Genomic DNA, 121,896 nt, shown 5'->3' on the forward strand with positions numbered 1-121,896 from the left:
TCCTTAACCTTAGGTAAAGTGAAGAGTACAAATCCTGATTCATGTATTTGAGGAAACAGCTGCCTTTAAAGAGGGACTGAACACATGGCCTTACAGATCAAAAGGTGGTGAAAAAGTTCCTAAATCCAGTGCTGCTACAAATCCCAAATTAAAAAACATTTGAACATTCTGTCTGAAGCATCAATAAAACAAGAGAAATCACAAAAAATAGTCAAAGCACACAGTTCCATAATTCTAGCTTTCAGGTTATTGTGAAAAGGCAAACATCAAGGTATGTTTTTATTTTTGACTGCACTAGTGACCCAGGAACCACACAGTGCTGTAGCCAAACAGGACTCCCTTGGCAATTACCACAGCTTCCCATATTCAGGAGTGCTAAACTGTAATCTAATGCAAATAACAAAATTGTCCAAGATAGACCACTAGTTCCATATTAGCATATATTATTACATATACCTATACAAGCATGTATGTACAAACCCAGCAGAGGAACCTACGGTGTTTTCCTCCTGCTTAGTGTGTACACCAACAGGACTGAAAAACACATGGATACCTAAATCCTTCCTTACCCCTAACTTGATAGAAAAAATACAAAATTGTTCTTATAATATTTTTTCAGTGTCTCACCCTCTAGTGGTACCTTCATTGTCACACAAAAGTCACCTCCACCAACCCACCTAAAAAAAAAGCAAAAAACTTGAAGAGTATTTATAGAAGAGTCTGCTTTCTATGGTGTGTGCAAGGGAGTGAAATTGTACATGTGTGTTGAAAACAGTGTTACTTAGAAAAGCTAAGTAGACAAACCCTGCAGGTTGTAATGAAAATATATTAATTCTTACTATACCAGGCAACTGGATTTCAAGGAAGATGTTCCAAACTACAATAAATTTTGCAACATCCATTCAAACAGAAATACTATTGGCATAAGAGGCAGTCATTTTTCTTGAGTGTTACATGTCCCCGAAGTTGAAAGAAAAATTCAAAGTCTGACCCCTTTTTATAAACATATGCCAGATACATCCAAGACCAAGAACAAGAAAAATCTCTGCTAAAATTTATGGGTATTTTCACTAAGCCACTATCCATAGTAGCATAAACCACACACTTAACTCCTTTATCAGCACAGAGAACAGAGACCTAAATGCTATAAGCAGTATGTAATCCACATTGCCACCACTTCTGCACCACTTCTAAAAATATCCATTTGTATTCAACAATTAAATACAATAGACTCTTGGATGCTACCTAGGATCAATCCTAAAGTATAAGTATTCATTTGCAGCCTAGGAATAAATCTGGCTCTGAGATATGCATGTTGATACTCTGACTTTGGGACCTATCCAATGAGCACTCTTTTATACATCTTCAGTAAGATGTCACTTAAAATAATACATTCAGGTTTTGTCACATTTATGCAAGAACAATTTCAACTGGAATAAATTCAAAGAGGACCAGTGATTAGAAAAAAGGGAGTGTCAGCAAAGAGCAGTTAAGAGTGTACAGCTTGATTTTGCTAGAAAAATAAATGCTGAGAAAGAATATCTAACTTCATAATATAAATATCAAGGAGAGATAAAAACCATTTAAGGCAGATTAAGGATCAAATGGCTTTACTTTAGTCACAAATATTACCCCAACTAGTCCAGCAAGAGTACACTTTCAGAGTAGCTAGTACAAGAAATCTAACATTGCTTTTAAGTTGAAGGCAGAAATTTAACCTTCATGTTTGAATCCATGAGTATCTGATGTGGCCTCTGAAAGAGAGCACCTAAAATGCAACTCGATCACTGTTTCTTTTCATTACCATTGCACCTATGAATCCCCTACATCAGGACAGTAATGGCTACTTACAGAAACCTGGAGAGGATACACTTTTCCCACAGTCAGCACAGCTTCAAAGAAAACCACTTCCTCTGAACAAGTGGAAACTGCATGCAGCTCATTAAAGAATTTGGGTACTGATGCTTTTAATGACAGTAACATATTCCTCTTACAGCTAAAATTTAGTTTATTTAGACCATTCTGCCTATAACACTCTTTGTGAAGATTATATTTGCAGAGCTCATTTGCACTTTGGGGTTTTGGTGTTGAGGATTTTTGGGGTTTGTTTGTTGTTGTTTGGTGCTTTCCTTTTTTTGTTCTTATTTTTATAGTGCTACAGTCCAGACAATCATCTAATAACTAAACTAATAATCCCATTGAAACCCGTTGTCACGACAGGATCATTGATGTATGCTATTGCCCTTCTATGTCTTACATACACAGACATGTATTTTAAGTCTTGATAAAGTATTTATTACTGTTGTATCTTATGGAAACCACATTTTACATGCATATGTTTATGTGTTAGTAGGTATCTATGCATGCAGAAGATATTCTATGGGTTCTTCTCAACTAACTCTCCACTATAAAATTACTTGAAATTACTATGCAGCTACTTGGTGAGTAAATCTGAAAATCCTTCCCAAAACTTGCTTATTTATTCAATAGTCACCTTAGAAGAAGAGAGTGGTTATGGAGCACAGTCCTTTCTGAACACTCACTTCCACAAGATGTCCATGGTCTAGTGGGGAAATCACCTCACTAGTAATTTCAAAGGCAGCTAACAGGCTGAAATAATTCATGCTTTCAAGTGGTGAACTACCTCCAGATTTCTCACAGCAAAAAATGTACAGTCTTTGTCCAAAACTGGCCAATTTGATTTGATTTGTTTGTGGCTATGCTTCCTTCTCTTAGTGCTGAGGCACTATGTGAAAAATAAATTTAAAATCCTGTGAGTTTACATTTGGGTAATTGGCAGCAAAGGGGCATCACCAACTGCAGTAAGCTACCATTTAAGCCATGAATCACATTTATGATTTGCACTGTAGTTGTTAAAAATGTTCATCTTGACTGTAAATAGCAGTTCAAAGAAATCAGTTTAATAACAAATACAAATATATGTTTCCAGATACAAATATAGAGTTAGTTGATTTTAATTGCAAGTTCATTCAGTTGCTACAAATTAATATCTCAGATTATGGTCTTGAAACCACAAACGAATAGTTAATTTTTACTTTTCTGTTATAACAGTGACAATTACTGAACACTCATGAATGCTTTTATGCATGTCAAAAGGAGCTACTTTGATTCCTGACTCTTTACAAAGCTGCTTAAGAACGCATACTCCAACAGCTGCTTTCTTGAAAGGCAGGAGTGAAAAGAAAAAGAATGAAGAAGGAGCTATGCTTTGTTAAAAAAAAAAAAAATTCAAACCATGAGGATTTGTGTATACTTTGCAAGGCTCTACTCTTCTCCAAACCAATTGGAAAACAACTTGCAAGATTATGACCAGAAACAATATCACTCCAAAGTGAGTTCTAAAAAGCATGTTCTGACTGCTTACTGTACTTCAAGACAATGGATATGAAAATTTTAAGAAACAGCACATGGGGCAATCAGTTCCTGTACCAGAGAAGTATAAGGCTTAATTTACATCAACACACTGCTGCCTTGCTCTCTGCCTGGGGCAGAGACTGGTAGTACCAGTCACAAACACATCTTTTTCTTGTCAATCCTCCTTGTCCCTTTGGTACTCTTATCTCAAATCTTCTCTTTTTATTCCTCTTCCCATTTCAATTTTTTCTCACCCTTCACCTTTCCCTTTATCAAACTTTCTCACTTAACACCTCTGTCTCAATTCATACTCCCATTCTCTTCATTCCAACCATGCCTAGTTCTTTTTCTTCATATTTTCCATGCAATGAGCTTTGTGTATCCTCTGAAGGTAGCGATCCACATAAAGATCACACTCTTCTCTTCAGCCAAATTGCCCAGAGTATACATGGGTATATCATAAGTCTCAAGTCCAGAAAACAGGTAGAACTCTTCACCATGTTACTGTCTATGGACACAGACAAAATCCCCACATCAATTCCTTGAAAAAAATGTTAGCACACCTTCAAGCCAGAAGCGCACAGATACTCAGATTACAAGTCGTGACAGTAACGCATCTACATTAGCTATGAATGCCTAACCACACTTTTGGTATTCCTCCCCTCTGCCCAGTAGTTAACAACAAGAAAAAATGTGTTAACCTTGCGTACACTATAGAATAGGTTGCAAAAACAAGCATTACATTATGCTTTCTATGTTTGGATAAGAGGTTTACTCCAACAGATCAATAAATCTAGGGACTCACTGTTTTTGCATTAGTAAGTAGTTTGAATAAATTACCAGAAGTTCAAATTCAGTTATCAGCAGTTAGTGTTAGAAACAGCCAAGAGTGATGGTAAGCTGAAATTTGCCTCTGATAGGAATATTAGTGACAATTTTTGCAGTTTTGCCTCCCAACTCCTGAAAATACTGAAAACTTGCAACTCATGCTATACAAATATGTCTAAATTAGTGGGGGGAAAAAAAAAAGGGAGGGGCTGAGAGACTGAGGGAGGGTGTTTGTCCAGCTGGTTTTTGTTTTGGGGAGGGGGGTGTGTTTGTGGTTATGTTTCAGACTGCAAGGGATACCAAGTCATGTCCAAGAACCTTTTATAAGCACATGCCTTCCAATAAACTCCAGGAGATTTTTAATTTTTTTTTTGTGAAAAGGGCGTAATTTTTCAGAAAGCATGCCTACAACTTTTGATGCCATGAAAGTTCAAGGCAGATGCAAAAGATGCAGGCAGCGGATTCAGGATATTGCCAATTTGGCTACCATTTCCCAGCTTTATTCTGTCTGCCTGTTTTATGACTAAGCCAGCCAAGTGGATAATGCTGATAGCAAATAAAATACACAGAAGAGTAAGCGTCTTGTTGTACTTCAGAAGAAAATTCAGTACCTGGCAAAAAAATTATATTCTGTGCAAGCCATATTTAAAAAACACAATTGTCACAGGACTCATGCTAGAATCCACAAGACATAACATGGCCACATCCATTCTTTTTCAGCCAGACAGAGCAGGTATTCCAAGCCTTTGGCGAGAACATTGCACCTGCCACATCTCCTCTAGCGCATTAAGGAGTCTCTGGCACCAGTGGCAATGTGCCACCTTAGGAAGAAAAGTCATCCATCAGCTAGACTGCTTCAGACCCACTTACAGCTTATGTTAATGTGTGCATGAAATGAAATCCAATTAGAAGAGTGTCCAAATTCACAGCCAAACTTCCTATAAAGTTTAACCCTTTTTTTGCAAGGGAAAAGCATCTGCAATTGAGATGAAAAATTGTTCCGTTATAAAGCTACATCTTGATTTTTAAATCTTTACTTCCAATTTCATGAATTCTGGGAGAACATTCTCACCAAACTCACTGTGGGGTGCGGACACGACAGACAAAAATCAAAACCAATTTTTGATAAAATAGTACAGTGTTATCTCCAAGAGCAGCATTTCAGGTTCCATATTTGCCCATAGCATTTTGCCTTACAGAAATGAAAATCCAAATATCCAAGCTTATTCTCTCCCCAGAGGGCAATTTTTAAGCTGAGGCTTTCTATATTACAGGATTCTTCTCATTCTAAAAGGATATTCAAAGTGCTAGGTCTGATCTGTAAAGCTTAGGCATATTTTAGCACAAGCTTCATTTTAATATTCTTCAGGGTCCCCTTTATTACAGTAAACCTAATTACTGACAGTTTGAGGCATAGAAGGTTGACTAGAGAAGTGGCATCTTTTGGTGAGTGTTGTACACAGTAAATATAAAAAGTACCTCTTCATTCATCTTGTGTTTTCTTTGGTTTATAACATCTAAGAATAAATGGAATGTATCATCCTTCAGCAAAAAATTGCATCCTCCCTCAAACTACTAACGTTTGGGGTTTTTTTGTTTCATAAAATGTTGTTGTGGTTTAACCCCAGTAGGACACTAACCACCACACAGTCACTCATCCACTCCCTTACACAATGGAATGGGGAGAAAAATCAAAAGAGCACACTTGTGGGTAAAGATAAAGAAAGTTCAATAAAAAGTAAACCAAAAGCCACACGTGAAAGCAAAGCAGAACAAACATTTGATTTACCACTTCCCATGGGCAGGCAGGTGTTCAGCCATCCCTGTGAAAGCAGGCCTCCATCATGCACAGTGAGGACTTGGAAGGACAAATGCTGTCACCCCGAACGTCCCTCCTTCCCCCTCTCCCCTCAGCTTCGTATGTTGAGCATACGACACTATATGGTACGGAATATTCTTTGATCAGTTGGGGTCAGTTGTCATCAGCTGTTGTGGCCTCACAACTTCTTGTGCACCTCCAGCCTCCTTCCTGGTGGGGTGGGGTGAGAAGCAGGAGAGGATTCAGTGGAATTGCTGTTCAGCAGTGACAAAAAAAGTTCTTGTACTATCAACACCATTTCCATCACAAATGCAAAACACAGCCCATACTAATTCCTATGAAGAAAATTAATTCTACCCCAGACAAAACCAGCCCACATATTAATAGGGGAGAAAACAAAAATCTAGAAAAATAAAATCCCTTTTCAGAGCTGCATGTTCATATAAACCAGCACATAATCAACTCATGGACATACCACGTAGTACAGTTCAAGTGTATCAGACACTACATGGTGGCAATTGTAAGAGATATGACCCCTTTTTCCATGAGTTTGGTGTAATATCCCCATTTCCTTTGCTATTTATATGGTTCTCATAAGCACATCCAAAACGTGTCCTGCAATAAGATCCTTTACATTTCAGTGTTTTCTGGAAAGTTCTACCTTAGCTGGCCTGTAGCATTCCTGTACTTCTCCCCGGGTAGCATCCTATGCATCACAGTGCAGGAAGTATTGGTGCCACACAACAAGAAGAAAGGGGCCCACCTGAGCCTTTCACTTGAAAAATTATATTGAGGGGTCTAGTTGTGGATTTTTTCAGCAGTCACACCAATTCTTTTCTAATATAGGCTTGTCCAGAGCCTAGCAAAGAGTGGCTCCAGCTGCATATCTAGTAGCAGGCAAACAATAATATAGGTTTTCCTGGGATAAACCCAATCTGGACATGTATGGACAGGTAAGCGTTAAAACAAAGATGCCACAAACAGAAAATATACTCTTAAACTCCACTAACCTTAATTATTTGAGACAAATTCTAACTATATAAACATGTTAAGAAGGTGATGGAGTAGGCTGCTTGGTCTCTGTCATTTTTATCTAGGGAGGGTTCACATTAATGTGTGTTGTGGAAAGTAGTACTGAGAAGGACAGGATTTTTAGAATATACAGTATTACAATAGCTGTGAACAAAATGGTCTTGCAAATTTACTCCAACACACTATGGGACTGCTTTCAGTTCATATTTTCATAAACAGAAATTAGTGAGCAGTTACAGAGAGAACTATTTACCACAGCTCTGGTATACCAGTTGGAAACTTGTATACATAGCTACCCCAAAGTCACTCTGAAATTCAAATGCACAAGTTCAGGCAGGTGCAAATGATGCTAGCTTTCTGATGAAAGCATAGAACACCCTGTAGCAGCAATGGGATGACTAGACAAGGATGTCTGCATATTAAAATTGCACTGCAGACCTAAAATCCCTTGAAGCTGGAGCAAAAGACGCTGTAACTTTATAGGTTGGCGGTTTTCCAAGAAATAAATTCCCAATTCTGCTCATTTCTACTAAGAAACATATTAGTCAGTTGTATAGTTTTGAAAGATTAGAAAGAGATGACTGATTCTGTCTATAGACAGAGTTTTTTCTTTCCTGTGAAAGAAATGATCCATTTTTTTCTAGTTCTCTGGCTTGGAGCAGGAGAGTCAAAGTATTTATCCAAGTAATAGGAAAGGATTACACATGTAGATGGATTTACGAAACATCAACCCCGGCAGGCTTCTGAAATTAAAAGAGCCTAATGCATGAGGAGTGATATATTTTACAATACGGGAAATGTCAAGCTGTGGAAAAACTATTCCAGAAGGTAGCTCCGAGTTAAGTACAGAGTTCACTTCTCTTGTCACTTGATCCTCTCCTTAGAATTAAGAACTGAACTTACCATTTTGAAACACAGAGTAGCAGCTATAAAAATCCACCACAAGAACATTCATATTTGGAGATTTTTCTGACTTTACACAAGTTTAAGGGATTGTCAGAGGTCAAAGAATTGAACATCCCTGCTGAGTCACTTCTATGAAAGACATGCTGTGGAATGGTGTAGGTGTACTTACTCTTCACAGCTACTCAGACAAGACCCAAAAAAAAAAAAAAAAAAAAAAAAAGACAGACTTGCTCATTATGGACTCATTAGGCCTCAATAGAGACCAATATATATTTTAAACAGAGAAGCAAGGATTTTCTGCTCAAGAAACAAACCCTATTCAAAAATATTTCCAGTAACCAGTCATACAATTAATTTTGACTTTTAGGACGAAGTAAGCGTGGGCAATGGGCTGCTGTTAGGTTAAACTTGTAATACAAAAGATTTTTTTTGTCTTTTTGCAAAACAAAAACAAAAGACACTTGCAGATCTCCAAATAGCTTTTAATGAAAAACAGAACCACTTCTTGGTACAGAATGACACAGACACCAACTGCCCCTCCCCAGCTATCTATGATTGCTTCTGTATCTCCATAGGTGACAGATGCCTTCCCCAGGCCGCAGCCAATACACTGTGTTTGACTGGCAGGGGGCAGGCTAATGAAGCCGAGTAGGAGCATAGCTCCCGTTTAAATGCAAGATTGGACTGAATACCTTTCCAAGTTCTTGGGGATGCAGAGACTAACAGAACTTATTCTTACCAGTTTTTAAATTCTAACTGCTAATGAATGCAAAATTTGCTTGCATTTGGAAAACATTAGAGGAAAGCTCTACCAGTGTATAACACCATCAAAATCCTAACATAAAACAATATTTTAATGAATACCTTGTAAAAAAAACTAACCTTCTACCTCCCTGCAGTGCATTTATATGACAGGTTGGTGCTACAAGTAAAAGAATTATTGAACTACGTTCAGATACATTTGCTTACTGCAGTTTCCTGCATTTGAAAGAAAGGTACTCCCTGGTCCTTCCTTAACAAAAAGCTTTATATGCCACCATTAAAACTACATTCATTATGACATACCAGTCCCTTTGGATGTTTAGAAAGCAAAAGCATATGAAGAAGTTGATCTCTGTTCAGGAAATATGTTAAGCATGTAAGTATTTATTCTGTGAGTTATCTAATCATCTCTTCTCCTCTCCACAAGTAGGCACACTTAGCTGTCACTTGAATTTTCTGCTGATTTTACCTTTCATCAATGATAAAACTTTGGCCTGTATAGAGAACTCTTTTAAACAGAGCTAAGAATTAACTGTAATCACAGCTGTACATCAGATTGAATACAAACAGTCTGTGTGAAAACTCATGCAATGTTTTTTGTTCTAAGAATATCTGTAGAAAAAACATCCTGTAAGTGCTAATTAAAGGCCTAATCAGGAGTAAATCAGGTAAATAATAAATACTTTACCATGACATTCTATTATTACTTGCAAAAAATTAACTCAGCTTCACAACATTATTGCATAAAGATCATGGAAGTTCAGCAGATATTTGCATTTCCCTGAGTGCAAGCAAAGGGGGCTCACAAACGACCAGGCCAAAAGGCAGGCAGAGCCCAGGAGGAGCCATCCTAAGTCTCTATACCCTTAAACTTGAGGGATCCATGCCATCTCCTAGGCAAACACCCAGTTGAATTGCCAAAAACTGATAAAAGCAGATTCATAGCCTCTCCAGCATTATGGCTTGCACAGGGAAGGTCCTAAGAAACCTGTCCCTGGTGGAAGGGGGACAGTTGTCCCCCTTTTGGTTCAGGCTACCCAAGTTTCTCTATATAGTTGAGGCCACTGCTGTGGCAAACATGCCTGTTTGCACATCTGATCATAGAAGAAAATCCAAACAATTATTTAGTGGGACATCTTAATCCCTTCACACCTGAGTGAGGAGATTAGTTTAGGAACACTGAACAGAATAAAAAGGTTTGATCACAGGATGGGGAAAAGGATTTTGTCACTAGTCAAAATTAATGATCACTGGAGTCTGGTAGAGAAGCAAGATGCACAAAGGTCTACTCAAAACCAAAGCAAAGTTAATAGCAAAGATTTTGAAGTATCCATACCAAAACAGCATGAGTGACATATGTAAGACTGGGATGCAGCACAAATGGGATGTGAGAGTTCTGATGGTGGAAATGCAGCCTTAGCAGCAATATCTAATGTGCTGGTAGGCTCCATGAATGGCTGTTCCCAGACAGCAGCGATCATAATTGCCTTTAATAGCAAATTATACTTCAATGTTTTCTTTAAAAATAGCATAATAATATCCTCTAAAGCCTAGAGGAACCCATTGAGAAAATTAATCCATAGAAAACTACATTTCCAACATAAGCTAAGAACCAAAGTCCATGTCTTCGGGAGGAAATCAGCCCATGAGAGTATATTCTGATGTTGTGTCTCATTTAAGTGACTGCTGGAGCATGGCACTCCTCTACTCTTAGTGTAGAGGTCCAGGGCTAGAGTTCACTCCGAGGTTACAGATTTTTTTTCAGCCTGGCTAAAATTACATAGGCTGTGAGCTCATGCCTGCTATGACAATGGGTTACATTTAATTTTTCTACTACTGCCCTACAGACCCATTGTATGGGCAGATTTTAGACTCCACACTAAAGATATGTAAGTGCACAGAACTATATATATTTTTTTAAAACTTAGGGGTTTTTGACCCAAACTTATTACAAAGGAAAATTACAAACCACTGAAATAATTCATGTGCTTTCTGCTCTGGGTGATTCCACATTAGTAACACAACCTGTACCCTGGTTGGTATACATTTAAATGTTGGTATACATTTAAAGATCTCTAATTGAATAACTGCTGCCTGGTGAGTCTGTAGGTTAAAAAAAAAAAAATCCAGACCCAAGATCCACACTAGAGCTGAAGTGCTTCTAGTAATTCTACCTTTGAGCAAGCTTTTAAAATTAAATGAATTTAAAACATACCATTATTCCTAGACCTTATGGAGTGTATACTTTACTGCCTACAGAGACAGCTTCAATCATACTCAACATTAAGTTGAATTAGTGTCCCAAAATGCCTCCTCCCCTCCTCCTTTTAGCTGATCTTTGTTTAGGCACAAGGTCAAAAATGAAGATGGCCTACATGCTGTTTCTGAGTTCCTCATCTGCCTGTTAAGAGGGAATCTCAAGTTTTAAGACTTATGTCAGCCAACTATTATTAACTTAATTTATTAGGGGAAACAGTGAATGATATGTTTGAAATAATGTATAATCAAGCTATTCTGACAATGCCCTACTGACTTACAGACAGACCTGTTCTAGTCAGTACCTCTATCCTAGAAGCCCATCTTTCCCTCTAGGATCACTTAAGATGTTATCTTTTTCTTTGTCATCCCTGTAATCAAAACTTGCCATTCTTTTCTCCTAACAAAACTGCCTCTGCATTCTACTGCAAGAGTATTGGCTCCCTCAACTGTTCCTTTTCTTTTCCTCTCTGCCTCCTTGGGGAAAGTTGTAGTTTTCCAGTCTTCAGAAGCTTGATTCAATTTGCCTGCATGAGATCCAGGAGAAAGTAAGAACTTGAAAAAGAGAATGAATGTAACCCTAATGCAAGATGTGGAGGTAGGTCTCATCTTGTTCCCAACACACAGAACAGCTGTTTTTCTATGTAGATCACACATCTGCTTCTAGGATTTGTTACCAGTAAAGTCAACTCCATAAAAATACTATTTCTAGGGATCCCCTAATGGTTCATCAAGCTGGATGAAACACTGTTTGTAGTACCCATATCTTATTCTTTTAACACTGTGAATGAAGATGGCAATTAAGTCTGTGCATTATAATTAATTACTAAGTCTTGAAAATAATTATTTTGCTAGCTATATATTTCCATTTTAAGGGAACCAGAAAAAGACCCTTCCAAATGATGCACAGGAACATGCACAATAATTAACCTAAATTTCACTACCTGTCCAACTATCCTTATCAGTGACACACATCAACTTTTGCCTTGAGCATCCTTTATTTGGGGCTCTGAATTTATAGACAGAAGTTTTGATAGCCACTCTTACTTAACATTTAGGAGTAGGAATAAAAGTGTTAAACAAATTTACAAATACATATGAACCATTCTCACTGTCACTTAAAAATGCTTTATTTCAGCACTTGACTACACTACAGCAAGCTGAGGTTGTTTTTCAATCATCATATTCCCCTATTTCAAACTCTTCAACATTTTGAAAACTGTTTAGAGGAATCTAGAATGAGACTGCTCAGCCATTGCTTTCTGGATCTTGCTTTGACATCTGAAATCATTTATCAGCACATTAAAACCAGACCTAAGAACAGTTTTGCAACAAAATTATAAACCCTGCACAAGGATACCAACAATATACTCATTATTTTGACTGTTCTCCAGAGCATAGGTGTCATCACATCAGAAATACATTTATCGAGTTAGACCTCAGTCATTTCAAACAACCTCCGCTTTATTAGTCTAAAAGACACTTGAAGTAGTTTATGTTTATATACTATGCTAGGATAGCCTTATTTAATATTTCATATACAAAGTCCCAATAATTTTGGATAAACTTCTATCATTCTTATGAGAACCAGGCTAACAAAAGTACGTTTTCTGAAATTAAGGATATTACATCTAGGCACTTAGAGCAAAGGACTAGAAGAACATTAAGATTCCTTCTGTTAGCACACCATTTGAAAATCTTCAAATTAGCTGTTTGGAAGTGCATGAATAACAAAGAAGGTGTTTGAGTCATCTCTAGATGTTTAGCTCTGAGAAGTATTAAGAGTTTCTTCTATATTAATTAGATAATTATTAATTACATTAACAATAGTGAACTCCCCTGTGGGCAGAACTTGCAAAAAGCATCCCTTACTATAGCCCACACAGAACCACACATGCTCAATCTCTGACATTTGTAGAAAAACTTCCTGAAGCTGTACTAGCCCTATTGATACAACTGCAGAATCCAGAAAGCAGTGTACATGAGTTAAGATAATTCCAGTAGCACACTGAAGCTTGGAGATGGATCTAAAAAGCACAATAGTTCATGTGCAAACAGTCTACACGTTCACTTATTGCACTGATCCCAGCATCAGCAGAGCTACTGCAACAGTGACAGATTATCTAAAGTTTTTTTACATGATCCAGACTGCATGACATGAATGGTGCTAATATATAAAAGATATAAAAGGAACCATATATTCAGAGTATATTCATCAGGCACTACCAAAAAAAGTTATAACCCTTCAAACGTTCACTCATATTTTGGTAAAGCACTCAAAACCTCCCTGTCTTGTGTAATTCAAATCAGAAAATACTCAACAAAATATACACAGTAATCTGCTGTTGTTGTCTTTTGTTAATGGTTTCTCAGCGACTTGGTTCCCCCTCTGTCCAGCCATCACTAGAATGCTAGAATGATAATGTTTAGATAAACAGCTGATTTCCTAAGAAGAACTTAGGAGCACTGCAGACTTATAGCTAAACACTGGATAGATATTCTTTAGTTATGAGAAGATCTTAGTGTCTTTTCTATCCATTTGTCATTAAATATTAGTCTCGACTCTATCCTAAGTTTTTATTCTTGGAAAGAAATTGCAGGAGAAAAATATTTTAATAATAATTTAATTTTTAAACTACATTCTGCTTTTCAAATCTAGAGAGTCTTATTATAAAGTAAGATAAGAGGTAAAAGAAAAAAGACCTCTTTTCTCGCATTATTAGTTTGTCAAGACTGTCATCAAAAGGTTTGATTTAATCACCTCCACAAAACATGTGCCATGTTCACCCTCTTGTCAGTATCTCCCAAGGGCTGTGGAACTAGGATGTCAGTCAAAGATTACAGACATGGTTAGATCAGTCAGACTTAACCCTGGCTTAATCTCTCCCAGGTATCCTTTGCTAGCTTGGCTCCTGGGATTCATTTTGAAGCAGCTACAGTTCTATTGCTGAATTTGAGTGAATGGGATATTCATATTCAAATACAATCTGTTGAATAAGTTTTTATGTCAAGACTGACATGCTAGTAAATTTCCTGATGGTTCAGTAGGAATTGGATTGAGAATACATAAGAAAATGAACAAACAATATTAGGTTTATCCTTTGCGTTACTAAGACATTAGAGCATGGGGAAACAGCAGTAACACAGCAATTTTATTTTAGGAACTGAATTTCTACATTAACAACTTTTGACACCAAATAATGTGTGTCCATGGATACTTACCATTGACTTATAGCTTGAAAATAGCACAGTATCGTACTTCTTCTGCTTAAAATAGCAGAGACAATAATTTTCTTTCATATACCCTGGCTCTGGGCTTCACTCTTCCTGCCACTAAATCACATGAGAGTTCCTTATGGTGTTGAAGTGCAGAGTCCTGACATTCTCATAAAACACTGAAGAAGGAAGCAGCTGGGACATTAAGGTACAGAGAAGAAAAATTTTTCTTGAAATTTTTTTTCAAGTAAGCATCCATTCCAAAGACTTGTGTTAACAGGCTGCAGCTCATGCAAGCAGGTTCACAAAGATATACTAGTACCTCATATGCAAAGGTTTGCTAATCTCTGTTCAAATACCTCGACTGTGTGGGGATTGACCTCTTGTGCACAGGGTGAAAAAAGCTGTTCTGAGACAAGTCTTCCAGGTGGGAGTTCATGAGCAGAAGCAGGGAAGCTCCTACCCAGTACAAAACAGGCAAATGGACATATAATTCTGAGGGTGCTCTGCATAACCGAAACTCTGCAGCTAAGGGAGCTGCAGACATCTGGGCAGTTGCAGCCACACACCAGCTGACCACACCACAGAAGGCAATACTGTGCCCATCCTGACCATACATATATCACATTTACTTCACACATTTGCACGGCTTGAAAGGCTATTATCATGTTCACTGTGGCCTTTGTCATGTATACTCGACTCAGTTAGGATCAAATTAGAGGGACAAGAGACAGCAGGGTAAATAAATTCCTCTCTAACATGTTGGCATTTTTCTCCAAGTCAGATTCCACAGCTTAATCCAGCTTCAGTTTTTGAAGAGGTTCTCCGATGCACAGTGCAATGTCATGCTGAGCACAAGCTTCTGAAAAATATCTCCAGGTCAGGAATAGAATAGTCTGTATCAGGTGTAAAGTGCAGATCATGTTAACCAGCAACAAATTGAGTAAAAAAAAAAAAATTCCAAGACTGTTTTGGCCAGAACAGTCTTGTATTGAGGAAGGGAAGCAAAAGCTAAAACTTACCATGAAGAGTGAGACACATGAATAAAACAGCCTACTTTTACTTCATTTAAGTCAGCACAAGTCAGGAATAATTTAAATACAATAAGCACAAATATAATCCAACAAAGGTAGGTTCAAGTGAAGAAACTTATGTAAATAACTGTCAAAATCAGCTTGTGCACTACCAAGTGGGTACTGGAAGGCAAGAGCAAACTTCAGCAGTCTGTTAACACATGCACTTCTCTGCCTGCCATTTTTTAAACAGATACTTTCCCATTCTACCTGCCACATCTAGAAAAAGACTTCTTCAAAAAAAAGAGCTTCTGCCATACTGATATACCATCTATCTTCTAAATGCTATCTGGAAATGGATTGTCTCTTCTTTCTTTAAAAGTCTTAATTTCTCTCTCCTTGCTACCGTTTAACTTTATATCTGTATTATCTAACCACACAAAGAGTGAGATATCATTTTCACCAAAGATGCTATAAAATAAAGTGGTAATACACTATATTGTACTATATCACTGTCAGGGCTCTTATCTGAAGTTCATTCTCCTCTGCAGTGAATTATTTGTTCCCCAAGATAAACGATAAACCAACTCTGAAGTATTTTTTATTTCCAGTTCAGTCAGCACATGTCCAAAAAAGCCCAGCTTATTGCTTCACTGTTTTATCTACAGCATGCAAGATGAATTTTTGTGTTCTTGTGGTGAAGGCACTGGACTGACACTCAGCAATTTAATGCTTTACATCCTCTATTTAGGTTTATTTACTCTGCTTCAAGGCAAACCTACCATCTACTGTAAGGTGCCACAGTCTCAGAAAAAATTCTATCCACCATGGAGACATTTTGCATTGAAAATAAAAACACTAAGAATCATCTCTATTCAACTCAGGAAAACCTCAGCAAGACGTTTGTTGGAAAGATTTGGCGGCAATTTCTTTGAATGTGTTCAAGCAGTTTAAGCAATACTTCTTAATACAACATTAAACTATTCCTTTTTTAAGTTATTGCATCCTATGAGGTCTTTAATACTTTCTAAGATTTTTCTCCCACTGTGTTGGCTATTTATTTTTACGCATTCACAACTCCACATCTACCATACTTGTTTAGCTTGTATCTCCTGGAGACACCTCTACCTGCCATGAAATGGTCCTGTCCAAGCAAACAATCTGCTGTTCGCAATTTATTAAAAAAAAAAAAAAAAAAAGAGAGAAGAAGAAAAAAAGAACTATAGCAGAGTAGAATTAGACAGACACAGCTGACGGCATCAAGTTTTAAATCAGAGAGCTTCAGACTTTACAGTGCCATATTAGCTCACTCTCCAAAATTAATTCCAGTGGTCTAAGGCTTTTCAAAGGAGGGTCCTACAACCATTTTTCTTAACTGACCAGTTACAAGACAGAATCAGATCTAGATACCCTGTTGTAAGGTGACACAAAGTGTTTCTTGGTTATCTATTTGCAGTCCAAGAAACCTCAATTACAATATAAGGCATGGGATTTAAGAGCACGGTCAACAAGTGGGCCTTGAAAAACTTTGTAGCAATGCTGTGAAGAGCACTCTGGGCCTAGAGCACAATAATGGAAATAGTTTATAGAAAAAAAATTATAATTCAAATAGTAATTTATATCATGGAATATGCTATTTTAATACACTGGTATATTGAAGGAAATATTTTAAATTCATTATTTGATTGTTTCCACTGATCTCAAGTATCCTTTAGAAAGAAACCTTACTCTGGAATTCCTACTAAATTCCCACCTGCAAAGTCAAACTCGCAGATCAGAGCCAGCTGCAGAAAGCTTTCATATTTGTATTCAATCAATCTGAGCTCAGCAGTCAGACACTAATGTTCTGAGACACAGGAACCAGCTGCTGTTCTCTGAGCAAAATCATTTGCAAAAATTAAGCACTTACCAAAACAGGAAATATGAGAGACTATCCAACTTTAGCCCTCAGGATGGCAGACATTGCCCAATATAATAGGTTTTAGAACAAAAAAACCCCATAACTAAACCAAAATGAACCTCCCACCAGAAAAACAGCACCACTGAAGCACAAGTACAAAACAACAAACAGAAAATAAAAGGCAATGATATACTTAGTTTCTGGTAAGCATATGAGACAATTTGTTCAAAGAACCTGTTCATTCTTGCAACTTGGCTAAAGAACCTAGTGTAGGCTGCATTAGAGGTCATTATGTGGCAAAGAGGAATTAAAATGCAGAATTTAAGGAAAGGCCATCAGCTGCAGCTGAAACATCCAATAACACAGCACACCAAAAGGGAAAGAGCATTCAAAACAGATAGAGCAAGTGCAGAACAATCCAGCTATATCACACAAATAGCCATGTTATTACTATGTAGAGCTAAAAAGAACAATTTCAAGAAGGTACAGTTGTGTCAAAATAAGAACACGGAGCTTTGTCAGTACTGCTAGAATTTTTATGCAAGAAAACTGGGTCATAAAAGACCTGAAGCCACTAAAACAGATTTTGTATATACTGCTTGACTGAATTGCTGTGGTTGCTTCAAAAATCTTACCTTGTGCTAATAAAAGACTTAGCACTTGAAAAAAAACACATCTAAGCCACATTTCAGTTGATGCAATAACATTTTTCTTTTTTTTGTCCAAAAGAAATTAAGTGCTTCTAAAATTTGGTACAGCCAAATTTAGCAGGTTTATTTCTTCATAAACCAGAATGTGTATCTGTCATACTAATTTGCTGTCAAGGCCAGCATAGTCTAAAAGCCCAAAGCAAGCATGAATGCTACATATGCACACAAAGACAGAATGTTTTCCCAAAAATTAGCTAACTGCTGCAGAAAGGACTGCTCAATTCAAGGGAAAATACGAGACTGCAGTTGGGAATAGTCTCTCTCTAGAGAGCACTACTAGAAAGCAAGTGATATGAAGCAAGGACTTATACAGCTCTTTTTTGCAGAAATTTGAAACTGTTTTTTCAAACAAAACAGACATCTCCATCTCACAGCCAAAGGAACAGCAAAGCAGCAAAGCAGTGAACAATTCTTGTTCGCTGCTACGTTAGGAACACCATGAAGACACTGGAAACTATCCACAAGTTAGCAAAGGTACAACTGTTTAAAGACTATCTGCAGTGTGATAGCAGACAGAAATCTGCTCTAATCCCTGTAAGGAGACAGTTCTACTGGCCTTTGTTTGCCATGCTGCAACTTGGCTTGCCCCCCAAAGATCATCCCAACTGACACACAGATTTGAAAGAGTACTGCTGAAGAGACGGCTTTTCTACTCTTTCCTTTCCCAGTGCAAACAGACCACATCATTTTAGTTGTAATTCTTGAAGCATACAACTTGTTACTAACTCTCAAGTAAAAGGATTCGTTTTTAGCAGGTACAAACAAAACTACATGACGGACTTCATTTGCTTTCCATTTCACCCTTGGTCTCTTCTTCATACAAGCACTTCATTTCCATTGCAAAAGACCTGGTTTTGTTTTGCAAGCTTCTCGTGTCAGCCAGTATTAGGAACACAAAGATCCTTTTGTATATTGTGCTTGCTATTTTTCCTTCCTCCCTCCTCTTCCTAGCAGACAAAATGTACCTCATTAAAAATTACTTTGCAACAGAAAAATGTTTCAGTTACTTGGTGAATTCTTGCTTTCCTGCCTGTCAGTTGAAGTAGTGAGTTACAGAAAGATACTTGTTATCATGCTAGCTAAATAAATAGGGATTTATCTAATTGTACTAATCAGTAACTACTTTTTAAAACATAGAAAGGTAATAGACAACTACATGCAACAAAAAACACTGTAAGTAACACTGACATTGCAACATTAGAAGTACCATGCTCAAAAGTACCTCGCACTGATCAAGCATAGCATTAAATTTTGAAATATCAGAGCTTAACTCTTACTACAGATAGAAATTCCGTTTTCATGTCAGTTAAGAACAAAGGCTGTTAAGTCTACATAGACAAAGCAAAACAATGAATTGCACCTGGTTTCTCATCAGCTATCAACACGATATATCTACTGATTACCAATTGAATTTAGATCTAAGGTTAAGTCTGTGCCTATGCTTGGGACCACCTGTTTTGAAAACTTCACTAGACCTGGATGTATTTTCACTCCATTTGAAGACATTTACTAGCTTATTTTTAAACGCTGCCTCATCAGCACAGACAAAAGCATTGAGAGCCAGCACACATAATTTCCTAGGTAAAAACTGAGGAAGGAAAGAGCAAACACTAGGAAGAGTGTCTGAATGCCCCATCCTGCTTTTGAATAAGACATTCTGCTGAAACACTATCTTCACAAACTAGCTGATTTTTACAAATAAAATAGAGTACTGTTCAACACAGAGAAATAAAATATTTCTTCCATCTGGATATGGTTTACTTCTTCATATCCCTAATACATTAACATTTTCCTTTTTCTTTCACTAGAATGCAAATTCACATTTTACTATGAAAGCTTCACTTGGTTTTATCCTGCACTTTGTTACTATGAGTGTGACAACAGAAGTCCTGGAGTTTACAGTGCCTTGTCTAAGTGGGATGCTGAAATAAAGATATAAATAATTCAGCAAAGGATCAGAAAGCAGCTCACAAAGGACAGTTGAGAGAATGGATGATACAGGGAGCTCACTACAATAGGGTATACTTTTACAAGTGGAAAATGTGTACTAGTTCAGCACCTGTTCAAAGGAACATAATTTTGGGTTCTCTACAAACTACTCAAAATACAGTACAAACAATAATCGGAGGAGATCAAAAATATAGCAACCGTAGTCTTACAGAACTGCCACTTGAAAACAGACCTGAAAATTAACCCCTCCAAAATTAAGTGAAGTTTTGTTCAGACTCAAATCTACAGCCTATGCAATTCTGGGGAGAAAAAAACAAAATCTAAGCATCTTAGAAAAAAACTTATTTACTAAAGCCTATGAATAAGCTCACTTCTGCTCCACCACTTAAAGTGAAAATGCCACTTTTATCAGGGGAAAAAAAACCAAACCCAAACCAATGTTAAATTCATACTACCAAATGGACCTGCAAAATTTATACTGCACACCAAGCCAGTCATTTAGATACCATGACAGAAACATCTTTACATTATTGCCTTCTCCTTTCCCTGCTATGATACAGGCCAAACACTGTGATGCTCATCAAGTGGCAACTATGAAGTCTTCATGAAAATAATAAAATTGAAAATACCTGAGGGCAAATGAGTCAGAGAAAAAAGTCTTGCTTAGAAAAACAGTAAGAAATGTATTATAAGCCCAACAAGGAACACTTGTATGACTGCTATAACTTCACAGTCCCATTCCAACATTTTCACCTCAATATAGGGATATGACTAAGTCTTGTCCATTAGCACATGTCATCTTTAACACTTACTGTCTTTGACAACTGCCTTTGACAATGTCCTAACTCATGATCCATGACATTTGTTGCATATTCTCCTTATAAGCAATTCTGTTTCTCCTTGCCATTTTCAGGCTAGCAGGTAAGACACTGCTCTTGGGTACACAGACCCAGGCAGCACTCAAACGTAATGTAAAAAAAAGTTTTAACAAGGTAAAGAGGTTGAAAACTTGTCACCAATCTTCTGCTGTGCTCGAACAGCAATACAAACTGTCTGAGATCATAGCATTACAAAATATGCACTTTAATAACTTGCAGAAGTCTAAGACAGTAAAACAAAATAAAAGAAAGTTTATTTCCTCCTACCAGATGACTGTTACACATTCTGAATATCTAATATAATGTCTTGTATCTGCTCACACAAGAGATACAAGGGGTTTTGCAATGCAAATTTAGCAGCTCAGAGAAATTTTTCAAGTGGTTTGCAACTACAAGTGGGGGTTTTTTGTCCTCCCTCTGCTCAGTGAGTTATTTCTGATTTAAATAGGTGTTTGAGGGACCAATTTAGAGTCAGAAATATCCTTCACTGACTGGCTCCCCTAGGGCAATAGACTATGTGCAGCATTCCACTATCGTGCAGGCTTCTCTACGTCTGAGTTTGAGGCATTGCTCTGCTGCTGTACATATCTGAAAAGCTGCTTCTGCTCTGAATATAAAGGCCACGACATTTTCTTCTCTTTTCCTTCTCTTTTGTTAGTTTTCTTTATTTATGCAGGTGTTTCCATCTCCAAAAGGAATATCAAAGCAAAGACCTTATGTCAGGATTTTTCTTCTACTAACCCTTCAGAATTTTTCAAAAAATATGTTTTAGTAACTGCATTCAGTTTAGAAAAGCATTTTTCTGAATACCACATTACACAGTCTGCAGCCAGTATGGACCAGGAATTGCTCCACTGAAAACAGTAAGACCATAGAAATTTGTGATCAATAAACGGAAAAGCAAGACCCTGTGTCTGAACATTTTATCACAGCATGTAAAAAGTCAGAAGTGTTGTCACAAAATTTTATTGATACAGTTACACATCAACAAGAAACTTTAAAAGTTTTGAATGGAAAAATTATGAAATACCACATTGGAATCCAACACTTGGACTATTTTAGCCTTGGAATCTCATAAATTTGTCTCAAATTATACGTTAAATCTCTGTCAGAAGAAAACTTTTCAATTTCAGAACTGAAGCCCTGTACCTTCTTGGCTCTGCACAGCCTAAACATGTTTGTCAAAACATCTTCTGGACAGGCTGGCAGTACATCACAGTTCAAAATCCTGGCAACAATCAGAATTTCACGAAACAGTTTCATCTTGTCCTCATAAAACTTTTCTGCAGTGCTGAGTGAGCCTCTGTCCTCATCACAGATTACTATCACACAGCAGCAGCAGCACCACACACATTGCTATGCTCATCACGTCCCATCCTCCATCCATCCAGAGACTGCAATCAGGTATCTGATAATAATGCAAGTCACATCAGTCGGACTGCTGCCGCAGTGAACTGATCCATGCTGGTGCCTTGATGCAAATAACAAGGACACCAGGGCCACAAGATGTAAGATCCTGTCTTTGTATTACAAATACTGTTTTCCAGATAGAGCATTCCAGGCCTCTTGCATCTCTTGCAGGTATGCAGTCTACCTACATTCCCTCTTAGCCTCTAGCGGAGCAATGGTATTGTGCGACACATTTAAATGAATAAATGAAAGAGTGCCGCAAAGTGGGAGTTGTGGGAACAAACACTATTTAATCACTAAGTTGCTCTTGTGTTTTCAGTACCATAGCACTATTTCTTACTCTAAGTGATGTGTTTTCCCATCGTCTTTGCCACCATGTGAAAACTTGCCTAATTGCCTTGAAGCACTGAATTTAAAGAAAAGGTTTGTCAGACACACTTAAACTGATTACTGATCAAAGAAATAACTTCTGTTCTATTAAGCAGACATTTCTGGGTTTTTTTCCTGTCGAATTGTTGTAATATGTAATTTTATAGAGATTTTAATGTATAAGAGTGTATGTAACTTGCAAGTAATAGAATAAACAGTTAGTCCATGAAGATATTAATTCCTAAGTCTACATATTATTGGGGTTTTTTATTGTCCTAGCATCGCAACAGAGGTGTTAGTGCCACAGAACAATTCTCACATGATGTACATCTTGAATACACTCAGTAGGACAATATACTGAAGCAGCAGCAACCTGAGGTATTGTCAAGCAAGTACTGGAGGAGAAATACAAGTACAGGAGAAGGCATTGTTTTAAATTCCCTCATCCCATCTTATTTTATTTTGCTCAGATTTCTCTCACACAATTTGGGATTAAATGTGTGCATTGGTAGTTTATAAACAAGTAACTTTTTTTTCACCTGAGGGATAACTCCTTTTTCCATCTTTATTACTTCCATCCCGGAAAAATGAACTTTGAATTAAATTTGAAAAAAAAAAAAAGAAACAGGCAGGAGAAATAAAAGGAAATAAGTAAAAATAACTGCAAATAATTAGCATTTTCACTGTCATCCTCACGTACACTGGACACTTTTCCTTCTCAGCTAGTGAGATGCAGCCCCTACACATACATAACCACATCAGTTTGAAGGTATGAAGAGAACACACATTCCCAAAGCAGCCACAGCAACACTCCTGCTACTGCTACTTAACACATTTGATTCACCAGTCTTCTAACAGGAACCACCCAGCACAGCAGCTGCATGGGAAAAAGTGTTTACCTCTCATAAGGTAAGAAGGAAAACTAGACCTCTACAGGAAAAAACAGTTTCTCTCCCCCCCCCCAGATTTGAAAGTGGCAAGATGTTCATCACAAACAAACTTGAACTGAAACTCTAAAACCTTCAACTAACAAGTATACATGAATCACAGCAAAACACCCAGCACAGACACTGGAGGACAGGTACTAATATCAAGGGATATATGACATGAATCCTTCGGGCCAAGCAGCTTGCCTGAGGACCACCAGGAATTAAAGAGGGTCTGTGAATAAAGGGTGGTGTTTTTGAGGCTCCAAAGGAATCCTCAGTACAGCATATGAACATAGAAACTGTTACCTGCCATGACCACCCTTCTATAAAAAATACATTTGACTTCTATTTACTTTGATAAATCTATACAAGCCTGCTGGACAAATTGCTCCTCCTCAAAGGGAAAAGCTTTCTTTCCAGGGAGAAGAAGGTTTTTTTTAAACTTGTGTCAGAGTCTACCAGTTACAGACAATCTTCCACCACTCCAGTAAACTCAGGAAGGCACTTCACCAGTTTCCATTTCTAAGATGGGAGGCTAAACAGACTGCAGAATATCAATATCAACAGGCATTTGTAACAGGCAGTGACAGCAGATTTCTGCCCTTTTCAAGCTCTAAAGTCAAAATTTTATCTGCATAAAACAAGAAAACTAAGAAATCAGACTCTCATCTTCAGACTTCAGCTTGCCTTTACTCAGGGTAAGACTATTATTCTATTTTAAACCTACATGCTTGAGGACTTTGACATAATGACGTACTTGATCCACTGAACGTATGTGGAGAGAGAAGCCCACACTGGAGCAAGCTTGCTGGCAGGACTTGGAGCAGTTTGTGAAGAGCTGCAGCCTGTGGGGAGGACCCACACTCAAGGAGTTCCTGAAGGACTTCTCCCATAAGAGGGACCTCACACTGGAGCAGGGGAAGCAGGTGAGGAGTCATCCCCTGAGGAGGTTTGCTTGTTTTGTTTAATTCACTCACACAGACTCACCTGTATGTTATAAGCAGACTAGTAAGGAATGCTGCCAAGTCAGGAAAAAAACAGAAAAAAGGGGTTTTTTAAATGTACTAAGTTGGTCAGAAGTTGCCCTAATTCAGATGTGCAGAAGCATGTCTTTATCTCAGAACCTGTGACACAGAGAGTAACCTCAGCTTCCTAGTTGCACCTCCTGGAACCAGCTCCCATCTTAGCTATACTCAACAGAATCACTTCTCCAACTGGACGCAAATTAAAGACTGATTCACTCTTCCTTAGGTCAAAGAAGATATCAAAATAGCACTGCCATACCACAGCCTTTGGGTCAACATCCTTCAAGTATAAGCACGTTGACTACTCTCTGTTCCACCCCATTACTGTTGTTTTGCAAAAATGTTTCATTTTTATACTCCCAAGATTCCTAGAGCTTCAAATGACTGGCTGGAGTCATCTCAAAATCAGAAAAGTCATTGATCCAAGTACTTTCCATCTGAACTGACATTGACTGCAACAGTAGCGTCTGCCTTAGCACTCCATCTGGATCTCCAGTCAGGAGCACAGCCCCTTCACTGCAGGGATGGCTTGTGCAGCCAGCAAGTACATATGGAGGAGGCCCTGCTCTGGAGAACCCCAGGGAATGCCATTGCATGCAGGAGCAACAATCCCAAGCAAGAAAATCTGCTCGCTGATTTACAAAGCCATCTCTTATACTTGGTTTGAACATCATTATCTGCCAGCAAACAATAACCTCAGAGGTGGTAGCATGACTTTGTTGTGACCAGGAGAGTTAAAGATGTAGGCAGGATGAAATTCCACCTTCTGAAATGCACAGGTTATTCCCACTCTGACCAAAGGATGTTTTGGAGTATTTACTAGTTACCACATTAATATTTTGCTCCAAAGACAGATGATTTACACCCTTCCCTGCTGTCTCTCTGGCAGCAGCTAAAAGTTAACAAATGTCACCACATATTTTGATTAAAATATTTCTTCAGTAACAGATATTAAAGTCACACAGACATACTTTGAATGGCCTTGTATGTGAAGAGACAGTGGTAAGTGGATGGAAATTACAGATTAAATATAGTAGGAAAAATGTGATATTGAGATCCTTCTGGGATTAGAGGAGAGGGTGTGTGAATATGATGCTCTTAGTAGCCAACAGTAATAAGATGGCAGACATCAGCTCAGGGCAGGCAGATCCAGTTTTCCTTTCTGTTAACACATTCAGATCCAGACTGCCACTGCACTTGTCTTGGAATTGCAGGACTTAAAGTACTGGGAGCTTTAGCTGCCATGGATTCTCTCACAGCTGTTTCTTGGTTATGCCAGGCTAATTCTGCTATTAGATGCAGACACTATTGTCCAAGGAGCAAGAGTAGCTCCAGTAACTAACTTAAAAAAAAAACCAAAACAGTAAGGATTGAAGACTACCCTTTTCCAGTACACTGCATCTTCAATGGATAGATGAGTTGTATCAGTCTTAAACACTATGAAGACCATCATACTTAACCGCCAACAATTCAGATATACTATGGTTAAAATCACAGCAGGAAAAATTTCAGTCTTCATCAAAATCAACTCCTGAAAGAGCTTGTGTTCTTGCAAAGTTTTTTGCTGGTTTGATATAATTTTCCTTATACAGTAAAAGAAAACTTTCTACACCATATGTCAAATAAAACCACACAAAAGTCCTATGAACCATTCAAACCAAAAGAAAACAACTTACTCACTATCAGCTGTAACTTTAAATATTTAGTGTCATCTGAAGTATTCTTGAACTGCAGCAACACAATAGGCAACAACTGCACACTGAAACTGGGATTAACCCCTGGAAAATGAATCACTAGAATGGTTTTAGACTACATGGTACCTTTTAGTTCAAAGAATGATGAACAGAATGCAACTGTTATTTGCTTCACAAGTTCAGGTAGCATCTTCAAAAGGAAGAAGTATGACATACTCTTGCTTACACAGAACCAAATCTTCTTTTTAATCCTACACATCAGAAATCTCCTAATACTAAGTTAATAATTAATTTAGTAATCAAAGTCTCTCCTGGAAAATCTGTGATCTTGAGTTTTCTCACAAACCACCATCGGTACACTGCCTATGAAATTTCTGTTTGGAGCTTTTCTGTACGCAAATAGGACTTGCAAGCAGGTATATGTACAGAACATAAATCAGAGTCTCATTGTTCCAAGTCTGTACCACTAGCAGGTAAGGTCCCAGAAACAATGTTTTCCATACTCCAATGGTGAAAGTTGCATCGTGAAGTTTTCTACCCCATCAGAGGTTACAGTATGCTGAAGTGGTTCATATCTGCAAAACAGCATCAGGGCCTGGCTAAGCCAGCAAACCTGGGACTGAAGCACTGCTTCCTCCCAAGTAAACCTTTGTAAAGCTATATACCTCCCTTCAGTGTTTGCAGACCTGCAAAAAAAAACTGAAGGTCATGCTCAACATGTAGTTTACATACACCACCTTAATACAGTCCTGAAACTCTTTAGTTGCACAAACTCAAGGTCCTGAGTGAATAAATTGGAACTAAGACACAGGCAATCCTAAAGCCACTGATAGTGTTACTGCACCTAACATTTCTTGTAAAAGGTCTCTGATAAACCTTTTAATGACCCTGCAGTCACATCTCATTCTGTTCTGCTAGATGCTGGATGCTTAATATTCTATGTAATTTTTTTGTTATGGGATAAAAATAATAACATGTTACTGTGTTTTTGCCCCAGAACTTCTGCAAAACTTGAGAGTTTGGACATTTTGAGTTGCTGCTAGTGTGTTATCACAAAAACAAATGGAGTGAAAAACTCTGATACCCATGCAATAAATAGCTGCTTCAAGAAGTGTGACATCTCAATAAATGCTGGTATTATCGAGTGTCCAATAAGTACCTAGCTGGCATTTGTGCCACTAAATACAACATACATTCACATAGACAAGTGCAGGATGAAGCTTCACACAACAGTTGCCACAAGACATAGCATCCCACCAAACCTTTACAAAAAACCCTCACAGAAATTATCAGAAGTTAATTAAAAGCACTACACTCCATACAACACTGTTTGCCTTGTTTTTCTGACAAAAACTAGCTTTACATCTGCAATGGTTGAAACCTGATTCATGAACCATGTCTGTGCTAACAAGGTCAGACAAATGACGACACTTCTTCAGTACACATGTACAAAGCACATGAGCATACTGCCTTCATGCTCATCCTTTGCCCAGATGATTGGAAAACTCCAGTGGGACATGGGACATCCTGACAGAAGATTACACATTAACAAGCAGCATAAAAAGTGTGATCAAACTTACTTGTACAGCCAAAGACAAGCCTGCTTGATGTTCCTGTTTATACCACAACCGTCAGTGGAAGCCCAGGGACTGCTCCAGCCCCCATCCACAGGGCACAGGTAAGGCCAGGCAGGGCTCTGCCACAGCACAAAGCAGCATCAGGCAGCCCCAGCCCACCCAGCTCATGGGGACACCACAGTTTGCCCTCCCCTTTTATCTCTTCAGAGCAGCTCAGCCAACTTTTATCAGCACATCCCCCCTTATCCTGCAGACCCTCGCACAGCCCTGAAACCACCAGCACCGTGTGGGCGCCCACAGGCCCAGCCAGCCCCGATCAGCCTCCCCAGCCCCGCTCCAGGCCTTCAACTTCCCAGGCACTGTATGGAGGAGGGACCTTCACCCACCCTCCAGCTTCTCCTGCCTGGGATGGACTCTCACCTGTCCTGCATTGCTCATCTCTGCCCCTTCTGCTCCTGCCACTGCCCAGCCTGGCACCGGCAGCGTGCCCTGCCCAGGCCAGGCTCTGTGGGACACCCGGCTGCGGTGACCGCTGCCCTCAGGCCGGAGCAGGAGCTGCCCCGTCCGGCTCATGGACTGGACCACTGGAGCACCAGACAGTGCCCAATAAGCACTTGTGTGGAGCCAGCTGGTGCTTCTGGTGTGCTGGGGATTTTCTTTGTTGGCTTTGGGCTTTATTTCATTTCATTTGTTTGGTTGGTTGGTTGGGATATTTTGGTTTTTTTAACAACATAGCCCTGTACTGACTTAGACATCAAACAGCTGAAATTGCACACCTCTGGGTTTGTATCTTCTGCTTCCCACTGTGCTTTGGTAAGTTTCAGTACTTCTAGTCTAGATCAAAGTTTTCAGAATTTTTGCTTGTTTGTTTGAGAGGGTGTTGTTGCAGGTTTTTTTTGTTTGGTTCTTGAGGCTTTTTGTTTTGCCTTTTTTTATACCCTTGATGCAGAAAATACTCAGCAGGTTATAAAACATCATTGATACACAATACGGGTAAATTAAATTTATCATTTGTCTAAGAGAACACTACATTAAAATAATTGCACCTACTTCCATTTTGTTTAGAATGAAGGAAACAGATCCTTTGTTGTCACCTTTCAACAATACAGTAAAGCAATCCATGTTTGAAACTGGAGTAATTCAGACGGTCAGAGTCAATACAATAGTATCTTTTTAATTGAGTAACCTATAATTTTCTAACAGAAACTTACTAACAAAATGAAATTCAAATTAAATGCAATATGAAGCTTACATGTAACTAAATCCAGAGTTGAAAAGTGATCTCCAGATTAATATTTTCAAGCTCAAATGTTCATAATTAATGTCATTTCAATCAGGCAGGAGGTGCCATCAAAGCTGGCACCACAAAAGGTATCAGACGATTGTTTAATATTTTACTTTCTTTTAAAGAAACAGCTTTTTCACTTCCAATGAAGAATTCCACTGTTGATCTTCAAAACAGGGACTATTCCTGAAGTAGGAAGAGAAAAGCTCCTGAAAGTAGCGCTAGCAAGGAAGGAATCACATGTAAGCAGAAACAGTTTACTCATTGTGTGCTTCAATAAAGTCAGAGTCAATAAAAACCTCTAAGGACAGCAGGATGAAACATCTTACAAAAAAACCTCTGCATAAACTGAGGACTTAAGGAACGACTCTCTAGCAATAAGCAAACATTATCTCAAAGTTGCACGTGAAAGCATGCAAGAGGCCCCCAGCACTGCAGCAAGACAGCACAGTTTCCCAGCATGAGAAGATTTTTGCCAGGCCCAATTTACTTCATAAAAGTATACTTGGGCTGCCAGGTTCCCAGCTGTCTGCATTGCTGTGGATTTCAGATTATTTTTATATTACAAGAAGGATAGGAAAACACAGAGGAAATTTAGCTTATTCACTAGAACACAGAGAAAAGGCTGAGTGGCTGACAGGCTCCTGGCTTTTCATAAACATCCTTTGAGAATATTCTGCTCACAGATGTGTTTCAAAAGAACAGCAGTAGGTGGTAAACAAACACCATACACCTTTCACCAAGGAGCTTCAGTCATCTCTTCCTGATCTTAAGCTATCAAATATGCAACAATCCACTGCTACAACATCGCTTCTTGAAATGCATTTTCAAAATACAATAAAGAGTATGCATGCACACAGAAAATACTTGGACATTAACTTTTCATGAGATAGGACTGTCTTTGCAGAAATACAGAAATTCTCCTTTTCTTCAGCAACAAAATGCTACATGAAAAGCTACAAAAATTATTCTAGATCAAATTCTAATGCATTTTAATTTTTCAGTGACAGAGAAAAATGTTCTGTTCTTTTTTCCACCAGCTGATCAGACATATTAAAACCAAAGAATGCCATTACAGAGTAATATAATTTCCTGCTTGAGATAGCACTTAAAATGTTAACCAATTGCCTGTGTATTTAAGCCAGAAACTTGTTTGATCAAATTATACTTCCTAGTCTCTACCTGAGGGAATTAAGGTAAACAGACTCCACCGTTCTCTTGACACTTTGATCCAACAGTTAATCAACTTCACCTAGCAAAAATTTCCCATTTAATTTGAATTTTTCTGGGTTCAGCTTTCAGACATCTATGTTTATTTAGATGAAATAAGTCTTTTTCTAGAATAATTTCCTTCAGGTGAAGGTACCACAACATAGGCACCAAGGTACTGCTTAATCCTTCTGACCACCCAAACATACCCTTAAATCAATCACTGAAGAACGAACTTCAAATAAATCATGGTTTTTTTTTTCCTCCTTCCTCCCCTCAGTATCCTACTGCAAATCTGGATTGAGCACAAAGCATTCCAGTACTGGCAAACTGTGCCCAAAGACACAGGGTCATCCCTAACTGATGTTCTCCCCTATTTACCTGTTCAAGGTTCAGGTTGGACATCTTGCACTGCAGCACACTCAGAGCTCATACCAAGTCTCTAATCCATTACCAAGACCACTACAGGGGATACAGCTCTCAATTCAGTGTCCACAGAATTGCACTACATGGGATACAGCTCCTGATTCACTAACCATGGGTTAGTTCACCCTCAGTATCTGATCTTACCAGCAGCATAAAAAACCAGTTATTTGAACAGACATGAGTCACCACACAATGTCAACTGCTGTAAAATGCTTTTCTTTCTTCTTGACTGTTCATTATGTTGCTTGTCCCTCACTTGGACAAAAAAATTAAGCATGTGCTTGTGGATTAGTCTAAACTACCAAATGTCCTAGAGTGGGGAAACATATGAACTTGCATTTAAGAAGCTGTATTTCAGTTTAGTACCAGAAACAAGATTGCTCTCCACTAACCTGATGCTCTGTGCTTTTGTGCCTCGATTGCTTCCAATACCTGAGCTCAGTCATTCAAAAACAGCAGGTTACCTCTGCTCTCCCCAGCAGCTAGCAGCAATCGAACATAGTAAGATTTTAAGTCCTTTCCCACATAAGAGGCACTACTCTGATCCTGGCTGTAGGGAGTCCACCTGAGGATTATAGCTGAGCAATATAACCCTCCTCTCCAGTTCTCAGCCATTTTCCATCTTCCTCTGAGGAAATCCTGTTCCCTTTCCCCCATGCTTCTGTACCTCGCAAGTTGTTAGAGCCATTTCACATGCTGCCTTGACTCCCTTATATTTGTTGCCATACACTTCCAAGTTCTGTATGGAAAGACAAGAGACTGCCTACTCTAAAATGCTCCCTATTATCAAAAAATTCATCTGTAAAACAAACCACCCGTATAATCAAAGAACAACTCTGCAAGCCAGGGATCCTGTTGAACAGATGGCTGAATGCCACCCCGAATAACTCAAATTAATCTCCTCACTTGTTTACTGAACAAAGTCAGAGAGATACAAGCTCAAAGTTGGATATATAGAGTCACCTGAAAAGGCAGGAATAGAATAAAAAGTTGAAGGAAATTTGAGCACCTATGGTGTTACTCCATCAAAGTAACTGTAGAAATCTATATACTTATACATAAAATGCTGCCATTAGCAGGGCACAAGGCATGTAACAGCCTATCACTATTGACAAAGAAAACAAAAAGAAAGAATACTGCTCCCCTATTCGCAAGTGCTGAAGTATCAAAATATTACCATACCTTGATTAACTTTTGGGAAAGCCTAAGAATTACAGAGAGACAATATTATCTCAGTACTAGGGTCACAAGCACCTTGAGTTGCTTCCCTGAGCCTCGCTCTATCAATTTTAACTATCATGTGAGCTTACTATGCAAAGCAGCAATGCACCAACACCATCTAAAGCAGCAGCCTGTACTTTGATAATACAGTTAAATGAACATACTCCTTGCAAAAGCCCTCTGCGAAGTACAAGAGGGTACAAATAAGATCCCATGATCTGCTGCATTTAAGTCCATGGCAAATGCAGAAGAAGAATTAAAGCCATGATCTTTAACACAAACACTGCTTTCTTCCCTGATACAACAGGATGTCAGTAAGTTACATCATAGAGAAAAACAACAGTATTTCCAATACATGTTCAGCTGTTGGGGAAGATGAAACAGGAAAGCCTTATAAATATGATTGCCTGACAAAAGATTTTGGGAATATGAAAACTATAAGCGACATCGACATGAAAGCCACCTTTTGAGATACCAAGTCTTAGTTACTGAACAACTGGAAAACAATGGTATGGCCAACTGAAGGTAATCCCCTCTTGATTGAACAATACCCTCTGCTTGCAGGCAGGTCCAAGGGTCAGAGCAGACCCTACTAGCTCAGCAGAAGGGGTCCAAAGAGTAGTTTTTAGAAGTTAAGATGTAACACTCTATGGTAATATAAGAACTCTTATAGGCTGTATGTAAATGCTATAGGATTTGTATCTTGTATTAGATTGGTTAGTGACAATTAGAATATTCAGTACAGAAGATGATTTATTGTATTGTAACCAGGACTTCAGACACTCTTACTATAGACACTCTTACTATTCACTCTTACTATTCACTCTTACTATACTCTCATCTCTATTACTTCCATTCTCTCTCACTACTTCATCATTCTCATTCCTCTCTCTCTCTCGTTACACTCTTACTACACTCTCTTATTCCTCTCTTACTCTCACTTCTTCACTCTCATTCCTCTCGCTCTCTCTCTCTCTTTACTTACCCGCTTACTCTCTTGGGCCTGCTCAGAGCTGCCAGCTGCAGCTCTAAGCAGTGCCCCTGTACCCACGCCCTTTGCAATAAACCGCATGTTCCAAGATCTGACTTCAGAGATCTCCTCGTCACCGTCATCGTATCCGTCCGAACCCGCACCGAGCACCCCCCAGACAGAGCTCCCGCAGTCTGGCGCCCAACATGATTGCCAAACCCCCAAAGAACCTACAGTCTGGCGCCCATCGTGATTGCCGAACCCACACCCAGCACCCACATTCAGCACTTGGAAGGAGCACCTGATAGGTCATAAAAGTTCCTGCATGACAAAGTTTTCAACTGTGGGATCTACTGTGCTTTTTGCAAAGTTGGAACCCAGTAGTTTAAACTGGCAACTGTGCTTCAAAAGAACTGTTAGATTATTTTGCATTCAGACAGCTGGGTTCTCATACTAATTGGCCCAAATTGCAAAACCTGAAGATTACAGAAAGAGGTTGGTAGGTGGAAATTTGAGCTCATATTCAATACCAAGAAAAACTCCTGAGGAGAGAATTTTTCACACTCAAAAGAACTTCTCCTTACAAGAATTCATGATCTGAGTAACATACATTCAGAAGTACTGCTGTGTGAGGTGTCGATTTGAAAAAGCATTCTCACTTTTTCCCTTCTCAGCTATAAACTAAACTAGCTCCAAGGATCTATCATAGAGTCTACAATATATGAGAACAGAGTAGCTTCGATCCCCTATAAATCTCTTTCCTGCTTCCATGCACGCCTTATTGCATTCCTATGGCCAAGCTGTGACAAGGACAGCAGTAGAATTATTGTGCCAAATAATAAATCCCTTTACAAGGGAAATGAAGTGAAATGTACAGTACAAGGGACTGAATTATTCAGTAATGCACTTGGCACTAGAGATGTGGAACTGCCACTTTTCATTAACATCATCAACCTTATCTGTCTACATAGTTTCTATATTCAGGCCATGCAGCACAGAGGTACCAGTCACTTAAACTAGATGGGTCACATATGTCATCTTTATCTCCTCACATTGCTAACTCCCATCTTTTTGGATCCCACCCGATCTCACCAATCTGAACCACTCAACAAACTCTAGCCCAGAAGCTGGTAGCTGTATTAAATCTTAGCCTAGATAACTCTGCCCATTCCAGAACACCCTAAAAATCCAACAAGATTTCAGAGCAACCCAAGGACCTTATATACCTCGACAGTAACCACAAAGCTCTATAAGACTTCACATCCCTAGGCCTGGGTCTGAGAAACCCTAGCCCAGTTTGAACAATATATCATTTTTCCTAGAACACTTCTTTGCTGGTTTCAGCTGGGGTAGAGTTAATTTTCTTCATTGTCTGGTGTGGAGCTGCGTTTTGGCTTTGTGCAGAGTAATAACACAGAGGTGTTTACTTGCACAGAGCCAATCTTCTCATCTCAGGGTCACAAAATACTCTGCATAGCCAACACTACTTTGATAAGGATGATGAAATGCATGAAAAATCATCATGTATGTGCAAGATGGTTTTAGTATATCTTCCAACTGGAAAGGAATAAAAAAAAAAAATCCCTATTTTATGGGCAAAAAATACATATATCTAAAACCCAGACACTTCCTTGAAAAGTTTACGCACACACAAAAAAAGCAAATTTGCCTTATTTGAAGGGAGGCATGAAATCCAGGTGTCCGAAGTCTAAACTGTATCCATGCTCTTGTCTGCTGTGGAGTGTTTTAATGTCTTCATAATTGGGATCAAATGAATACTGACACTTAAGGTTACTTGAATTTGTCTGGGATTCAGGATGTTAGTAATTTTTTTTTCTCCTCAGCATAAGTTTGGAAAGTTTCTAAATAGTCGTCTAAAAATCAAAACTAGTATTTTGCCAGAAAATATTTGTTGAACTATTAAACTTTTTAACTGCTACAAAGCATCAGTCTGATTATTAATCAGATTTTTCCATTTGGCCATCACTGTGTGTGAGCCAGAAGCAGGGTTTAGAGCAGGATTACTGAGAAAACTCTGTATATCAGCATTGTTATGAAGAACTGTAATTTCATGAGTGGGCAAACAAGCCTTGAACTTTGCTATTTTGTATTGTCTTCTAATTTGTCTGTTCATAGAGTTCAAAATGTTTGACTAAAAAACCAAACATTTTACCAGTTGGCCATGCTTCTGCATACCTAAAATTAAAACCCAAAACCTTTGCTGATAGATTATCTTGGCCATCATCACAACAACCACCACAGAACCAGCTTCTTTCTCCTTCTGACATTAAAAGGCTTACCAAGTTCAAAATTACAGTAATAACTTTGATTTACCAAACATCTACACACAGAGTACACATCTTATAGCTTTATAGTAAAACTTGATTACACAGTTCATCTAGCAAAATTCACTTGAGATCAGCCAACCATACTAAAGAATCTAAGCCAATTTACATGCATTTTCAGTCATGCTTGAATAGCCACCACATTAACATGAAATTCACTCCTAGAATCAAGCAAGCCTACCACCACCCAGTTATCTATGCATCTATCTCCTCTTCTGCCATGAAGAAAGCAAGTGGTGTGGCCATTTGAGAGAACATCAAAAGCCTGCAGTATGCTATATATTGGACTTGCTCATGCAACTCTCTCTGCATGATTCCTAGACCCAAGTGTCTGTTTGCAAAAGCAGACATATGGAGTCAGGACCCACAGAATCCAAACAGGCCACTGAGCCTTACTGTTGTTGTTTGGTAACAACAAATTGAAGTTTTTAGTATATGGTTTTAACCAAGCCTGACAGAGTTCAAGAAGTGTTTGGACAACCCTCCCAGGCACATGATGTGACTCTTGGGCATGGTCCTGTGCAGGGACACGAGATGAACTCGATTCTTGTGGGTTCCTTCCAGCTCAGCATATTCTGTGATTATCAACCACTGCTCAGGGTTCTTCAGACATTAAATGAAGTGAGAAGGACTGCTGCCTTGGCACACAGCACCTCAGTATGAGAGGTGTCCCACACACAATCACCACACCCACCTGTGTGTGCGTACCAAACATGTACTGCCAGCATGGTGCACACAAGTTGACCAAATACATATAGATTGTATTTGAGTCTCAGAGAGAATCCTTCTGCAACCGAGCAATAGACTGGGTCTAGATCTGAGGTTGACTTCTCACCAGTGCTCCTGCAATTCATAAACTTTGGACTTGATCAGTATAAATGCACTGACAGCACACTCACATACACACTCTAACAATGATTGGTTTTTAAACATAAGTCTGAATACCAAATAAGTCACTTAATTGGAAGGAAGAATATTGAGAAACCTTAAGACAAGAAGGTTAAGGTCACATTCCTTGGCCATACACAGAGTTTAATGCTAAATTTTACATAACAGAACTTCTCTGTAAAGATAAAGCCAGTTAGTTTCTAGAAAAAAAAAAAATCCAGGTTTAAAGAGATAAAAAGAAAATATTTCCAAACTTAATTATCCTATTCTGCTCTACTTACCTTATACTGAAACAGACATTTATTTTGCTTATATAGTATTTAGCTTGCTGGAGACAAAAATGTGATCAGTATTTTTCCAAAATGAACCATGTTTATTTGGGTTGGCAACAAGAAGAGCTTTTTTTCTGAGTCACATCCATGCCCTGCCACCTGTGGCAAGAAGCTTGTTTTGCAACAGAACAGTGCTAAATTGTGGATGAGTGCTGGAAAATTTAATTAAAACTCACTTCAAAACCAACACATCGTGTAAGCATCTCAGGAAATCTATAGGTTCATCATTAAATTCATTAGCAAGTTTATAAAATCCAAAAACAAAAAATCTGTTGAAATATGCATGAACACACACAGAGAAAGCAACCACCCCCAGTAATTCAAATTCTCTTGGACCTCGTGTATTGTGGCGAGGCCCCCGGAGTAAGGCAAACACGAACGACCATCTGTTATTTTTGTCTGCAAAGCAGTGACTTCCCCCCTGATGAATCTTTGATAGCAGCCAAGCAATGGCAGCAACTGCTGTGGCAGGAGCTGACAGCCAGGAGCCCCAGCCTCCATTTCTCTTTTCACTCAACCTGCATGTTAAATGGCTGCTTCAAACCCAGGAGTAGCTCTTTACATATTAAAACCAAATACGCCTTTTCTGCGCTTTCATTTAAATTACAGCAAATGAAGGGAAGTGTCAGGGAGCAAGCGAAGGGAAAAAAGAAAGGGGAAAGAACTGGAGAATGAAGAACCCCTCAGGGAGCATTCATGGTGCCAAAGAGATACTCATTTTCAAGCACCATCTGTCAAGAGCTACTTGGAGCTTTTTCTCTCTATCTTAATACCCTCCCCCAGGTTTTACCATCTCACTTGCTATATACCAAGTGGCAAAAACCTCTACATCTCACAGAAAAACTGACTGGCCTTCCACTATTTCGGGGGCAAAAATTCTTCTCCAGGACAGATTGAACTATGGTGAAACTCAACATTAAGCTCCACTTAGGTGTGCCTTGGATGCAGGAGACACAGTCTGCAAATGACTTGTAGGGTTTTAGCACTGCTAAAGTACCGCTTTCAAGACAGCAAACAAGTCTGAGATTTCCCCTGAAAGTGTAGATTAGTCTGGCAGCTCAATTACAGCCCCCATCCCACACAGCTTCTGGGCAGCAGCACTGAACCTCCGTAGCAGTGCAGTTGCAAAACAGAGGAAAATCAAGTTAACTGTTCTGCACCATTGTAACACTTTGACACTTTACCCATTTTATTTAAATCCATATATTATCCAAGTTCTCTCTCACAGCAATTTAGCAGCAGAGACAAGAGAATGATTCCTAACTCATAGGTAAACAAATACCTTCACAGCTTCACAGTAGAAGTTTGTGTAGAAAATTTACAGTGGAATGCAAGTATGTAGATAAATGACTTATTAGAATTGGTATGTATATCTAAATCATCTCTGAAAACTCAGTGGAGAATGTAATAATCATGAGAGATTGCAAGCTGTTGGCCCTCAGGAACAACGCATTTACCAGCAGTGATGGGAACAGCAAGTCCAGCATGGTTTTAAACCAGGAAATCCAGTATTGCCAGAAGGGCTAACTGTGATAACAGAGTGCATTTTGCCAAAAATTCTGGGCCCCTTTCACTTGATTTCTTCAGTCTTTTATCAGCTCCAGGACATTTTGAAATGTTTTTACAGACAGAAACAGGGACAGAACCATCTGTGGCTAACAAGCAGATCAGCAACTAGTTTCCCATGAAGACATAGTATATATACACCAGTTCTGGAGTTCAATTAATGTTCTTCCTATATGCCAGGCAAGGTCTTAGCCACTAGACTACAGTCTTTCAGCTTTCTTTGAGTAAGATGATAGAACTATTTAACACCAATTGGGGTTGACAAAACAGCTCCTTCCTCAGGCTTTCAATAACATGACTCAAAGACAGAGCAGAGCTTGAACCTCCAACCCAGAGCAGTGGCCTAAACAGGTGTGGATATGGAGAGGAGGACAAGAGGGGCCATTCTCCATTACATTCTCATTCCAATTCTATTGAGAATATGCATCAGAAATAGCATATTTCCCCAAAAAGGTTCTTATTTGTTAAGTAAGCCACAGGTGCATAAAAAGACTTCCCTGTCAGTTTTGATTGGAAGATCCCACATTTCAAAACCATCAATCCAGGTCAAGATCAAAGACTCCCAAAACTAATTTTGACAACGTTGTGGTTCAATTTGTCAGCTTACATTTCAGCTTTTAAGATGCACTTTTTTTTGTACTTTTATTACAAAATGTTAGAATCAGAAAGCTTATGTTTACCTAAAAACTTCAGACTCAGCTTTTTTAATCACAAAATAAAGCCAGAAATGTTGGTAGCAGTAAGCATCAAACCTGATATTTCAGAGGCAAGAGTGAGCTTCAACTACCAACTATTCTGTCATTTCCTATTTAACCAATTCATTTTCTCACGCTTTACAGACTTCTGGCTCTTTAGAAATACTACTATCCTTTACATAAAGGATTTATTCCTCCTGCATCATTGTTGTATACAATAGCAACACCAAGATGTGAGACAACTATTTACTTTACTATTCACCTTATAATTTTCTTTGCTTAGTGAATCAGAACAACCTGCGGAAATGAACCAGGAGGCCAGGTCAGCAAGATGCTGAAAAAGATACTGAAACATACAGATTTTTAAGCATCAGAATACTCTTGCCAGCTTCTATGAGATCATGAAGTCCATGGTGATGTGCATGCTCTATGCTGGGGCCCACACAATTCCCAAAGCACCGTTAGAGTCATAAACATCTTTCCTCTGAGCCAGTCATGAGAAATGGAGGCTTATTTCCAAAGCAAGTCTTTCTAAGAAATTCAGAAGGTAAAAATGGTTACCTGTTATACCTAGTGGGAAATAGAAGAAATCTTCAACTATTTTTAGCAGCAGTGTAATTGCATAGTCAGGAGCTCAGTGCATTGTGGGAAAGAGTCAAAATAAGTAATACCAATTGGAAATCAGACAACACTAGTTATTTTTATTTTTCTACCATCCCCCCCACACAACACCAAGTAATTAAATTACTTTGAATTTAATAACTGAAAATAAATCCAATTATTATTAGTCATTTTTTATTCTAATACCCCACCCTTCTTAAATAGGTTTCCTTATTTATAACTCATTTTCTTTATGTTTTTTCATGCCTCAGGAGCTTTCTTATCCTTTTATTGACACATTTTCCTGCAGTTCCCGTATTCTGCATTGTGCTGTGTTTGTTGTTGATGATGGCTCATATTCCATTTCTGTTTCCCAGTTTTTAACACGCTAGCTTTACCTCACTCTGTGAAACCTGAACCAACCTTCATCTCCACTTACTTTAACTTGGTAGTGGATTATTTTCCTACAAGGTTTGTGACTGTAGATATAGGATTTTCAGTCTCTCAACTGCTTCTTGAAACAAAAACACCTACTTGGTGCTATTTGACAGAGAGGGAAGAGGAACAAAACAGATTAGTGGAATTATCATTCAAGTAGAAAGAGATGACCAAACACACACTAGCAATCTAGTTGATCTGCCACCCAGCCACTGGTCTCACTAAAGGGGTTGCAATTGAAAGTCTTCAGATGTGCTCTTCCTTCCTCCAAAAGGTACAACCAAGGAATCCAACTACAGTTCATGTTTGAGAGGATGTCTGGAGAGGATATATAATATGGGAATTTGAAGAAAAAGTTAAATCTTTATGCATGTTTCACCTCCAGTATTTCTCAATCCTGACATCATTTTATGGAAAATCCTAGCAAAACCTACCAATTTTACAGACTGGGTTTAATTCAATTAAAAATATAGTTACTAACAGCTCAAACAAATTCATATAAACATCTATTCAGATGTGCGCCTATGAATATTTGAGTGTGTAATACGTATTATATACAGAAACATTTTTTGCACAGAACAGCAAACTAGATGATAAAAACACCATTAAATCACATACCATCTCTAAAGCTCTTGGAATCACTGCATTTCAGAGCATGTAAATGATTTTTTTTACCTTACATTCTGTCCTTCCCAGGTACATAACTAAGTTTCTCTTTCCCCCTATAAGAACATGTATTCATCGATACTACAATGAGATATGGGACCCTCAGCTTTTGGGGTTTAATAAAGACTGTACGCAATCTGTCCCTGCTTTTGAATCTGAACAAGAAAAACAAGCCTGAAAGAGGATTTGCAAACTATTCACTTAAGAACAGAGCTGCAGATCAGAATCAGACTGATACTCTCTCCAATCACTCTAAGAGGGTTTTTATTCCTCCCCAGCATATTTCTTTTGCCCCAAAGCACAGACTCCTAATTTCTAGGAGACATTAATTTTGTTTTCATTGTGCCATAATAAACTATATCTTACACAAGTGCTATTTACAGTAAACATTCAAATTAGGTTTAACTCCCTGGACATTTCACCTCAGTGCTGGGATCTGAAATTAGAGGCAAGATATGTTGTGTGTCTGCACCCACTTACTTGGCTGTTGCACTATTTTCCAACTTGTCTTGTTCCAGCTTAACAAGTACACTTTTTTTTTTTTTTTTGTAGCTTGAGCATTCCAGATCAGGTAGGGAAACAAAGTACTACCCATCAGTGGAAAAATATTTTAACAGAAGTTCAGCTGGTAGAAAATGTCTCAAGTACTAAAAACAATAACCATAAATAAACTGTTCATAAATAATCCTCCTAAATTACCTAACCTGATAACCCTTGCAAGAAGTTCCACAATAACATAAAATCCTCATACCAGTAGGATTGCTTTATATCATCCATTCGACAAGTAACAGAACAAAAGGAAATGGCCTCAAGTTGCATCAGGGAAGTTTTAGATTGGATATTAGGGAACATTTCTTCTCCAGAAGGGCTACGAAGCATTGGAACAGGCCCTCCAGGGAAGTGGTAGAATCACCATCCCTGGAGGCATTTAGAAAACATGAGCTGTGACACTTGGGGACATGGGTTTTTGCTGCGTTAACAGTTGGTTTTGATCTTAAAGGTCTTCTCCAATCTAAATGATTCTATAATTCACAAGGCATTATTTACCACAGCCAATAATTCAGAGGAATTTTGGACATGTTTTTATACATGTATCAGGTTCCACAAGCATTCTCAGGTCAAAAAGATCTCAAGCAGCACGTACTGCTTATTCTCGCAATATATCACAAGGACCAGGAAGCATCGCACCTCATGTGCTTTTGCAAATGCAAATGTTTGCATCGCAAACTCCCCAAATGACAGCACGTGTCAAAAACAGGAGCAGCTTGGTGTGCTTTACCTCTACTCCTTCTATTCATGTTTTTTCCAAAGGTACACATTTTGTGACATAAAGAGAAAACTGCTGACAGATGGCATTAGAACGACAGTCTCATAATTGAGACTTCATACATCCCCACCAGTTTAGAACTTAATTGCCAATAAAACAATACCACGATATTGCCATATACAGCACCATCATGTTTTCCTGAAGTGACACTTGCACCCAGTAGCAAGTTTCTGTTCTCACAAAGAAAAACACTTTGTCCATTCAATTCTTACACAGGACTATGAGTCAGTAGTTCAGTTTTGACTGACAGCGTAGCTCTCATCCCCCACGTCCTCTCATAGAGTTACTGCCAGTGCCAGTAGGAAAATCCACAAGACTTGTGTATTTGGTAGAAGCACTTAGATATTTTAGCCACCTCTTCTTAAAATGCAAAATGGTACAACTGACTCATAAGCAATATTTTTACAAAAGAACCAAATGTGAACCCAGCGTAAAACATGCCAGCTCTGCTACATTATTCCTGCTTACAGTCCACAAGTTCAGGTGATCTCAACAGTCATGGCATCTACGTCTGAGTTATCAAACAGCAAACATGATAAACTGAAGCAGAAGAAATGGGATGCTTGTTCTTATTCTATCTGTGGCTACTTTTAACTGGTTATATACACACATGAAAGGTACAAATAACCTTGTTTCAATGATAATGGAGACAATAGCCATTGTGGCACTTATTACCACTGGCTGCATTAAATTCCCTTGTTCAGCACAGTCATCCCTCAAAAGCATTGAGCATTTCCTCAAAACTCAGGGACAGATGCTGCAAGCCTTCATGAAAAAACCTTAGTTTTTTACTACTATGAGATTTTACTCACATTAATTTCACAGATAAACTAAAGCATTAGTAAGTGCTTATAGGACTAGGTTTCATGTGTGTCAAATTTGACATATATTTATGTTTATTACATAAATGTGTATGTATGTACTCTGTCATTCAGACATACAAATTTAATGCTAATATTCAGTATGCATACATAAAACACGTTTTGTACCCACTGCTCAGAAGTAGTCACCTCACAGCTAAGTGCAGTAGTTATTTTAAGGCAGGCAGAATACCATGACTTAAGCTATTTGGGTCAGAGAACAGAAGAAACAGCAACATATCCTGGAGAAATATTACAGGCTGAGTACAAGTGGCTGAGTAACCACTCAGTGGCTGAGCTTTTCTACAAGTTTACATATATTTTGGCTTGCTTTTCTGTTCAGAGGTCTGCTAATAACAAGAATTTGCTGAATAGTTTAGGCCTGCATTGGTAGGTTTGATCAACACAGCTTTCCTGAATGGATCAACTATGATTGCCTGAATAGTATTTACTTTGGGCTCTCAAATACGTTGTCTGAAAAGGACAATGCTTTCCCTGACTATGTCATGGTGAATGCATTAAGTTTCAGTTGATCACTGAAAGATGTGGATAAATAGGTCTGATAAAGGTGTAAAGCATGAAATCAGTTCCAATTTCACATATTACTTTCTAAGATTAAATCAAGAACAAACACACATGGACAAACACAGAACTCGATAAGCAACAAGTAAATCTGCATAACTAGATAAGCTCCAATCACATCCCCAAGTGATGGCACTACCTCACAGCCCGAAAGTTTGACTTTTGAAAATGCAGATTCACTCTTCCCTCACCCCCTGGGCTTGTAATTCGACCTCAGCCATAACAGCAGCATGCCCTCAAAAGCCCCTGTTTCAGGACCTGACCTGGTGCATGGGTGAGCTCTCAGATCCAAAGGTGAGCAGAGTGTATTCATGGGGAGCGGCGCAGGCTGGTGAGTGATGGGCAGAGCACACCAAGCTAACAGCCCTTCTGAGGCTAAAGCAACCCACAACACACAAAACCTGGCTCCTGGTTCTTCAGCTGAGGCCAGTCCTGACCATGGTAATTAGAACAATCACAAAAGAGAGAGAAACAAAAACCCAAGATGACCAAAGGCCTTGTACTTGAATGATACTGAAGGTAGTGACAGATATGCCTTGAAAAACTGACATATTCACTCAGAAGACATATTGCTGGATTTAGTTATTTCCCAAAGGGAAGGTCAGAGAGAAATTACAGGAAAGACTAATGACAGTTTGAAGGAGGGAGTAAGCTACAGGATGTCAAAGAGAAGGTAATGGAGCATGAAGGCCAACTGACAGTGGCATCAAAGACTGGGAGACAAAAGGGCTTAGTCAAGTCCAGAACAACTGAAGAACAGAATACCTGAATGCCTGTCAGTATCTGAAATTCTTCTGCTCCCTTTTAATGCCTGGAAAAATGGGTATGTAGGAAGTATGCATAAAATTGAATGAGGAAGGTGGCATTGCTAACACAGGGGGGAAAAAAGGAAAAAAAAAATCAAGAAATGAAAGTTTAATTTTTAAAACAGGAAGATTGCACTGTTCTGCTCAAGACAGCATTTCCACTTCCCTCTCATATCAAAACCAGACATTTCAGGTATGTTTAATACACACTGCAATAGGATGTTGTTCAGGTTCCATGCAATAGTGAGCCGTCGTCTTGATAGTAGGTTCTTCTCATTCACCCTTGTGCCAGAGCTGGGAAGTCTTATTAACTTCATGAAGCTAACAAGGTAATAAAAAGTGTCTCTGACAAGCAAAGTACTTTCAGGGTGAGAGGAGTCTGGACACCTAATCTAAGACTTGTGTTTTCTAACAATACTGGACAATTCAAAGGTTAATCACCACACAAGATACTTCCAAATGGCACCTAATGGGTGGGTTTTTAATTTTGAGCCCTGTACATGGAACAACTTAGCTAAATGGTCCCTCCCAAATCTTATTTGGGTTTAAAAATCACAGTTTCTCCTACTCATGTGGAAAAATAAAGGAACCTCATCTATCTATCTTCAGTCAAGAAATTTTTTTTTTAATTTTAGTACATATGAGAGAGCATAATTAATTAATCAGTTTAGCGTAGTTATTTCCCAGTAAGGGAACTGATTTTAACAGCAGACTACAAAAACTGAATGGCAACAAGATAGGAGCACCTTATTTCACATTGTTTCTGCAGACAGCACTTCAGCTGGGGAAAAAAAAGATTGGAAGACATTTTGAGTCATAAAAATGACTTGCAAACGGTGGCCCTTATCATCTGCACAGGTACTGACCTATCAACCTCATTTATCATAGAAAGGGCTTTGACGGATTGTTTCACAAAAGCACTTGAATAAAGGGAGTTATAAGAGATTTCCTTCCTATCTTCAACTGTGCAGTCCATGCATTGACTGAAGAAAACTTCCATGGAAGTTCTTACTGGAAGCAAACATTAACTGATAGTCCTGGCAAAAGCTAAGAGCTACAAACATCTTTCAACTCCAAGCATGTAGATCACCCATAGCATAGAACCAGAACCACCCAGCACTGATTTGCTGTTTGATTTCAATACAAATATACATAAAATAAAAGCCTTGTAATTCGAACCACAATTTTTCCCTTCTTCAAAGTTCTGTTTATTCATCTTGGGTGACATCTAACATTCTTGATTCTAAATGTGTTTTAACTCTTCTCCATACATAAATAATAAAATACAAAAGAATCCCTTAAAACCTAGCAAGTCATTCTGGTGATAGTACATTGGTACACTAGTCCTAAAAGCATGCAGTCCCATCCTATCTCTCCCTTCTTACTAACACAAATGTTTTATCAGCAAAACCTGGAAGTGGGCTGCACTAAATATTATCTCTGTTAATATTAATCTGCCTCAGTTAAGCAAAGACATCACTTCAAATAGATACAGTTATACTAGACCTAAATCACATCTCCTCCTGATACCAGCTGGTTGGCCTCTGTCATCATCACTCAGAGACACAGCTTAAGACATTTTTATCTGAGTAATAAATGTTATCTTCTGCCTCACAATTTAATTGATTTCAGGTCTGAAGTAATGTATTTTTTAAATTAATGTAATGTCATTAATTTTTTTCAGTGTTCTAAGAAGAGGAAAATAAGTATTCTGCTTGAGTATTTAATTTTCATTCTAAGTTTCCATGGGTCAGCTAAGGTGATGCAAAAGTAAAACTATTAAACATGGAAAATGAAAAAAATAGCATCAAATAAAAGATCTGAAATAAAAGATTTTGTGAAGCAGATATTGTTTTGATCAATATTTATCCAGAGTAGTACACATTGAAATGCAATATGGACAGGTGGCCCATTTAACATATACTATATCCTGCTTCAGCACAGCTAAGCATCACAGATAAAGGTATTTCTTTTTCTATTCTAAGTTCCTTCACAACCCTACCATCAAGAAAAAATATCTCAAACTATCATATGACAACTTCCAAATACAAGATAGCCTGTACATTTTACGGTGATCTTAGTGACTCACAAAAGTGTTTCAAGACCAAAAGGAATTACTAGAACACATCTGCTAACATCAATAATAAAGTACTTGCCCTTTATTTCAGACATCATAAATCCATCACTCACAGTTGCAGAAATCCTTTCTATAGTGGCTTGCCTAAACATTAGACAGAATCTTTGGGCAAAGCTAGCAAATACTGTGTAATAGCTGATTTGCCTACTGCTGATCTTCAAGCTTTTTTAAAATTGCATCTGGCTGCATTTCTGCCACCTTGACATAAAGCAGTCTGAAGGAATAATTTCTTGTGGAAAAACTTACAGCTTCTCTGTGAAAGGATGCTTTCCCTAGCAGCATTCTCACTTGAATATTCCAAACTCAGGGATTAAGTGAAACACTATCTTGAACAGGTACATCATTGCACAGCTCTTAATATCTAATTATTTCATCTAAACACATTCACAGAACAGAAAATCCCTTTAAGCAATGCACATGTAAAACTGAAAGTGGATACTACAGCTGTGTCCTAGAGGCTAGCACATGTGTAACCAATGACCTCAAAAAAGAAAGACATGACAGTGAATTCTGCATTGTTTTCCCATTTACTGAAAGGAAGATCTGAAGCCCCTATCAAGTCCTCTTGAATATTCCTTTGCCTTATAAAAATTTGCTCATTAGAGAGAAGGAAAATAAAGTTGTTAGATGTAAGCAGCAGCTTGACATAACTGTTCAGGTGAATGAAATTCGAGTCCTATTTCTCCTTGTGAAGCCAGTTGTCGCGGTGGGGATTACTGCAACAAGTATATTTCAAACCAGGAGTCCCGTGGAAACGAAGTGTATATGGACAGATTCGTGGTAGATGTTTCAGAGATGTTTATTTCTCCATCCACATGGCCGGGGCTCAGCTCAGGAACCCCGCAGTCCCGGGACCCGAGGGTCCTTGGCGTTATCAGGGAACCCAACCCAACCAATGGGGAATGAGGCTGACCAGGGGCAGGGAGACCCCGTGTCTCCCCCCCAGGGCCCCTCTGCCAGGGCTCCATGGCAGGGGAGGGACCCCAACAGCCAGTGGCAAAATTTCTACTGACTTCAGCAAGCAGAAGTGGACATCACCTCTTCTGAATTTACATGCAGTGGAGTCAATCATGGTCCTGCCTTTTCTTGAAGGAAGCATCAATAAGTTTCTACATAATTCAGTGCATACCTTATCTTGCACTTGGACTTCAGAGTTTAACTTCCATTGTCACAATGCAGTTTGGATATCACAAGCAGAAGTGTCTAGACATTGGTATAAACACTTCTGCATAAGTGGGAAAAATTAGAATTTCATCATCAAGGGGGTTCATTCCTTGTTTACAAGTGCCTTCTTGTAAGGCAAACAGGTGCAACAGTAGCCAGGACACTATCAGTGGGCATCACTGAAGACTGTGAGAGCAAGAAATTAATGCATATAAACAGTGATGAGCAAAAATTGAGAAAATAAGGTAGTCCTGCAACCACCACATGAGCTCCTGCAGCTCTCAGTATTAATTGTCATTCAATTCCCCATAGTATTCTAAAATCTAGATGATCAGATAATAAGAGGTTGAGTGGTATGCATAACATCAGGCTGATTAAATTTGTTTACTGATAATTCTTTCAGGTTCCTATGAATATCATGTAATTTTCAAAGTTTATTTCAAACAAATTTTATGTAATGCATTATTGACAACATCTTCATGGACCATTTCTACAATGTCATTCAGGATAATTATTTCACAACAGATTTTCAGAGTCCCTGATTCCTGTTGGGATTCACTTTTGCATAAATTACAGAGCAGCATATTTAATCAGTGTCTCTATTAGAGCCCTATGGCTTATTTTTAGGAATAGGAATGAGAGAATAGAAAGATTTCAGGAGAGGCAAGGGAAAGGAAAGAAATATTTGTAAGCATGAATATTTTTCTCAGTAATACTTTCTGAAGCAACAAAGCTAAAGTCTGTCCTGCAGCATCTCTGCCTTTTTTAGAAATAAACACTGGCTTTAATCTTTTGACTCCATTAAATATTAATGTTACCAAATCACGTAATGGGGAGTTAAAAACAATTAACATTTACATCACAGTCTCCTTAAGGTTGTTCCAAAAAGTGAATTAGCCCCTCTATAATAATGCCAAAACAATAGTAAATCCAAGAATTATGACTACAATAATTTTCTATTTTTTTTTTTAACATATACTCAGAGAGATGAAGACTGGAAAATTGCTTGACACCTAAATATGACAAATCCTTATGATTACGACACATTTATATTTCTTATGTAGCCCGCTGTAAATATTGAGCATCAGAACAGCATACCATACTCACTGTTTACAAAAGTGAATTAAGAAGGCACATAAATATGGCCCTGTTATTTGCCAATATATCAAGAATCCAAACATATCAATGCATTTTTCTAGTAGATTGAAAGTTGTCCACTTATGTCTGCTCAACACAGAGGGTTTAAAAAAAGCTAAAAAACTAAACCTTTCTGACTGGTATCAATCTGTGTTTCCCTGAATAAGGACAAAACAAAGTATTTACCATCATCTATATGTGAGCATACATTTATCTTGTCTGAGCAAGGCAGTGTTTCTGTCAATACACTGAACAGTCAGGGGAAAGAGCAATGCCGCCATTGCCTGGTGTGAACCAGTACTGTCATTCTTGTGTTTCAAGCCTCTGTCACAGAGGCAAAGTGTGCTCCTGCTGCAGGGGAAGGGGCCCAAGTACAGCATGAACCTAAAAGTAAACAAACAGCTTGAAGGGCAGATGGGGCAGTGATTCTCTCCACAGAGGATTTAGCAAAGAAATCATGACTAGCACTGGGACAAGCAACAGGCAGCACAGGAAAGGACACATCTCACTTCCCAAGCTCAAATTGCACCCAAGATTAACCAGAAATACAGTGCACAGGGAACTCCAGTTTTGGTAGGTAGAGCTTCAGCTTGCAGTGTTTAAAGAGTCATTGAAAGCTGGATGCTGGAGTATCTCTGGGGCCTTTGCAAGGGTTCATTTGCAAGGACTCAGAGCACTACAGTTCTCCTGTGTTGCATGTGTGACTGCATCCTTGAAGGTCCCATGTAGTAATCAGTGAACGAGACAGTTTTACACTTTACCCAAATGTATTTCTATTTGTGGAGGATGTGTCAAGAGCATGAGTTGTGTGAAGCTCTGCATCCTTCATGTCTTTCCCAACCAGTATCACTCATGCATATTCATAATATCTGATCAAGTGCAATGAAGTTAATTTATATACATAAATAGTTATTTAAATATAGAAGCTACTGACTCATAATGCGTAAACAACACTGAAAACCACCAGCTTTAACTGTTCCTAAGAGTTCACTGTGTTTGTGGTCTCTCCAGAACACACACATTTTTCTTACCCAAAATATGATTTTCCTGAGCCATCTGGATCACAGAGGTGGCATGACTAAGACTTGCATGCAACCTACAGCACAGGGGTGTGCCAGCAGCCCATTGGCAAATTAGAGTTACTAGTTGGTGGCAATCGGGGTCATCAAGCCTTCACAGGGTGCCTGGAAAGGCTTACGCCCATGTCTTGTTTTCCATGGAAAAAAAGCTTTCACCATTTTGCCATTGGGCCTTTCCAGCACCTTATTTAAAAAGTCAAAAGTAAATAAATTCTCTTTTACCCTTACATATGCATGTACGAAATCAAATAAATCTATAAACTGCTATAATTGTAAGACATTTGAGCCCCAGGCTACTAGCAGCCTGAGGCTCAAATGTTGTGAATCCTGCACTTACCCATGTGCCAGACCTTTATTGTACCACTTTCTGATAAGACTGATATAAGCTGACAGTGGCAAAATACAAGACTCCCCACAGAAGACAAAGTATCCTACCATTCTACCGTAGCCATATCTGTACTTTTACTTTGCATGCAGTACAGGAATTGAACTAAAATGCCAGCATCTAACTCAACAATGGTTTTGAAAGGCCTTATATAGGACCTTGTGGTAGAAGTTATAGTACACTCATTGGTACATACAAGTCAGGTTTCGTTAAAGCCGAATTTTTGAAGTATCCCACTACAATATATTCATTTCTTCACTGCATGCAGACTTAAAGCAGCAAACCCAAGTCATTTGCTCACATTAAATATACAATTCAATTATCATTCATCAAGAACAAAAGCTTCAGGAGTTCATTCTTTCTTTCTTTCTTTTTCCCAAACCTTCTTTAGGCTGGGGCTTGTTCTGTTCAGGTTTTTTCAGTTTTTGGTCTGGGGTTTTCTGTTGTTGTTGTTTTTTTCTTTTTCCAGAAGTCACCTAGACAATTAGGAAAAGTGTAAAGGTGACTAGATTTCTATGATACAAGATATTAGGACCTGGGAAATATCACCAATAGCAGCAGCTATGAGTCTATCTAGCACAGCAGTTCATGACCCAGCCTGTAAAATAAGCCCATCTTTAAACTCTCTGGTGGATATAAATAGAAGCGGCTCTAGCTTGAAAAATAAGTGCTAAAAGCAAAGCTGGGCTTCCCTCCCCTTCACTACAAGTCTGGTACCAGGGCATATTGTTGTATGAACTCCATTTGCAAAATATGAAGACCACCGTACTTGAATACTTTGAAATTATTACAAAAATCTAATTTAAAAGCCTTTAAAAATACATTTTTATTAAGGTAAACTGCCTGGAAAACTCCAGTAAAATATATATTCCCATGTGCACACACTTAAATTACTTTGGTAGATGTGAAATACCGAAAGACATTTGTTATCACAGTACAAAGTACTGCATGATCTTCATTTGTGTCCTACAGCAGATGGCAGAGGAGCCAAACTGCAGGAACACAGAACCACACAGTCTGACAGTGCTGTGAGGGGTTTCTCTCACTCCTCACAGCAAACCTGTGAGCAGCAGCTGAGCAAGGCAGAGCCAAGGGACAGGAGAGGAGCCCCAAACAGCTGGTTAATGCACCATCTTCTCCATCCCAGGAGAGCAAAGGACACAGCAGCAAAAGCATCATGATGATAATTTACTGCCACAGCTTCAGGCACTGGTGTGTTCTGCTCCCACTACTTCAACACCAGCCTGCAGCTGGGAGGCACGAGCCAGCTGGAATGGGGCCTGGGGCAAGGTGAAGGGGCCCCACACGATCTATAGCATCTCTCTCATCAAAAAGAAAGCATGCATGAAATGTCTAAGTTATGGCCTTTCTTCTGCAACCCAGACAGGGTTGTAGAAGGAAGTCTGGGATATCAGCTCCCACTGAACAATGGCTCATGGGCAAACCCCACTATCTCAGAGTCTTGCACATGTGAAGTGAGCACATGGCTCACACTATGGGCACCAGTTGTGCCAACTCCCTCAGCACAGGGGCACACACACACACAGATCAACACCTGCAACAAATGCCTCCTTACACAAATCTAAGTACAGACTTGGTGCTGGGGCACAAACAGGAATCACAACCTTAAAAAAAGGAAGAAATACGGCCTGATAACTTAGTTCTTTGACACGCAAAAGACCCCGTGAAGGTCTGCTAACACATAGCAAAGCTCATGGGGAACGAAGGTAAAGACAAAACAAATGAGAATCAAACATCAGCAGACAAAAAGCAGTAACCAATCTTCAACACTTGCTTCCAAAAAGGTAAGGCTTGATTAATCAGGCTCTTCTAAGAAGCGAGGCTGGCTGGTCTGAATCTTTCATTTGTATTATTAACAAGGATTAAAGCTCATTATTCCATGTGTTCCCCATCCTGGCAACTAGAGCAATGTTTGCCAAGAGCGATATCAGCCAGCTCATCGTGCATCTTAATCCACAGATAATACCTTCAAGGCCAGCCAAGGCTTGCAGAGTCATGGTCCCTTACCCCGCTACACCTGAGTGGAAATGTAAACCAAATAAAAATGAAGTTATTCACAAATGAATAATCCAACCAATCACTCGGGCTCTACTTAGAAGTCCAAGAATCTTCATTTCATATTTTGCTTCCTAGTAAAAGTATTGGAAAGTCCTTGGTAAGAGAATATTTCAGTTCAGCTCACCAGGAAAAAAAATATGATCCATTCAAATACAAAGTGACTGTAGTAAATAATTGTAAGAGTAAATTAAGTCCACAGTATTCACAATTGCATTTGTATACAATTTCCTTCCATTTTTATTTCCAGCAGGTAAGGATCCTTTTTTGATACTCAATATAAAATCTATAAAAATGACTCAATTTGAGTAACAAAACAGAAAACCAACAACAATTACAAAGACATTACCAAGAACTGTGAGAACAAACATCAGTGTTTATGATGGGGACCTTTAGAGAAGACAGCTCTTACCAGACTCTCCCATGAAAGTAACGCCATGGAACAGAGCTACACTGATCAAATCCTCTCCTCCTGAATGCTACTGTTGGAATGGACGTAGACATCTAAAAAGCTAAAACAAAAAGAAATTCACTGTTCTCCCCACATTCAAACATTCATTAGATGGTTTTAAAATGCATTTTATGAATCTCTACCAACTTCTATTATTCTCTGTAGGAATATGCAGTGGTTTGGTCCAAAATACTCATTACTGTTTATCTGCTGTGAGATAAGAATTAGGAGAAATGCAAAGCAGGCACCAATCTTGAAAGAATATAAAGAAGTTTATTAACAGACCTAAAAGAGGAAAAAAAAAATCATACCACCTTCAGAACTCTCCTCCTCCCCCCACCTTCCTCCCTTCTCCCACTGACAATGTAAAAAGACAACCCTTAAGATGTTCAGTCTGTTTACCACTTCCATAATAACCTTGTTCAGTCCATTTAGAAAGAGAAGTCTCTTCTTGCTCGTGCTATGAAAACATTATCACAACGAGACAGCCGCCCACTTCCAAATATTGTTCAGTCCATTTAGGAAGAGGAGTCTCTCTGATCACAGGTGAGTCCGTTCCCCCGACTTGCAGCTTTTCCCACAACTGCTTGCGAGGGTCCACTCTTGAAGTTTTTTGGGGTACAATTTTAAGGTTGAGCCATTCAGAAACAAAAAACAGAGGCCCTTCTCCTTCCCTGGGAGCAAAGGGTCTTCCTCATCTTCATCGTTAGGACTATCTCTGGGAGCATCTCTAGGAACTGAGGTTTTCTCCTTTCCCGTTTGGAGCAAAAGTCCTCATCTGGTCCATCTCTCCCTGTCCAAACTTCTCATGAAATTACAGCTGCGTCAGCATCTGCCTATCTCAGTGCAGGTGCTTTTGCTTACGAGTTGAACACTCCACCCCCCATATCTTCATGAAATTACAACGGGATACTCTGATATATCATAGCTTCACAACAGAATTTCAGCTTTAAGCACCTCCTCTCTCTCTTCCCTCAGGTTTTCAGCTCTTCACAGCAGTAAAAGGGTTAATCTCACCTCGGCCTTGCAGCTTTGCAGCTGGAATGTTGAATTTTTCTTATCGCAGTGGAGAGGGGGGAGAGCCGAGCCGCTCCGGCTGCCCACGGCAAGGCAGTGGGGGGGGTTCCACGGCTGGAACAGGTCCATGGCTCCAGGATGGCCGTGGCCCGGCCCGGCCTGGCCCAAGCAGGGCCTGGCCGGGCCCGCTGGCCCCCACACGGGGCCCGCAGCCACCTGTGCCAGCACCGGAAACGAGAGAGAGCTTGGGGGGGAGTTTGCCTATTCTTAAATGTGGATCACAGAGGCGGTCACAACTTTAAGTGGCTTAGGGAATTGTCCATATTCAAACTGGCCAGCTGATAGGTTCTATCAGGTCCCAGAGGAAACTGTAAGCACCCATTAGCAAGGGGACTATGCTTGCTAACCTATGACAGAATATAACAGAAATACCTCATATCAGATAATTAGAAAACAGTGCACACAAAAATACGATATGTGCAAGCTTCAGTAACTGGAGAGAAAGAAGGTGGGAGAAGGAATTACTATTAACAATTTAGAAATAGCATGGTATGAAACAAGGTACCTTCCCCCCCCCAAATTACTTGAAAATGTACAACATTACTGTGTTTGTGTGGTGAGGCTTTGGTGACACGGGGACTCCAGAGGTGGCTTCTGTGAGAAGCTGAGAGAAGCTTCCTGTGTCTGACAGAGCCAAGGCCAGCCAGCACCAAGACAGTACCTGGTAGCACCTCTGAGGTAACATATCCAAAAAGGGGGAAAGGAGAAGGGAAATGGACAATGCAGCTGGAAAGGGGAGTGAGAATATGTGAGAAAAACAATTCACTTTAGAGGCAGAGAAAAATCAGGAGTAATGCTGGGCCCAGGAAGATGACACAGGTAAGGGAAGGCATTTGAATATTTTGTTGTTATTTTCTCATTACCCTGCTGTGGTTTGACTAGCAATAAATCAGTTTTCCCCTAGCTGGGGAAAATTCGTTTCCTCCATGGCAGTAATCAGTGAGTGATTATCTCAACCCATGAATTTTTTTATATTTTCTCTCCTGTCCAGCTGAGTAGGGGAGAGAGAGCAGCTTTGGAGGGCACCTGGCATTTAGCCAGAGTCAACCCACTACAGTACAAAACAAAGTACTGTTAGAAACCAGAACCTAGTTGGCACAGAAGTAATTCTACCATATATATGACACCCAAAAGGTAGTTTCCATTCCTAACAGCAGATTCTTTGGTACACCTTTTCAAGCTGCTAGTTTTTCCCCAAAAAGCACCTCTGTTATATATGAGCCTATTTTCATAATTCTTAAATCTTTTTAGAGTTGGACAGCATTAATAATGGTTTTTCAGTGAGTGCACAGTGGCATGATTTTCAGTTAAAAAAACCCACCAATTTTAAATCCTACACCTTTACTCTGGGCTCTGTTCAAGTGCTGGTCCTGAAAAGAAGTCAAACCAACAAGTTCCTGCCCACTTTCTTGATATGCATCACTAACAAGACTTTTTCACCTGACAGTGAGGGACTGGTAAGCCCAATAGCCAGACTGATTTCTTTCTCCTTTGAGATTCAAAGTGTTGAAGGGACAGAGTTCCCCAAGGCCCTGACATTTGGGGGCTGGGAAGGAGGTTCAGAAGGAGGCACAGCTTCGGAAACAGGGCAGGGCTCACCAAGAACTTGTGATCTGCTCTCAGCTGACATGGAGCTACCTACAGAAAGCCATTTTACCTCTTTTTACACCTGTACTTCTGCTCCAATGTACTGACAAACACAAGAATCAGAACTATGAGCTTGGACAAGGATAATTCACGTGTCATCCAGATAAAGGCAATTCAGCAGGTTTTGGTCTTTCAGCATCATTCCTGTCAGAGAGAATATGGCAGATAACCCAATAAAGTGAGACAACAGGGATGCTGGCTATCCAAATCACAGCCAGAAGTAGCTATCAAGACAGGGCTGAACACCAGGCTTATCCTCTCTTCTGAGGGGACCTTTTACTGCAACTCAATCCTGGAACCTCAGTGCTCCCACGATACAAGTTCCTACAGAATATTTATTTATTCATTTGCTTTCACTAACTGGGTCTTTCCAGAAGAAAAAAAAAAAATTATCTTTCCAGACTCCCTTGTCACAATTTTTTTCCAGCTTCTATTTTTTTAAACACACATGAGTTCCAGTGGGTTTACCATTGCAAGCTCACAATCAATAACTCAGGAAGAAGGCAGAAGTTGATGAAAGGAAGCACATCTTGAAGCAGAAAGAACAGGATCTAAATGAAAACACTGGATCAGGCACTAGCTTTTCCTGTGGGCCTTCATAAGCCACAATCTCTTTCTGTCTCTGCTCCCTATCAGCAAGACCATTAGCTGAATAAATGATAGTTAAAAACCCATTAACAAAAGTCAGATTTGCTAGGCTTGATCAATTAGGTTTCCAAGTGTAAAAGAATCCTAACTCACAAGCCTTATGGAGGAAGTTGCCTCTGCCAAACATATTATGCATTTTCTGATCACTGCTGCCCTTTGCCAATCCCTTCTCCATCACTTCTTTAAAAGCAGAGGTTTAGGGCAGGTAAAGAGAATAGGTTATACTTCCTGATATTCACATCAAATATTCTCTTTGTTTTCAAGTTTAATTAATTTGATTTTTTTTCTTTCCTCATCTCCAAGTCTGAGCAGGGAATGAAATCAAGATGGATGCTGCTAGATAAACACATCTTGGTTCTCATTCCCAGGGTTCATACCAAGACTGCAGTGGTACTGCTGGCTGTAACCATTCAAGCTCAACAGCCCAGAGGGACCAATTACTGCATTTACAGTAAAACATGCAAGGAAATCTATCTCCCTATCTCAATATAACCAGGTTTACTGAAGGATAACCTACTACCTTACACAGATTAATACTTCAGTGAGTAAATTAATCCTTAGAATTTCACTCACTACTTGTGGCTTATAAATTTTAATTGGTTCTAAACTGCCACATAAATTTATGTGAGTGTATAATGATGAAGTAGAAGGAATCAGAAATTACTCTATTAACACACAGAGACAACAGGAAATGTTGGGGCCAATTTATAAACATCCATAAATGTTTACAAAGCAGGATTCAAACGTGGTTTAGAAGTGTATCATCATAGCTGACATAGAACTCCAGGAGGAAAGCAGAAGCAGCATTAACTGAGAATGAAAGGCAGTTAAAGTGAAAATTTCAGAAAGGGAAATGTTCCCATTTTTTGCCAAAGTCAGATGCAAAGCTGAAGGGTAAGCAGTGCTTGTACTGTATTTGATTGTACTATTATTGATCCCAGTCAGTCAATACTACCAGTACAGCAATCAGAACAGCTTCCCAACACATTGACATCCTAGCACACCATACAAACAAATCATTCTACAAGAATGAAACACAGCACCAGAATTTCAAGTATATCAAAAGTGCCTAACAATGTAGACTGTCCTCTTTAGGACATCATACAACTTCACAAAGTTTTATCATCAAGATAAAACTTTCCCTCATATCCATTTATTTATGAAGATTCTGTTCACTGGTTGAACTTTCCACCTGTGAATCATGATAGAATTAGTTCCCTGCCATACAAAAAGAAAAGTTTAAGGAGTGGTTTATTGGTTTTTTTAACCACTTACTATGATACATTAATCCTGAAACAGCAATGGTTATTTGAACACCAGTAACAGTATCATACTACTACTCCTAACAACAGAAGCATTCACCACATATTATCCATTTTTGTGAAATACAAGAGCAGTTAACAAGTTAGAGAACCAGAGAGCCATCTTATAATTCATGTCAAGACTTCTCAGACTCGGTAATATGAAAGGCCAGGTCTATCTCCAGTCTCCTGCCCAAATATAAATAGCTTCCCAAAAGCCAGGAGGCAAAACTGTTACCCAAGGACTATCTCCCATCTTTACATTTCAGTTATGCATTTTTTCATTTAATGAATGTGGCACAAACAAGTAATTATGACACCACACTAATCAATTTTCTATACTATGAATGTAAATAATACATGAAACAGTAAGAGTCTGCCTTTTTTGTCATATTTATTTCCCCATCTACCCAAGGCTTCCACTAACATTTCTGTGAAACTATAAATTGCTTTACCTTCCAGTAGCTAGTTATTTGGGATGGCCCATTCAGTGTCAGCAGTGCTACTGTAGAGAAGAACAAGGCCCAAGGCTAAAAGAGCCCATTGGGTCCATTTCCTTTTATGGGTGGATCACTGAATTGCTCCAGCAAATATTTCAACAGGAAAATATGCAGTGCATCCCTTGCTCAGAGCACCTTTCAGACCACACTTTCAAGCTCTGTGAGCAATATCTTGTACTTGTTATAGGGCCTAACCATAACTTTGGCCCCTATGACAACAATATCACACTAACAAGAGTATGCAATGTCTATCTTCAGGAGGCTTGATATCTTTTATTGTTTCAGTAAAAGGGGACAAGAAGGCAACATAAATTTTCTCCAAAGCAAACTCATTAAACTATAAGCACTGGTATCTCATAGTAAACCCTGAGATTTTCTTGGGATTCACAACACTCCTTGTAACAGTAAGGAAAAAAAAAAAAAAAAAGGAAGCAACCAGTAATTTCACAGTCACATGTGCAGTAAACTATCAATTTTTACATGCCTTTAATGTGCACCCTACAGCTGTGCAGGGCATCACGAGTAAAACAACTTGAAAGAAGAAAAGCTACACAGCCTGCAAATTATGAGATATGCTATACTAAGTAAATAAAAGCTGACTAAAGAGATTTTTCTAGCTCCAATTTTAGTTTTCAATACTGACTGAACTGGAGAACACCTTTCTGTAACACCACCTTTTGGGTCAAAAACTAAGGGGTGAATAACTGAAAATAATGGCAAAAAGCAACCTTACTTATAAGTATTTCTTTCTTATGTATTTATTTCAGCCATTTAACATCATGCCCTTTTTACTTTACTCCCTTCTCTTTTGCTTTCTCTTGATATTGCAAAGGACAGCTTCAAGTTTAGAGGCAAGGCAAACTACCTTTTTTGACTTAAAAAGACAGACTCTATTACATTCATACATTTAACTTTTTGCTCTTTCTTTTAAGTATTTTCAGCTTCTGAATAAAAGCAACAAAGCTCCTGCAGTCTTAAACAGAAATCCCAGAATTTTCCTACTTTATCTGCACTCAGGACTTCTTAGGGCTGCTCTGCTTGAATTTCAGGATAAGTGAACAATCCCTAGAGCATTCAGAAACATCTTAGTTAAGCAACCACTCTTCCAACTGCTTATCCAGAAGAAGGGAGCCAGTGAACGTTCAGCCACCCACTCTTCCCTTCTCTGGGCCTGCAGGCTCTGAGGAGCCATCAGGGTAGGAAAGCCAGAGCCTCCAACTGGCACCAAGAAAAGCTCCCTGCCTCACCTGGCTCTGATGAAAAGCAGCTGAGCTGCATCACCACCCTGCTAACACTGGGACAACAGGGAATTGGCATCAGCTGGGCCTGGTGCAGAATCAGCACCTGCCTGGAGTTATCTCTCTTCTTATCAGGGCTAATGCTGGCCAACCTGGGAGGCTCTTCAGCCTGCTGGGAGGAGGAGGCTTTTGATAAAATATATTTTTTTCCATAGAACAAATAGGGAGGAAACAAAAAGGTGTGATTGAATTTGTTGTTCTTCTTGCTAAGAAATGGTATGAGGTCCTGCAGCTTCATATCACACTTTTTCTAATTGTTTCCATACACAGTGCATGTGTCTTGATAGGAGCTCCTCTTGGTAAGATCTCAGCACTTTCAAGTAGATTAATAAGTAATACAAGCAACATCTGTTAAACATTTATTCTTTTATTCTATTTGGAGAGAGAAGAGCATATAGTAGAGCATTTTATGATCTTTGGTATATATTCTACAGTGTTGTCATCCATTTCTGTTGTTGCATGCTACATATCAGCTGGAAGTTAAAAGATGGCTCTTGAGTTTAGTATCTCTCTCAGGTGTTATCCAATACATGCAGATTGCCCCACATGGAAGGGTTTTGGAGTTGTCTGGTTGGGAGTTTAGAAGGGCAAGGAGTATCATCTTTTCTAGGGGAATTTATTGCTTGGACAACCTTTAGGAAAATAGATACAGAATGTAGCCCATTATTTATTTTCCAAAAACTGCTGAGCCAAAATAGAAAAGTTCATCAGAAGAGACTTGGCTAGACACATTGCACAAATAGACTAGCATGTTACATCTAGGCCAATAAACTAATTAGACAGTAAATATTAGAAGACCTACTTGTTCATTAGACTAATTGAGCTAATACTGTCCAGACATTAAAATATGAGGAATGAAAGCTATATGCAAACAAAACAGCTGTAATGACTTTCTGATAAATACTGCTTGGCTGCATAAGGCTGGAGGATATTACTCAAGGGCAGTAAAAAGGTTCCCTTTGCACAGCAGCAATAATCTGTATATCCAGAGAGAATTTAAACACATGATTGAGATCTACAGCACACTATGTTCACTGCAGAGGTAGAAGTAATGTTGCAGCTAAGCTTGTATTAGAAACCAGCATCCCTGAATTTAAATCTCATCTTCAGGAAGACATTTTATACTAAAGTTTTTGAGAAAAAGACAAAGAATGTTTGGACTAAAGGGTTGGCAAGAATAAGAGAAAGAAGCAGTCATTGGAATTGTCTAATTTAACTGCTACTGCCTCAACAAAACAATCAAAAGAAATGAGAGAAAATTGAGCTTCTAGGTCTGATTTATTTAGGAGATTAGTGTAACACTTCATTTTAAAGTTCAGATTTTAGAATCATCATAGAATATTTTGGGTTGGAAGGAACCTTAAACATCATCTTGTTCCAACATGGGCAGGGACAGACACCTTTCACTAGACCAGGTTGCTTAAACCCCCACCAGCCTGGCCTTGAACACTTCTGTGATGGGGCATCCACAGCTCCTCCAAGCAACTTGTTCCAGTGAGATTATGTGACTGCCACATAAAAATTTAGTTCGGCTCTCTCAAATTAATATTAAGGATCCATGTCCTGCCTGAAATAACTCAAATGCAATCCATATTTCACAGTGCTTCTTCCTTTGGATAGTTAGAGAAAACAGTATTTGTATCAATGCCTTCAAACACCTCAATGGCAATAACTGCTTTGGGCTGAAAGGAAACAGGAAACTATTCCAAGGATCATTTTCAAATGGACTGTCCTGAAGCTGAGGGTTTCTTACGGTGCTGGTTGTTTGTACTCCTTCACCTGTATCCAAGTGACAGAAATTCAATCATCTGTTTAAGAGATACCCTCTAATTTGATATGAAACTGTAAAATTGTTTTGAGAAATAGATCTCAGCAGAACTTACTGCAGATGTCCTACAAGTCTCTTAGAGCAAAATAATTTATCAAATATGTGAGAACCTGTCAGGACTGAGGATTTCTGAACCTTGTCCTAGATTGCTTTTTATATATGGATTAATGAATGAATAAATCAAGAAAGAATGCTGTGCTCTGATTATTCTCAGTTCCTTGTATACAGCTTCTTTTAAGGTCCTACCTGCAAGGCAATAGGGAGAAAGAGCACAGAGAAAGACAGGACTGGAGAGAATCAGCTTTTCTTTTTGTAGTGGTTCTGCCTAGTGCTGCTTACCCTTTTTTGATTGTATTTGCACTGTGATGCCTGAAAGCTGGGTGGGAAACAGAATTCTTCCCTCTGTAAAAACACCCATGTGATCTGAGGGAAGGGGTTTCTTCATGCATAGAATAATTAGTGACAGCATTTCAGAAAACAGTATAGGTTCTACAGCATATTTGTTCTTGTCTACAGTAAAGCATGGAAATACATGTAACGAATTTAGGCATTCTTACATCTTTTAGTCCTCCAAAGCAGTCAACTGCAGCCTTACTGCTAATGTCAGTTATAGTCCTAAAGGTCACAGTTACTACAGAAAACAATGTTGATTTAACCATCTAACCTAGCTAAGATAAGTTGTTAGAAGTTGAACTGAAAGCAAGTGAGAGCAACTACATGAAGGTGTTACACCCCTCTACCAATTTATTAATTTTTTTTTATTGTGTGAATTTGCCATGTATACAAACCCAAAATGCCTTGGAAATTCATAAACTTTCATAGCCTACATCAGACAGTTCCTGGCAGGTAGCACACAACAGGGTCCAAGTGTATTTTCTAAAATTTTTAAAAGCAAATCTTCCTTCTGTAGCTTGTGGAATCTGTCTAGATTTATTTTCTTTCGGGCATTATAAAGTCTTTGGAAAGGAGTGTAAATGGGGAAGAGACATTTCTGGCTCCCAACAGTGGAGGGCTATATGACTTGTAATCACAAGTGCTCTGACAGTGTCTGCTATTCTGTGGCTGGAAAATCCCCCTTGCCTATCCCGAAGCTTTTATTTTCTTCTTATCCCTCATTTGCATTCTCTCTTTCATCCAAACAACACCACAAGTTCAGCATTTTGACAGGTTGTCATCAGTATCATTCCTATCCTGAGGGCTAGATCCACAATGTACAATTGTTCTCCACGGCCTGTTTCATCTTTCCTACGGAGTGCGAAGGAGGATGCAGAAATATTTCAATGTTTTAACATGCAGACTCCTGTAGAAAAGGGGGATGACACATTTTAGCATTCAAAAGGGTGGGTGCCAGATTAATATGACAAACCTGGGAGAAGCTGGATAGATAGCCAGGAAGAGATGACATAAGGTGCAGGAGAATGGGTTTTAAATTGATGCTGAAACAAGCCATGTTAGTACTGATGTCATGAAGTCATGGAGTGTTTGCATACCACAGCAAGTGTTTGTTTTCTCCTTAGGGACAGTTTGTGTTTGCTATAGCTGACAAAAAGAAAGGTGAGGAAGAAAGCTAGTGTGTTTTAAAGCATGATAAAAGAAAAAAAAAAGGCAAGTCTTTCATATTTTCCTGGTGTTTGGAGACTATTTTGCTCTGCAATTTAAACAGATTGTAACTGGTGAAGGACAGGAGTCCTTCAAAAGAAGGAACATAGGAAAACAAAATGGGAATTGCCAGTTAAATCCTGAATCTGAACTCACCAGGGTGCCATAGGATAGAGGGGTCTAGAAACTTGAAGTCAAACAGACACTGGCAACTTGGAAAGCCATTTACTTGTGATTTCAGGCCATGTGTACTTCATGATCCTATCAATATAATAAAAAATGGCCCAGACTGTGTTTATCTTACAGCCAAAAGGAGCTGATTATCTGAAATTTCAGCATACAAACATATACTCACCTGCAGTGCAGTTTGACTCAAAAAATGTCCCAACATTTTAGGGATTTTTGGCTACCCCATTGCACATGGAGGGTTTAGAAAATAGTGGCCGATGGCAACCACAGAACAGTCCCACTGATGACAAACTCAGGACAGTTCACTTCCCTCTGTGGTCCTGGGTTAGCTCCAAAGACATAACAACTGCTAAAATCAAAAAGAACTGTTTCACTACAGTGACTCGATATACTCACTGAATATACATGGAAGGACTGTATAAGAAATAAATTTTACATAGAGATACATTTTAAAAATAAGTACATATCCTACTAAGTCTTTCCCTACCATATCAAGTTTTTAAAAGGAAAATATATTTTCCTATGTATTTCAAGCTTTAGGAGTTCAGAATTGAGATGCAAAATAAAATCAGTATTTCAAGGTAGAACTGTCTCACTGCTTACTGTGCAGTAGCCAGAACAGAGTAATTTCCTGTTGAAATTAGAAATTAAATAGAAATTAAAGTATGGTTCATCTCAGGAATTCACATTGCAGACAAGTGATGGTATTGTTAACTCCATTTTTCTTCATCTATGTAGAGATTTCTTTTTCTAATTGGAGATCCCTAAGAAATACTATAAAAGAGACAGGTAAATGGTGAATTTTTGTATACAGACATGCCCAGAACAGGTTAACTATCTTCAGGTGACACCTCCTTGGGCACGCAATTTCTTGCTCTGTTTTGCACTAATGGATGCTTAACAACCCAGCTCAGAAGAGAGGTGGAATTCCTTAGGCCAGGGAAGCTGTAGCAAATAACAGAATTTTAAAGAATTTGAGAGTTTGCATATTTGTTTTTCTCACGTAATAGTCTCAGCCTTCATTTAGATTTACAGCATTAGGGAATGTTTTTAAGTATTTTATCCATGTATCAATTATTCTCTGAAGAGGGCTCCACTGTATATCTACAATATTGCACTTGTGAAGTAAAAACAAGCGTCTGAAGAACCCTCATGAAAATACATAAAAGCCAATTATTGTGATTTGTGTTTACATTCCAGCTGTCTTCTAATGGGATTTTTTCCATGCCATTAAAAAAAGAGGATAGTGCTGTCAATTTCTGGAGTCAGAGATAAAGTTCATGAAAACATTTAAGCATCTATTTCAGTTTTTGTCTTATTGAGAGATTTTCCTGAAAAGACATGAATTTAAACATATGTAGGAGTGCCTTCATGAATTAAAAAATTGATTAAATAGAAGGAAGTAAATGCACAATGAGAGTGAATTCAGCCACCCATTTGTAGCCGTCGTTCCTTCCCAACTCAAAGTAACTGCTCTCCTTTGATGATGAATGCCCAGGGTATTTCAGGGCAGTCAAAATGACAGAACTCGTTTCAAGAGGAATTCTTCCAGACTACTATTATTTCTACTCGACTTTGAGCAGGGGACAGATGATAAAAGGCAAGACCTTGTTACTGCCAGTATGGGAACTCCAGCTTTTATGGAGTCAATCTGCCCACCCCAGGTGCAGAGATCTAGAGCCCTAAAGCCCCACACAGACACAAACGTCCCTGGAAAGCAGTTTGCTGAGGCATCCCAGCACAGCTCAGGCATCTGCCCACACACAGAGGAAAAGTTGAATGAACTCCTGTAGGAAGTGGAAGTGAATATGCCACTATAACATACCCAAACTGCAGCTGCTGTAATAGCACAGTGAATGTTCTCGTTTCTTAGAGGTTGCCATGCATATCAAACTTTTCCCAGTCTTAATTACAAAACAAAAAATAATATGATCCTCTTACTGTCTGTCTTTCTTTACCCTCTCATCTGCTCTGGTGTTTTTAATATCCAAGTTTTAGTTCGAAACAGATGCCTCAGCTTTAGGACCCTCTTGTAATGGCTTAATACTCTAGGTAAGACCAAAGACAGAGGAAAAAGATGCTACACTGAGCACAGCTTCTGAGCAAATGGACTTGAATATTCATTAAACAACATTTAATTTAAACACCCAAACCCTAAAAGCAGCAACATATGGGCCTGTTTTATTTTACATAAGCTGAATGGGAGGTTGTGCCATTAGTTTCTGCAGACATAATGTTCATTACAAATGAAGTATGTTTTCCTTTAGGGAATGCACCACCATTTCTGTAGTGTTGTCATTCCCCCAAAAGGTTCAGTATACTTACCATATGAAGTACTATTCTTGGCAATGTGCTTCAAAATGTAAACAAAATTCCCATAGATTTTCATCGACAAGGGGAACCTGAGGCAAATTAAATTCCTTAATGAGAAGCAAACAATGCAAAGAGCCCTCCCTTCTCAGTATTTTACCGTATTTAAGAGACTATCTTGACTTCACAGTTTGGTACGTGAGTTTTTCCCCTACTCTTTGTGATGGAACATTTTTGCGTAACTGTGTGATATGTGGTTCTACAGTCCTCTGCTGGCTGAAGGATTACTTTGCACCACCTCTTACAGAATCTGTTTTCTTGTATGTGCCTTTACTGAAAAGCAAGATATTTGCTCTTGAAGTTTGTGCAGATTAAAAATGGCTAGAAAAAACATTTTGATTACTCAGCAAGCCCCATGAAAACAACTTTAGACATGCTCCTGCACTTGATATCCCAAGATAGCTATTTAAGTGATAAAACAATTGAAAAAAAGGAAAAGAAAAAAAGTCTGGGAGAACTAAGCTGAACTAAGCAAGAAAAGCTTCACCTCATCAGAACTCATCTTGTATCTTTACTAAATAGTACAGTTAATGTAGGACTGAAGAAGCATAGTATCCTGATACACCTGGGAAGTCTATCTCCTTTCATCCACACAACAGCAATACAAAATGCTTTACAAACTTCCCTTGACCCTGCAGACAGCAGCCTCAGGTTTCTGCCAGGTTTTTTGGCACTTCTACCCACAAAGGTTCCAGTGGAGCACTGATGAACCACTAGGAAAGAGACTGATAAATAAATTGCTTTATATGAGCTTTGTGATTATTACCATTCTTATCTGGTCTATGGGAACGTAAAGATAGAAAAAGCATCTGCAAGCAGAACAAATAAAAGAAACAAAAAGCCATTAGGATGAAAAGGGAGAGGATGCAAAGTAGAAACACAAGATGTAGGGAGATATATCACTAAGGATACATGCCTTGAGACATGCATCAGTACAACAGCCATACACAGAGAGCATTTCCCAAAATGAGTGGAAAGGACTGACACAGGGTTCAGAAAGAAGCATGGTCCATATGCAACAGGCAACTTGAACAAAGACAAGATATTCTCTTGGCTAAGCAGGCTTGTGGGTTAAAGAAACCTCAGGAGTCTTTAAGGGGACAGCAAAAGATCAAAGATGAATTACCTACCTTCCCCCGCTTCTAAAACATTAAAATCAGTAGTGATCACACAAAGTACTTACTTTAAAGGACAAGATGTTTATGTTATGGGCCAATGAACTTTGCTAATGAACACGAGGATACAAGTTATAAACCTCAAAGAATGCTCCGAGTTAGGAAACAGCTGAGTTGTGAGACTAAAAGGGTACAAAATTATGTGGATCTAGCATCACTGACAAAAGGTGTTCCTCAGTCTGGAATGTTCCAGTGCTCCCACTTCACCCACAAAGCACAGAAGAATAAAGTATGAGGATATTTTTTTAAGTACCTCAGTATTTTAAAGGCATAAGTACAAATACACTTCTGTACAAATACACAGAATAGGCTATTTCAGGTGGAAGGGAATTACAACGATCATCTTGTCCAATGACCTGACTGAGTCAGGGCTGACCAGGTTAAAGCGGGTATTAAGGGCATTGTCCTGGGAATTGTAAGGTTGTCTGATGACATCCTGCCAGGACCACAGTCTTCAGCAGCATAGGTTTTTCTAAGGAGGCTCCCCAAGGTCTGTCTGTGCAGCACACCACGTGAAAACTTCTGTAGAAGTATTTTTTAGTCCTACACTGAGGCTTTCACCCAGGTCATCAGACACTTCATACCAACAAAGTATTGCCAGGAGACAAAACACTGTTGAACCAAAATCAAGTGTTTAAAAGCAATCATTTACCACGCTGAGAGATTTATTGTTTTCAAAAGCACAAGTTGGAGTCACAAAAGGCAACAGACATTAAGACACATGAAGATTTTCATGCTTAATAAAAATGAAAAAAAAAAAGCATATTGCACTTAGGATTTAATGACAGATGTTTACTTTTCAGCATTTCTTTGACTCTGGATAACTCACATTCACCCTGTTTTCTGTGGTTTATGCATGAGTACAATCCTTCAGTACCTGTTTTTACAAGCACTGCGCAGTTCAGTGCTAGGAATAATATATTCGCAATTTAATTAACTCCTCGAAAAACATACAAGTTTAATATTAGTGTGGGAATAGGACACAGTTTCTCCCAATCCTAGGTGCTCACATTATTCTTTCCTTTTGTAAAGCCCTAAAGTAGGGCCTAAATCAACTTCTCCAGAATAACCAGAATTGATCAATTAAAATAAATACTTAAAACATGAAATCTCTCAGTTCTCATGTTTTCTAATACCCTTCTGCTTGTCTTAAAAAAAAAAAAAAATCACCACCAAAAATATAAAACAGCTTAATTTGACCTCTTGGACCTCTTGTCTGTAGCAGGACCCATCCCACTACAAAGAAAACAGGGAAACAAACTAACAGGAACTATTGATCAACATTTTAGAATTCAACTTTTTTCACTCTTTTAATTTAAAATTATTAAGCTGTTTTTTTATTGTTGTTATTATTACATTAGCTGTTAAATCAGACAGAAAGCATTGAAAAAGCAAAGTGTCAGTCCCAATTTTCTACTTGCAGCCAACACTGTACAGGAGATATGGATCTGAGGTCATCTGTCACAGAAAAGTTTTATTATCAGTGATTGAAACCTGTTATCAAATCAACACAAATGATGCCTGGCTTAACAAACAGGCTAGCAAAAATTGACAGAAAATGATAGCAGGGTAGCAGCTCCAGTACAATCAAATTGGATCATCATGAAAGGCAGCGAAGCATGTTTCTCCTAATGGGGGTCACTGTGCAGCCTGGCCAGCTTCATTAAATAACAGCTGTATTTTAACCCAATGAACACAAGTACAAACTCTTATCATCCACCCCAGTGAAGCATTGCACTCATCATTTTTGCTGGTTGTGCAACATCTACCATGTTAAGAGAAGGCACAGGTGCTCTGAATCCTCTGCCCCAGCACACTACTTGACCTTATCTAAGATCTCTGTGCACAAACAGCAGCCACAGAAAGAAGATGGAGCTTTGTCAGAAGTACTGGCTGCCAATTGCCAGCTCCTGGAAAACACCTTCTAGCACACAGGATGTCTTTTAGCTACTTCTGCATCAGTTTCATTAGCCACAGCCTTTACAGAGAGGAATAAATTTAGAGGAAACGTATGGAATTTGAGATGTGGACAAAATTCCACAGAGAATAAAGACGCAACTAGAGTTCAAAAATGTTAGCAACAAACCCAAGTTTCCATTTAATCCCTTTATAATGAAGGTGTCCAAAGACATGAATGTACTTGGATGTGCCTGCTCCTGACACTTGATTTGTAAAAGTTTACTTAAACTTCTCCCTTTTACATCTTAGATGCATTACAACAAATATGTTCATAGAAATAGTATAATCTCATTGCTATTCTGTCAGGGACACTGATGAACAAAAGAAATTTCTGCCACCTATACTGGAAAATTCACCTGCTCAGATGTCATAGGAAAAATAATGAACTACTCTCATCTTGTCTCTTGCAGTATCAAAATACCCATCCAAAAAAAGGCTCACTAGATCTTGTTTTGCTCAAATAGAAGCACATGACCAGGAAGCATTCACAACGGGAATTTCAAACTTACTGTGTGAATCTAGTATCATCGACAGCTGCTACTGGTTCTACTTCCTCTGTGTAAGAAACCAATGCCATTAAAATTCATTTTTTATAGGAACTGACCAGAATAATATGGACAAGTTAATTTCTCTGACTGTTGCAAACAGATTTGATAGAGACCTACATACTTTAGTCCTTAAACGACACATTTTCTATCATTAGAAAGAAACCACATTGCCCATTCAGCTGACTGTCGGCACTGCAGTCTTCTCAAAGCATACTCTGCCTCATTTATTTCAAGCCACTGCGGGTATCAGCTTCATTTCTTCCCCTTAACACTTGTTCTCAAACTTGTTACAAGCTGGTCCCTAGACAAAACCACCTCATTGTCCCCAGCTGGTGCCAAATTTTACCATCTTTCATCCTCATCAACATTCTCTTTTTCTGTGCAGCCAGGACACTAATCCCTGCTCTTACTAGGCCTGCTATACAACTTTGAGTCCTTCCTACAGAAAAATACCAACATTTTCTGTGCATGCAACTCCAACAAGCCCTAGCCATTGTAAACGACTAAGAAAATTCTTTCCACATATATAAATTTGATTGTTCACCACCAGATTAATTTAGAAGTTGTTCTCCAAAATTCCTTCATCTTCTAATCTAGATTCCAGACTGTCATTAAATAGATAAAATTCTTGAGGTATTGAAATACGAGGGCCAGGCCAAGCAGGCAACAGGGACAAAACTACTACCTCTAAATGATGGCATGTGCAAGATCAGCATGAAATAAAAGGGTTCCTTCAGCACACAGTAAAGAAAAAAGTGAAGATTCCTGTTCCACTTAATTGTTTTATCTCCCACAGGAAAGGGGATTAACCTATAGTGTTCACAGCGTGACGAGTGCATTAAACCTCTGAATTACAGAACACCTGCTATACCTTGCTTAAACTGGAGTGCAGAGACAAAACACTGGCAGAACAAACATCATATGAATACCTGCATAAAACTCCCAACTGCTGAAGTGCAAAGATCCCAGTGACAGCTCTTCAGTTGTTTGCCATTTTCCAGGTAGAATGACAGGAGAAAAGGACAGATATACCAACACAGAATGTTGCAGAATAGTGGGAAAACTCCAACAGCCTGATCTGATTTGATCAGTTAATTCTAGGTTGATGTCATTTTCACCCCTTCCCTATTTTTTGTGCTTATTCCCTCCCATTGTTAGACCAGAGTATATCCTATGGATATGAAGTTGTAACTTAACCCTGCAAGGAATCAATTGTTCTATGGATTCACTACATGTTTTTTGCTGTCACTCTTCAATCAAAATGGGGCATGAAATACCAAATTATAGTACCAAGATGTAACTATTTCAATCCATCTGCTTTGCAGAATTACTGTACTACCCACATAAACAAATCTGTAATGAATAAAATGTAAGACATTATAAAACTGAAGAAGGAAACCTTCAGTACTCCAATTCCAGAACTAATTTCTGCTTCTAGAGGCAGACTGCCCAGAATAGTACTGTTTAATATGTAAAGTCAAAACATCAATCCTACACAAGGCATGTACCTTTCCGCCAGCACTTATTTATAGATCCTTCCTTGATTGCATAAAGCTAAGGTAAGGAGGCTTCTGAAAAGAGCAACTAGAATTTGTGCCAGCACTCTACAGCTTTCAAGCAGTAAACATTTGGAAAACACGAACTCCTATGGTCTTCACTGAAACAGATGGTTTCCATCAAATTCAAACCAAGAGTGAAACAAGCATATCACTTCAAGTCTCAGTTCTTTAACACAACTATTTTTAACGCATGTTTTCAAAGAAATTGACCTCTTTGGCCAGGAACAATTTGGCTTCCTTCCAACCGATTCTATGAAGAATTGCTGCACGTCTTCCTTGCATTTGTAGTGCTCTGTTCACAGCACCCCCCAGTGATTGTTCAATTACACTAAATAGCCTACCTCCTCTAATGTTCATGCTGAACATTATCTATGGGAAGGGCTTACTGCAGCACCACAGCTATGAGCTGTACAGCCAACAGTGTGATGCTGCTGAACACAGACAACAGCAACCCCACTAGTTCAAGACTGGGGCGGAAGGTACTACAAGAGGCATTAAGTGCCTTATCTATACTTAGCAGAGCTTGTACAACATCCCCTTTCGACCCCTTTAACAACTCTTAGCTGTGGTAGTGCTGGTTTTCTCCCTCAAACACTAAAAGCACTTTACCCGTCTTAAAATGTGCTGCCCAGTACAAAGGTGGATCAGTTAAAAAATACTGCATTTAGGTAACAAAGAGCCTTAATCAGCACAGTTGCTAGAGCTGCCCAGTCTGTTTCACTCCTATTTGAAACACAGAACTTCTGCTTTCCTTGCTCCTCAAAAAACCTGCACCTGACTGCCCACACTTCTCTTAAATGGCTCCTTTAACACTATTAGATGAAAAATTAGGGATGTACCACACAGTTTGCAGGTCAGAGACAGATCCCAGAGCCTGTCCTGACAACCCAGGAACAAAAGACAAATCATTCCTAACATCTTCAGTAGCAAAATCTTTAACTGTGGAAGTAAGGAGCTCTGAGTGTCTCTGTCTGCATGTTCTGTTCTCCTTTCCACTGTGTTCTACAGGTCTATATAAAACAGGCAGCCAAACAAAAAGGCTTTCCAAACCACAGTTTGAACAAAAGCATGTCTACCTCCATGAACTAACAGTCCCTGCTTGGAATTAGCTCCAATACTACCTGCAGGAAGCTCTGGTTCACTTTAAGCTGATACTCAAGACAAGACTTGTTTAATTATGAAAAGATTTTAATCCAGTGTGAACAGTACACCCATACTGAATTTCTCAAACATTACAAAATGGTAGCTTTCAAATCAAATTAAAGGGCAAACCAGTATTTTATTGACAGAGTTTATTTGATGTTAGTCAGATGAGCAGCTTCTGCTTTCCAGAGTAATTAATTCTATAGTTCTTCATGGAATGATGCTGCCTGTAAAGGAAAAAATAGATCACTGACCCACAATTAGAACAATTTTTACACTCATACCTCTATAAAGCCTGAAAAACTGTTTCCCAAACAAGTCAGGTGAACCACATTGCTCTTCTTAGAAAAGCATAAGGTTCAAAATTTCCCAGCACCATCATGGCAATAAATGAGCCTACATTATAGCGTTTCTGGAGAAGAGATCAACAAGCTACAACTGCTTTGAGAGCTTTCTGTTTAAAACATTATACCCACGATATCAGCTCCCAGACAGACTGTTTAAGTTGCTTTCAACTGAGTCACTCAGACCATTTGTAATAAAAGCAGAGTTTTTTCTGGAGCAGATCTTGACCACAGCTCTTATGTTTCTGCAGCAAAGACATAAAAATGTAGTCTGACTTGTATGTAAGAGTATCGTGTTTGTTTGTTTGTATTTTACTTGAAATGAGTACCTGTAGGAAAATAATATCCATCTCTTCCAAAAATAGATATCATGCTACTATCGTCTATTTAAGACAATAAAACCCAGAAGTCTACTATCCTCTCTTTAGCATACCTACAAATGAAAAATATAAGTGTTGTTTACAGTAAGACTACACAATCAGCAGCTTTAGCAACAGTAAATCTGAAGTGCCTGATGTATTATTTCAGTCTTTATACTAATCAGGTATTTCATCAAAGTCCAAGTCACATAAACTACCAACTCAGTAATAAGTGCAAAAGTGATTTGTAAATATTCTTAAACTCTTGCACTGGGTTCTATATCTGCACAAGTATCACAGTCTTTGCAAAAAATCAACCACAGACTTGTTACAATGACTGCACTACTGAATGTCTGCCCTTACAAAGCATTCTGAAGTCATACCTGTTATCCGTTTTCCACCCAAACAATGTTCTGGTCATTTACTGAAAAAGAGAAAGCATCAATTAATAATAATTTTATCTAAATTCGACTACTTTAAAAAATTAAGCTTTGAGGGTTCTTACTGACACTCACAATGTGCTTTTTTTCAATAACCACACTGAAATGTGATAGGAAACTGTCAAAGTTTTGACTACTGTAGGCACTGAAGACTTAGATTTTACTATTCCCTTAAGTACTCAAAATAGTTCTTAACAATAGCTACTTAAAAGTTAACTAATACTCAGAATGCCTGTTCATTATACCTACAGGCTACAATGGCTTAGAAGTGCTTATCCATCCACACTTCTATTTGACAGCCTTACATGTCAAAGGCTGTCACAGCTACAATTATGACATTAAAAACACTATAAAAATGTTGTTTTGCATATCAATGTTTTGAATGCAAAGACCAGGTGAGGCATATCCACATACACTTGTTGCAAATATTAGCAAGCTCAGCAAACTCTAGAGCCACAGAATACACTAAAAATACTTTAAAACACTTCTCTTGAAACTGCAGGGGAAACAGAACGGGAATTCTACAGGAGTGCGAAATGAAAGGAAGCACCAAAGAAAACTTAGCAAGACATCAGCATAGTTATGTCTGAGTTTTTCACGACTGTATCTGCTACTTAACTTTTACAACAATATGCACTTGCCTGCACATTTCTCAGAATCAAGTACCTACACATTTCTGAGATAAACAGTTCTCACCGATTCTGTAGGTGGACTCAAAATCATATTCCAGGGCTCCTATTAAAAATTCTTCCACATAGCTGAGATAAAGATGATGAACCATGCCATGCCATGATCTTTGAACATGCATTTTTCAAGACAGAGCTTAAAGACCTAAGTGTATTTCACAAACGTTTTTCTGTAATGCATCACGGAACTCTTCTCAAGCAACTTTTTCAGGAAGCGCACAAAATAATTTATCCTTAGTTTAAGTGACAACACAAAGATTAACAAATCTGGTAAACAAGTCACATCTAACCCATGCACACTTATCAACTGAAAGATCATTTTAAAAGACATCAAAATAACTCTAATCAAAAACACAGTTCACCTACTACTAAGACTGCATATTAGTTTGACAAGCACTTGATACAGAAGTCACATCTCCTATGCATGATCCTTGCCTTTAATTTCTGAAGTGCTGATATGCTTTAAGAGAGTTTCTATGAACTAGACAGCATCAATAATTCTAGTGAATCATTTAATCACTTTTCATTAACACTCAACAACAGCTACCTTCAGGTGCTAAAATCTTTAAGGGACAAAGTTCCTAAATACTAGTGGGATTGGTGCAACATGAAATGACTCCTTGGCCACTGACAGAAGTGTACACATTAGGTGTCACTAGTATACCAAATGCTCATTTTGTGCCATAAACAATTTTAGGACTTAATGATTAAAACACCATTAAAGCAGAAAGAAGAAGGCTCCTAATGTTTTCTAGTAGAGTAGTTCCCTGATCTAACAACTGTCAGTAGCACTGGTTCCTTTCCATCCAGGGATAACAAGACCTTCACTTCCACACTAACTACTATAAAACCTAATTTCACTGACATTTCCAATTCCACTGTAATTTATTTCTTAACTAGGAATACTGCAGGGCAATAGTTAAATGCAGTTTAATGCTGACAACTGTGCCATTTCCAAGCACCATCTCAAATGCACCAAGTGTGATGTGACTTAGCTTTCATGTACACAACTCCTTTCACACAATGGTCAAGTTACACATGCAGTTGCACTGTACTACTTTGAAACAGATCCTGCAGTGTCTGAACCAATGTCTCAAGTCAACAACACTGAGTTTCTTGGATTTTTTCTCACTGGGAATTATTTTAAAGTTGATTCACTAGTTTCAAAAAATCTGGTTTGCTACTAGCCAAATTTTACTTCCAAGTCACACAAATAGAATTCATTATGGAATTAACTGAACCTTCACAGGACAGATCTAAATTTAAATCAAACATGCATACAAGGCAGTACAGTGCTTCAATTAAAGGATGGACACATTTCAGTGATGTATAATGCAGGCACCACATCCATGCTCATTTCCAGTACCTGTAGATACTTCACTTCTGATGGAGAGTTCCAAGAAAGTAGGAAAAAAGCAAAAGTGAAGATTACTGAAGTTCAAGATGTCAAGGCATTTTCCCAGCTACAGAACTAAGCATCAAAACCCATTACCCTCTCTCCCCTTGTTAGAACACCTGAAAAAAACCAACCCACTTGACTGCACATCTTAATCAGTTTATTAGAAGACAGAACACTTGTGAAGGAAAGGAGACTGGCTTCCCACCCCACCTATTCCTCAGCTTTGGTTTTGTTTCATGATGGAGGAAATCTGCCTCCCCCCAAGCTGTTTGTGTCAGATCCTAGATATAGCCCAAGAAGGCTGTATCGGTCCAGCCACACCAGAGGAAGACTCCACTACTTTGGGAATCAGTCTCAAACCCAGATGCCTTATTTCTATTCACACACTGTTCTCACTGCCTACACCACACATCCTTAAACTTACCTCTACAGATAACACCATACCAACAGTAACTTGGTGGAGAAGCATTAGGTGTTTAGGCAGCCTGAGTAACAAGTGTTAAGATTCTCTAACGTGTGTATTGCGAGACGGAGTTACGTGATTAGAGCAATACTGTTAGATTTATGGAAGTTTAATTTTAGTTCAAATGACACATAGGAAACAGTAATTTAGGAAGCATTGTTTCATGTCACATCAGCTAGGCTTGCAGCAGTGAGGAGCAAAACTAAGCTACTGAGCTGATGACAAGCTGTACAACACACAGTTTTTACCTTCTGTTATCCAGTAGAACAGGTGAAAAAATGGAAGAAAAACAATGTTATTCTGTTGAAGAGCTTCTAATCAACATTTCAAAGGCATATGCTCATTCTATCTTAAAAGATATTCTCATCCTACCTTCTTGCCAGCACCAACATTTGCCTTGGCTGTGCCCCTGACTTTCTTCATTCTGTTCTTACGCTCTTTTCGCTGCTTCCTGGAAGTCTTTTTCTTTTCATACAAGCCGTGCTATTAAAAACAGTTAAAAGTTGCATTTAACATTGTTTGTCTACTAACAACTCTTGAATTTAAGTTTAAACTTGAAATATTAAATAGCAGTATCATTAACTAATGAATGATTCAATACAGAACATAAACACTGAAGTAGGACATCTCTTATGCTTCTTCCAGACCTTTATTAGTGTTTTGTTAAAAATTACTGCAAAACACCTCTGGTAACATCAGTTTTGCCTTCCCAACTCCCTTGTAATATAGCGTAAAAATATACTTAGCCTATTTTGCAAATGCAGAAGTTAACCTGTGCTATTTTAAGAACTCTCACACAACTGTACTTTCACAAAACTTGAGTTTTTAGACACACAAATCATGGGTAACTAAACACTTCCAACCTATGCCAACTGCTTTCAAGACACCAGAAGACAACATACCCTGGCAAGCCTGTGCTTTGGTTCGTTTTTCTTTGCATAGTCCAGGGAATCATAGATCATGCCAAAACCGGTTGTCTTGCCACCACCAAAGTGAGTTCTGAAGCCAAAGACGAAAATTACATCAGGGGTAGTCTTGTACATTTTTGCCAGCTTTTCCCTGATTTCTGTTTTCGGGACTGTGGCCTTCCCAGGATGAAGAACATCAATCACCTAAGAAAGAATTTTTACAAGGTGATAAAAAGTCAATGTCCAGTACAAAAACCAGGTGCTACAGTCCCACCATGAGCTTACCATTTAAACTAACCAACTTTAGCAGCATAAACTATTACTCATTTGATACAAAAGCATTCAAAAGCTTCTTGCTTCACAGAGTCATTGAGACTGAAAAATACCTTTAAAATCATTGAATACAATAGTAAATCCAGTCCTGTCAAGTCTCACACTGGCACTAAGCCATGTCCCTAAGTGCTACACCTACATGTCTTCAATACCTCCAGGGATGATGACTTAACCACTTCCCAGGGCAGCCTATCCCAATGCTTAATAACCCTTTTGGTGCAGAAATTTGCCCCAACATCCAATCTCAAGCTCCCCTGGTACAACTTCACTATCAAGATTTACCTTAAGCATACATCAACGCATCTAAACCCGTACGCTCTTACAATTCTTAATTTAAGAACTCTAGAGATTTTAAGGCCCCATACTTATAGTGGCTAAACCTTCTTCCAGCCCAGAACAACCAGAACAAATAAAGGCAATTTTCTGTAGTATTTTACCATCTGCTTGCGCTGCAGAAGTCTGTTGGTCATGAACTTCCTGGTTCTGATGGTCACTGTGTCATTCTGCAAGAGAAAACATTAAATAAACCACAACAATAGCTACAAATGCAACAGAAACTTAATACATACATAAATAATGCACGGTACCACAACAGCCAGGAGCCTCTGATACTGCCAGTGAATTCATAACCTAAGTGGACCGGTCCTGGGCTACAGAAAATACTTTTTGATAGTACAGTGAGGAACTGACAAACTCATCCCCAGATTCCAAACACCACAGCAACACACACACCTTCACTACCGTGAAAAGCTGAAGCAGCTTTTAGTAAAAGACATGGATCTCAATCCCAAGTACTATAACAATATAACAGAAGTTTCCTTCTAAGCCCAAATATTACCAACTCTGTGGCTTCCCAGCCTTAAGGACAAGGGAGCACCCGAGATACCTGGATGCTCCTGGCTGAAAGGAAAAACAGAGATGAGTGGGTCCACAGAAGCTTACCATGATTTTTCAGTAAATTACACACTTGGCATAGTATTTGGTATGTTAGCACCTGACCTCAGCCTAAGGACACGGCAGTGGGCTGAGGGTAAAGGGCAGGATGCAAAGGAAGCGAGGGAACAGAAAAGAGTGAGTGACCACACACTGGAGGAGTAAAAAAGTTCTTCCTGATGTTCAGGCAGAACTTCTTGTGCATCAGTTTCTGCCCTTGCCCCGGGTACGACTGCCTAGCACCAGTAAGCAGAGCCTGGCTCCATCCTCTGACACCTCCCTTCAAATACTAGTAGGCACTGGTAATGTCCCGTTTTTTCATCTTTTCTTGAGCTGAATACATTCATCTCTCTCAGCCTTTTTTCTAAGAGCAATGCTCCAGTACCCCAGGTTATCCTCACTGCCCTCCACTGGAGCCACTCCAGGAATTCGATGTCTATCTAGTACTGAGAAGCCCAGAACTGGAACACTCCAGGTACAATCTCACCAGAGCTGACTAAAAGGGCAGATCAGCGCCCTCGACCTGCTGGCCATGCTCTTCCCAACACACGGCCTAAGTTTCTTTGAAAACCCTGCACACCACTATTTCCATAAGGCTTTCAGACAGGAGCAGCCGTGGTAAACGCGGCTGTGACCCACGGCAGCCCCTAAACACCCCCAGAGCAGCAGCACACTGGTGCCGCACTATCAGTGCCCGGGGCTGCTCTGACCGAGCACGGACACGGCGCGGCCCTCACCCCGCAGCTCGCTGCTTCCAGCGGGCACGGACGCGCGGCGGCTCGGCCGCAGGAGCCCAGGCTCGGTGACCGCCATACCGCCGCGGGCGGGTGCGGGCAGGCCGGGCCGGCGGGGCGCGGCGGTGCGGGGGCGCGGCGGGGCCCGGATGGCGGCGGCGCGGGGCGGATGGCGGGACGCGACCCGAGCACTCACCATGGCGGCGGCAGCGGCTCCTGCGACCCGACGAGAAAAGGGCCAGCGCCGCCCCTCGGCCAATCATAAGGCGGTGCGGGGGCCCTTCCTGTGGGGGTGGAGTTCTCTGTAGGGCTGTCTGTTCCACAGCCGGACCTGGCAGGATATAGCGGCAGGGGTGGCTTCTGTGCGCCTGAGGGGACCCGGGCTGGAGGCAGCTCCGTGTCCCACCGGGGGAAGGCTCAGCTCCGGGAGCGCCTTGCGGCGAGCTCAGTTTAGTAGGGCCGAGCTCAGCCCCGCCGTGTACTGGCACTGCCACTGGGGCCAGGCCCAAGGCTCTTCTGGGGACACGCAGAGCCACGGACTGAACGTGGCGGCTCAGCAGTGGCTGAGGAGTTGTTTAAGCCTCAGGGAGTTGGGCCTCTTCAGCCTCGAGAAGAGACGACCGAGAGGGAACCTCATTTATGTGCACAGATAGGGAGGGGTGTCAGAGAGCGGAGCCGGCCTCTGCTCCGTGGTGCCGGGCAGTAACAAGAGGCGATGGGCAGGCGGTGCTCAGGAAGTTCCACCCGAAAATAGGAAGCGATTTCTTTGGTGCGCACTGACCGCGCACGAGAGTGAGGTGCCAGGGAGGCTGAGCAGTTTCCCTCGGTGGCGATCGCCCCGAAGCGGCGGTGCCGGCTGGGGGCGCTGCGGGCGGAGGCCGCGCTGACCGCCCCGCCCCGGCCCGGCCCGGCCCAGGCCCCGCGTGCAGCCGCGCGGGTCCCGCCGCCGCGATGGTGAAGGAGCAGTTCAGGGAGACGGATGTGGCCAAGAAAATGTGAGTGAGGGCCATGCGGTGCCCGCGGGCTGAGGCGGGGAGCAGCAGAATTCCGGGGGGCGGCGGGGGGGGGGGGGGCAACCGCTGTAGCCGTAGCTAGGAGAGTGTTGGCTTGGAGGGCCGCGGGGGGCGGCTCCTGGCTCGGCTGCTCCGCTTCTTGGAGCGCTGGCACAGGCTGGGTTCTCCCACACGGGTGGCTGTGCCTGTGTCGAGCTGTGGCGTTGCTCAGGAAGGTCGATAAATGCCTCAGATAAAAACCACCAACTCATCGCAAAGCAGCTTTATTTTTTATAGTTGTCCGAAAAGAACCTGTGTCAGCAATGTTGTGAATCAACTTAGCCACCTGTGCATTGCTTTCGAGTATTTTGGGGTCCTGAGAAGGGCAGCGGAGCTGGCGAGGGGTCTAGAACACAAGCCCTATGGGGAGCAGCTGAGGGAACTGGAGTGTTTAGCTTGGGGGAAAAGGAGGCTCAGGGGAGTGCTTATCACTCTCTAAAACCACCTCAAAGGAGGTCGTAGCCAGCTAGGAATTGGTCTCTTCTCCTAGGCAATCAGTGACAGGACAACTGGACACAGTTTTAAGTTGCGGTAGGGAAGGTTTAGGCTGGACATCAGGAAGAATTTCTTCACAGAGAGAGTGATTAGACATTGGAATGGGCTGTCCAGAGAGGTGGTGAAGGAAAGGCTGGATGTGGCACTCAGTGCCATGATCTAATTGACAAGGTGGCGTTTGGTCATAGGTTGGGTTCCGTGATCTCCGAGGTTTTTTTCAACCTCATTGGTTCTGTAGTTTAGTGATGCTTATGTGTATATATGCTTGTTGCTGTTAGTTTTTTTTTGCGTATATATATGTGTGTGTGCCCATGCATACATCTGAAATTTCCTGTCCTAGAAGCCACATCTGTTTTGGCATGAAATCTCCAGAAGAGATGCGTCAGCAAGCTCATATTCAAGTGGTTAGCAAAAATTTGTACAGTCAGGACAACCATCACTCTCCACTGCAGTATGGAGTGCTGGACCATCGCATGGTGAGAACCTTTTTTTTGTTTTCCAGACTCTTTCTGAGGAGTTGGTGGAGTGGTTAAAAAAAAAGTTGGGGTAACTGAAATGTACTGCTTGTCCAAAATAAGTTCAATTGAGTCTTTACTTGAATTTCATAGACTATTAGCTGTCCTGCCAGCTATTTTCTTCATGCTTTTGGAGGGCAGGAATGCATTCTTTTGAGGCAGGAGGTAAGTTTCTTTCTGCCAAACTGCTGGGACACCTAGAAACATGTGTCACCAAAATGCTACAATGTAGATTAACGGGCTGTAGATCAGCTGCAAGAGCTGCTTGAGTCCGGGTCATTGGTGTCAGCAAGGTTCTGTGTGTAAAACCATTTTTCTTAAGGGTCAGAGTGACTGTAATGCTATTGACGTGTTTCTGATGCTGGGGAGGCATGGCCCTGCTATTAGGATTCCTGACTAGCTTATAAACTGTTGTATTTTGTATCTATCCCATAAATTACAGCTAACTTTTTTTCCTCTACATGTGTGTTTGCTTTCTCCCAAAGGGAACCAGTGAAAAAGACCGTCCCTGTGAAACCTGTGGAAAAAGTCTGGCTGATTGTTTAGGGCACTATGGGTACATTGACTTAGAACTACCATGTTTTCATGTTGGATACTTCAAAGCTGTGATAGGCATCTTACAGGTAGACATGATTATGATTTGTTGTCAGTTTTTAGTCTAGAAAAAGGAAATTTTCAGGAGAGATGATGCTTGAAAGTAATTGAGAAGGCCAAAATAAGGTTGCATTATTAAGTTATCTTTATGTACATTTTCTTTTGTAAAATACGTGTATTTAAAGACCAGTCTTAGTGATATTCTATGTAATTTCAGACTGATAAATCTAATCCATTATTTTTCTGCAGTTTGAATTGAATGTATGCAGGATGATTTGCCTTTTAGAACATCCCAGTAAACCAAAGCTCTGCTTGCTTTACAGGGATTTTTAAGGCCCTGCAGTGCTTAGCTAAGGATTTGCCTCATTGGCTGTATTTTTCCTTTTCTTTTGTGCTTTTTATTGTGTGTTCCAATATGTGAATTGGTCCTTCAATCAAGGCAGTAGTATCTCATTCAAAAAAAATGCACTGTGTTGAAGAACTTAAGCTATAGTTCAAGAGGTTACATCTCTGAATGTGTCTCTTAGACAACTGGATTTATGTGTGTTTACGTTTAAGATGATCTGCAAAACCTGTTGCCGTATCATGCTGTCGGTGGAAGAAAGAAAGCAGTTTTTGGATTACCTAAAACGACCTGGCCTCGCATATCTTCAGAAGAGAGGGCTAAAAAAGAAAGTGTCTGAGAAGTGCCGAAAGAAAAACACGTGTCCTTACTGTGGGGCCTTTAATGGTGAGTATTGACATCAACAATTTGTGAAGTTGTCTGCTCTGATGGTTTTTACCTTGATGGCTGTGATAGGATCCAAATCTTGAATATGCTTGTTCATTGCACAGCTAATGGGTGTTCTCTCTGGCCTTCGTTAAGAAACATAATTGCATTTTTAGGGCCAGGCACATGCTTGTTCACATCTCATTGGTGTGGATATAGACAGTTTCCTTGTTGCTTGTATTATTTCATGTTTCATGGCAGTAACCAATATTTGATACTTGAATAATGGCAAAAAAAAAAACCCTTTTAACATGTTTTTAAAAATATTGGGAGCTATTGGCAACGATTGATACGTTCACATAAAAGCATTGGTAGCCTTTGTAATTTTGAGTGAGCATCATTTTTCATCGTTGTATTAAATTATCTTTCTTAAGATTATTCCTTCTTCAGGGCAGAGTATTTTTGTAAGAGTTCACATCTAGTTTTCAAAATATGTCTTGGTTTTTTTTCATCTACACTGATCACTTGTTACTGCTGCTTAAGGTCTTGGAGGATTACAGATTCATAGTTGATGGTTAATCCATAACTTAAAACTTCTAACTCATGAAAATTGTGGGTTGTTTGTTGTAATGTTCAACAACCTCAATAAAAGGAGAGCTGCTTCATCATGAATGCCCTATGTATGCATAGCAGGCATAAACAGTAGGCATTTAGAAAAGTTACATGATGGCTCAGAATACTTTAGTAAAAAAAATTGAGCATCTGGACTAGTTTCTGTAAGTTTTATGAATAATGATAGCTGCATGACATGAAGATATTTATCAGATTTTTCTGATAATTCACTTGCAAAATTACTTTAGAATATAGTGCTATGATACATAAATGGCACTTCTTAGTCCTGGTTTTAGTGTGGGGACTTCTACTTTAGAAATATCTGCTGTGAATGAGGTGAAGCTGAGTTAACGTGTGGGCTAAACCACCTACTTTCAGCTTCAGAGGCTGCATCATGATGTAGATACACCAAGCCATCCATATAAAAAGGTTTGACTTGCTTGTCCTTTTGTTGCTCTGTGAGTTTAGGAAACTAGTTAGTAAAGCTGATAAAGTTTTATTTTATTCTTGTATTTACTGAAGGTTTAGCTTGTTTTGGAACTGTAACTTACTTAAGTTTTGGTGGTGTTTTGTTTTGTTTGGTGTTTTTGTTATTTTGAAATAAAATCCCAAGAGAATCCATATTTAATTCCTTGCAGGAACTGTGAAGAAGTGTGGTTTGTTGAAAATAATACATGAAAAGTACAAGACAAATAAGAAAGTCGTAGATCCAATAGTATCTACTTTTCTCCAGTCCTTTGAAACTGCCATTGAATATAACAAAGAAGTAGAACCCTTACTGGGAAGAGCTCAGGTGAATTTTATTATAACCTAAATTTCTTGCTAGTTTTTGTGCATGCAATAAAACTCCTCAAAGGTTTGCAATGTATCAACTGAAGTCTTGTGGCGATCCAAGAGTTTTGTATCTCCAAAGACACATGAAGAATGTTTGTATCCAGTGCAATAATGCTAACTTCGCTAAAATAAAAAATTTAGTGTATTAGCATGTTCTGATATACCATTACCTGCCTGTAAAGAAAGGGATGTTCCTGGTGTGTTATGCCTCTATAAACTAGACAAGGAAGAGGAGACACAGGTCCATATAAAGTTTGCATGTATATATACATTCGTGGTAACTCCGATATTGCTCCAATACACACTTTTGTTTTCCTTCAGAAGTTCTTAATGTTGAGAAGAGAGGAGGCTTAATTTAGTAACTTTTTGTTTCCTTTAGCTTTTCATTGTATGCAGTTTTGTTTCTTTCTGCTCTTTGCAAGCTGGAAAGATCTCCAGGTACATACTTGGATGGAAAAAGTAGTGAATACAGCTGTAGCTGTACTAAGAAGAGAGAAATTAAGCTCTGAAAAATACCTAGAAAGTACTGTAATAATGTGATTTACTAATAAAATGGATACAATGTACTGTAAGTTTGTTGTAGGTAATTGAGTTGCTTCATCTATTAACGATGAAATACTCTCCATTGACTCTTGAGACAAGAGAGCAACATAAGAAGTAAACACTCATATATAGGGAAAAAATGGAAGGAGAGAATATAGCCAGTTAACATCTGAGATGCTAAAAGCAGTCGTTCAGAATAAATAAACCAAAACAGTTTTGTTTGCATGAATAGTTCTCTATATGCCTTTGAAAAAGACTATTTCTGAGCATCAGTAAAATAAGGGGAGGAGGGAAACATTGAAACATGACATGATGGCTTCTTCTCCCCATTTTCCCAATGGATTTTGTAGGAAAACTTGAATCCTTTGGTAGTATTGAACCTCTTTAAAAGAATCCCAGCAGAAGACATCCCTCTACTTCTAATGAACCCACAAGCGGGTAAACCTTCAGATTTGATCCTCACACGACTCCTCGTGCCTCCACTGTGTATCAGACCCTCTGTCGTGAGCGACTTGAAATCTGGCACCAATGAAGATGATTTGACAATGAAACTGACAGAGATCATTTTCCTCAATGATGTAATAAAAAAAGTGAGTCAGCCTTCATGCTCTGAGACTGTTGCCTTCAAAAAGATTTGTTTAGAATTGAATGTAGCACGTGAGTTTACTGCTTACAGTCTGGTGCTGCATTTCTATGTTGTTGGGCATTTTATTGAAAGATAGGAGAAACTTGCTTCGGATGGAGCTGGCTGACTGGCTGCTTGCAATGTAGGATCTGCTGGGATGCTTATGGGAAGCGGTTTTCCATTTCAGTTCTGGTCTGTTAACTGTTTTTCTTAATTTTTCTTTTTTTTTCCCTTTCCCATGACTGTCACACTTTTTGAGTGGTCACTTACAGTGAAAATATTACACCTGTTGATTTGTGTTGGTTTTTTTTTTTTGTTGTTTTTTCCTGTAGACCTTTCTCTTTTTTACATCTTTGTGCTTTATTTATTCTACCATCTATTCTGGAGAAATCATTTATCATAGTCATCAAATTGAGACTAAAAGAAAATTTGATAATTTATCATTTGTTTAGAAGAGCACTTCTACCAGACTAATACTTTTCACATTTTTCAAAACTGGTCTTTTTTCAGGCAAACAAAATTAATTTAGTAGTAAATCTTCCATGATTTGAAAAATTAACTACTTATTTTCTTGTCTGTTAAGTTATATTAGCTTAACTGAAGTGGATTGGGAAGATTATAATTTAAACCAATATCTAATTTTGTGAGCATTTGTTCAAAGCCCATATTAGTCAAAAGAAATTTTTCACTGGGTTGTCTTGTGGCTGTCCATATATTATAGTGGTATATCCTGTTATAAAGTTATTTTCTTTTTTTCATTCCAATCAATGGAAGTTTCATGATATTATTTGCAAAGGAAGAGTTGTACTCTTAACAGAGAAATTCTTGGCTAGTTTAATATGTGTTGTTATTTATTTTCTGAATTGGGTAACTATTTTGTTTAGCATAGGATATCAGGAGCCAAAACACAGATGATTATGGAAGACTGGGACTTTCTTCAGTTGCAGTGTGCCCTGTACATTAATAGCGAGCTCTCTGGAATACCCCTCAACATGGCACCTAAAAAATGGACCAGAGGTTTTGTTCAGAGACTTAAGGGAAAGCAAGGTTTGTCTAGAAAGTTGCTTTTCGTTATTTTTTATAATTGAATCACAGATTTTGCTATTGCCAAGTGTCTCTCTGCTACTATTGTGTTGCACTTCAGTGCTGTACCTTAAAAGATGTTCTAATGTGCTGTCTTAACAGATAACATTTTGAAAACTATTTTTATTTGAGGAGTTTTAACTGTTTTGTTTTGTTTTGTTAGGTCGGTTTAGAGGCAATCTGTCTGGAAAGAGAGTGGATTTTTCTGGCAGAACAGTCATTTCACCTGATCCTAACTTAAGAATCGATGAAGTAGCGGTGCCTATTCATGTTGCTAAAATACTGACCTTTCCTGAAAAGGTAAGTAGTGTAGGACTCAAAAACTCTTTCTATTCCCTTTTTTTTTTCCCAAGCCAGCCGTCAGTGTTGTTTCTATACTCACTCAAGAAGGGAGTGAATGTGTTGCATTGTGTTTGAAATGCCATTCAGTGATGCTTTGCCAGTTCTCTTGCTGCTGGCAAATAAAGATTTTTAGTATTGGATATAGACAAGTGCTGACGAGATGTGATGTAAAGAGTGACATCTGTAGAAGGAAGAGTTTTGCTTCATATTTTTTCAACTAAGTTTACCTCCCAGATTTTTAATTTAATTTCCTTCTGATAGTCTGCTCAAAGATTGGTTGACGTTTTCCTCCTCTCTTCCCTCCTGAGAGTTCCACTCAGCAGCTGGAGACTGTGTAGGGGGATTGTCAGTTGAGCCTAAAATTTGAGAATGCAAAAGCCAACAGTAAAAACATGATCCTGAAACATGTTTTGTTTGTTTCTGATTGAAGTTTTTATGCAACAGGTGAACAAAGCAAATATTAATTTTATGAGGAAACTTGTCTGTAATGGTCCTGATGTTCATCCTGGAGCAAACTTCATACAGCAAAGGCACACCCAAATGAAAAGGTATCATGCTTATTTGTAATGATTCACTTTTTATTTGTCCCCATCAACTTGTTCTTTTTGCTATGTGAAGGCAGTTACATCTTCAGGGATTAAAATCTATTTTTAGGATCTTTCATAAAGGGCGGTAGAAAAAGAATTGTCGTTATGTTCCCAGGTTTAGTGTACAATTCTCTTTTAAATACTCTCATGCATGTAAACTGAATTGCACATGCTAATGATGTTGAACTGCAATTAGGTTTATATTTTTTTATAACTGAGTCTATCTTAGTTGAAATAGAGGGTGTAGTGCGGGCATAAGTGAAAACGGGGTTTTGGGCAAGTTGTACTGGCTGTTCTCATGTGGGAGCTAATCTGCAGTCAGTTTATGGGTAGGAAGAGGATAGTATATGAATGGAACTTCCTATACTTTCTATATACAAATATATAGACAATTATATATAAACTTTCCTATACAATTGAAACAAATTCTGTGGTTTTACAAATGGACTTTTTTCTTACTTATTGTTCCAATCGCTGTTGCTTTGTTGACTAATGTCAAAATACATTTGTGGCTTAAAATCGCAGCAACTGATGTTCAGTCCACGCCAGTTTTGTCTTCTGGTTATTGTAATACAAATACTCCAGCATTTAATGGAAAAGATGGCATTATAAGCACAGAATTAATTTTCAGTTGTCTTTCTATCTACTGTCTGTGTATCTTCTGACTGCATTATTATATCTTCCTATAAAGATTTTTGAAATACGGGAACCGAGAGAAGATGGCGCAGGAGCTGAAGTTTGGTGATATTGTGGAGCGACATCTTATAGATGGTGACATCGTCTTGTTCAACCGGCAGCCCTCTCTGCACAAGCTGAGCATCATGGCTCACATTGTGAGTGCACACAGGCTAGCACAGAGATGGTGCAGCCCACAATATTAGGCACTTGACCTTTATGGTGTTTCTGTCTTACACGAGCAAAAATAAACAGCTCCTGCTGAAACAGTTGGTACAGCAAGGAGGAATGCAGTGCACTTGGACCTGTGCATGGGAATTGATGTGTACCTGGGCAGGATGTGTGCACACTTCTGCTAAGAGCTATAATTGACCTAGCTGTCTATACTTCTTGTGTGAGCATTTCATTTTTGTGGAGTTGATGTGATCTTTACAAAGCACATTGTCTTTTACACTTTTTATAAATGAAAATTATTAGCTGCGTTTCTATAATATAATGTGAGTATGATTTCTGTCGGGTCCTGATTGAGTTAAATCCTATAATCAGGAATTTTGGCTCATGTCTGTAATATAAAGATAACGTCTGCAAGGAAGCACTGACTTCTTTAGCCATGCCCAACTGTGTGTGCATCTTTCGTGGCTTTTTTCCTTTTCCAGGCTAGAGTAAAACCTCACAGGACATTCAGGTTCAATGAATGTGTCTGTACACCCTACAATGCAGACTTTGATGGAGATGAGATGAACCTTCACCTTCCTCAGACAGAAGAAGCAAAAGCAGAAGCACTTGTTTTAATGGGGGTAGGTTGATAAAATGCTCACGTTGGGACTTTGCTGGTGATGGATGGCTTCAGCCCTTTAGTTCTTAACTTGCATGTGAAATCTGAAATACTATCTAGGTTACTGGGTGGGGATAATTTACAACTTTGGAGCTGCCTGAAGATTCTGCAAAGGGACTTCAGAATTAGGACTGTTGCACACTGGTAGTCTCATGGCCTTAGGTTTAACATCTGTGGAAAATCCAGTGGTTTTAAGATGTCATCGTTATGTTTCTGCCTGACTGTCCTTAGCGATTGCCACCAGGCTAGGGTGGCTCTGTTACCAGCAGATAAATCATTTGCTTCTGGTCAGACAGCCTGGGAATTGCAGACAGACAGACCAGCTGGAAATGAGGCGGTGATACTGGGCTTGTACTGGAGAAGGCAGGAGACAGTAGGCTCATAGGGCAGGGTGAAAAAAAGGGAGAAGGGAGGATAGATAAATAGGGATCTGATGGTTGCAAGCTTTGATCAGTGGTGTGACAGTAGCACCAAGCTGAGGGTTTACCAATCCATTGCTCCTTTAGGCATTACCAAATGCCACTGCTATTTCAGATGTCCCCATACAATTGTTGGCTGCAGTATTTAGGGGCTCACTGAACTGATTTGTGAGGTTAAAAAACACCCCCAGCGATTCAGGTCTGTGTGGGCTTGTGTTCAACTTCTCCATAGGTGGGGATGATTAACTGGAGCATTAGTTTGAGTAAAACATGAGAACATGGGGCTAGAGGTGGCTTGATTGTTACCCATCAGAAAGGACCACACAGCTTGGAATATTCCAGTAGACCCCTGTAGCGAGTGTAACATCTCTTGTTCTCCCCTGTTCTCAAAGCTAGCTTGTGTTCCTTTCCCTGTCCCTACCAAAACATATCAAGTTGTTTGCCACTTCTGCTTTGGAAACAGAATATGTTTCCAAATATATATTCTAATAATTTGCAGTAACTTTCCTCAGACTATTCCTTAACTGTCAGTAGATGTTCATGGACTGAAGTGAACTGAAACTTCTGGTTTATTTCGTCTGTTGTTTTGAAGAAAGCTGTAGTTTGATTTAGAATAAGCTTTGACCATTTCACCATAAAATAAATGTCTTCAATGATAAGTTCCCTTTTGAATAGCAAATGGAGTATCAGTGTCTTCAAATGCATAATTTTTTTTGTGTCATGCAGACTAAAGCAAACTTGGTAACACCAAGAAATGGAGAACCTCTTATTGCTGCTATTCAAGATTTCCTCACGGGTGTGTATGAGCTTATTTCAGAACTGTGTGATCTCACAATTGTTCCTTCAGAATCACTTGCATTTTTTCAGGATTTTTCTATGTTAATTAAAAGCTTTCTCCTTTCACAAGTCAAAGTGACATGAAATAAGGCCATTGTTTACCTGAAATAAAAGTATGTTCTCAGGGTAACTTCTGATGCTGTCTGCCTTTGTTACTGCAGTTATTACTACCTTTGAGTGTATTATGCTTTGCTTTTCTGCGAGTGACTATCTGGGATCTTTGTCTGTTTTAGGTAGATGATGTAAACTGCTTATGATTATGGTAGAGGAGTTGATTTCACTCAATAAAAATTAATTTTAACCTACAGTATGTACCTTCAATTTCTTTTTAGGAAATGTTAAATGAACGTGAGGAAGAAAGGGTATAAAAATAAATGGCAAGGCTTTATTTCACTGGTGGAATAGAGTCTGAGAGCAAGAGAGTAGGTTATAGAAATAAACTATTTCTAATTTTTCGATGTTTAATGTAGAGCAATTAAAAAAATTATGGAAAGGACTTACAACTGAAGCTGTCTAAACTATTGTCATTTAGCTTAGTAAGTACCTGACTAGTATTAGAATAAAATAATTGACACTGAATATGCAATAGCTTTTAAATTGAATCTAAGTTTAGTCTGTCATAATACTTTTTTCGTTCCAGGTGCCTATCTTCTTACATTAAAAGATACCTTTTTTGATCGAGCCAAAGCTTGTCAAATTATTGCTTCTATCCTGGTTGGCAAGGATGAAAAGATCAAAGTTCGTCTTCCACCCCCAGCAATTCTAAAGGTGTGTCAACTATTTTTTTCGTGTTACTAAGACTTTCTCTATTGTTTGTTCTTGACCCATGGTGATGTTATATGACTCTTCAAACTCCTATAATTTTAAACCAAAGGTACTTTATAAAGAAGTAATTATAAATGTTGCAACCTCTTTGAGAAATGAAATGACAGCAGCAGCAGCATCTTTGGGTTTTTCCCCTTTTCTAATCAGAAAGGGGAACATGACAGTAAGAGGGAGCAATGAGCACATTTTTCGGAATGCATACACATACATACCCTGTTGTAAAGGATAACCATTCAGCAATCAGGGGTTTAAATCTATAAAAGTGCATAATATTTTTCAAAGGAATGCTGCTATGCACTTCTGCAAGTGCAGTTCTCTATAGACAGGGTCTGTATATAAAACAATTTTACAATTAAATTATTGCTTGCTCTTTTTCTGTAGTTGTAGCATAAACTTGTAATCTTAATTCTTCTCCTCTTTCTCTCAGCCTGTAACACTCTGGACAGGAAAACAGGTTTTCAGCCTCATTCTCAAACCCAGTGATGATTGTCCTGTAAAAGCCAACCTACGAACAAAGGGCAAACAGTATTGTGGCAAAGGGGAGGACCTGTGTTACAATGATTCTTGTGAGTGATGCTTCTAAAGCCTTGTTTTGGAAGTCTTCAAAGAAGTAGAAATTGTTGAGCTCACTGTAGGTGTTGAAGCAGTATTTCACATAAGTGTTCTGGAAATGAAACCTAAAATGTTGCAGTTTTTCTCAAGAGTTGAAGTCATGCTAAACGTGTTTTCTTAAACTAAAATGTCTTTTGTATGATGCTCAGCTTGTCATGATGCTAACTTAGTGTTTGAAGGTGAGAGAGAGAAAACCAAAGCTTAGGGGGTGGTTGTACAGAGGTCAAATGGAAAAATTTAGTCTCTTAAGTGGGGGTAGTAATACAGGGATTAGAAGTCAAACACTGAAAGGAATTAGAATATGCAGGGAAGATAGAAATCCCTAGGATATCAAGCCATGTATGTCCTTCCAGTTAGGGAAGTCAGTGGCAGATGGAATGCAAAGCACCATGGTTTAAAAGGCTGTAGGAGATGAGCAAGACTTAGCTTATAATTAATTTAACATTCGTGGGGTGACTTGGACAGGAACTTGAGCAGGCAGGGTTAGGCTGGTTGCTTGCTGCTCAGAAGTGTAAGTTGAGGAACAATGGATTTATATTAATTCTGTCATGCAAAATTGCCTCAAGAAAGAATTTCCCAGTTAGCACTCAAGTCCCCTCTACAGCAGACTGAGTGATTTCTGTAGATGAAAGAACCACTCTGTGCTGTGAAGTTGGTTGTAAACATGGCTGAAAAATTTTTTTCAGCTTCTAAATATTGTAGGACAAAAGGCCACAAAGCAATCCTGCTCACACTCCTGTGAACATGAGGCATCTTTATTTCACAGTCTATTCATTTTAGAAAATGTGGGAAGATTTTCAGCTTCCTGAGTTTGACAGGAGCACGTGAATATGGAAAACTTTTAGATTTCATTGTTGGCTGTGTTCAGTTCTCTGAAAAAAAAAGAAGATTTCTGATGGTGTAGTAATTATCTTTAGAAAGTTCTCTGCAAATTCTCAAAAGTCTCAAGAAAACCTGGTATCGTGTTTTGATTTGATATAATAAGTGATAGCGCAGTTACTTGTGCTTCAAGGAGATGATACCTAAATTCACGTTGAAAATATTGAGCATGGACAGAGCTTTTATTTAAGAATTCTCTCCATAAGTGATTACCAGTGGTTAGTGAATGTTTTAGAAAACTGGTGATTACCAGTGGTTAGTGAATGTTTTAGAAAACTGGTGAATTCTTTTTGCCTTTTCATTTCTAGATGTCACAATTCAAAACAGTGAGTTAATGAGTGGCAGTATGGACAAAGGAACATTGGGGTCAGGATCCAAGAACAACATCTTCTACATCTTGCTGAGAGACTGGGGCCAGGTGGAAGCTGCAGATGCCATGTCACGTCTGGCCAGACTTGCTCCAGTCTATCTTTGTAAGTACATTTCTTTGGAAAGTAGTACTTTAATGCAGAAATAGGGAGCAAGCAAGATTTCTGCTTCAAATATGACATGTTGTGCTTTAAAAAAAATAACCTAGTTTTGAAGCTGGCAGACAGTGAAAAAACTTACTGTTTATGAAGTGCTTGTGATGGTCACATGATGGGAGGTGAAATTGCAAGTTCCCAATAACAGTTCCTGGTTTTAATTTGTTTTCTCTATATGAGATTGAGCTATCAAAATAATTTATTTTCTTTTTAATAATAGCTAATCGTGGCTTTTCAATTGGAATTGGTGATGTAACCCCTGGGCAGGGCCTGCTAAAAGCTAAGTATGAACTCCTGAATGCTGGCTATAAGAAATGTGATGAGTATATTGAAGCTCTCAACACTGGCAAACTACAGCAGCAGCCTGGTTGTACTGCAGAAGAGACACTAGAGGTAAACCTTTTTATTTAGATCATTTTATTTAGATCATCCATTTTGAGTAGAGACTTCACAAATACATTCATGTACATTGTGATGTCTAAAGTTCTCTTCTGAAACCTAAAAATACAAGCAAATACAGTCCCTAGGCATGCAACTTGAGCCAAGTCTATATAGACTTTAAGGTGCTTATATGCATCTAAAAATGTTAGCTAAACACATAACAGCTGAGATCCTCCAGGGTGTATTGGGGCGATACAAGGGAATCGAATTATGCAAGTAATTGGAACGGAGTTGATTATATTGATCAAGATTTTTGTGGTTATCTTTCATGTAGCACAGTGTGACTTAGAACTTAGTGCAGTGCTCAATTTGGCTGAAGTTTTTGCTGCTGCCAAGACATTGTCATGTTCCTGGATACCCCTGTCTTATCCCAACAAAGACATATTCTGCAGCAAACTGGAAGTTAGGCAAGCTAAAATTTAAAACTGTTCTACCTGAAGCAACAAGGGGGTTTCTTTGTCTTTACTGTATTTTGAATTCCCTTTGACTAGTGAAGGTGTTGCTGGGAGTGATAGAGTTCTGTTTGTTTAAGTGCTTTTTGGCTGTATTTCAGGCTTTAATCCTTAAAGAACTGTCTGTTATCAGAGATCATGCTGGCAGTGCCTGTCTCAGAGAACTGGACAAGAGCAACAGTCCCCTGATCATGGCTCTCTGTGGTTCTAAAGGTAGGGATAGCTGAACTTGGCATGTAGGTTGCTCACTCAGTCACTTCTGTGACAATGACTTGTTCCATCTTTATAGCTTGTATTATTCTGTCAGTTGTGCAAGTTCATGTCATAGTTTTTTTAAGTGGCTCAGTAAGTACAGGTTGGGTATAGTTAGTTAAAACCAAGTTGATGTTCTGGTATTTTTGCATCTTAAATTTTAGTACAAGTTGGAAAACATCTTGTTGGAACTTTGGATGTTCTTAGGACTTGAACGAATTAATCAGTAAAAAGTTTTCAGTTGTGTTTCTACTTCAAGTATTTATATCACATAGAAAAATCAACTGCAAATGATACACTCAGAATTAGAACTAACATTTCCTAGAATTGTGGAGTTATTTGGAAGGGAGTTTAAAGATCATCTAGTTCCAACCCCACTGCCATGGGTTGGGACACCTTCCACCAGACCAGGATGGGGCATTCACAGCTCTCTGAGCAATTTGTTCCAGTGCCTCATCATCCTCATAATAAAGAGTTTCTTCCTGATGTCTGATCTTACCCTGCCCTCTGTCAGTAATTCCCCCTGTTCTACACTACATGCCCTTGTGTAAAGTCCCTGTCTTGTCTTTCTTTTAGTCCCTCTTTAGGTACTGGAAGGTGCTATAAGGTCTCTCAAATTCTTGTCTGAGCTTTCATTTGTTTCCTGTAAGAATTTGAAGAAATCACTTAACCTTTTGCCTTTTTTAGCTGTCTAATAAATTGTGGAATGCCTCATAGTGGTGACATGGTGTGTTCTAAAGAAATACTAAAATCTAAGAAGAGTAATATCTTAACTGTATAATTTTTGTGGAGGTGATGGAGAAGCATTGTTTGCAAACATATTCAGCAGATAAAACTTCTGAGTTAGTGACTTAATTCGTTCTAGGAGTCCTGGTAGGTACTGAACCCTTTATGAAAAATATTGTAAAACAAACCAGGATAATATAAGGACTGGAATCAAATAATGGTGGCATGAATGTCTATGACCCAAAGGAAAAAAAAATGAAAAGTTGGCTGTATCATAGACTTAATTGTCAGCCTTTGCACAAATGCTGAAATGAACAGGACGAGTAACAGAAAAGCTTCTCTAACTCTCTTGCAGCTCTGTTTTGTTGAGCAATTATGAGGCTGAATAATAGATCTTCATGGAAGTGAAAGTAGCTCATCAGGGAAGCAGTGTATTCCTCATTTATGAGTGAGGGGCTTTCTTTTCCTTTCTGTCTTTTCAGGCTCCTTCATTAACATATCCCAGATGATTGCTTGTGTAGGTCAGCAGGCTATCAGTGGGTCCCGCGTTCCTGACGGGTTTGAGAACAGATCCTTGCCTCACTTTGAGAAGCATTCTAAGGTAATTCTGTACACTTACAGCAAACTGTGAAGGGAAGTGAAACAAGTTTCCTTAAGGCATTTTGAGAAGGATGCATGATAAAATCTGTTGTCATGATATGCTGAAGGAAAAGGATCAGATATGGTCAGTGTAAAATGTTTTGTGTGATTTGGGAGTTAACAACAGTGTTCTGAATTGCTACAGGATGTCTAGTTAGCTTGACTATTTACAGCTAAGCCTTCCTTTAGCCTTTCTAATTTAGAAAATTAAAGTGAGGTGATGATACATTTTTTGTTCTCTTGAGAGTCCTAAAAATAATATGTCAAAGTTTCTCTTTGGTGTAAAGTTTGACTGCACTAATACTTTTCAGGAAAACTGCTGAATGTATGTTGGTATTTTTAAACAGGTGAGATATGCCAGATAAACCATTTGGGAGTCTGGCTTTTCTTTTTCCACCAGGATAGGTATCACAGGTTACTCTCAGTGTTTCACATTTCAGTTCTGTCCTACATGAAGCAATAATGGGTCTCATGCATTTGTTCTTATAATTCAGTGACTTCAATTTTTTTTAAAGTGCTATTTGAAATCTAAGGAACAGTAAAGAAGGTTCTAGGTATAAGCCCATAGTCTAATTAGTGTGTTAGCTAAGTCTCAGATGTTATCTGTGGCACCTGTGTTTGTCACTGAATTCCAAATTTCAACTTTCGAGTTCTGTAACATACTGAATAAATAGAAAAAGAAGCAATACTACATGGTTTAGATGAGAAGATAAAATTTAGCTCTAGCTTTTTTTCTAATTTAGAAAGCATTACCTGTTAAATAACAACAAAAAGGGATTTTTGACTTGAAGGCTTCAAGTCAAAATTGCTGCGTAAATTTCATTGGCAAGAACTTTCCTCAGGGGTGAGGGCAAATCATTCCAAAAATCAATTTTATACATATCTCCAGTAATATTTTTTCTGGATTCCTTAGTCTTCAGCAAATAGCTTTGCACTACTATAATAAAATGAACATTCTTAATTGCCTTTTCAATTTTTGCAAGTTTAAGGGAGTCTGAAGTGTTGGTGTAGTGTTTGAGAGGAATAGCTTGAAGTGTGACAGGGTTTGCAGAAGGAAGGAGAAAGTGTTAAATTAGTTTGGAAGAACTAGCCAAGGGTTTCTGAAACCTTTATTTGCATCTAAAATTACAAACATGGAACTTGAGAGCTAAGCAGAGCTGAGATCAGTGTTAGTGAGGGTGTTGGCTAATTTTCAGAATTTAGATGACATGCATCATGCTTTTCTGTAACATACAGAACATACATTGCATTTTAACTGTGTTTTTCCCACTCTTCCCTGCAGCTCCCTGCAGCAAAAGGCTTTGTTGCTAACAGCTTCTATTCTGGGTTGACTCCCACTGAATTTTTTTTCCATACAATGGCTGGTCGTGAAGGTTTGGTTGATACAGCTGTAAAAACAGCTGAAACTGGATATATGCAGGTAACTGTCAGCAGAGTGAAGGTTCATCAATCTTGAAAAATGTGGATATTTCTCATGTGTATGCTGAGGTGATGGATCAGGGGGAAGTGCAAACACTCTGTGTGTGTGTTTTCAATGTAACAGAGTAATTTATACTGTAAAATGCGTGGCTTGGTCTGATCTCCAGGAGGTGTGGAGTTTGCAAATGAGACCTCAGCCACTGATACGGTAACATGCTTGTATTAAGCTGTTTCCTCTCGAATATGGGTCGTAAAAGTCCTTGTTCTGTGCAGTTGTTGAGGACTACCTTCTGTGTAGCGTGTTTGCAAAAGTGATGTGAGTGATGACAGAAACGCAGCTACAGCTCCCTTGCAGTGTCTGGTCTCTCTAGGTAAGAGGCACCTTGGCCATATAGACTTAGACTGGTTCTGGAAGATTTTAGTGTCTTTGGCTGTACCTCCTGTGCAAATAAATGTCCCTCCAACAAAGATTCTTGCTATTATGTGCAGTCTTAAGACTTCCGTTCTAACATTTAAGTACTGTTCAAAGTATAGCCCTCCTCCCAGTGTAACAGGCAGTGGAAAAGCCAAGATAATTTGGGGCTGGGAACACATTCCAAGATACACAAGTAACTGTACAAAGACAGAACAAACCCTCCTTTTGGAGTGGGTGATTAATTGAACCATTTGTCTCCAAAACTAATGGAATAATCTTGGCATGTGTGCAAGTATTTACAAATGTATATAAATACAATAAGCAACCTGCAAAATATTTTTCATCTTCAACTTTCTTCCTATATGAATGAAATGTAACTCTTGGACTTTGGAATTAAAAAAAAAAATATCTTAGCATTTATTTTATCTTACCTTTTTTCTTGCCAGTGAGAAAACAATACCAATTTATAAGCTAGTTTAGGTGATCTAATTTGCTTTTGTGGAACAATGAAATCCATCGTTCAAGTAAAAATGTTTTTCACCTAAAATGTTTCATAGCATGCTTTCTTTTTGGGATGCAAAGAAAGATGGTAGTTAAGGGATTTCCCAATATAAGGAGTTAATGTAAGAAAAGCAGATAACCCAGACAGAAAAATAGCTTTGGCAGATGACCTTTATGGTTTTTGTCAGTGAAAACAATCGTTGAGTGGTTCTGCTTCCATACACAAAAAGTATTGTATCCCTTGAGAAATAAACCTGCTTGGAAGAATATGAGTATTATGTCCCAAAAAACCCATATAAATCCCTCAAACTACAGTAGGTTCTTGCAGCTATTTAGGTCATTAGCTTTCATGGAATTCTAAATGTGGAGTATTGTGTTGTTGCTTGAAATTTTGTTGACTTTTATGTTCTGTGAAATCTACAGTAAAGCCTTAGGGGTAATGTATGATTTAAAATAGGTTTTCATGCCTGCTCATCACTGTGTCAGATTTATTTCCAGGGTCCAGTTTCTGTACTTCTTGTAATGCAAATCAACAGCTATTTTTAAAAAGATCTGTTTTACTTTCCGTGTACTTTTGGTTTTTTCCCTTCAGAGACGTCTGGTAAAATCCCTTGAAGATCTTTGCTCACAGTATGATTTAACAGTCAGAAGTTCTACAGGTGACATTATACAGTTTATTTATGGAGGAGATGGCTTGGATCCTGCAGCTATGGAAGGGAAGGATGAACCACTGGAATTCAAGAGAGTTCTAGACAATATCAGGGTAAGGATTGCTGAAATCCTTTTTGGAAATGTGAAAATACTATTAAGCATGGAGGAGAAAGTAGTAAATGATGGGGGAAATTGTTTCACTTGAAGTATTTATTTTCAAATTGCCTTTTTTGAATGGTCCTGGTCAGTGTTTGAGCATGTGTGTTCTAAGAGTAACAGATATTTTTTGCAGTGGAACAGACCAGTTTGTGTACAGAGACCAAACTGTGTGTAAGCTGTGAAAAGTAAAATTTCTTTCCGTGCTTGAACATAGTTTTAGGGCCTAATATCCAACTCACTAGATAAATTACTACTGGCTTATTTGGGTACCAGTTTGGTACATTGCACAAAATAATTCTCTATTAAATCAAGACATGGATGTTCTTTGAGTTGAACTTGGCTGATGGTTGTTCAATAATACTGTGATCTTTGAAGACCTGTATTGTTTAGTTTTGGTTTTGTGGTTGGTTGGTTGGTGTGTCATGGCCCCCTTCCCTCAGAGAAAAGCCTTTTGCTGAAATAACTGTTCAGCTTTCTGTAATGTGAGTGTAATAAATGGATAGAACTAGAAATGTCTGGGTGTATACCTTCAGATTTGCAGAAATAAGTAGAAGTGGATGTGGCCCTTCTTTTCACAGTAGTCTGATATAGTATAGTAAACCAAAACCAACCCAACAGAAAACCCCATTAAACAAACTACACAACCAAAACTAAAGAATGTTGTTAATCAGTTCTACATGTCTGTATTCTGTGTCTTTGCAATGGAGTTTTTGTGCATATGCTGTCTGTGAAGAAGTCATGTTTTTTCCTGTTAAGGCTGTCTATCCATGCAGAAGTGAACCAGCCCTTAGCAAAAATGAATTGGTGTTAACATCCGAGTCCATCATGAAGAAGAATGAATTTCTTTGCTGCCAAGACAGTTTTCTGCAGGTAATTATCTCACTTCCTTATCACACTGTGCTTAACTTTTCCTTATAAATGAAGAATAGGACTTCAGCCTGTCTGGAGACTACTTACACATCTTTTAAGGATGAGTGAAGGTTCATGTGATTGCTTTCACTTTGAGTTATAAAATTCAATTTGTTTGAAAGAGCATTGGGCAATTTTAATATTTATGAGAGCAGCCATTCTCAAGACTTCCTTGAGAATCACTGGTCAAAACTGTGGAATTAACCTGCCTGTAGAATTAACCTTGCCTTCATATAAAGCTGTTACCTTGATGAACCTTCTGATTCTGATTACTGGCAGTGATGAGAACAAGATGAATTTAATGACCTATAGATGAATTTAATGACCTTTTAATAGATCAGAGTGTTTCAGAGAACAAGGTAAACCTGAATTGCACTTCCATTCCTAGAGTGGAGTTGAAAAAATAGCTATATCCATATTTGAAATACACTCTAAATCTTAACTGCAAGTCTGAAGGAAAAGAAATCAAATAGTTTAATATCAGGGTTTGCGGATAAAGTTATTTGAAGTATACATCTTTTAAATCATATCATGAAAATCTAAATAATGGTTACTAATTTCAGAAGCACAGATATGGCTACATCACCTTAGTGATAATTAGCTTGACTTAAGATTTTTAAGTTTTAGATAGTTACGTTTTCTTCTTTCCTTTTTTTTTTCTGTTCATCCTTGAAGACTTTAACTGAGACAGGTTATGAAAAATATAATGAGGTAATCGTAGCATGTGTGTGCACTGTGTGAGCATTAATGTTAGTGCTTTTTAGCTAAAGATGTGTGTATAGTGCTAAAGTAATTGGTTAGCATATATACATTACTGCTTGTTAAATTATGACATAGGTGTTCATCACAATTATTTAACTTTTTTAATGTGGAAACGGTGACACATTAATTAATACCCATTACTAAATTCAAGGATTTTGAGGAAGCTTTCTTTCAGTGCTTGACTCTTCTTTCTAAAATTCATTCTTTCAGTCTCTAGGGATATTAGCATGTTTTTCTGGTGTTTTCCTATTCATTCCTCCACTTTTCCATTCCAGAACAGAGATGCTTCTTAGTGCTGTTATTTTAGCAGGAGGTTCCTGTAATGAGCTTACCCACTCTAGTCTGGAACAGAGTGTGTCTAAATAGTCTCTTCCAAACAGACAGCATTCATTCTTCCTACACTCTGCCCTCGCTGGACGGAATTCAGCTGATGAAAAAGCAGATTGTTGGCTGGCAGAGTTTCAATGTTGAAAGTGTAAATGTTTTAACATATTTGAGTATATTAAGGTACAGGTGAAGGGAAATTTATTTTTCTTCTGGTTGTAAATGGGGGAAGTCCTTAAAAACCCTCACAGTTTAAAAAAAAAAGCCAGTAATTTTTATGTGGGTTTATTTGAGACATCAGGAGTTTTGGGAATGTGGTGCAAACACAGAAAAAGCTCAGCACACAACCTGTCAGTGCTGCCATATGCAGAGTTGACCTCCTGGGTCTGCTGGAACTGGAGCAGATTTTGGCTGAATCTCATGACATTGTCTGTGCCACTGTGCATTTCAGTGGCTTCTTCACTGCAAGGATTGCAATGGGAGCAGTGCTTCAGGTGTATAAATGATCCCACTCACTTGGGTGCTGGGGCAAGCCCTGGGTGAGCATGGCCTATACCCTGAACTGCCCTTGACTAAACAGCAGCTCTGTAGGAGCTGACAAGGCCCATATTGAGACAGACCTTACTGAACCCATTTGGTGCCCTTTTGTTAATCTGGTCCAAAATAAGACTATGGATTTAGAAGGTGTGAAAAAAACCAATGTTTTTTTGAGTCCACTCCGGAAGTTACATAGCTGTGCTTATAGAGTAGAGTGTTGTATTAAAGATTTTAAGTCCTGAGAGAGAGAGACTCAGCAAAGAGTGAGCTACATTTTCATTCCATTTGCAGCATGAATTAATGCATAGTTTGGATAAACTGCCAACAGATACTTGAGAGTTGAGAAGAATAAGTAATTCCCTCCTTTAGGTCTTCTGCATGAGTAAAAATTTGACAATGAAAAATAAGTCTTCGGAGGTTTATCTTTCACCTTTTCTGACTCTGGTGTATGGAAATAATGTATCATTTGAATACCTTCTTCAGAATTATGTATAATAATTGATTTATTGTGTTGGAGTTGTTTGGATTTTTTTAAAGTACTTTGGAACTCAGGCACTGTCAAAGGGGAAAAGTCTTCTGCAAGTCCTGCAGTGTTCCTTTTTTATGTACCTGTAGTAAAAACATTAACTTCTCTAATACCGTATTATTGCTTAAACACTTATTTTAGGAAATAAACCACATTATCAATTTTATGCAATTATTTTGGGGTCAAAAGCCTTTAAAATGTCCAGATATGTTATTTGTCAATAATGCTACTTACTGCAGGGCAAAAAAAAAGGGGCAAAAACATAAGAATGCATCCTGTCATCCAAGTGAAGAAGCAACTTTGAAGCATCCATTTCAGCAGCACTTCTGTTGTCTGTGCTTCCATTTGAACTTGCTTCTGGTATTCACAGAAAGTAATGTACTCTCTGGAAACACCTTGAATACCAGTAAGAATGCTGTTATTTTGAGAGCCTGAGAATTCTGTTAGGATGTAATAGAAGTGCTTTCATAATGATTTTATGAACTCAGTTTAAAAAAAAAAAAGCCAGTCAGATACTTACTCAATTTTGCAAGTAATTGTCAGTGCTCGGCTGCTGTGGTGGTTGCAAGGAGTCCAGTACCTAGTGCAGAAGAGGTGATATCATGTAACCATCACTCAGTCTGTCAGGTAGGACTAATGAGGTAGAAGGGGTTTAAAAGGACTCTAAAAAAATCAAACTGCTTCTCTGTGGAGCTTTGCTAAATCATTGTTGAAATAAATGGGAAGGATTTCCTCTTGCTTTTTGTTTATATTTTGGTTTTGATAACCCTGTGTTATAACAATGACTTGCACTGAGTCCACATCTGTGGAAGAGTTTAAGCATGGACCTCATATTTCATAACTTCTAGTGTACATGTCTATATCCAAAGTGTAATGACCAAATGATCTTTTATAGAGCACATGTTGGATATTTTTTTAACAGTATTGTTTCAGTTTATGTTCCAGTAAAGACTATGAGAACTTCTTTTGGGTAAGCCTGGTAAGAGAGTGAAAAGTTTATGTACTATGGTATGTTAAATGCAATTATCTGCAAGACCTCTCCACAGCATAGAGAAGTTATTCAAATTATATTAGGTAGACACCAACGTGTATAATAGTTTTGAGGTTTTTTTCTCACAAATAAAGTGCATCTGAGGTCTATACAGCAGATATACTTTATATACTTCCTCTCTTGCCAGTCTTCCATTTTGACTATTTTGAATACTGAGAAATGAGTGAGAATGTGTTCGTGTCAGTATCATCAAAAAATAAGGATTTTGAGTTGTGGGGTTTTTGAGTTTTTAAGTCAGTTTCAGTAAGTGGTGGGTAGGAAGGTAGGATCAACCCAAGTTGGGTATCTTCACCTGTCAGTGTGTGCTCAGGAAGGATGCTCTTATTCAGCATGGACAATATTCCTCATGTACTGCTACTGATTTGTGGCTACACGAGAGTGGATCTGGTTTGCTAAACTCAAGTGTATGTGTTTGTCTAAATTTTGATGTTCTTCTCTCCATATTGTGCATTATTAATTTATTGTAAATATTTGGAGCTTTAAGTAAGTAACTTAGTGTTGAAGACTTCAATATGGAGACCATGTCTTTGCTTACTGTGGCTTTAATGTGATTTCAGGAAATTAAAAAATTCATCAAAGGTGTTTCTGAGAAGATAAAAAAAACTAGGGACAAGTATGGAATTAATGACAATGGCACAACAGAGGTAAATAGTTTCAATGGGGTAATGATGTAGTTCTTTACAATCTTCTTAAGTTGTTGCTTTTCCAACTATTCCTTTCTCTTTTCAGCCAAGAGTTTTATATCAGTTGGACAGGATTACTCCAACACAATTAGAGAAATTTCTAGAGACTTGTAGAGACAAATACATGAGGTGAGTGTTTACCCTGCTGTGTTCTCAATGCTGTTTTGTTGGTAACATAGGGGTGTATTTTGCTGTTTTTACTGTATGACTGTTGGTTCTGTTGGGAATGTAGTACAAGGAATTAGAAACAATTGCTCCAATAACATAAACATTGCAAGACAAAGGTAGGATGCCATAAAAAAAAAGGCATCCCTGTCTACAGGTGGGCTTGTTAAAGCAGAAATGAGTCTTGTACTAAAAGTTCTAGAGGTCTGACAGGTGGGGTTTTTACATTTGTCTTGAGTCAAAATCAGATTCTTTCATAAACAGACTATCTTTGGTATCCTTTTACATTGTAGAAAAAATGCTTTATGTTTCATTTTATGTTTCTTGAATATGCCGTTATCTGCTTGTGTTTAAGCACATTCCTTCTGAAATAATAGTAATCATACCAAGAGGCACAGTTTTAGGCTTTTGCTACTCACTACTTAAATCCACAGACTCTGTTTTGGCAGCAGACTCTGGTAAAAGCCAAAAGTTATAGGATTCAGAGTAAGGGAGGATATTGTTCAAACACTTAACATTTTTACACCCACTGCCAGACGTTTTCTTCCTCCCCCTCTTGCAGGAGGCTTTTGAAAACCTTCAATAAGTCCATGCAGAACAAACTCTAAATAGATGAGTTGCAAATTCATGTGTATCTGGATAGCTATTCTTGATCTACACAGTCTGAGGAGTTATATCACACTTTGTTCTAAAATGTTCTTTGATCTGTTATGCACACATAGGATCCTTTTGTTTGTTGTTCTTGGTTTCTACCAAGATAATGCTAGTGTGGATGTTTTAATCTCTTTATCCATTGAGATTTATTTCATTTATTTAGACTTCTTGGATTTGGACATCGACCTGCAGCCATGGGTGTTCTGTCCTTTGTGGCCTATCTGCATCAATTGTTTCCTAATGTTTTATTCTTCTAGAAAATTCATGTATATGTTAAGTTCTTAACTATTTTAAAGCAGTTACCAATTTTTTGCTTTCCCTTATTAGGAGTACTTGTTCACATTTGTCTTAAGTGTTTTTAAATGTTAATTATCATTTTTCCATGTAATAAGTAAATGTTAGCATATGGGATTTCCCTGAAGGGAGAATCCTGGATCTACTGCTTGATGCTTAGGAGGAAGAGGACAAGCATATTGTTATCTGTTATGGAAGTTATACTACACCTGTGGAATGCTTATATGACGGGCATCTTCTTGCTTTGCATGGAATCAGTCTTAAAGTATTGGTGACCTTTCAGCCTCTCTCTTGTTTGTTTACTATAATAATATATTAATAAACTTCTCGTATATCTACCAGAATAGTTTCTCTTGCTGTTTGCTTAGGATCTTTTACCTTATTCAGTTCCATGTCTCTTTCTATATTTTTTTATCAGGGCGCAGATGGAGCCTGGTTCTGCAGTAGGAGCTCTTTGTGCACAGAGTATTGGTGAGCCTGGCACACAGATGACTCTGAAGACTTTCCATTTTGCTGGTGTTGCTTCAATGAACATTACTTTGGGCGTGCCAAGAATCAAAGAAATCATTAATGCTTCAAAGGCTATTAGGTACTGACATTGTTTTGATTTGTTTGGCATTTTATTTCCTTTGCCCACGTGAAACCTGATGGATAAACTTGCAATACATGATAGCATTTCCCTGTCCTCAGCAATATACTAGACATCATTCAATGCAAATACCCAAACAAGAAAAATCTAATGTCTGCCCAACTGTAAGTGATACTTAAGCCCAGAGAGAAAATCAAATAAAGGAAAGGATTATTTGTTCAGTATAGTATTTCCTTAGATGTCTCATTTATTGTGAAGTGCTCTAGTGTTTAGCAGTACTTGAAGCATACCTATTTGTAGGTATGCATGAAGCCATGCTTAAATACTAGGATAACATATGCCATGAAAACAGTCACTAGTACTTGAGTGTTCGCTTGTTTTTACCAGCCCAAAGTACATGAAGAGTAATTTTTCTTAAATACACCTGAGGAACCTGAAGATCTCTTTATCTTACTAAATACTGCTCTAGATAAGAGATAAATTCCATAAGGAAGCTGTAATTCAAGTTGCCATCTATACTCTGAGCAATTTCCTAGCTGGCTTTTTTTTCTGTGTGTGTGTGTTTATTCTTTTAGCACCCCTATTATAACAGCACAGTTGGACAAAGATGATGATCCTGATTTTGCCCGTCTGGTTAAAGGAAGAATTGAGAAAACTTTGTTAGGAGAGGTAAGAAAAAGTGTATTCTTGCTAATGCTTTAATGGCATTTTAGCCATTTTTGCATGCTAACTTTTGTTCTTATTGTTTAAAGATTTCTGAATATATTGAAGAAGTGTTTCTTCCAGATGACTGCTTCATCCTAGTGAAGCTGTCTTTAGAGCGCATTAGACTACTGAGATTAGAGGTGAGTTGTTCAGTTCTTATGCAGAATACACCTTGGATACGTCCCAAAGGGTCTTTTAATGCTGTGTCAGAAATCACACCAGTGGAAGTTAAAAAAAAGGAAGTGAGTAATGGATGTTGTGTGGCTACATTACATCTTTTTTTTTCCCTTGCAAAGTGGATAATTTCCCCTTTATTTGGAAATGAGAGAACATGAATTTGTGTCTTGTTACTCCCAGGGATGCAGTTTCTGTCCATTGATTAATGTATGGGCTGGTACCCTCAGTATAAGGTAGTATTTCATGCAATTTGTAAGACTAATTTAGAAGAGAATATTTGGGGATTTTTTTCCTACATTCTTCCTTTTTATAATCTGTTGAAAGACTTTTCTACTTACTTGAGCATGTTGATATATGCTGAGAGATAACCCTGGTGTTTGCTGGCTGACTTTTGCCACAGGTGAATGCAGAGACTGTGCGCTACTCAATTTGCATCTCTAAGCTCAGAGTGAAGCCTGGGGATGTTGCTGTCCATGGAGAAGCAGTTGTATGTGTGACCCCTCGTGAAAATAGCAAGAGTTCCATGTATTATGTATTGCAGTCCCTCAAGGAAGAACTGCCAAAGGTAAAAGCAAAGGCTTTCTCATGCTTTTGTGGGAGGTAATCAGTAGTAATAATTCGGGGTTCCATGGTGGCAAGACAAAATAATTCTTGTCGGTATTGACAGTGAAGATAGGCTAGGTCAGTAACTCTTAGATTGTGGTGGTACTGCCTTGCTGTTGAAATTAAGCCATCCTTTACCAGTATTTGTAAATAAAATGGAAGCTTTGATATTCCCCTCACAGTTTACTGAAGCTTTCCAAGTGCAGCAGTTTTATTAAATAGTTGCATCTGTTTCCAGCTGCATCTAGAATTGAACCACATGACAGTATCTGGCATTTTTTCAGCTTTCTGTGAGGAGACTGTCTACTCTGGATTCTAAAAATAGGGATAAATGAACCTTTATTGTTAGCAGCTTGCCCTTTTATTTGTATGGGTCTGCTGCTATTGAGACACCCAAACCTGAGTATGAGAATATCTGACGTAAAATATAAAATGTAGATAGTGAGCAAGGTTTATAGTACAGTGTCAGTGTCAGTTTGTGTATTTAAGAATAAGAAATCTTATTCATATGTGTTTTGAGTGAGCCTTTACTCCACTTACTAGACCTTCTCAGTAGGTTTGAATGCTGTTAAGTGTTACCCTTTTATACTGTGTTACTGTATACATCAAAGTTACCAGGGGGTTTTTGTCTTATGAAGGTTGTAGTGCAAGGCATACCAGAGGTTTCCCGAGCTGTCATTCATGTTGACGAACAAAGTGGAAAGGAAAAATACAAACTTCTGGTTGAAGGTGATAATCTACGAGCTGTTATGGCTACTCATGGAGTGAAAGGAACAAAAACATCCTCTAACAACACTTACGAGGTAATGTCTAAATGGGTGCTGTGGGGTTTTCCCCATAGCATCTTTATTACAAAGTGCTTGTTTGTGCTCAGATACAGGAGTTGATATGGAATCAAGCCTGATTTCACTAATAGGTGTCAGAATGCATTAACACAAGAGAATAATTCCACTGGCAGCACTGTTCACTTCAAAGAAGCTGTTTCTATAAATATTTTTCAAATGGAGAAGTTTAAAAGGGTAATCATAGAAATGGAATATCAATATACTATCAGATGGTATTTATACCAGGAATATACTTGCTCCAAGCAATTGGTTCTTCTTTCATCTAACACATAACAATCATGTAACAATATCTTGTGTAGGTAGAGAAAACTCTGGGAATTGAAGCTGCTCGGACAACCATTATCAATGAGATTCAGTATACGATGGTGAACCATGGCATGAGCATTGACAGGAGACATGTTATGTTATTGTCTGATCTAATGACTTACAAGGTTTGTACTATGTCTTATCTAAATGTTACTATTGGCCTGTTTATACAAATTAATTTTACCAGCTAGGGAGCTAGGGAGATGGAAATTCATTCTAGGTTTAAAGAATTCAAAGTTGTACTGACCTAATACTGTTATTTGTATTTTACACAAAATGCTTAATTACCCCAGTTCTTGGGGGAGGAGGGATCTATTTTGACTGAAAACAAATGGATAAAATGAGAAGGGAACAATAATTTCATATTGAAAATAGGAATCCTGAAAATGACGGTGTGAAAATCAGCTGTTTGGGTAGCCATGCATGCAGTTTAAGGCTTGCTGTGCAGAAAACCCCACGGGGTGTGGTTCATAACAGCTGCACCATATGTGAGAGTCAAAGGATACAGACACTACACATAGAATCAGCTGATGTGAACAGTCTTACAGAACGTGTTAGTGCAAAATCATATCTGCTCTTTATTGATTATTTTCTTTCTTTCACATCCAATGTGGTTTTTAGAGTTGAGTACACTTAGTGAAGTAAGATTTTCCAATTTGCCTGCCAGAGTGCAAGGGTTTAATTTGGGTGAAATGGATGAAGTTCTGATTTGTTCCAAAACTGCAGAGCTTTGTTGTATTGAGCTGCAGCAGTCCCCAGGGCTGACCCTGTGGAGCTGCAGCACAACAGTAGAAAAGGGCATCAGAGTGCCATGTTTTAAACTTGGTGGGCTCCTACCATGCATTCTTTTGCCTGTACTTGTGACTTAGGCTTCTTTGTGAAATCTGTTATAATCAGGATTTTTCTAACAAACATAGGCAGAAATAAGTTAGTTTAAAAAGCTAATTACCTTTTTTTCTGGAGAATGAAAAAATGAAGATTTAGCATCTTCTGTCAACTCCTGGCAGCTGAGGTCAGATTTATCTGTAGATAATAGGCAATAGATTCAGCATATTGCTCTCAGACCCCACTGAAGTTTGTAGCTCAGAAGCCAGTTTATAATTGTGGGGGGTTTTCTCATGGCCATGTTTCTTTCAATCTTTTCAATACTCTTGCTTTAAAAAATGATCTATTAACTGTTTGTAGCAGCTTATGTTGTATATGAAGAATGACTTTTGTTTTATATAAATATTGATTACTATCAAACTATTAACCTTCAGGATGTTCAACTGTAAAGCAATGTCTTATGACAATTCTCTATTATAGATAGTATATTTATTTACTTGGGCTTACTCTTTGGGTTTTTCCATCAATCAAGGGTGAAGTGCTGGGCATTACCAGGTTTGGACTGGCAAAAATGAAGGAAAGTGTGTTGATGCTGGCTTCTTTTGAGAAGACTGCTGACCATCTCTTTGATGCTGCTTACTTTGGACAGAAGGATTCTGTTTGTGGTAGGTATTGCAAAGTCTGCAGTTTGTGGTCCTTACCCAACATCTGTAAACTTCTTCAAAGCATTGGAGTTTTGCTTTGTTAAGCTTCCTGTTCAGGTGGTATGTCAAAAACTTCAGGTCTGAGCCTCATCCATCTTCTAGGACCCCCTCGGTCCTAGAAGTTTAGTGTATGTTTCTCTACTTCTAATCTCTGACTGAGATCTTCAAGTCAGTTGGATATTTGCTGGATGTTTCTCAAAGTACACTTTGGGTAGTTTGGTTTTACTTCTCATGCTAGATCTCAGTGAAATACTAGGAAATTTGTCCCACTATCACTAGTTCTGTTTTTTTCTATTGTGAAATGTTTGTGTATCTTCAACACCTAGAGCTGATGAATAAATTTAGTACCTCACTCAGTATTTAGGTTTCATTTTCATTCCTGCTAAGAAGTAGGAAGACAGGTACATCTCAGCCTAGCTGAAGATTACACTGTTACCCGATTGCTTAGGTGATTTGGCACTGATACCTAGAAATAAGCAGAAAGGCTAGGTTCTTGACTTCTTCATTTAGTTCTAATCTAAATAGATGAAAATTATGGGTCTTTGTTTTTTTAATTAGAAGTCTTGTTTATCATTTAACAGAACAGTTTCTGTTGTCAGAAATTTCTTTTTAAAGGTATCTGTTCTTCAGTTTTAAATTTAAATTCATTAGCATCCACTGAATCATCTTACTGAATTCATGAATGAATCTGTAAATTTTGAAAATATATGGCTACATATCCACAAGTGTATGCATGCCCACATACATTCAGCAACCAGAATATTCATTAAAAGAGTTCTGGTATTCTGTTTGTCTCTTTATTTTGTATTTTTGCCATGTGCTCTAATATTTGGAATTAGTTTGGTTTTTTTTAATGCCTTTGCCCCCATTAGCCCTCAATCAGATTTTCTTCTCCTTTAAGCTATATGCATTTTGGGACTGAATTGTTAAAAAGTCTGTCTAATAGGTTAAACAGAGAAAAGAAATCAAGCAGGTTTCACCCTTTTCAAGATCTGTGTATGCAATACCTACCCTCCTGGAGCTGGAATTGCTCATTGGAAGTTTCTGGGTGCTAATGAAATACAGAAATATGCATGTGTTATGTTAAAATTTACTGGGTTTTGTGTATGTCTAGGTAGTCTTCGTGTAGCCAGTTTCAAACAGTGCTTTGTGCACAGTATTTTCTGAATCACTGGAATCTGTGTATTACTAGCTTGTATTTTGAGAGCTCTGCCACTTCTGGCTCTCCAGCATTCCACATGAGTGGGATTTAATTTCCTTTTTTTTTTTTTTTTTAATTTTTTAGTAATTTGCCCACAATTAAAGCAAAGATCCTTTCTGAGAATGATTCAGTCCTAGACAGTAAGGAAAAGAAAATGTGTTCTCTAAGTCCCCTCTGAGCTAGTAAAATCCTGTTTTGAATAATGTGAAAACCAAAGGTATTTTGATGTCGCCTCCTATATAATATTTTAGTTTGAATAAGGAAATGCAGTGGAGAAAACAGCAATTGTTGTCTGCTTACCAAAACTGAAGAGATGATACTGGCTTGCTTGTGTGAAAAATTTCTGTGCGGCTGCCTGACTTATTACTTGGTCCGTGAGGCAAAAAGGAGGTGGGGAGGAAGACTTCTTGTTGTGTATGTGGAAGTATTGCAAGTGAATAGGGATGTACAAAATCTAAATTCAGTTTTCATGATTCAGTGGTAGACTCAGGTTGAAAGATTATTGTGCAAAAGCAGGGAAGGTTTTTTTGCTAGATGTAAGAAAGGTATTTCCTTTATCTGTTGTAACGTGCGTGCTGTAGGGGCCTAAATCTACAGTACCTCTTGAAAGTTATCTTTTGCACAAGATTTTTAAGAGCATATTATTGGCAAATAATGTAGAAATGCAGCACTGGTCTAAGAGCAAAAATACAGACTCTTCATTCCTATACATTCAAATTACAAATCATGCCTTGCCAGAATTTTGAGTAAATGTATTTCACCCTTTGTGCATTCAAAGGTACAGCTATTTATTGTTACCTTCTTAAACATTTATGTGGAGGACAGTCTAGGACATGAGAACATGCAAAAATGTCATTTGGATCATAGCAGTATGCTGAGAGAGAAACACTGGTATCTGAGAGCTTGCTTTGAGTGTGGAACGTTGTTTGGAAAAGTTGTGCACATTGGTAGATCTGGAATATAAATGTGTCAGCACATTGCAGTGAAAATGTTACAACCATCAAAAATCATTGGGACAGACTCAATCTTCACTTCAAAATGAGCACTTTTTGAGTGGTGAAAATGCCAGAAGTGTTAAAGCTCAAGTACTTCTGTGCCTTTCTCACTGGGAACTTGGGGAGGTTTCAAAGGAACCCTGCCAGATTTGACTGAAGCCTTAGCACTGAGTCAGAGAATTAACATGAAGTAAGTTTGCCTTGCATCTTGTGCTACAGGCACTGCATGGAATATGTCTTCTCCAAAAGGAAACCTTCTGAAGGGCTTTCATTACTGGAGATGTCTAGGTTAGGTTGAGGTTTTCCTGTAGGATTTAATGCTCTTTACGTAACATACTGGTCTGATGACCATGACATTTAACTTTGTCAAGTGAAGGGGCCTTGGTCCTTACCTGTGAATTTCAAGATTTTGTAGGCAACACATAACGGAATGGGCAAATGAAAGTAGTTTTGTAAATCCTTACTGTTCAAATGTTCACTGTGTTTGTTTGGCTTTTTCCTAGGTGTTTCTGAGTGCATCATCATGGGAATTCCAATGAATATTGGAACAGGACTCTTTAAACTGTTACACAAAGCGGACAAAGAATCAACCCCTCCCAGGCGGCCTCTGATATTTGATCATAATGAATTTCACATTCCCATTGTTACGTAGCACTTGGACATAAAACAAGATAGTAAACCAAGAAATAGTAAGCAAACATAATTTAAATTAAGAAAAGTGTATTATCAGTTCTATGTGTCTCAATAGCAGTGAATTGGTAAGTTAAATACTATCAAAAGAATTGCCCAGTTGTTCACCACCTGTTTTTAGTACAGACCCTGAAAGGAAAGAGTGTACCAAAGAGTGGAAATAAATTTAAAGTAGATTTCACCTGATAACATTTTCATGTGATAGTGTTTGCTTTTTCTATTACTGTTAATGGGTGGGAGCTGTTATTAACTCAGTATTTATTACATGTGTATTCAGATTTTTTTTACTAAAAAAAAAGAAAATTGCAAGAGAGTTCTGTGAGCTTGCCCAGAGTGCTTTTGGAAATGTCCTTTCAACAGGAGCTGCAGAGGTCAGTCTACAGCTGTTAAGAGCAGGAACTTCAGAAAGCTGGAACTGAGTCTGTGATTAATTCATAGTGAGTTCAGGAGTGCTGTTCAAAGTGTTTGAAATACTTGCTCTTTGCTTTTGGTAGTTTTAATTGGTTTTTCTTTATCCTGAGTTATTATCCATTAAATTATTTTCCTCCCCAGGATTCTGTTTTGGGACCATATCTACAAGAAGCTGCACATTGTGGATGCTACTAAATTCTGAGAAGACTGTTGTAAGAATACTGCAAATTATAGATAGCTTTTCATATGACAGCAACTGTCTAACTGCTGGAATCAGTAACTTACAGTAGTCTTAGTTTAGGGAAAGTTTCATAATTGAGCAGGATCATCTGAACAACCTAGTTTTATTTTACTATATAAAGTAGAAATTGAAGCGGATGCTGTTTCTATGCATTGCCGTGAAATAATTTGGAAGTATTTTTAGATTTAGTCCACTAAAGCAGTTTTCAGAATGAATATAGATCTCAAATCATTTCAGTGCAGTATGTTTAAATTTACTGTGGTGCTAAGGAGGGAAAGTACCTTCTTGTTTTGTCAGCAGTGTTTGGATACTCAGTGTGCTCATGACATGGGTCAAGGAAGTAGAGAAAAAAGCAGAAATTGTGCCCACATGAAGTAAAAGTAGACTGCTGAGTATTCTAGCATTTGAAAATGAACACATTTGTGCTGCATTTTGGCTTTATGTCCAAGAAAAGTGTAAGGCTACATTCAGAGACTGTAAATCTACTGGTTTAAGTCTTAAAGTGCCACTGTGTCTGTTTTTTAATTCATGCTCCATGCAGACAAGATCTCATGTGAAATTCAACATAGCTATTCTCAAATTATTTTGTATTTTCAGTGTGATGCTAAGATCTACATCTGCCTAGATTTTGGCAGGGTGAAGATGGAGAATGTAGTGCATTTATTATCTGCTCTAAAAACTACATATATTTTGCTATCTCTGTTTTAGTAATAGAAATTTCAGAATAAATCAAAGTTTTCTTTGTGATCTCAGTGAGATTGCCACTTACTCATTTGTCTATTTCTTTTTCAAGTTGTAAATTTAACATGAGTAGGGGCTTCATGGAGAGAAAGCCCATAAACCTTTCCTGTGGTTCAGTACTTTGTTTTATCATGGGAAATTCTACTGATAGTGCTTGGCATTTTTCTGAATAAAGATTCTTCCCAAGGTCAAAATGGGTAGAGTTTGTATTGGAACAAATAACCACATCTTTCTTTCTTCCATTTTTGGGGGGTTTTTTTGTTCTCTTTTTTTTTGGTTTTGGGTTTTTCTTTTTGTTTGGTTAGGTTTTTTTGTTTGGTTGGTTTGGGGTTTTTGGTTTTTTTTGTTTTGTTTTGTGTGGTTTTGGTGTTTTGTAAATATAGAGAAATGAGCTATTTAAATGGTGGGTTCACTCTCTTGTATGTTTTAAAAGTAAAAATTAAATTACATCTTTTATCATTGTCTTAAATATGACAATAAAAAGAGGCAGAGGTAAAGAATATGGAAACCTTGTGTTTATTTATTGGTGTATTATATTTCTGCATAATTAATTTATGGATGAGATAACCTCCATTTCCTTTATTTGCTTAGTTAGTAAGACAATTGAGAATTATTTAAACTTAAATCTCAGGTATTTACAATGTAAATTAATAAGTAATATAAAATCTGTCTTGCTTAAAGTCACTGTGTCTTGTCCTCAGATCATGCTCTGAGCCTCATGAGTGTTTCAACCAAAAATAGATTGTTTACAAGAGCACTCTGAATTAGTAATTATTGTTTGAGCTCTCTGTGCAGTCAGTAAACAAATTAGCTGTTGGATTTCACTCGTAAGCAGCTTTTTCTTAAGGGTTAGTTTTAACAGTAAAGAAATGGAACTTTGGAATAATAAAATTTACATTTTTAGTAAATTCTTTAGCTTATTTTGGGTTTAATTTTTTAAAAATAAATACTATTTTTCACATTTTCCTCTATTTTGTAATTAATGTGCTAATTGAAATTAGTTAAGTGTAAATTTTCAAGAAATCAATTTGTTTTCAAATATCCATATGCTGCTTTCTCATCTTCATTTTTTCCATCTGTTTTAAAACAAATTTAAACTCATAAAATGAAGTACTTTCTTGGTGTGTTTATCAGGAAACTACTTCACACACGTCTCTTACCTGCAGAGAGAGAAGAAAGCAGCTGCACATGCTATATAGGTTTCCTGTTATGACTATGGAAAGCTGGAAGTAAATCCAGAATTGTGCTGCTTTGGTCCATAACTTGAATAAATTTAGTATAGAAGGCTATTTCCTTTTTTGATTATCTATGCTTAAAGATAAAAAAGAAAATGAAAGCATATGAATGCTGCGTTCTGTAAGTTAACTCCAAGTAGGAAAAAATTTGGCTGTTGCAGGACAAATATTCCTTGACCTCTGACCAATTGTCACTGTTTCAGTATAAGTTGAAGGAACCACTGCAACAGGAATTCCTCAATTTTGTATCACTGTGCTTGCAGACAGAAATGTCTTTAGAAACCCATAGCAAACAGGATACAAATTTTCTTAGTATTTGCATATTTGCCTGAATTATTCTGTGCATGTAACTAATAAATCTATCTTTGAAGTGGTTGGCTAAGCTTTGTATTCAGACCTAGGAAAGTCTGTTGGTAATTAAATATGTTGGGAAAAAACATAAGAAAATAAGCAAAATTGGCCTATTATTTTTATATTGTCTAAGAACAGAAAAACTAAAAGGGACCAAATTATAAGATATGTTAATATTTTAATGCATCAGTACTTGGCAGGTTATTTGCATGTGATTATGGTACTGATACAAATGCATAGCCAGTTCATCTTGAAGAATGAATACCAGAATCTCTCAGGCTGATCTGAAAGACTCATAGAAAACAAACCAGCCCTGCTACTTTGGTGTTTCAGTGCTTGTGAAAATGAATCAAAGCTTCCTGTAACGGATAAAATGAAAATTTTAAAACATTCCTTCTTAATGAAACCAGATCATATATCATCATCTTCCACTAGAGAGCAGCATTTTCTTTTGAGAAAAGAAGTATTTGGGTAGCTTCTTTATTTTTTTTTTCTATTAAAAATGGTTTTTTTGCAATATCAGGACTGAAATGTAACTATAAGAGGGTAAGTTACCTGTTACAATGATGTGCATGAGGAAGGAAATTAAGGGAATTAATTTTCTTAAGAAGGAGAAAGCAGAGTCCACATATGCTTTTTCATTAATTAGTAAAATTTTCACTTGCATATATTTTGTCTATCTGGCTTAAAAAATCAACAAGCAAAAAGCAGTACTTAAGTAAAGGCTATAGTCACTCCTAAAAGGACGTAGTGAGTTGCCCCTGGGAAGTGATAGAACAGCCAATCTGCAGTGAGTGGGGACATGTCTTTAGTGGCAGCATTTTCCATGCAGCCGTGATTGTTCCAATCTGCAGTCAGTCTTTCCAGCACTGAAATCCAGCTCTGAGAGCTGCTCTGAAGCATGAAGTTCTGGCAGCTGGCTGGGGAGTATCTCACATCCTTCAGCTGCCGCTCAACTCCAAGGCACGGCTGCATTAAAAACACTTAAAGGTGATGCTGATCAATGCAAGAGACCAATGGTTAGGACTGGAAATAATATGAAACAGGTGGTCTTCTCTGTGCACAGACAGCTGAAACCAGCAAGATTTATGACAGATGACCTCCACTTGAATGTCTGAAAGCTACAAGCGTGCCCATAGTTTGTTAGTTCCTGTCTTATTGTGACTCAATTCACAGTGGTGAGAATCTGGTATTGGCTGGCTGTGCTCAGGGGTTCTGTGGGCCATTAGCTGCTCTGACGCTGCATTGCCTCAACCACCACAGTTACTTCTGAGTGAAGCCACTGTGTGTATCTGATGTTAAAAGGTGTTTCTTCATCTAAAGAGTCTGTCCTGTGAATCCAAGCCTGCAGGATCAGGAATAATTGCATGCTCCTTTTGGAAGCAATGACAGTAGATAGGACTGATGTTGTATAGGAATATGGTGGTTTCTGCTGGTGTTGAGGATAAAGGGAAGAAAGCAGAAAAGACAGGAAATGCAAAAATAAGCAGGGGTATATGGAAGCAGTGTAGAAATTCAGATCTGCTTGGGGAAGAAACAGACATGGCAGCTGGGTAAAGTGACACACAGATATTCATAATCTCTTTAAGGAGTCCTAGTGAAGTACTGGAAATAGCTGGGAAAAGGACAGGTATTAATTCCTGAGAACTAAGATTTTGTTATTTGTCCTGGGGATTGCTGTTAGTGGCTGTGACAAATTATAGTTAAATCATCATTCATTTTGTGGGTGACTTAATAATGAGCAATAACTCTGAATTAATTCCTCCAGGTATTGTATCTGTTTAGTTATAAAGCTCTATCAACCAACTGTGCGTAATTACATCTGCTGAACTACAGTGATTGCTACTGTTAAGTGTAAAAACTGCTGTTCCTGGTGGGTTCTGGGACAGCTCATGTGGAAGATCATAGCTATAATTAGCAGATGAATAGGAATCTTTTAAAACGTGTTGATACCTGCAGTTAGATCAGAAATGTTCCTAGAAAATCCTTATCTGAGGAGTTTTTAGTAATATGTAAGTCCTGCTACTGGGACAAGATACAGAAATTACATCAGTTACATTCCTTAAGTTGTGTCTCTTCCTGGAAGAGAGGTGACAACATCTATGAAGAGCAGATGGGTAATTCACTGAAGTCTGTAAAGGAAAGCTATTCTATGTTGGTTTTTCTGTTGTTTCTGTTGATCGTAGCGCTGTGATGGCAGACATTCATTGCAAACTGTCTTAATTTTTATGTTGGTTTCAGAACCAGGTAGTGCAGAGGAATTTTAGTCCATGGGTAAAAGAGGACATGCAAGTGTCTCTCTGACTGTGGCTTTCAGAAAGCTGGGGTACCGTACCCTCAAGATTTCAGTCCAAGTTCTTCTCCATGATAGTGGTGTTTTGTCAGGTGGAGACAGTGTTGGCCAGCAATGAAACTGTTGTGAAAGCAGCAGGTGCCTGGATTATTAACCACAGGCATTTTATTCTCCTTTTTGTGAAAATGTAGGTTGGTTGCTTAATCTTTTGATACATATGACAGTTTTCTCAGTGTGCATCCCTATTAAGTGTTAAATTGTGTGGATTTTTAAAAAAAAAATAAAGAAAATTAATTGCCAAGAAATGCAAAAGCAATAGTGAAATTGTGCTGGTAAACTTTAAGAGTCCCAGAAAATGTCAGAATTAGTTGTGAGACTTTGAAATTATTTTTCTTGATTTATTATTCCAGGGTTTGTTGGTTTCTGGGAATTGATTAATGTGGTGTGATTCATCCTGGTGTGTCACAGGCAGGGGATTCTTTGGCTCAGGTTGATTGACAGCATCCCCATGGTAAAATACTGTTTGTGTTTGGAGTGATGAGGATAGTTTGGCCATGTCATGGTGCAGGCTTGAAGCACTGACAGTGTGTGACTCATTTCTGAAGGGCACAGTGGGTAGGGGATCTCCTTCATGGGAAGGAAGGACACACCTCGCCCCTTACTCTGCCCTGATCCCTGCACTTTTCCGATCCAGTGATGCTAGAATGTCTCCTGTGTGTGTGGGTACCTTGACAAGCCCACACAATAACTTCCCCATATGCCATTGTTCCAGATTTTCTACTCATGCAGATATTTTCCAGTTACATCAAAGACTTTCTTTAAACTTTTATTTTTCAGAAGATGTAGAGTTCTTCTGACTTACGCTATTGCTGTGCATTTTCCAGTTTCCTTTGCATTTATTTCTGTCTCCTTGTCCTCGTTTCTCCTACAGATTCCTCCCTTCTGGACCTGTAGTGACTGTCACTGCTGGTGACACTGCTTCCCTGCAGCAGTGCTATGTCAACCATACTGTGCCACTGGCTGGATTCAGCTCAGCCATGCAAGGTTACCGTGAACATTTGCCTGGAGGATAATTAAGCCACTCAAGGAAGAAACATCTCCTCAGCACATCTGGATGTGGAAATTTACTGCCATCAAAATTACAGCTATGGTCAAGTAACTTTTGAAAAAAAAATGACCTTATTATGTGAGGGAATATATCTGTGCTCCGAAATGAAAGGCATCCCTGCTTCTTGTGGCTCTTTGTCAGCACTAAAAACTGTATTCTGCCCTTTAGATCTCCACTTACTTTTGTCTTTAGCCTATTTCTGCTTTCTTCTTCAGCCTTCCTACTTAGCTGGCACAGATGTCTTTTCCCTTGCTTGTGGTTTTGTGTATTCTGTTGAAAATAAGTATGGGGAAGATGAGCAGCACAGCAGTTTGGGAAGTAGTTGGTACATGTAGAATCAGTTAACTGTTGCTGCCACAGACATATAAGACCTGGGGAAATCTTTAGAATCTCTGTACTTTAGATTCAGTCTGTTAAAGACTATTTCTCTCCTGAGCAACATAGTTGTGATAAAGCCATCAAGGTGAGTGAAGGGGCTGTGCTTGTGAAAACATCCATGTTATATGGAGTATGTAGTAAACAACATTGCCAGGATGTGTGGATTAAAGAATGTGATTAGCATCTGCTGTGTATAGTTCTTTTTATTCTTTCATCTTCCAAAGAAAGTCAAAAAAGGCTAGTTGGTGCTCTTGAAGTCAGCTGCAAGATAGACACTGACTTCAGCTGGAAAAGGAGAGGGCAAAGCAGTGAAGCTCTTGGCTTCCATTAATGTTCTTGGAAGGGGAGGGTGGCAGCTCTGAAGGTGAGTTAAGGGAAAAAAGTTCTAAAAGTACAAATAGCCCATGGTAAAAAGGATAATATTTGGCTTGCCTTGCTTATGAAGTGTATTTATCCTTCATGGAATATCCCTAGCAGATTTGGAGACTTTTTATTTCGGTTATTCTTTTGCAGTCTTTTTATTACCAAACTGGGGCCTAATCCAAGTCCCCTGGAAACCAATTAGAGAACTCAGCAGAACTGGATGAGCTTTGATATATGCATTATATTAAATATTTCTATCATCAAACTCCCACCAGTTAATGCATCTTTATAAGTTGCAAACAGTCGAACAACACTTCTCTAAATATCATTGCTGCAGACTTGATTCAAAAAGAACCATTTTAACCTAAATCCTTTTTAAGGCTTCCATGCCACTCAGGACTTTGTCTCAGATGTTTCTCCTTATTCTGGGCCATGCTGGATATGCTCTTTTCCATTTAATATCGAGGTGGGGATTTTCTATTTGTCTTGGGAGTTGTTTGTTTGTTGTTCAATTCTGACAAATCTTGGTATTTATAATAACTTAAGTTCTAAATTATTTTTGTAGCATTTTTCTTTAAAAAATACTGGTTAACTTGAACTGCTGAATGTTTAATTTTTACATTTGTGTTATGAGGGGAAAAAATACAGATAGGTTGAAGATCTGTAGTTCATTCTAAACTGTATGACCAAACCTTGTGGAAGCTGGTAATGCAGCTGCCACTGTGCCAAGCTGAGACATTATTTCATTCTGGAACTCTCTGATGGCTTTCCCATCCCTCCAAGGCATGTAGGCTGGAGCACAGACTGTATTACTTTTGCCTTTTAAATGAGAGTGTAATTTAGGAGTTACTTCATTTCACGCTGTTTTCAGAACTGATTTTAGTTAAGTCCAGTATTTTTGTAATTTTAAACACTCCTCAGTCTTAAGCTGCATCTTGGCCCACGGTCTGCTTCGCCTGAGCAAATTGACTACAGCAAGTTGTACAAGGGTTTCTCTTTGGCTTTATTCTCACTGTCATCCCAGTTTTGTGTTTACCTCCTACAAAAATCATTTCCCTCTCCTGCCCAAGGACTATCCTGCAATATTAAAAGTAAAAATGCCTTCTCAAATTAGAAGCATATGGAATTTATGCAGTACTTATGTAAACAGAAATCCATGTATCACTGTCAAGTGGCAGTTCATGTCTTAGCTATGGGTATGACACACAGGATCTGCTGCAAGTCGAGCATCTTTTTCAACGTCTTGACCATCTACCTTTGCCTGGTTTGCACAGGCACTTGTAAAACTGCACAATTAATGAAAGTACACTAGAAATGCTTCTCCTGTATCATAAACCAGATGAATTCAGAATGCTAGAGCATTCATTATGAAGCAATAATAATCCCCTCTAGCTCCCTACAATCCTGTTTATCTTCTTCCATGCATAACAAGCTTTTGCAGTCCAACCACTTCTGAGTATTGCTCTGTTCTCAAATGTGGATCTGCTGGGTTCTGGGGATTTTTAAGAAATGGGCAGCCACCTCTGTTTTCTGTAGCAGTTTCCCCCTTAGCATAAGCATTACAAAATAGATGAGCTGTGGGATGAGCTCTTCAGGCACGTGTGGAAAGACAGGTGTTGCATGGTATCTAGAGAAACAGAGAGAACCAGACTTGCATGCACACCTGTCTCCATTTTCTCAGGGAGCTCTTTGGGCTTGGACTAGAGATACTTGGACTACTCTGGAATTTTCAAGGAATATTGACTTTTCTTCAGCATCAGGAACCGTTTTCTTTCAGTTGTGCCACAATCAAAGCACTGCCCCTGGAGTCCCTGGAAAACTTACCTTGTAATTGACAAGGATTCAACTCTTAAACCCTTGTATGTCAGTGAGCAGGGGAACTACCTGCTGTTACAAGGAGATAGTAATTCTTAGCAGAGCTGAGAGATGGAACATAAGGAAATGCCTTTCCTTCTTCAAGAGCCTTTAGATTCAAATCCACTTTGAAAATACTCATTGCTGACAGAAAACCAATGACAATGGTGAAAATGTGCTGAGGCAGTCTCTGGAATCCTTACTATTACATTTTAATATCTTCAACTGCAGTTTGGGTTTTGTTCTTATGAGCTCCCAGTTTGTGCATGGCTTGTTTATAGAAGTTGCCCGTGGGTGTTTAGGGCACCCATTTGCTTTTATCTCCCCATTAGTGCTTAAAGAAGTAAAAGCAAATGATTGGTATAAATAATCTCTTGTCTTGACTTGAAAACTGACCTAGAAACTGAACCAATAACAAACTTCAAGAAACAGCTTTGAAAGAGCTGTTTAACATCTGCTTGCTTATAGAAGTTAACCACATCACAAGCCAACCCAGTCTCCCAAAGAAAATTAAATCACCCCCCTGGTCTGTCCTAAGCAGATGGGTACTTGGGATTTGCTTGCAGAGTGTCTTCCCTACAAAAGCTGAAACTTTTACCCCCCTGCAGGATCGACGCCAGTGTGCCTCCATAGTGTTTCTGGTTTTCTTTTGCTGCCTGTTTTTGGAAGCAGTTGAGAAACAGAAGTGATTGTGTGTATTCACAGCTCCAGGAGGAGATGATTTACCTACCCTTTTCTTCTCCCCTCCCTACCCCAAACAAACAAACACCCTTCCTGCCAGCTATTCTGCCCCTAAGGAAGGCCTTTTCTTTCTCTTTTAACAAGTTGATGAAGTAAAACAAGTTTTTTATTTGCTTTTTTAACAGCCCGGGGAGAATCTAAAAACTTCAGCAAATGGGGTATTTTCTTTCTGTTGAAGCTTGTTGAAGCTGACTGAAATAACTGTCTCATCTTCTTCATTTTAATTTGCCCAGAGTGGGAAAAGACCACAATAATTTTTATCTGAAAACTGCCTAGTATAGTACAAGATGAAGTGACTGGTGAGTTTTATGGCTACAGGAAAAAAAAAAAAAAGACAAAAAAAGGCAATATGATCCTCTGGTCTGCTTTCCCTCATACAGTCTGTCACAGAAGTTCAGTGAAGAAAGAGCTAAACCATTTCCTGGAGTTCACAGTTACACATTTTTGGGAAGATAAATGATCCTTGTGCTTCTGTGAGTATCCAACAGCAGCTCCTTCAGTCTGCAGCTTCAGCAGGAGCTCTGAGGATCTCAGAATTTATGGCCATAGCCCATTCCTGGAGATGATACTGCCAGGTGAAATATTTTCCCTGGGCACTGCTCAGACTGCTCACATTATGGTTTTGGGTTTTTTTAATGGCTAAATGAGATCCTTTGATCTGCTGGCATATTAAACCAGCACCTTCCTGTCCTGCAAATGCTAGTTAATTGTCTATCAGTTACATTAATCTGAATAAATAAGCTTCTGTTGAGAACTGCTTAGCTGCTAGTGTTTTGTATTACACCCATGACAAAGTCTCTGTGCTGTTCACTTTGTACCTAAAGAGCTCTAATCTTAACTTGGTGATTACTTGTATTTTTCATATACCTGTCTTGGAGATTGCATACCCTTCCTTCCATTACCTTACAGTAAATCTCTCAATATTGTTCTCTAAACCCACAGTTGCTTGAATCATATGATTACATGAGAAGCGTAGCGTTTGTTACGAAGCCATTTCTAGCGTACATCTGCCTGAAGATCTGTGTCCTAAGGGCTCCAATACCAAAAAGCAAATGAATTGTCTCTCGTATATTTAAAAATAATTTTAAAAATCTTCAAATCTTGAAGTAAATTCTCTACTTTTGGCCATTAGAATCTGTGATTGGTTCAAACTGATGATTTCGATGAGGGGATTTACCAGCAAACCTATTATTGTATCCCACAGCTGTAGGGAGGAGAGAAGATCCAGCAGGCAGGAATTGTGCAGCAAGATTGAATTATTTAATTATTTTACAAACTCTTTTCTAGACTTTTTTCTTCATAGTCTAATTGGACAAAGGATCAGCCACCCCCCCTGGGGTGATTGGCTAGAATCCTAAAACATCAAAATATTTTTCTACTGTATCATAAACATAGTTCTACAAGGTCACAAGTGTTCATAGTTTACAGAACTTCTTCAAATATCTTTATGAGAGAGAAAAGTATCTCACGGGCTTAGAAAAAAGCAGGAAAATTTCTTGCTAAGAGAATTTTTGTATCCACACAAACCTACAGCAACAGAGCTGCTGCTGTGACTCGGGCAGCAGTATGCAGGCAGGTGCAGAAAAGGAGGAAATGTTTGAGGAGTGACAGCTAATTTTGCACAGAAGACTATTGTCTGATGAAAAGTT

General features: G+C 38.7%; 2 protein-coding genes across 7 annotated transcripts; one reads left to right on the forward strand and one right to left on the reverse strand.

Annotated features, from left to right (window-relative positions):
- Positions 1–71,251: 71,251 nt before the first annotated feature.
- RPS24 (ribosomal protein S24) lies at positions 71,252–78,018 on the reverse strand. Of its 3 annotated transcripts, XR_014226609.1 has the most exons (7): positions 77,931–78,018; positions 76,505–76,570; positions 75,729–75,938; positions 75,199–75,309; positions 74,331–74,347; positions 72,222–72,262; positions 71,252–71,362 (listed from the first exon to the last, which is right to left on the reverse strand). XR_014226609.1 is itself a non-coding variant. In XM_082286131.1 (6 exons), exons 1-5 carry the CDS (start codon positions 77,931–77,933, stop codon positions 72,260–72,262), a joined length of 393 nt encoding a protein of 130 aa, XP_082142257.1. In that variant the 5' UTR covers positions 77,934–78,018; the 3' UTR covers positions 71,252–71,362; positions 72,222–72,259. The 3 variants fall into 3 exon arrangements, 2 of the variants coding, with proteins under 2 accessions (XP_082142257.1, XP_082142256.1); XM_082286131.1 differs by lacking the exon at positions 74,331–74,347; XM_082286130.1 differs by lacking the exons at positions 71,252–71,362; positions 72,222–72,262; positions 74,331–74,347; positions 77,931–78,018 and adding exons at positions 74,422–75,077; positions 77,884–77,888 and having other exon boundaries at positions 76,505–76,571.
- A 39-nt stretch (positions 78,019–78,057) lies between these two features.
- Positions 78,058–117,700, forward strand: POLR3A (RNA polymerase III subunit A). 4 transcript variants are annotated; one of them, XM_082286127.1, is made up of 33 exons: positions 78,058–78,729; positions 79,622–79,757; positions 80,282–80,419; positions 80,949–81,120; positions 82,350–82,504; positions 83,439–83,678; positions 84,598–84,760; positions 84,960–85,096; positions 85,583–85,686; positions 86,417–86,558; positions 87,057–87,197; positions 88,381–88,450; positions 89,132–89,259; positions 89,744–89,882; positions 91,116–91,280; positions 91,552–91,724; positions 92,326–92,437; positions 93,685–93,803; positions 95,124–95,261; positions 96,769–96,939; positions 97,743–97,856; positions 98,571–98,606; positions 101,653–101,739; positions 101,825–101,907; positions 103,310–103,480; positions 104,056–104,149; positions 104,233–104,325; positions 104,763–104,927; positions 105,604–105,768; positions 106,110–106,241; positions 107,474–107,606; positions 110,345–110,530; positions 116,735–117,700. In XM_082286127.1, exons 1-32 carry the CDS (start codon positions 78,686–78,688, stop codon positions 110,491–110,493), a joined length of 4,209 nt encoding a protein of 1,402 aa, XP_082142253.1. In that variant the 5' UTR covers positions 78,058–78,685; the 3' UTR covers positions 110,494–110,530; positions 116,735–117,700. The 4 variants fall into 4 exon arrangements, with proteins under 4 accessions (XP_082142253.1, XP_082142254.1, XP_082142252.1 ...); XM_082286128.1 differs by lacking the exon at positions 116,735–117,700 and adding an exon at positions 111,084–112,483; XM_082286126.1 differs by lacking the exon at positions 116,735–117,700 and having other exon boundaries at positions 110,345–112,483.
- The last annotated feature ends 4,196 nt before the right edge of the window (positions 117,701–121,896 follow it).

The sequence above is a fragment of the Coloeus monedula genome (genome assembly GCF_965178545.1).
Source record: "Coloeus monedula genome assembly, chromosome: 8".
NCBI classification, from domain to species: domain Eukaryota; kingdom Metazoa; phylum Chordata; class Aves; order Passeriformes; family Corvidae; genus Coloeus; species Coloeus monedula.

Bases quoted from the DNA above. Each gene is read 5' to 3' on its own strand.
- RPS24 (XM_082286130.1), bottom strand. The intron at 75,939-76,504 runs GTAAAATACTAC...ATTCTTTCTTAG, and splicing joins TTCTGCAGCGCAAGCAGATG to GTGATTGATGTTCTTCATCC. The intron at 75,310-75,728 runs GTATGTTGTCTT...TGTTTTTAATAG, and splicing joins CAAAGCACAGGCTTGCCAGG to CACGGCTTGTATGAAAAGAA.
- POLR3A (XM_082286127.1), top strand. From the start codon at position 78,686: ATGGTGAAGGAGCAGTTCAGGGAGACGGATGTGGCCAAGAAAAT. The intron at 78,730-79,621 runs GTGAGTGAGGGC...TTCCTGTCCTAG, and splicing joins ACGGATGTGGCCAAGAAAAT to AAGCCACATCTGTTTTGGCA. The intron at 89,260-89,743 runs GTGTGTCAACTA...TCTTTCTCTCAG, and splicing joins CACCCCCAGCAATTCTAAAG to CCTGTAACACTCTGGACAGG.